The 144,179-nt window shown below is 31.9% G+C and overlaps 10 protein-coding genes and 2 long non-coding RNA genes across 33 annotated transcripts; 6 read left to right on the top strand and 6 right to left on the bottom strand.

Annotated features, from left to right (window-relative positions):
* Window positions 1-6,353: 6,353 nt before the first annotated feature.
* On the bottom strand, window positions 6,354-7,959 carry LOC107937231 (NDR1/HIN1-like protein 13). The gene is made up of 2 exons (XM_016870081.2): window positions 6,928-7,959; window positions 6,354-6,810 (listed from the first exon to the last, which is right to left on the bottom strand). The coding sequence occupies exon 1, from the start codon at window positions 7,767-7,769 to the stop codon at window positions 6,954-6,956; it is 816 nt and encodes a 271-aa protein (XP_016725570.1). The 5' UTR covers window positions 7,770-7,959; the 3' UTR covers window positions 6,354-6,810; window positions 6,928-6,953.
* A 1,570-nt stretch (window positions 7,960-9,529) lies between these two features.
* Window positions 9,530-10,454, top strand: LOC107937222 (PLAT domain-containing protein 3). Its single transcript, XM_016870076.2, has 2 exons — window positions 9,530-9,705; window positions 9,798-10,454. The coding sequence occupies exons 1-2, from the start codon at window positions 9,637-9,639 to the stop codon at window positions 10,221-10,223; spliced, it is 495 nt and encodes a 164-aa protein (XP_016725565.2). The 5' UTR covers window positions 9,530-9,636; the 3' UTR covers window positions 10,224-10,454.
* LOC107937221 (protein SCO1 homolog 2, mitochondrial) lies at window positions 10,395-13,691 on the bottom strand. 3 transcript variants are annotated; one of them, XM_016870073.2, is made up of 7 exons: window positions 13,438-13,691; window positions 12,819-12,954; window positions 12,631-12,706; window positions 11,311-11,511; window positions 11,133-11,222; window positions 10,907-11,039; window positions 10,395-10,805 (listed from the first exon to the last, which is right to left on the bottom strand). In XM_016870073.2, exons 1-7 carry the CDS (start codon window positions 13,506-13,508, stop codon window positions 10,691-10,693), a joined length of 822 nt encoding a protein of 273 aa, XP_016725562.2. In that variant the 5' UTR covers window positions 13,509-13,691; the 3' UTR covers window positions 10,395-10,690. The 3 variants fall into 3 exon arrangements, with proteins under 3 accessions (XP_016725562.2, XP_016725563.2, XP_016725564.2); XM_016870074.2 differs by having other exon boundaries at window positions 11,133-11,219; window positions 13,438-13,677; XM_016870075.2 differs by having other exon boundaries at window positions 12,833-12,954; window positions 13,438-13,677.
* Window positions 13,692-15,935: 2,244 nt separating this feature from the next.
* On the bottom strand, window positions 15,936-18,791 carry LOC107937224 (NPL4-like protein 1). Of its 19 annotated transcripts, none has more exons than XR_005903746.1 (5): window positions 18,601-18,791; window positions 18,473-18,515; window positions 18,317-18,394; window positions 17,462-17,731; window positions 15,936-16,337 (listed from the first exon to the last, which is right to left on the bottom strand). XR_005903746.1 is itself a non-coding variant. In XM_041079743.1 (3 exons), exons 1-3 carry the CDS (start codon window positions 18,642-18,644, stop codon window positions 16,083-16,085), a joined length of 342 nt encoding a protein of 113 aa, XP_040935677.1. In that variant the 5' UTR covers window positions 18,645-18,696; the 3' UTR covers window positions 15,936-16,082. The 19 variants fall into 19 exon arrangements, 1 of the variants encoding a protein (XP_040935677.1); XR_005903744.1 differs by having other exon boundaries at window positions 17,831-18,394; window positions 18,486-18,515; window positions 18,601-18,696; XR_001694630.2 differs by having other exon boundaries at window positions 18,486-18,515; window positions 18,601-18,696.
* A 53,456-nt stretch (window positions 18,792-72,247) lies between these two features.
* LOC107937238 (uncharacterized) lies at window positions 72,248-74,181 on the top strand. Its single transcript, XM_016870088.2, has one exon. The coding sequence runs from the start codon at window positions 72,539-72,541 to the stop codon at window positions 73,877-73,879; it is 1,341 nt and encodes a 446-aa protein (XP_016725577.1). The 5' UTR covers window positions 72,248-72,538; the 3' UTR covers window positions 73,880-74,181.
* An 11,464-nt stretch (window positions 74,182-85,645) lies between these two features.
* Window positions 85,646-89,530, top strand: LOC107937235 (uncharacterized). Its single transcript, XM_016870085.2, has 4 exons — window positions 85,646-85,930; window positions 86,888-87,927; window positions 88,073-88,949; window positions 89,034-89,530. The coding sequence occupies exons 2-4, from the start codon at window positions 86,959-86,961 to the stop codon at window positions 89,078-89,080; spliced, it is 1,893 nt and encodes a 630-aa protein (XP_016725574.2). The 5' UTR covers window positions 85,646-85,930; window positions 86,888-86,958; the 3' UTR covers window positions 89,081-89,530.
* Window positions 89,531-99,257: 9,727 nt separating this feature from the next.
* LOC121212138 (uncharacterized) lies at window positions 99,258-100,232 on the bottom strand. Its single transcript, XM_041084374.1, has one exon. It carries the CDS (start codon window positions 100,230-100,232, stop codon window positions 99,258-99,260), a length of 975 nt encoding a protein of 324 aa, XP_040940308.1.
* A 1,145-nt stretch (window positions 100,233-101,377) lies between these two features.
* On the top strand, window positions 101,378-111,538 carry LOC107937225 (ABC transporter D family member 1). Its single transcript, XM_016870077.2, has 23 exons — window positions 101,378-102,090; window positions 102,842-103,066; window positions 103,726-103,923; window positions 104,007-104,461; window positions 104,721-104,859; window positions 104,941-105,019; window positions 105,360-105,598; window positions 105,725-106,029; window positions 106,109-106,220; window positions 106,318-106,476; window positions 106,788-106,887; window positions 106,974-107,082; window positions 107,281-107,371; window positions 107,497-107,621; window positions 107,755-107,904; window positions 108,407-108,479; window positions 109,129-109,309; window positions 109,387-109,545; window positions 109,636-110,034; window positions 110,345-110,508; window positions 110,610-110,662; window positions 110,744-110,822; window positions 111,017-111,538. Exons 1-23 carry the CDS (start codon window positions 101,734-101,736, stop codon window positions 111,101-111,103), a joined length of 4,038 nt encoding a protein of 1,345 aa, XP_016725566.2. The 5' UTR covers window positions 101,378-101,733; the 3' UTR covers window positions 111,104-111,538.
* Window positions 111,539-115,356: 3,818 nt separating this feature from the next.
* Window positions 115,357-118,223, top strand: LOC107937220 (oxidation resistance protein 1). The gene is made up of 8 exons (XM_016870071.2): window positions 115,357-115,839; window positions 116,256-116,785; window positions 116,910-116,982; window positions 117,074-117,151; window positions 117,237-117,300; window positions 117,498-117,585; window positions 117,693-117,777; window positions 117,897-118,223. Exons 1-8 carry the CDS (start codon window positions 115,738-115,740, stop codon window positions 117,978-117,980), a joined length of 1,104 nt encoding a protein of 367 aa, XP_016725560.2. The 5' UTR covers window positions 115,357-115,737; the 3' UTR covers window positions 117,981-118,223.
* A 1,005-nt stretch (window positions 118,224-119,228) lies between these two features.
* Window positions 119,229-123,852, top strand: LOC107937219 (uncharacterized). The gene is made up of 2 exons (XR_005903722.1): window positions 119,229-119,631; window positions 123,062-123,852. It is a non-coding gene; the product is annotated as an uncharacterized lncRNA (long non-coding RNA).
* LOC107937218 (BTB/POZ domain-containing protein DOT3) lies at window positions 119,902-123,709 on the bottom strand. 2 transcript variants are annotated; one of them, XM_016870070.2, is made up of 6 exons: window positions 123,423-123,709; window positions 123,188-123,257; window positions 121,796-122,691; window positions 121,400-121,658; window positions 121,191-121,319; window positions 119,902-120,539 (listed from the first exon to the last, which is right to left on the bottom strand). In XM_016870070.2, exons 1-6 carry the CDS (start codon window positions 123,707-123,709, stop codon window positions 120,171-120,173), a joined length of 2,010 nt encoding a protein of 669 aa, XP_016725559.2. In that variant the 3' UTR covers window positions 119,902-120,170. The 2 variants fall into 2 exon arrangements, with proteins under 2 accessions (XP_016725559.2, XP_040935653.1); XM_041079719.1 differs by lacking the exon at window positions 119,902-120,539 and adding an exon at window positions 120,764-120,849.
* A 4,407-nt stretch (window positions 123,853-128,259) lies between the features above and the next one.
* Window positions 128,260-129,232, bottom strand: LOC107937229 (uncharacterized). The gene is made up of 2 exons (XR_001694631.2): window positions 129,108-129,232; window positions 128,260-128,766 (listed from the first exon to the last, which is right to left on the bottom strand). It is a non-coding gene; the product is annotated as an uncharacterized lncRNA (long non-coding RNA).
* Between the last annotated feature and the right edge of the window lie 14,947 nt (window positions 129,233-144,179).

Below are 144,179 nucleotides of genomic sequence, written 5' to 3'. Positions count from 1 at the left end.
TATAATATGATGTTAAGAGTATACATATAAAATATAATGTTAAAAGTATGTATGCATAGTGTAAAAATGTATATATAATATGACATTAAAATATTTACATAACATATACATATACTGGAGATAATGATGTCAAAGAAAACTATTATAATATTGCATGTATATATATCTATATGTATATTTAAGGACATATAATGAGACACATATTAAAGTTAATGATAATCAACAATGATGACATAAAAACATATACATATATAACAAGGCATTCACTATGTTAACAATTATAATAGTAACGATATTAAAATACAATATAATATAATAAAAATACATCATATATATAAATCTATGTACATAAATAAAAGTATACACTATTATAATAATATAACAATATTATTAAAATACCAAAAACAAATATAATAAAGATATTGAAATAAAAATAAACCTATACGTGTAATATATACATATATACTAGAACAAATATATATAATAATAATAATAAATATAACAACAATATTGAAAATACATATATATATAACATAATATTTAAAAGACATATAATAAATACATTTAATATAACAAATATAAATATTATAACAAATAAAATACAGAAAATGAAAACAAGTAAATTAAGAATAAAGCAGTAAATTAACCAAAGGACTAAATTGAACTTAAAACAACATTTTGGGGCGAAATTAGAAATAAAATAGCAGGGAAGGACCAAAATGCCACGCACGCATAACTTAGGAGGGTTAAACAGAAAATATTCCCTTTCACCAAAACGCTGTGCAGCACGGAGGGACTAGATCGCAAATAAGATTAAATTTTAGGACCGATTTATAAATAAATATAAACCTGATTTAAAACAAAAAAAATGCGGAAGGATCGATTGCACAAATATCCCATTGAGTTAAAAACACGCGGATCCTAGGTTGGGTCGGGTTGGATCGGGTCGGACTATGGTGAAACGACGTCGTTTTGGGGTTAAATGGCAGCCCCCAAAACGACGTTGTTTTGGGGGGCTATAAAAGGCCCAAGTCCTTAAAAAAATTTTCATTTGTGCTGGTAAGAAGAAAAAAAAAGGAGGGAGAGAGGGGAGGGAGCGATTTCCGGCAGCAAGGCCGGTCACCGGTCGGTCACTGGACCACCGTCCGTCGCCGGCGCCGGCCACCGTGAAAAGGTAAAATTTTAAATTTTTTTTATTCCGCTTGTTTATCTTATTATTTTTGTTATATTCTTATATGTATGTGCGATAAAATGAGTTTTAAAACGAAAATGAAATAATAAAAAAGAAATAACCTTTAGTTTTTCTTAGCTTCTGATTCTTTGATCTTGGTATCCGATTTGCTTGTATGTTATGCTTGTGTTTGAATACTGATTAGACTGTTGTTATGAGATTGAATCTTGTCTTATTTTGTGTTTTTGAAACTGCCAATAGAAAAAAAAGAACCCTTTTTACATTTTGTTTTGATGGCTTTATAGCCGAATGAAAATACAACCTTTTTTACTATTTCGTGTTGTCTGCTGTTTCTTTTTTGCTTTCTTGTAGGTGCAGAGGGATGGTGGAGGTGACAAGGGTTGGTGCGGCGCTGGTTAGATGGCAGAAGGTTGGTGCGGCGCCGAACATGGGGTTAGGTAAAGAGAGGCTAGGGTTTAGGGTCTTGGGCTTCTGTTGGGTGTTGGGTTTAGTTGGGCTAATGGATATTGGGTTGATGGGTAAATTTGGGTTTAATTTGTATTGGGTTTGTGGGTTTAATTGGGTTATGGGTTAGTTGGTATTTAGGTGGGTTATTTTGTATTTGGGCTTTGTGTGATGATTTGTAAAGGTTTAACATCGGGCTCGGGTAATTTGGGCTTAATGATTTGGGTAATGTATTGGGAATGGGTTTGATTTGGGTAATGTATTGGGAATGGGTTTGATTGGGGTTATTGGGTCTGATGTAAATGGGTTGAGGTTGGGTTAATGTTTTGTTGTATTGGGTCCAAAATTGGCCTGTACATAGTTCATGTACATTAGATCAAAGAGCAAACCGGTCATTTGTTAAAAATTAATCCAAATCTACTATTAAAAATTGGTTCATGTATGTTAGCATGAGGTACATGTGGCACGTCACATGTAATTGTCTAGTTATTTCATCAGACACACCAATTTTTAACAGTCGAAATGGATAAGTTTTTTAATAGAAATGAGTAGTTTACTCTTTGATTTAACATATAAGGACTAATTCGTCTGTTTTTTACTAAAGGGGGTAAAATGAAATCTGAGTCTTAGTTACCACTTTTTGATGAAAGATTAATACTTAAGTATCAAAATCGAAAATTAACTTTTTTATGCTTTTTTTTTTCTTTTTGAAGATTTTATGACCGAATTTTAGTAAATTTACTTATCCACAGACCGAATCCACTTTATAAAATCAGATATAAATGGATATGTAAATTTGTTTCCCATAAGTTTTTCAAGAATTTTGCTTTCTCTTTTTTAACCCAAAATTATCACTAATTTTAACTGAATAAAATCTTCATACTCAAATTCCAACATGTAGGTAAAGATGCTTCAATGCCCTCCCATTATATGATGCTAGCAAAGAATATAAAATTATGAAATAATAAATTTAATCTTTAATCTTTAATCTTTAATTTTTATAAATTTTATCAATTTGATCCTTTTTTTTAGTTAAATTTAATTTTTAGTTTTTAAAAAAGAGTAAATTTGACAATCGACCTTTTAAAAAAAGTTAAATTAATTTTTTTAATAAAAATATTAACTACAATATTAAATTTTTAAACATGACCGCCTGTATGGCAATTCATATGTATTTCTTTTTCTTTTTTTTTTGAATTTTTATTTACATTTTTATTTTTTTGCTTTTGTTTCTGTTTTTTTAATATTTTTATCATTTTTAAATTATTTGTTTATGTAACATAGAAGATAAATTAGCATCATGTCAACTTGAAGTACGATCATAATGGTTATTACGGCAATATTGTTAAAAAATAATATTTTAGTCAATATTTCTTTTAAAGAAAAACAATTTGACTCTTTTAAAAGTTTAATGATTGAATTTGAATAAAAAAATACAGATTAAGCTGACAAAAATACAAACATTAAGGCTAAATTTATGATCATGTAGTTTTAAAAATAAAGTAAAATTAATAAAAGAAAATTGGTTTGCACCTTAGAAATGGAACAGTAATATTGGAGATAAGATGATGGATCAAGGCATTTATGATTGGATGAAGGAAGATTTGGCCCCATTTTTGGGTCAGATAACTGTTTTTATTTTTTATTTTTTTTATTTTTTATTACTTAAAATTGTATATCTGCTGAGTCAAAAGGATAACTGGATAAGTTATCAGATAAATATTGAAAAAAATAGAAAAAATAAAATAAAAGCTTTCCTCCTTTAACAACATGTGCATGCTTCACACCTTACCAAAAGCACAATTTTCTTTGTTCTTTTTAATTTACATTTTAAATCAAATAATAATAATTAGCTCAAGTGATACTAGACCTACTTCCCGATTCAAATCTCGTACACGTAGATAATTTACATGATTAATGTTACGCATTTTACTAATATTTCTCTCGTAAGCTTTATTGTATCTCTTTCAATTTAAACATTCCCCTTCACTATACCACCAAAAGGAATTAATTGAAAGGACAGTTGCCCCCAATGTTCTACAATGTGTTATAGAGCCTCTTGCCTTGGTTTTCAAAGATGAAGGGTAGAATAAATCCTTTATATGATATTGGTTTAAGATTTTGAAAAGGAAACAAACCCCACACACTAAAGTTGAAGGGGGGGGAATCTTTGGTTGAAAGAGGAGTTGGAATCCACTTAAGAGGCCTTTGTTTTCATATGAAAATAATAATAATAGAACACACATACATGCATGCATGCACTTCACTGCACACATACTGATATTTTGGCACGGCTAGCTAGCTGTGGGACATTAACATGGGTTCCAAAAGGTTTCTTTGGCAACTTCGGCTCTTTCGTACGTGGAAAGGTGGAGTCCATTCACATTAGTGTTGCCTTAACTGAATTCAAACCAAGTCTTGGTAAACCCTCAATTATTGGCAGTTGCAGGAAAAGGAGGACACCTTTCCTATGTTATATGAAAATTTGGATTAAATTTGGTTTTAATGTTTAATTTAGTATTTGAATTTAATTTCAATATTCAATTTGATATTCAGATCAAATGTCATCATGTGACCCAATAACAGTATGATACGTTGCTTTAGTAAATTAAAAACATAGGTGCTTAAGTGAGATAAAAAAAAAACAAAACTCAAGTATCAAATTAAACATCAAAGTAAAATTTAAGTATTTAACTGGGACAAAATAATTTTAGTATCAAATTAAAAAAACTTAAATACTAAAGTGAACATTAAAACTAAAATTACATACCAAATTAAACATTAAAATTAAATTTAAATATCAAATAATATATTAACCCTAAAAATTATTTAACGATATGATTTTTATTATGCGTAAATCATGCATGAATTCTAAGTAAATATTTTATTTTGATTTAATGTTCAAAATATGTAGACCCTATTCACTGTGATTGAAATCTTGGTTGGTAAGCCCTCAATTATTGGCAGTTGCAAGGAAAGGAGGACCCCTTTTCTATGTTATGAAAAATTGGGTTAATACATAATTTGGTATCTGACCTTAGTTTTATTGTCCAATTTGGTACTTGATTTTTCTTGTCCCAATTTGGTACTTGAATTTGGCTTCAATGTTCAACTTGATAGAAGATTATCATGTGGCCCAATGAAAGTACAACATGTGTGCTTTAGTAAAAAAATATAGGTATGTAATTAGGAAAAAAAACTAAAGTATCAAATTGAACATTGAAGCTAAACTCAAGTACTTAAATTGGGACAAAAAAACTCAAGTATCAAATTGAAAAAAAAAAATTCAGGTACCAAAGTGAACATTGAAGCCAAACTCAGGTACCAATTTGGAAAAATATAAGCTTTTTTTTTATCGATAATAAAAATATAAGGTTGAATAGGTGAACTACATACAAGGTCATTAAATTATTAGTAAGTTTACGTTTTGATCATTCAACTTCAACAAAGTTACAAAATGGTCACTGAACTATTCTAAAGTTTTCATTTAAATCATTACACTATTTGAAATTTTTTATTTAAGTAACTGGTTTGTTAAGCTTTTTTTTAAAAAGTCCAGGTGGTAAGCTCCAAGCACGATTCGAAGATTGTTATAGTGAATTAGTACCCATCGACAAGTAGAACATACCTTAGATCCAAGTTGACCTAATGGACAATGTTAAATATTAAAAAAGAAAGTTGCTTGGATGTTGCTTCGTAGATTTATGATGTTCAAAATTGTTTCATAAAAAAAAACTAAAGTAAACTATAGCAGAGAAAGGGAAAGAGAGCTTTCAATTGATGTAGTCGGTGTCAAAAAAGGCAGCCATACAACTATGATTTTAACAATAAATGAAAACTATTGAATAGTTTGGTAAGTTGAGTTACCAAAACATAAATTTACTAATAGTTTAACAACATTAAATGTAGTTTTACCCAAAATTAATTTGGGTAAAAACAAAAAGCTAGTCCAACCCATTTTAATTACATAATACTTATATAAGAAAGAGCGTATATAATAATATTTGAAAACACTAAAAATATATAATATAAATTTTAAAAATTAATAAATTTTAAAAATTAATAAATATTAAAAATAATGCCTTTTTATTATTATTTTTTTAAATATAAATTAACCTCAATATGCTTATGTTATCCATTTACAAAATCTAAAACCAAACCCATGATGGTCAAGCCCAAATTGCGATGGGCTCTTAAATGAAATTAGTGCTACATTATCTCCTACAATAATTGTAGTGGATTGTTCGTAATTATTTATTTAATTTTAATGTAAAATATTTTAATATATGCTAAATAAAGAAAATGATTTTAAATTGAACTTAGACAAGCAAATTTACTTCTTTTATTTAGCTTTTCATGAGGTCTTTAATGTGAATCACATTTTCCAAATTAATATCTTGTGTAATTTTCTTCAGAAAAAAATTAAAAATAAATTATTGTTAACTTTTTTTCTTGAGACCATATTTATTTTTGTTCGATATTTTCTATCCGTGGATACTGAAAGTCAAACGGGTCTCAAAATAAATTTTTAAATTTGAAGTTGAGTTGAGTCGAGTCAAACTTTATTTTAGGTTAAAATAAATTTTCTAGCACTATTTTTTTCTTTTAAAAAACGCAAACTCGATAACTTATTTAAAAGATATCGATTAGTTCTTTTGTATTCAACCCGGCAAAACTTGATGTTCATATTGGATATCTCATCCTATTGCATGGTAATAAGACTAACAAATAAAAAAAAAAAGCCAAAGCATGGCATGGTATCAAACACCTCAAATATCCCAAATATAATCAATACCAATGTACTAATTACAAGGAAAAAAAAAAGAAAAATAAAAACCATTACATGCTTAAAGATTAAAGAAGAAAAAGGAAGAATCAACGAGGTATGAATTCGAGTAAGATCATATAATTATCCTTTAAAAAATAATATCCGATCAATTTGGGATTCGAATATCCAAATCTACTCCGTTGTCATATCTCGGGTTGCGACCTCCTTTATAAACAAAATATAAAATAATGCATAGCCGAATTTGTTGTCACAACCTTTTTTTTTCTTGCCCCAAAAAAAAAGTTTGAAAGTACAAATCCTTTTATGACATTTAAAATATATAGTATATAAAGGGAAAAAAAGAGGTTTTTTTTTTTGCATGGAGCGATCTGGTCATTGGCCGTACCTAAATGCAAAATATTATAACAAAGTTAGTATATAAACACAAAAATGAAATGTGTTCAACCCACTTATGGTATGAAATTTATAAAATTTTTCATTACAGTAACATTAATTAGTTTACCTTTTTGGTATCGATGTTTTTTGTTTTTAAGACAATTTGGTCTTACAATTTTGGGACAGAATTTTGGTTCCTTGCGCCATCGTGCTCACCCTAAACGCACAGTTGACTGTCATGTCTTTTTTCCAAAGCTTTAAGAACCAAACGTTAAACACCAATGGCGATTCGAATTTGAGTTTCAAAGAGATTTGACGTTTTGTTTTCTTGTCGCTGATGCTTTTCTGGACATTAGGGGGAACAACTTTGATTTTCAAGGCATGGATTTTGATGGCGAAAATGCTCGAATCGTCCCCGGGTTTTTGTTCGAGACCGGGAAAATCGCCGAAGCCTAGGTTTTTAGTCCAAAAAGTTAGGGTGGCACTGTCTTCATCGGATTTACAATGGATACCCATTTTTTCATTAGGGTTCTTAGCTTTCAACGTGACATCATACGTAGGTGGACTGCCTTGTTTTTGTTGTTTAACATGAAGTTTAGAAACGGTGAAATTAGGAGCTTTAGGGGTGAAAATGAAGTAAACAGCCGCTATAGCACCACTGACGAGAACACCAATGACAAGCAATACAATGGCGATGCAAATCAAGTACCTAGAGCATTTCCGTTTGGATTTTTTGCCTTTATTCTTAGCAGCTTCACGGTGACGTTCGACGATACCAGCGTTTTCAGGTGGCGGTACTCGGTAAATTTGGTCCTTAGGGACTTGAACAACGTAGGTAGCTAAAGGATGGCCTGGAGGGGGAGGTAAATTCATGAGGCGATTGTTATAGGGGGTGGTGGGGGCATGGGGTGTCGACGACAGCAACCGAGGGTCCCCGGCAGAAGACGCGACGACCCGCTCATCCTCCATGGGAGAGATGGGATGGGAAAGAAATGGGAGGGTGACAAAGGTGGAAAAAAATAAAAGGGAAAAGAGGAGTAATTTTTAGGGCTTGCATGGGAGGTTTGCTTGTTTCTATGAAGTTGAGTGGTTGGTTTTGCGTTGAGATTGAACGGAGGTTTGTATTTGGTAAAGACAACTCATTATTTTTTTCTTTCTTTTTTTGGTATTTTTTTCAAATATCAAATTATCAAATTCTATTCAATTTAGTTTTCCATTTAGGTCCTAAAAAATAGGGTTCTGTTTTTGGTGTTGGTGATCTTTGGGTTACACATTGCATTTTTTATACTAAATTTTCTCGATCCCTTTTATCTATACCTCAACTTATATTATATATATTTAGGGATGAGATTATATAATGTTCATCTTATCAATTGAATAATTCAACTTGGTTTTGAGTTAAGTAAATTTGAGATAGTTTTTTTTTTTGTTATTTTGGTTTGGATAATTTTGAATTTTAATTATTTTAATTAATATTTTTGAGGTTTAGTTAGTTTAGAGGGTTGAATTTTTTGGATTAAGTCATCTTGAGTTCAAATCATTTCAAACTTGGATGATTTGAGATTAAGGCTTAAAGTTTTCATGTTCGAACCATTTTAGGTTTGATCATTTCATGTTCAAGTTAGTTTGAGTTTGGGTCAATTCGATTTTGAGTGAAATAGATTCGAGTTGTTGACGTTTTATAGTTAAATATTAAATTTTATCATATTTGAGTTGGAATTGATCGGATTGGATCTTCAAATTAGATTTATAATTTATAGGTCTATAATAATGGGTGTTTTATTTAAGAAGCTATTTTTTTTAAGAAAAATACTTAAATTAACGGGAACCATAAACAACAATCACACATAATAACACAAACAATAAATAAAACTATACAAATTAATTCACAAATGACATTATTTGCAAAAAGAGCCCAATAGAAGAGAAAGACAAACTAACAATAATTAAAACACTGAAAAAAGATGCACCACATAGATAAAAAAAAGAAAAAAAGAAGAAGAAGTAGCTATAATTACATCATATCCCACCATTATCAAACCAACCTAATGACAAACACCGATTAACCGATTAACTATTGCTAGAAGTCTCTAAAATACCTCAACCTATCCCTTATAATCTCGAAGCGCAATAATACGAATACTATTACAGATCCTAACAATATTCACTAAAAGAGAATTACATATACCCTTGTCATTAGTAACAATGTCTATAGCCCTTAGCATACTCTAAGATGGGGCACCAACCATTAGTAAATTAGTTACCTATAAAAGTTTTCAAAATATTATTAATTTTTTTTATTGATGATTTATCATTTCATAAAATTAATTAAAATTGCAAGATATAAAAAATTGATATTTAATTAATTATTTATTAATAAGAAATATATTTTAAAATATTTAAAAAAAGAAAGTTAATAAAATCTATTATCTTTTTTGCTCCCTAAACCTCCAATTTTGCACAATCCTCCTTTTAATGTTATCAAAGACCCCCTTCTCTCCCTAAGGACACTCTATATCACATATTCATGTTTTAAAATTTTTTTATTTACTTTTAATAGAATATAAATTACACTTTTTTTTCTTTTTTGTCTTCATAGCATTTACATGCAAAATAGAAAAAAAAATACAAAATATTTAATTTAATTTTTTTATAATCACATATAAAAATAACATTTGACAAATTTAAAGTTGAATCCTAATTATTAGGATCTATGTCACTGTTCTTAAATGACAATCTAATTTATGCTATATATCAGCATAAATTGCATATCTGTAAGAACTTTCAAAAGTTAAAAGCATATTTATACACAAAATAAGAGCTTTCAAAAGTACCAATGGCGACCCCAAAGCAGCTGATATTGCCTTTCTTCTTCCTCCTCTCCTTCTCCTCCATTGCTCTTTCCGTAAGTAACCCTCAACGCCTGCACCATTGCTACTGTTACTCCGTTATCTCCGTCGCATCTACATCTCTAACTTCTCTTTTTTATGCATGTAGGAAGGCGAAGATTGCGTTTACACGATCTATATAAGAACCGGAACCATCATCAAAGGTGGAACCAACTCCATCATCGGCTTGAAACTCTATGATGCCAAAGGTGAATACGTCGAGATTGAAAACCTAGAAGCGTGGGGAGGGTTAATGGGGGAGGGGCACGACTATTACGAACGTGGAAACTTGGATATTTTCGCAGGCAGAGGACGTTGTTTGGCCTCGCCTGTATGTGCCATGAACTTAACATCAGACGGTACGGGTCCTCAGCACGTATGGTACTGTAATTATGTGGAAGTCACCATGACAGGCATCCATACCCCTTGTAGCCAACAGATGTTCGCAGTGGAGCAATGGTTGGCATTCGATACTTTACCTTTCAACCTCACCGCCATTAGGAACTATTGTTCGGCTGAGCTTCGCACCAATTAACAACATTCTCAGGAGGTGCCTAGCAGATCAAGCACCTGATGAGGGCTGTTGATTAGTGGGGATTATGGTCTCTTAATCATATCATCAGCTACAGTTTCGTCATTTGATGGGAATTTTTTTTAAATTTAGATTAAATTAAGGTTCACATGACATGACTTACATATGTGTCTGTGAGTTAAAATTTGTTCTTGTTGGAAACTGGAAACAGAGACGTCATTCTTTTGTTCTTTACATCAGTTTTTCTCTTGCTAAACAGACACTTAGCCTCACACAATAGCAAAACTCAGGAAATGGAAATTAAACCAAGGATCACCAGCTTGTCAGCCAAATTCTCAACATCTTTAAATCTTCTTATGATTTTGAATTCAATTCCGCCAATCAAGTTCATGAACTATTCATATTCGAAAATCGAATTTCCTATGAGAAAATCGTAGGGTAAGGGTTGGTGCCAATAGTTTTTGTGCTACTCAAGCATTAACTTGGTGTTTCTTCAATTCCTTCAATATTTCCTTTGATAGTTGTTCAGCATTGTACTCTACTCCAAAGCATCTTACTACCTTCATTTTCGGGTCTATCAAATACCTGAAGTATTTAAAACCAAGTTGCATCGGGTTCTTGAGTTAAATATATATTTAAAATAAAATGAGGAAAGGGATTTCTAAGTGTTAATGTTCGGTACATACATGCTGTGAGAAGACTCGACAAGGTAATCATCTCCTTCTTCTTCGACCTTCTTGAAATAAACACGATATTCTTGTGCCATTTGCCTTACAGCACTAACAAGTCCTCCCAATCCCACTATTCTTGGATCAAACTCTGCACTTTGAATGTAAAATTGCTCAAAAATACATGTAATTTAAGCACAAGTAGGTTATTATCATCACGCATTCAGTTACAAGTTGTACGAACCTTTGAGGTAAGCCCGGAGTTGCGCTGGAGTATCACGCTGAGGATCAATTGTCACAAATACGGGTAAAACCTTCAAATTCTTTTTCGCTTCTTGAACCAAATAAAACGCAGAATGTTAAAGACTAATATTATGAGTCTAACAGATATATATAACTAAATCTTTGTCGAAGGGTTATACCTAATGTATCTATAACCTTTGCCATTATCCGAACTTGATCAGGTCCGATATCAGGAGACGATGTATAGCCAAAGTACAGGAGAACCCAGTTTCCTAGAAAGTCCTGTTCATTAACAATCTGATTTTCCGAATTAACCAAAGTGAATGGGCCGCCAATAATTGGAGCTACTGCAGTATCACTACCGGTATAGCTGTCCTTGCCTGCCGAACATAAACAAAGAAGCATGTTAAAGATACTAGTCATGTTTATAGAAAATCCTTTCTACATCGGCAATTGGACTAAACACCAAAAATTACATACAAATTTTGGATGGGTCTTTAAAACACAAATTGATGCAAGCAAAAGAGTATTTTTGAATTATGTAAAGACAAATCACTTCAAGTAAATGAAGATATACATGCATGTATTTTGCAACACACCCTAATAAGAACCAAACAATAGACTATCTATGAACAAATTTAGTAACGCACACTGTGTCAATTGTTGATTTATCGACTCCAAAGGTTTTTGCAACCTTTGACCTCAAGTTCATTCTTATAGACAGATTTAAGGTATCCCACAACTGGACACTTATTCCGTACTATTCATCACATATGGCCACAAACAATATAAATACATAGAGACAACTTCTAATGCCCAATTTCTCATGGTAGTGATATGTCACGGACTCGTCCATGAGACTGATAAAATGGAAGAGCTACACTCAAGAATTTCCTTACCACGAAATTCCAAAGTCATGGGACAAACATAGTAATGCAAAAGAAACTTCCGAAAGCGTCAAATGGACCTACGATGACAGCATTTTGGTTCAATTAGCCTCTCTTTTAGTCAACCTCCATTACCTACTAACCATTTAAGAAAGTATCGTAAACAAAAAAAATGCCATAAGGCTGTTTGAAGACCTCCTATTGGGGCCTTTCTTAGAAAACTAGTAACACGATGCTACACAAACAGAAAAAAAAAACTTGTTACATTTTAGCACGAGCATAAACAAAGAAGCATGATAACAAAAATAAGTAAGTTTAATCAAGACTGGTTGGTAGAAGCTTCCCTCAATTTCGAGCACATGTATTTAAGCACAATTGCAGAAGAAGTCATCTGAACCATACATATGAAACTCATGATCAACCAACCATTAGCTCAAGCAAATCATTGCCTGTCTCATCAAATCTCATAGTTTTGCTTTGAAAAAATACCAACCATAAACAAATAATGAAACTTCATTACATGAAAGAACAGAAAATGTGGAGTTTGTACATATCCGAACAACCTAGTTCCCATCTCCTGGTCAATAATAACAATAGAAGATAAACAAGTACCTATTTTAACTGCTCTTCGCTCGTCATTATAATGCAGAAAAGCTAGCAATCCACCAAATCCTAGTAAAATAGGTGGCTGCAAAAAATAAGGACCCACATAACCGTTAGCTACATGTTCCTACTGTCTATTATCCAACAAAAAAGTTCATATACAAACAAGCAATCGCAAATAGGCTAATGCAGCATACAATAAAATAAGCACCCGAGGAGCGAGAAGCCTGTGTTTCAACATTCACAACAGGATGACCAGTTGGCTTTTTGTAATAATTGTTCTTTGCTGATTTGGTATAGCCACAAGATTGAATTCTCTTCGATGAACCAAACCTACATATCCATATAAACATTAGAACCTATAGCTTCAACAATTATACTAAGCATTGTTTCATACTGCCTAAAAGACTAAACCTATAAACAGAATGCTTCACATATAACGAAAAAAGTTCAAATGATAATTACAGCAAAAACCCAAATCACCATTCATGGTCAAAATACATGAAATATATACAAAAATATTCATTGAAGAACAATTCTAGCATTAAAACCATTAAAAAGGTCTCACACACTCGGGACTAATACCAATTTAAACTAACATTCGACTAATAAACAATATCGCATATCATGGATTGAACGAGATTCTAGAATGTCACTTAAAAAAGAAAACTCAAGAGCATAAAGATCATAACTTTCTCCTCTCTTTTTTTCTTTTTTTTTCTTTTATTTTTGCATATACAATGTCGAAAATGAAAACCCATTTGTATTCTAACATCAAAAAGGAAGAAAGAAAAAGAAAAGAAATTAGAGTGTGACCTTGGAAGAAGATTGGAAGCATGGGCGAAGCGGTGCTTGGCGGAAAAGAAAATGAAGCGGTAAATGGGCATGTTAATGAATTTTAGGCAAGTATTTAAGGGAAATTACTATTCGGAGCAAAAACCCATTTGTGATTCTTTTGTATTTATGCTTGTGCAGGCAAAATATGAAGAAGCACAATAGAAGGAAGGCAGGGCAGCAGCTTCTTCTCTAGTTGAAACATGCCAGAGACCAAGCTTATATTTTAATAAAATAAAAGCATTTACTATTTACTCAGCTCTTTTAAATTAGAATTCTTTATCATTACACTTAAATTAAAATCCTAGTAAAATAATTAAACAATTAATTAAATTTTTAATCGAAAATTACAATTAATTGAATCATTAATTAAGACCTAGCAATGAATAGAGAAAATTGGTTCAGCATTGGATTTAATAGATTTTTTTATTTCGATTCAATCCATTCAAGAGTCGATTGATTCAATTCCTTATTTCGGATTGGTATACAAATTGATTATAGATCTAATCAATCGATTTAATTTGATTCTAAAAACAATGTTTATTATGGACTAATAACCCAACCTATTCTCGATATGACTGACCAATCCGATCCAGTTCTAAGAACAATGATATTAAATGATGAAATATGGTAGTAATCAAGTTCAATTCAAAGCTTTAACCATTTCACTAATTAATTTCAAGCCAGTGATATGGTATGTGTAACTAAAAGCAATTAGTGATCGAATTGGTTAGGCCGTCAGTTAATTGGTTCAATCAGTTCGTCTAGTTCAATTAAATAAATCATTAAATTTTCATAAAATAAAAATATTAAAAATTCAATTCAATATATTTATACCAATTTCTGGATCAATTAGTTCAATACCCTTTCTTCAAAGTAGTACCAATCCAATTCCCAATTCAACCATTGGTTTGATCTTGGTTCAAACAATCTTACTAAAAAGGCCTTCAAAAGAAACATATATTTTAAATTGTTATTGTTTTAATTAATATGTTTTAAATTCATCCTAAATTTCAAAATATTCTAATTGCCAAAATCATGTCACTAGCTTGTGACAAATTTGCGGGTTTCAAGTTAATTGACATAAGGTTTAGGGTTAGATCTCTGTGTTTGTAAACAATTTCCCCTTACACTTTTGTATTGTAATTGTTCACTTTTATAATTTTTCTTTTAGAGAATTAAATATTTATTAATCAAGTTTTTTTCATCATTTTAGATGTCATATTGAGCTTTAAATACTAACAAAAATATGACATTGTTGGGAAATGTGTCCATATTGTAGTTGTTGAGTATGACTCTTATTTTAAGTCAAATTTGAGAAATAATCTTTCAGTTAAACTATATTTATTTGTTTCAATCAAACACAGATTAATTTAGATTATTTTATTATTATTTGACCTATAAATTTAGCCTATAATAGGCTCTTTTACAACATTAGAAAAACACACATTAAATATTAGAACTCATAACACATTTAGAGAGTTTTGTGTTTACATTTTGAGGGTTCTTTGTTTTCGGATTTTCGGGGTTTAGTTTTTATCTTCATCTTTTGTACTCTTCATTATTTTTCCATTATAGTAAAATTATTTTGCCCGTGGTTTTTTATCCTCTTTGGAGGGGTTTTTCCACGTTAAATTTGTGTGTTCAATTTCTCAATTTATTCCGCTATTTTTTTTCTTATTACTTAATCGAGTCTATCCTAATAGTAGTAAACATATAATTGTTTTCTATTTATTTGAATGATGAATAAATAAATAAAGTTAATTTCACATTTTACTATTATGTCTTTTGTATTTATGTCTTTTATAATTTGCATGCATAGCGAAATTGTGATAAGCAAATATTAGCTCATTAATTATCTAAGGCTCTGTCTGTTTGCCAGTAAAATGTTTTCTGGAAAATGATTTCTGGAAAATGATTTACTTTTCTGGAAATGATTTACTTTTCTGGTGTTTGGATGAATCTGTGTAAAATATTTTCTGTTGTTTGACAGATTTCTTGAAAATATTTTTCGAAAAAACTATTTTTACATATATTAATAAATTTATATATATTAATAAAATTATATTTTAAATTATTTTTACATATATTGCAATGATTTATTTATAAATAAATAAATAAAATTAAATATATAATAATACTCAATTATTAAGCTAGAATATTAACTGTCATAAACTAAAAACAACCAAAATCAAATAAATTATTTTTAATTGTGTTACAAAAAAAACAAGGATTGAATAATTATAAATTAGCTTCCAAACCACAATTAATACTAGAAATTAATAATATTATCCAAATGCACAATTAGTAGTACACCAAATAATAACAATAATATTGTTTAGGTGCATAACTAATATTACACCACATTAAAAGTATCAATATCTTCAACCTTCAGAAAATTTTTGAAGCCAATTTTTTCTGTGCTTCTTACTTGAAAACATTTTTTTATCATAAATTTCGTATCAAAGATAACTCACCAATTTTCAGCTTTGAATGTAAAGCATAATGTTAAGATTCTAGGAATAACTAAGATTTGTAATGATGCTAGTAAACAATGGCAAAGAGTAAGTTGTTATGATCATAAATATATAGTATTTTCCAATAGACGACCAAGAATAATAAGTGAATCAGGACGTGTTGGCCATGGACTCGATTAGGAGCTGGTAACCTTCTGGTACTGCTGTCTCTGCACTAACACACGCTGCTAGTGCTAGAACATCGGAACCAAGGCCATGAGACATGGCTAGAAATAGCAACAAATGGAAATCCGTGATACGCTTCACGAATGGAAGGCTCTTTGTCCTATCTAGATGATTCTTCAGTGTCCTCATTGTCACGAGGTTGTTCTGGTTCTCAATAGGAAAGGTTGATGAAAGAGATCCCTGCATCAAAGCAACCATCCATTTGTGTTTCAGAGTAATTCTTAAGTAAAACACAGGTCCAACTCCAACCTGAGAAATAAAAACATAATAACAACCATTGTTGTATTTATTGTAAGACTAGTAGCGAACATAAGTGGACTTCGTTAAGCCACATACGAGTCTGCTAGCAAAAAATGACAGTCGATGATGTTTTTCAGGAGCCTTATACTCTAATATTAGCGTTGCACATAGTTACACTCCTAACAAGGGTAATTACTGATTTCATTTATTTCAAAAGTGATTGTTCGGTATGGTGCAAGGCATCAATCTCAGAATGACAACAATCAAGACCAGACAATCATGTCTACTTCCAAACTTAAATACTAATATCAAACTTAAATACCATGAAGCGGTCATGGCAAGAAAAGATCGATTTGGAACAGATATCAAGTAAGAATAGTAATTAAGAAGCTGCAAAGTTTGATATAATTGTTGTTCTTGTTGTTTATCTGTCTGATACATCAAATTAAGGCAGCCTGCAAAGTTAAACCTTTGACGTAGAGCCCAGGGTGTTACCGAATTTGCTCACAGTAGATAGATATGTAAGTCAAAATAGTGTGTTTTAACGTAGATGAGCATTACAAATTAAGAGATATATATTAATCAGTCATTACCAACAACAATATGTAGTTTTCTGCAATAAATGAGCAAAACTTAGACTAAATTTGTATGAAATTCGAAGCTTAACTTCACATGAAAAAGATTATGTTCCAGAATAGCTTTTTATGGGTCTGAGAAGTGAAAAACGGTGTATAAAATTTGTTTTATTCATCCTTAATCTTTGAAGTACATCATCAACTAAACTGAAAATAGACATTATGATTCACTCTAATTTCCAGAAATTCTTGTCACAGCAGTATAGTTGTTTATAAGAAAATTGATTCAAATTTACAAGTGAGACTCATGTCAAGATTGATTTACCATATAAGATGAGACCCAAAAATAAGGTGGTAGTGCACAAACCTCTAGAAAAGCCCTTACCGACCATTTCTGTAAAAAATTTTGTTGCCTTTGAGGTATAATTGTTTCGAAGAAATCCCTGGATCATTACATTATAACAACATCTATTAGGCAAACAACCATACCTTTAGCAATATTAGACTCAATGCCTAGTTTTTTCATTGTGCCAAGGATATCTTTGGCTTTAGAAACCACTCCCTTCTTGTAAAGTGCATCGATCAATGTAGTATATGTGATGACATTGGGCTTAATGCCTTGCTTTCTCATTTCCAAGAAGAGATCATGAGCCTCCTTTAACAAGCACTTCTTACAAAGATAGTTAAGGAAAGTGCTATCTGCTACAAATTGGGTTCAAAACCTCTTTCCTTAGAAACCTAACAGCTCAATCAATATTCCTGGTATAAAACAACCCATTAGTATTGTAGTGTAAATAATTAAATCAGGTCGATATCCTTTTTCAACATCAAACAAACTCACTGCCTGAAAAATCTTACTTCGTTTGCAAAGTCCTTTAATCAAAGTGGAAAAAGTTACAACATCAGGTTTAACACCTAGCTTCAGTATTTTGACCAAAACAGAAAACCCAAAATCAATTCCACCAAGTTGACAAAAGCAATTAATCAAGATGTTGAAAGAATAATCGTTATGAGAAACTCCCAACAATTCCATTTGGCTACACAGAGAAACAATAGTGTCATAACGTCTCATTCTATCCAGGGCTACTAATAATTTAGTGAATTCAACAATGGAACGCTTTGGGTGCTGCTCAATCATCTCATTAAACAAAGTCAAAGCATCATCAACATTATCCAAACGATGATAAGTCTTTGGGTTTTGCCTAAAAGACATTGAATTCTCACTTAAAGTTTCTATGTGATTAGAAACAGTGTTAAAATAACGAGTAAAAGAATAGTGGAAACTAGAAAGGTTCCTTCTACCATTAACAATGGAATAAAGAAGTAATGAAGAATCAAGCTTACCATATCCCGAAATTAGGCAAAACAGAAAAATAAGAGCTGAGCTTGAAATGAAACCTACAAATGGTGGCGACAGCGGCACTACCAGAAAATTGGTAAAAATGTGGACAAGTAAAGAACAAGAAGAAAAAAAATAGCTTTAAAAAGAAGATGCCATACATTAAGCCAATACCTTGAGAAGAGGAATGAGATTTGCCTTTGCCTGAGAAAGAGAGAAAGAGAGGAATGAGATTTGCAGAAAGAGAGAAAGAAGATGAAGAACAGAAGGAAGGGAAAAGGACTTTTACCCGTCTCTAGGAAAATATCTTACAGAAAAAAATCTGTAAGACATTTTCCATAAAACGCGTTGATTTTACCCGTCTCTTGGAAAATATTTTCCAAATGTAAAATCTTTTCAAGCTTCCAAACACCTTAAAACCAGGAAAATATTTTTCGAAAAATGTTTTCCTGGTAAACAAACGGACCCTAAGTTCAAATTGAAGATAAGTGGTATTGTAAGAACATTTATATTACGAGAAAGACAACTTACTTCACTAGATAATCTAAATAAGTTTGTAATCCCATAAAAGAATCGAAGTGAGCATTTGATTTAAATACTGAGAAGGATTATTATGTCGTCTACAATTTTAATTGAGGAGATAGCTAGTCTTGGTTACCGGAGCAGTTGACTCCACGAGTAGAGACATAGATGTATTCATTGGTAGAATGATACATTAGACTGGACCCAAGATGAATTAATTCTGAATCTATTTGTGAATTAATTCACTTGTGACGTTCATGGTGTGATTTACCTAAATCCTGAGTTAGTCACTGACCATGCGTATGCAACTAATGTGCTTTGATATAAATGAAGGCTTATACTCTAAAGATGATCGAGTTCATAGCCTGTATGTTGGGTACATGACTTGTGTATGGTATGGCTTTACTAGTAACAGTGGAATTCATAGTTCAATTAAAGAGTTAATAATATCCTCTCATTGGCATTGTGTGGATTGATAAATATGGAACGTGGCCACAGGTTGCTCGTTCTCGAACGAGTAATTTATCATAGTCATTTGTTGATAGTGATCATATTAATAATTAAAAAGACACAATGGTGACAATGAGATAAAATAGGATTGTATTGAGTGAACGAATTTAATTCAAAGGAATCAACAATATCATATGAGAGTAACACACACATGACGAGGTCATTGGACAAAATATTTGAATGAATTATTTTCGTAAAAAGTATACAATAAGGAGTTTTTAATCATGGTACTTCTTGTGGACTGACTCCATGATTAAGTAATTGCGAATATCAGAACGATGCTTCTGGACATAATTGCAACTACTAAAGCCTAATTGTATATGTCCGATTGGTCCCTCCGCTAGCTCAACAAAAGCTTGATCGGACTGCATTTGAATCAAAAGAAAATTCTACGATTTTGAAAATAATTTAATTGAGTCAATTTATTCAATGTTGAATTAAATTAGGTGGTTATGAGAATTGTTCAACTAGAGAATTTGATTAAAGAATTTTCTTGAAAAATTAATTTAGAAAATCTAAGTGATTTTTGAGAAAATTAATTTTGATCAAGTAAAATCAAATCAATCAACTTAATTAAAATTAATATGATATTTTTGAAAATTAATTTTCAAGTCTAACAATTGGCCCAATATGTAATTGAACTTGAAAATTGGACCTAAAATAGTAAATTGGGCTTAGGAACCCAAAACAAATACCAAGACCCAAAAATTGGTCGGGTCGACGATCTAACCAGTGGCTAGACCGGACCGATTGGGTTGTTATTGACTCGGACTGAATCGATAGAAACTGTAACGACCCGATAGTCAGGGGTGTCGAAAAATGTATTTTCGGGACTTTGTTTTCATAAGCCGGACTTGTAAATATTTAATTAAATATTTATGAAGTTAGTTGGGTAGCTAATTAATTTTTTGGATTAGTAAATTTTGTGAAATTAGAAGTTATTAAGGTACATGGACTAAATCGCGTAAGTGATAAAAGTTGAATTATTAATTGAAATAAACTAAAGGGGTAAAATAGAATTAAACCATTTAAATGCTTGTATATATATTATATATATGTGTTAACATTAATGTATATATATTATAATAATAATTAAAATTAAAGTTATAATAAAAGAAAAAGAAAGTGGAGACATGCAAATTAAACAAAAGAAAGAATGAAAGAAAGAGGAGAAGAGAACGCATGACACTAGGGGTTTGGAAGTTCAAGCTCAAATTAGTTAGTGTAGTTTAGTCCCTACACTTGTAATTTTTACGTTTTTGGAATCTTGATACTTATGGCTACCTGACCCATATTGTAATTTTAGTATTGTTCAAGATTTTAGATGTTGACATTGTTGAATAGTTTAAGTATTAGGGATTAAATAGGTAGATTTTTAAGTTAGAAATGGAAAAGGACTAAATTGTGGAATTAATTGTTGTTTGAGCAATAGGGACTAAATTGTGAAAAATTTAAAATTAAGGGGTCAAATTGGAAAAGAGGAAACTAAATATGGTCTAGAGTGAAATTAGTATTAAAATATGAAGTTAAATGTGATGATTAAAATTAGTCTTGGTTTAAGGACTAAATTGAAGAATAAGCAAAATATAGTGTGAAAATTAAAATTTAATGTGAAATTGAAATACGTAATATTAATGTAATTTAATTGTTTTATCTCGTAGCTAACGTCATACCGGAATCCATAAGTAAAAAGGGGGAGTATAAAATCGACATCGAATAGCTCGAAAATCATGGTTTGTGTTTCTATAATCCAAACTAAATAGTAGATTATTGCATATATAATTATTTGCATATGAAAATGATTTAAGGTGAGTGTTTTGGTACTTGAGAATTGAACTAAATTCATAATTGAAATGAAAAGGATTGATTTTGTATATTATGAAATATATTGGTTATGAATATATGTGTATTGAGAAAAATATGATTATTACCAAATTGAATATATGCTTATATGTGATGATATATATTCATGAAATTGGATATTGGTTGTATTTGGAAAGTGAGATGAAACCCTACTAACTGTATCGGGTTGAGTCGGATATAGATGGCATGCTATAGGATAGGAAGAGTTTAGAGATTACTTCGACCTCGAGTCGATGAGGCACTGGATGCCAATTTACTTCGGTTTAACCGATGAGACACTGGGTGTCAATTTAGATAGCGTTGGGCCCAGTTATTACTTCGGATTTATCCGATGAGGCATTGGGTGCCAAACTGGTGTGTTGGTTGGATTCATGTATCCGTCCGAGGCCATGTCGTGTTAATAGGGGAAAGTAAAATAATAATTTATGTGATTGATATTGAAATGACAAAGATGAGAAATGAATATGAGATGAGAAAATATTCAAATAGAAAATACGAGAAATGATTATGAAATGAGAAATGAAATATGAAATGATGAATTGAGATGTAAAACTTGAATGAATTCAAGTATTGAACAAAGATATAAATCATGCCATTGCATGAGATGATGTAATCAAATGTTGAATGAAATGCCATTGATATATACTTATATATTTGAACATGTGAAAATCTTAGTAGATGTAAATAAGGAATGAGCAAAAACTATACTATTGAATTGAAAAAGATAAACATAGCTTACTTGTTGCATTTTACATTTTAAATACTTATATTAAGTTTATGTTATTATGCTTATAGAAATACCACTGAGTTTTACTCAGCGTGCGGTTTTGTTTTCCGTGCGCAGGCTAGGTACTATTCGAATTATTGCCGACTCAGCATCAAATCACAAATCCCGAGCTCAAGTGCGGTGATATTTCATTTTGTAATAGCATGTACCTAGGAAGTCTTTTGTTAATATCGTTTATAAGATGATGTTAACTTAATTACTAGTGAAATGATGTTTAAATGTGTATATGGTTGTGGTTGAGGCTATGTTAGTATGCTAGCCTAGTTTATATTTTAGTATGTGATAGTTTAAAGTTTGGTAGCTTAGCATAATTCTTGGTATGTGCTTAGCTTCATATTTGGTAACTTTAGAAGTTTGAAAGTTAGTTCAAATATGGTGAGTGTGATATGAATGAAAGTCTTGAATGTTTGATGTGTTGTTGATGTATTTGAACATATAAAATGTGGTACCAATGAAGGTACATTGGTTAGGCATATTAGGTGATGAATTTGGTGTATTTTGGGCAGGTTTAATTGTGTTTTGAATAGGTTAAACGATCGGTAATTGAGTTGCTTAGTGTCCAAGTAAATAGGAAATGGTAAACTTGAGTTTTAAGGTACTTTTGGGTGCATATAGCTTGGCCACACGGGCGTGACGTGTCACACACGGGCAACACACATGGATGTGTGACCCAAGTCAGAGAGTTACACGGCCTGGCCACACAGGATGTGTGACCTTTGAACTCAAAAATTTTGTAATTATTTCCTAAACTACTAGATTTGTTTCAAATTAGTCCCTGCCTACTTTTAAACTACTTTTAAGGTCCCGTAGGCTCATAATAAGGGTTGTAAGAGTAACTTTTACTTTAAATTAGAATGGATTAGCAAACTTATATTAGGTGCATTCTACTAACATTATCGAAGATAAATTAAAAAGATAATCGTAAATGAAGTATAGACCAATATTCTGATGCTAATAATTAGAATAATCTTGTATGTATCCAAATTCTAACATTCTAGAAGGGATAAATAGTGATAAGATTGTAGACAGTGGAATACTAAGTTTAGCAATGTATAAACAGTGGCAAGAGTGTAGACAATAACATGAATCATTATTCGATTGTATAATATTTTATTATGATTGATTTGATTGCTTGTGACCTGACCCTGTATATTATATTGTTAATAGCTAGTATATATATGTGTCATTATGATTGATTAATTGTATGAAGTGTTAGTAATACCTGTGACCCTAATCCGACTACAGAGGAGAGTTAGGGGTGTTACAGTAACCAAACCGGCTCGGGATGTTGTAAATGTATCGTACCTACGGCGGTGCCGGCAGCAACGATGTTGACGTTTCGGTAACCGGCGATGGTTGGTCTTCGATGGTTAAGCAGTGGAAGAGTTACACTCCTACTAAGACTCTACCAAAGAATTTAATTTTAGATTAATTATTCCAAAAATAATATTATTTTAATAGTTTAATATTAAATTTAATTTAATGTTTATCTTGTAGATAAACATTTTATTATTTTCTCTTGATAAATATTAGATTAAATTTAATATTAAAGTGATTCAGTTTAATCATAGTTGAACTCTCTAAACTCTCCATATATAAAAAAAACAATGAGTCATTATTTTACACATATTTGAATTCAAGAGAGAAAATTGTAGAGAGAAAACTATCTGAAGAGATTATTTCAGAAAATTTTAAGAGATATTTTTCTGATTTACAACTTGTCTCAAAAGTTTAGAGATATTGTGAAATTACCCTACTAGTAATTTTTGTGATTTTTTTAATTCGAAACGAGCCTACACTTAGAGTTGGTCATGGGCCTGGCCATGCTAAGTTCGAGTCGGGCCCAAACAAAATTCTAGGCCTGGGCTCGACCCAAAATATGGGCCTAAAAAATTGTCCAAGCCCAACCAAAAATAAAATTGCTAAGCCTGAGCTAGACCCGGCCCATCCCTTATTAAATTTTTTTAGCTTATTTTGTTAAATAAAAATTTTAAAATATAATAAATCAAATACATTTAAAAACATAAAAACAAATATCAAAATAAGAAACAAATAAAAAATGATACTAAAACAATTTTTAAAACAATACACAAATTGAAAGTATAATAAAAAGTGGTTATATTAAAATTGAAACAAGTTAGAACTAAAATAATAACCAAATTAATAATAAAACAAAAGTTCTACAATATGGAAATAATATTAAAAACTACAACAGACAACATAATAAATAGCTGCAAAAGAACAATAAAACACCACAAAAAGTAGCACCAAAACAGCATCAAAACAGTGCCAAACAACATAAAAACAGCACAAAAAATAGCGCCAAACAGTAGTACAGCACAAAAAACAGCATCACCAACAATACTAAGACAGGACCAAAAACTGCAAAATATAATCAACCAACCAGAATATCTATATATTAACTAATCAACATATTTAATTTTATAACAAACTATAAATTGTAAGCTAAATTAAATTGTCAACAATTAGAAAGGAAGGTAACTTAAAAAGTAATCGAAGAAACATCGTCCTCATCGTCATCATCATTCTTGCAACCAATTTCTAACATGAAATAAGAATAAATAATTAGATAATCACATTGATAAAAAATAATATAAAATTACAACACTAGAACGAGAATAAAAATTACTCGTTGAAAATCCCTTAGCTCGCAACCAATCATCAAAGCAAACAACGGCTTGAACTATTTTTGGCTTAAGTTAACTCCTCAAATGTGTGATAACTTTCTTACCCATGCTGAAAGCTGATTTGGAAGCTGCAGCTGATAGTGGAATTGCCAAAATATCACGAGCCAATAATGAAAACTCATTATATCGAACTGAACTTTTGCTCCAATAATCCAAAATATCTATTTGACTATTTAACTCAAGCTCCAGTTCTTCCAAATAAATGTCCAACTATGACTTTTCACTCTTAGTGCTAGATTCATTTAAATACCGTTTATAATCATCACTCTCACCAAAATCTCCCCCAAAATCAACACTATTAACATTGTGTTGATGCAAACTAGAATCAACAGGATCTTTATATGAAACATTAGAACTCTCAGCCAAAGAGGAAGACGTGGATTTGGATTTGGATTTCTTAACATACTCGTCAAATAAGAGTCTAAGATTGCTAAGAATGGTTTCAACAAAATATGAAGCATAAAATACCATAGATTGAAGTAAAGTAGTACTGCACATAATTCAACTTGTAACGAGGATTTAAAATTGCAGCACATGACAATATCAACGAATACTCAGCCCAATATTTATTAAATTTCTCTTGCATTCGCTTAACCCATTGGAGTTAAAAACGAATAAGGACCTTTAATTGTATCGAGCAAGGCCTTGTGAACTTTCTAAACCCCTCTAAAATAAAGATTAGCCGTTGGATAATTAGAACCAGAAAAAACACAAGTCATATCATAAAAGACTTTCAAAAATTTGCAAAGAATAGCAACATTTCTCCACTCCTCGTTAGAAAGTGCAAATATTTGATAATCTTTATCCCGTTGGCCCCAATAATCTAGCACATCTTTATAGTAAAGAAAAGATTCAAGCATCAAATAAGTATAATTCCATCTCACACACACATTTGACGCAACTTTTTGGTCACCTTCAAATGAAAACTTTTGTCGGCCACATCATAAAATCTTTTCCTACGAATTCCTGACTTTTTATGTACGTAATTCCATTTCGAATCTTACCAACAACACCATCAGTAAGTTCCAAACTAGCTTTAACTATAAGATTTAATATATGTGCACAACATCTAACTTGATGATTTTTAAGATAAGAAACCATAACATCATTATAAGAAGCATTATCCAAAGTGATACTAAAAATTTTATTGTCTATACTCCATTGATATAAACATAAAACAAGTTCATCAACTATGTTCAAACCATCATACAGAGGAAATAAAGCTCTAAACCTTATGCTTCTCTTTTGTAGCTTCCAATCCTTGTCAATCCAATGAGCAATAATGCAAATATATTTATCATTAGTATGCTCCAAGTTCCAATTATCGGAAGTTAGACAATTTAAACCAGGTGTGTAATGGCCTAAATTCAAGGTTATCGGAACAATGGTTTCGTAACCATAGATTCGATTTAAAGAGAAATTTATTTCAATATTTTTGCTTGAAAATTGATATGATAGGAAAATTGTATGAAAATATTGATAGAAAAATTTTACCAATTTAGTGATTAGATAGAAAAAGAAATTATTGAAGAAATTAGGTAAAAACAAGGTATTGAGACCTCTATCTCGTAAAACCGAGTCAAAAATAATTTTATAAATATTTATGAAATGTTATTAATGTGGTATTAAAATTTCGTGAGGAAATTTTAATGTTTGGGTAGTCAATTAAATGAAAAGGACTAAATTGTAATAGGCGTAAAAGTTGCTAGAGTGATTAAATAGCTTAAGAGTCTAATGAGAAAGGATTTAAAAGGCAATTAGACCCAAAAGTTATTTGGGCTGGACGGCAAAGGTATGAAATCAGCAGAAAAATTGATAAATTAAGGGTAAAATTGGAATATTGCAAAATTAACTAAATAAAGCTAGGACTAAATAGGAAATATCTAGATTTCTCTTCATTTCTCTTCAATTCCAGCAGCTAAAAACGCCATAGGAGGGTTCTCTAAGCTGATATTTCATAATTTTTTGCACCAAGTGAGTTAATCCTTGCCTTTTTCTTGTAATTTTTGTGTTTCTAAGACTTTTACAACTAGGTCCTACTATTAAATTCATTAGTTTTTGATTTCATGGATGAAATTGAAAGCCACCATGGTTGAGTGCTATAAGTTTATGATGAAATATAATTAAATTAAAGCTTTAATTTGTTTATGAGATGATTTTATTAGGTAATTTCAATAGAAACTGATTTTTAGGACCTAATTGTGAAAATGCTTGGAATTAAAGTCTATTGCTGAAATTCTGATTCCTAAAGGTTGTAAACTAGTTTAAGGTGATAGAATAAAATGTTAATTGAGAAAAATCAGCTCAATTTAGAGGCTAATTGAGTAAGGATGAAATTATCATTTATTAAAAGCTTAGGGGAAAAATGGTAATAAATAGCTTGCACAAAAACAGTTTGGACAGCAGCAGTAGACTAACTTTGAAAAATCACCATAAATTTTAGAAATCGAATTAGAAGATGAAAAAAATATGGAATTAAAGCTTATTGAGTCTAGTTTCTCATAGAGAAATAATGTAAGCAATGGATTTGTAAATTTTGAGATATAATGAATTTTACGAGACAAGGTCAGAATGAATTCGGGTTCCCCTGTTCTGACTTTGAAAAGTCATAAAAAATTTAATAAAAATAATTATGGGCTTAAATTTATATGTCTAGAATCCTTAATGAGTCTATTTTTAAGAAAAACAAATGAGAACATTATTTGAATTATGTATGAAGAGATAATTAATTTTTAGTGAAGAAGGATCAGAACTGTCGACAGCAGAACAAGGGTGACTTTAAAGAATAAACTGTACTTATTGGCTAAACCAAAAATTCTTAAAATTTATGGTAAAAATATATATGAGTCTAGTTTCAGGGAAAATTAACAGATCTTAATTTGGAGTTCCGTAGCTCAAGTTATAAATAATTTAGTGACTATGACTCAAGTAGACAGCTTTGAATGAACTATAAATAATAGTTGAATTATAGAGAATGTTGCATATGAACATGAAATGTATTAAATTGATAATTAAATTTATTTATTTAGATCCGGAAGATTCAAATACGAAGCTAGATCGAGGAAAGGAAAAAGTTCGGGATTAGTAGATTTTTATTGTTTACAAACAAGTATCAAGGTAAGTTCATGTAACTTGAATTATATTCTTAAATGCTTGAGATTATATGTTATTTATATGATTATGATTTGAATGTTCATTATATGGAAATTTATGAAACATTGATATATTTGATAAAATGGGAAGAAATCCCGTTTGAATGAAAGGAAAATTCGATGGATCTCTGAAAAGGAATTGACGGTAAAAAGGATCTAGCCCGGACGGGTGATCCTAACCTGATATAGCCCTCCCGAAGAATATGTGTAAAATGGATTTAGCCCGGACGGGTAATCTGAATTAGGGTCTGAATTTAGCCTGGACTGGTAATTCAGATCCAAGCTCATTAGAGTAATTGTCATTGCAGGGGATTTAGCCTGGACTAGTAATCTCGACAATACTCTATGAGTTTATATTGCAGGGGATTTAGCCTGGACTGGTAATCCCGCTGCAAGGTTGAGGTTCGCAGGAGTGTGCTCTCTGAAATGGATATGTGCGCACATGAATATGAATTGACGGACCCGGAATTGTACAATAAATGTGTACCTCTAAAAATCCATCGAAATTCCGATAAATTCAACGGGATAAATATGGAAAAATAACAAGGAAATGGAAATCATGGTATTGACGAGCTCATCAATCATGGTATATATTATTGATACATGAAAATTATTGTACTAACTTGAATGTTGAGTTTGTGCATGTTAGGGTAATAATGCATTGAATGGATATATGAATGTTTATTATATTGTATTGAAAATATTAGGTAAGTATAATTCTTGTTACATGAGCTTACTAAGCACAAAGTGCTTACCCCGTTTCCTTTTTCCCTGTTTTGTAGTGTTAAGAGCTCAGAGGTCGGATTTGGTCGGAGACACATCACACTGTCAACCTCAGGATTTCGGTATATAAAGAAACTTTATTTTGGAAATCAATGGCATGTATAAGCTAACAAAGTAAATGTTAACGTGAAATGAATGTAAAGTTAGCCATTAGTATGGTTAACAAACCTGGTTTTAGATATGTGATGACGTTATCTTATAAATATGCATGAATTTATCTTGAAAATATGTTGAATTGATTTGGTTGATGTGGATTGGTCTCGATTTAATATTGCAGGGAAGGTTAGATATTTATAAAGGGGCTATATTGAATATAAAAAAAAATTTAATTCGTAAACTCCTGTAATGCCTCGTACCCTATTCCGGCAATGAATACGGGTAGGGGTATTACAAGGTGCTTTAGCCAACTCTTCTTTAACATGATCTCTCTCTTTTGCATAATGCATTAGAACATCCATAGCAGCTATAAATCTACTTATATTCTTAAAATTAGGACTAGCAATTCTCATCATGTATCTAAATCCCGATTCTTCAACTATCCTAAATAAATGCTTGCCACACATAAGAAAAGTAGAAATAGCTCGACAACACTCATCAGCATTAAACTTGTAGTTTTTTATAGATGGACCACCTCTTAATGATGGTTGAGTGGCTATGGTGTATTGAGTGATATCATTATTAATTTTTTTCAAACAGTGATTTAGATGACGTCTTAAATGAGAGGTTCCACTAGAAGATTTAGCAGAGAAGATACTCTTACAGTGATTACATTGTGCCTTCAATTCATTTTTGTTCTCGCATTCAAGCTTTGTCATTTCATCCCACACCTTTGAAGTGGTAGACTTTTGATGTTTGAGAGCACTTTCATACTCATTAAACCTATCGTCCACAGGTATAGGAGTGTTTGAACTAGCCATGGTCATAAAAACTCAATTCCTGAAATCCAAATAAACCAAAAGTTTATATAATTGCTCAACAATTGTATATAATATATGAATTATTCCATATTATTATTTACTATCATAAAATGTTAGCCCAAATTAGCCCAAATTATTCTTGGAAAAAATGAAGATACAAAATTTAAGTTTTATAGCAGGAAAAATGGCACAAACATTTGTACTTTCAACGTAAAATAATGGTATAACATGATTTTTTTACAGTGCTGGTTGTAGTCTCCAACAATTAAAAGAAGGGAAAAACCAAAAAGATTAATGAGAAGTGAAACTATTAAACACAAGTTAGAAAAGATAAAAATAAAACTAATGAACCCAAGTCACTTTGAGTTAAAGATAAAGATAGCTTCTTCTAGTACTGTAATAATGATTATATAATGTCAATAAAGCTTCAAGTAAAGTTTGATTATCTTTTGACAGAAGCTCCAAGAATCTTTTCAACTTGTTATCTCTCATTTAATTTTTTTTTGTGTAAAAGATTTAAATACTTATATTGGGCATTGAGATTTTGCATGATTGAAACTGTACCTAAGAATTGGTTTGCATAGAAAAGAATAGTATAAAAATAAATTAAAGATCAACTTTTCCATTTTCAAATATTGGAATCTGAGACATTCAGAGTCCAAAACCAAAGACTCAATTCTCAAGTTCCAACAGTGGAAATGGGTATTTGGGAAATTTGGCACGGGATTTTTAAGTTATAACATCTCCGTGATGCTTCAGTGTAACACCCGTAACCTGTATCCGTCGTCAGAATAGGGTACGAAGCATTATCGGAGTTTACATTTTAGAACTATAAAAGAATTTAGTACATTTAATTCATATCATCAATCACAGTAAAATCAATCAATAGCATACATATTGTCTCTTATACAAGCCCTCGAGGCCCTAAAAACACATTAGAAACAAATCGGGACTAAATCAGAAACATATATAAATTTCAGGGAAAAGATGAAAATTTACACGCGGCCGTATGGCCAGGTTGTGTGACTCACACGGCCAACAGACACGCCCGTGTCTTAGGCCACGTAGGCATTCGGAATAAGAACATACGACCTATCCCAGCCAGTGTCCGTGCCCGTGTAATTCACTGACTTGGGTCACACGGCCAAAACACACACCCGTGTGTTAGGTCATATACCCTTTGAAATAAACTCACACGCCCGTGTGCCAAGCCATGTGCTAGGCCGTGTAAAACCTGACTTGCAACCCTTTGAAAACTACAAGGGACACACGGTCGTGCTACCTGGCCGTGTGTCACACACGGCTGAGACACACGCCCGTGTGGATAAAAATAGGTTATTTTACGAGCCACTTTTCTCACCCTTTTCCACATGTACCTATAATCCATTTTGCACATATGCATAAGCCCTCAAAAGGCACCAAAATCATGCATAATCAAGCCAAACACATAAGGTATAATAACATCCATCCAATATGCCCAAAGGCATCTCAATTGACAACATTAAAACATGTATAACCATGTACTCAATTTGGCCAAAATAATTTATTAACTTCTAACTAAGTTTGCATCATTATACAACATGTAAATCACTTACCAAAACATACCATTTGGTACCAACTGTACCACATAATTATTAGCATCAAAATACATATATGCTTACTATGGTAAAACACCAATTCACAAAAAGTTATATGTCATGTCTAATATGCACATTCAACTACTTTTCTATCTACTGTCATTCAACCATAACAAGTCATATATCAACCATTACAAGGCTACTTATATACACATTATAATATATATCATTTTACCAACACAAGGCCAAATAGCAAACTAATTAAATGGTCAAATCCACAACCAAAGCACATAGGCTAACATTAGCCAAAATACCTATACATGCCATTATAACATTAACCAAGACATCAAATCTACCGATATAATCGCTAGATAGTGTGATAAATCTCCAACGAGCTTCCAACCTGATCAAGCTTTCGATAGCCTGTAAGTAAAGAAAAATAACTACGTAAGCAATGAATGCTTAGTAAGCTCATATAAACTTTAATCATATCTATCCATTTCAAATATGAAATTTATACATATGAAGAATAACTATATACCGCTACCACACGATTCATGAAACCAAATTCAACAACTTACAAATTGAATAATTTCACAGCATCACTTGTATCTCTCATCCCTAACAAAGTAGGATTTTATAAAACTTTAAATCTCTTTCAATTTTCTTTCTTTCGTTTACATGTCATTACTTTCCATTACATTTACTTTCTTTAGCTTAAATAACATCATTAATTTAACTCATCATTTCACTTCATATGCATAATACACAAGACACAAGACATAAGCATATCATCAACCATAGCCATAAGCTAGTGCATTTAAACATAGCTCTTTTAGAGTTAATCACATGATAAACCATTTCATACGAATTTGCATAATTTAAACGTTACCACTTTTTTAGGAGTACAAGTATATTCTCCTTTAAGCACTTACCATTTCAATACGACTTATAAGTAAACATAATACCATTCAACCAATATCTTGGCACTTGCCTAAGCATCAAATAGCAACACATGTTAGCATACTTGAACATATTTCATATAAATTCAACGTTGATAACTTTATTTTCTCAATATGTCATACTTGAGTTCATTACTCGTCTCAACTGACATAATTACCATGTATCAACATATCAAATATATTCATATATGTACATGTCATGATACATATCATTATCTTACCGTTTCATCATATACATATATCATCCATTTAAATATATCAATATATCATGTTCCATTTCCATGTATTTCATGTATATACTTGTATTAGTTCGTATCGAACTCATATCGTTTTGTAACAGCACATTTCCCGTTGAACCACTTAGAAAATATCGGATATGCGGGAGTCTCGCACACTATGTGCCAGCACATGGTCGAAGCCACTACTATCTCATATGCTCCCACTCGAGCTATAACTGGGTCTGGTCACACAAGCTGTCAGTCAAGACGTAGCTACACGGTGCTGCTTACACAAGCTGTCAAATAACCACAACATATGCAGGAAACTCAACCACTGGTAGGATGTACGAGATCAGCACCCATAACACTGTAACCCCTAATGACATGTCATTTGTATCATAAATATTCCTAATGTCCAAACGGGACTCGATAGTCGTCGTACATCGTTGAATTTTCCTCGTTTCATTAAAAGCTAAATTGTATAATATCATATATATATATCGACTCATTTTCAATAAAATTCATAAAATAACATTCAATTTAATCAACAATATACATAGTATAGTTCATACGAACTTACCTAGCTAAATTGCAGAAATACCAAAGTTTAGGGGTATTTTGGTAATTTTTCATTTTCCTCGATGATCTTGATCTAAATCAATAATTTCATTCATTATATTAATTTAGACAATAAAATAATTCATTTCATACAATTTGGTCATTTGTACATTTTACAAAATTGCCCTTAAATTTTTACTTTTATTCAATTTAGTCCTTACGCCTAAAACATGCAAATTAACCATTTTTAACCAGAATTGAGCTTCAGTGAATGTTCATGGTATCCAAAAAAGCCAATTTATGCAAAAATTTCATATTAAATCCTTGTAATTTTATTAATTTAATAAATTAGTCCTTAATCGAAAAATTCATCAAAATTACTTAACAAAACACTTTTAAATATAAATCAACATTCCAAATTCATAATCTAACATAAAAAATCACAAGATTCATCAATGGAAACATTCAAAATCTTTAACAATTTCAAAATCAAAGGTACATGCTAGCTGGACCTAGTTGTAACGATCTTAAAAACATAAAAATTACAAGAAATTAATAGCTTAAGGGCTTACATGCAAGGAATAAACATGGCTGAAAATTTCAAGCTCCCAAAGCTTTCTTTTTTCTGTAATTTTTGGTTGAAGAAGAGAATGAAAGATGACAACTTTGTTTGTTTTATTTAATTTATCATTTATTACTTAATTATCAAATTACCCTATCTAACTTTAAAAATTACACTAATGGTAAGCCATGCACATCCACTATCACCTTTAATGGTATATTTACCATCTAAGGACTTCCACTTTGAATTTCTATAGCTATTTAATACCTTTAGCTTATAGAACACAACTTTTTCACTTTACGCGATTTAGTCTTTTTTGCTTAATTAACTATCGAAATGATAAAATTTTCCAACAAAACTTTAATGCCACCTTAATTACACTCCGTAAATATTTATAAAAATATTTACGGCTCAATTTGTAGAAACGAGGTCCTGATACTTCATTTTTTAAAACCACTTGAACTTAATAAATCATTTATACAACAAAAATCACAATATCAAAAACCTTGTTAATCACAATTAACTCATAAATACTAAATATAATATTTACAAACTCACTTGTCGGATTTGGTGGCCTCGAAACCACTGTTTCTAACACTACTGAAAAACGAACTGTTACATTCAACACTAACAGTATTACTAAGATTGAATCACCTTATAACTCTAAATAAGAAATTGATGTACTATTTAAAAGTTCACTTTCTTTCAACGAATGGTTTAAAAAAAGAAATTGGATTTTGTTTTTTACGGTATTCTCTAAGTAAGCCAAATAGAGGATTTTAAAACTTAAATAGCAATTTGATACATTTGAGCATTTATGCTATTCCTTAAAAAATAAAAATAAAAATTCTTCAATCTCTGGCCGAATTCCCAGCTTAAGTAAGTAAATAATAATAAAGAAAGACCAAAAGTCCAAATCTCCAAGACTCCACTATAATTGCTCAAGAAGAACTAAAGCTTCATAAGAATAATGTAATGGCCTTGAAATTTGAATAAATCTTAATTACTAAAATAAAACACAAAACCAAACTTTCATAAAGTTAACAGAAAAAAAAGAAAAATTATTCGAAAAGAATAGAAAAAAAAAAGCTCTGTCACATATATAAAAAAAATTAAATTCTTAAGCTCCAGGCTCTAGTAATTCCAACAACCAGCATTACTAACCAAAATAATAGAAATGCAAAAAACCAATAGCTACGGTTAAAAATATTTTAAAAAGAAGAAGAAGCTTATTGTGTTGTGGGGAGCTCTGAGACCACAAATAAAGAAGCGTGGAGAGGTTTTCTCTACAGGTCGGAGGTGGAGATGAATGTGGTGACTGATGAGCAGTGCTGACAGACAACACTGTTGGATCAGTGGATGTGGTGGTGAGTTAGGGATTTTGATTTTAGAAATGGGAATAAAGGGGAGGAAGGCACGAAATGAAAGTGAAACTAAAAAAAAAGTAAAGTTAAAAATTAAAAATGATTAAAAACAAAATAAAATATTTAGTAAATAATTTGGGTCAGGCCAAAGCGGGTCCAAGCCAAAAAAAATCTTACCCAAGGCCTGACGGGCCACATTTTTTGTCCATGCCCATTTTTCGGGCTTATATTTTTACTCGAACCCTCCCATTTTTCGGGCGAGCCTTTGAGCTGGGCTGGGTGGCCCCACCCATGATCAGCTCTATCCACACTTAACAGACGTGAGCTTGAGAATAACAGAAAAAACTAGTTGATCAAAACACTCATACTAGACGAATAAAAATGTGCAATTTTGATTAAGTTTTTATTTCTTTAGATATCACAACCAAGATCTTATTTTGGAAAAAAAAATTAAAACTCTGGTTTTTTCCTAAATTTATTTTTTGTTACGTTCCAAACCCCTTTTTTCAACAGACATTAGATACAAATTGATTGTGTAGTAAGTGTTAACATAATTAAAACTTGATCCAATTGTTTTAAACGTGATTTATGTCATATCCAAATTATAATTCAATGCTCAAACTAACGACAAGGCTAACAAAACAATTAAATTGATATAATAGGGATATTTTGATGATTCAATTCAAATATATTAAAGTTTGAGACCCAACTTAAAATCTATATTACAATTGAATAAGTACAATGAAATTAGCCATTTCCTTGTTGCTAATGAGACCAGTTCCTAAAAATATTACCATTACGTTTGTACTTAAGCCTAAAAAAAAAACAAAAAATCGAAAATAAACTTGAACTGTGGTATTTGAACAAATTTTGAACTATAAGTTTGTTGATACGAATTACTAACAATAAGGAAAGGATGCTAAAGGGGAGTATCGGTTCACCTATGTCAAATGGAGAGTTGGTATTTGTAACACCCCAAACTCGCCCTAGACGTTATGGCCGAATCTGGCGATGTCACATGATAGGGCCTTTTGAAGATGAATCGTCGCTAAACCTCATTTCCCGTTAAAACCTTTAACTAACTTGTAGTTGGTTTTCAAATCATGTCAACTTTAAGTTTTCCAGTTTAAAACGTCATTTTATGTGGAAGCTTTCAAAACAGTTGCGTAGCCGTGAGCATTTTGTTAAAACATTCCCTTATTTTAAAACTCGTATTTTCGTACTTCTAGCAGGTATAAGTCATAACAATGTAAAACCCTATATTTAAGTAAAAATTCGTAATGGCCATAATTACAAAAAAAATGAATACCCAAATTATTAGCGAGGAAATAAATTAAATGTATTACAAAACAGTGCTGGTCACCGCCAAATCTTCTACTGCTCCGATCCGTCTAATGCTGGGGATTACCTAAACAGATTTAAACAGAAAAGGGGTGAGTTTCACAACTCAGTGTGTAATCCCCACAGAATACGTGAGCATAATATCATAAATCAATCATGTATATACAGTTTGGGCCTAAGCCCATTACAGAATCAGGGCGGGCCTTAGCCCACTCAGATACAGAATCAGATATAAATTAGGGCCTCAGCCCAATCAGATACAGAATGTAGATCAAAATATCAGAATCCTACCCACCAGCCTCTATACACCATCTTTGTTCCGCCCTACAAACCATGTGGGGATATAATTAACCCACCCATCCCTACACATCATACTGTACCAAAATGCGGCACATAAACAGAATAATGCAGCTGTAACGCCCCGTACCCGAGACCGTTGCCGGAGTTGAACACGAGGTGTTAACGGACTTAATTCATTACTTAAACAGCTCATACAATTCATTTTAAAATTTCCAGATAAGCTGACTAACTGCATCATAGTCGCTTTAAAAATCATATCTCGAGTTCCGAAACTCGAAATCCAATTCTGTAAATTTTTCTTAAAACTAGACTCATATATCTATCTATAAATTTTTTTCTAGAATTTTCTATTGGGCCAATTAGTACATTTTATTAGTTAAAGTCTCCCCTGTTTCAGGGTTCGACTACTCAGACCTCTATGTATTACGAATCAGATATCTCCCTGTACAGAGCTTCAATAACTATACAGTTTGTCTCTAATAAAACTAGACTCAATAATGAATCTTTACATATAAAGTATGACTTCTAATTATCTTTGTAAAATTTATGGTGAATTTCCAAAGTTTGAACAGGGGATCCAGAAATTTCTCTGGCCCTGTTTCACAAAAATTTAAACATCTCATAAAATATAGCTCATATACCTATTTCGCTTCTTCCATATGATAATAGACTCATCAAGATTCGATTCCATAACTTATTCATTATTTAATTCCATTTCTACTATTTTTAGTGATTTTTCAAATTCATATCACTACTGCTGTCTGAATCTATTTTATGGTAAATTTTACCTATTTCATGGTTTTCCATGGATTAGCTAGTAATTTGACATACATAACACCAAATATGATCATGATTAGCCATTCCAATGGCTAATCATTACCAAGCATTTCCATACCACTCAATAACCATATCATAAGACCATATATACAAAATGATTATAATGCTATACATGCCACACTCAAAATATACAAGCCATTATGCCAAGATGGTATACGGATAGTGTGAGCGAGCCTCCGACCGTTCCCGATTTCCGAGCTGGCTTGTCAAAACTACAAGGAATGAAAAGGAGGGAGTAAGCATAAATGCTTAATAAGTTCACATGCAAATAGCAAGTAACATAACCATATAAGCAAACATAAAACATCATTTGCATAATCATCACCAAGACATTCATATCACATTTTCATTTATCATCTTACCATATTGTTGTTATATCGATTTTTCAACCCGAGGGTTAAGTACATACCTGTTCAAAGTACCCATTTCACAACACTTACCAATACATCCCTTTCATCTTGAGTATTCCTCCATTTCAGTAGAACTTTACCCGTTGAACACATCGGAATATAATTCGGATACATGGAAAGTTTGCACATAAGTGCCACATATGTAGCCAAGCTACCATGTAACCCGCCCATAAGCGAACTCGGACTCAACTCAACGAGCTCGGGCGTTCGCATCCATAAGTGAACTCGGACTCAACTCAACGAGCTCGGATGCCTAGTTACATCTCTCAAACTCAGACTCAACTCAATGAGTTCGAACATTCGCAACCATAAGTGAACTCGGACTCAACTCATCGAGTTCGGATGCCCAAATATCCCGGTGATATGTCACTTGTATCCTAATCCATTCCTAAGGTTCAACGGGACCTTTTTCCCAATCATGTGTCTCAACCATCTTCTACGGAATGCCGTTACCGATACTCGGTAGTATTTCACATTTTCCAATTATATCACATAATTTGACATACTAACAAACAATTATCACAGTATAATATTTTATAATAATTATCATATCATTTAAATAACATTAAAACATTTAAAATAATAACTATGTCACCAACATTTACATATGAACTTACCTCGTATGCGAAAATGGCTACTTTTACCATTTCGTCCACAACTTGGTATTTTCCCCATTTTAGCTCGAATTTCAGTTTTCCTTGCTAATCGAGCTTGGAAGCTTGAAAAACCCTAGCCATGGTTTCTCCTTGCTACATTCGGCCATGGGGTTGAAGATGAGCAAAATTGGCTTTTAATTTTGTATTTTAATTCATTTTACCCCTAAATGACCAAAATGCCCTTACTACTAAACTTTCCAAAAATTCCATCCATGTCCAATTTTTGTCCATAGACTTAGAAATTGGTAAAATTTCTATTTAAGACCTCCTAATTAATATTTCAAAACAATTTCATACTAGAAACTTCTAGAATGCAAGTTTTGCAAATTATTCGATTTAGTCCCTAATTTCAATTTAAGCACTTTATGCATAAAATTTATTCACTAAATTTTCACACAATCATGCAATCATATCATAGACCTTAAAATAATTATAAAATAATTATTTCTATCTCGAATTTTGTGGTCATGAAACTACTATTCCGACTAGGCCCAAAATCAGGATATTACAACTCTCCCCCATTCAGGGATTTTCGTCCTCGAAAATCTTACCAGAAAAGTGGTCTTCACTTTTAATCTCATATTCAGTGCCGAAGAACTTGCACTTGGACTGTACCTCCAATACATCTCTTCAATTTCTCATATGATCTAAAAGCTTACAGTCTCAACTCTCAACTGTTCTTAAATTTTCAACCCTTCTCAGTTTCCCATGATATCATGACATAAAACCCGGATCTCAACTTGATTTAATGGAGACCGGAATTCCAAGAAATCCAACAATCAAAGAGACCTGAAATTCCATGAATCTGATAAGTAGGAATTCATTCAATATAGATATGATTTATAGATCTCGCCAAACATTTAACAATAGGATACATCACATTTTCCTCTTTCCGCTATGGAAATAATTCTGATATGGCCTCAAGAATAATCCTTCTCATTTCCATCCCAATATCAACACCGACAAGGATAATTTTGATAGATCCCAATGCTCGGCTTTAACCCCTTTAACAACTCCGATTTTATGTAACATCGAATGCTCTAAACTATCACATTACCTCACTGTCTTGAAACACATCACAATTCATACAACAGTACATTACTGAAAGTCAGGAAGTCTTTGCTCAATGTAGACTAGTCTAGTTCAGACGCTTCGGTTACCAATATTCTCATCTATCCAAACTCTGTCAACATGTAATAAACTTTTCAGCTTTCACAAGATGGAAACCTTATCATTCGTAGTGACTTAAACTAATATTCAACTATTTCTAATAAATATACACTTCTCGTTCAAACTATTTACTCTTTTATACGTACAAAATGAAATTCTATTATCAGACTTGGGAAAAATAATCCTGACATAATTGTCACATGAAATCTTTCAAATAAATAATTTACCAGACCGACTGAAACTCGCGCTTTTATCACCTATGCCTTTACTGATGTCAAATCCTTACACAGAAATTAGAAAAAATCCCAATACTAAAATCACCACATTACCAAGATCAAATTAGAAGTATAGTCATATTTGACATGATTATCACGAGCTGAAGAACCCACTTCGAACATGAGTCGTAATTGACAAATTATGGAACAAAGATAACAAGAAAACCGAATAAAGAAATCCAAGATAGAGAAACCCGGAATAAAGAAATCCAGAATAAAGAGATCCAGGATAAAGAAACCCAAGATACGATATTATGCCGGAGAATCGAAAACCAAACTCATAGAGAAAATACGGAATACCCCGATAATTCTTCAAAGAACGAAAATCCAGAAGAAAACATCATTTAATCCCACTGAAATCAAATATAACAAGATCAATATATCTTCTCGTACATATATATCAGATGAAGCATCAAGTAGAAGAAACAGAATCATAATATCATACGTATTCTCTCATCAATTCTTATCAGACGAAATGAAATAGAATACCCGATGAAATAGAGCAATATAAATTATAAACCAGTCAGACAACCAATGCTTTCATCCAACACCAGAATTAGAAGACATTCCCATATAACAAGAATTTCTTCAGAAGATCAATAGCCATAGAAATATTTCTGAGAACGGGTAAACACGTAGAACATCTCAAAAGAGACTGCTAAATCTGTCCAGTCATAACTATCACACTCAGATAGTTCACATTTCAATTATCATTTCCCCAACTAGTTCTGCCGTCACAAATTTCATATTAAACCATTCACTAAAGAAGGCTAGTTCTGAATAAATTTCGATTTACACTTTTCTCGACCTTGCACCTGAGTAATTCAGTTTACCAAGGAGAATTCCTTTTCTAACTGGGATAGTGCATAACTCCAATAATTTTTACGTCAATCCGATACTTTACTGGCTCTGACTTTACTTATCAGCTCATTTTCAATCTCTAATCATACTTATAATTATTCTATCACTGTACTCTTTGGGTTCTCAACCGGAAACTTATTCAATACAAATCTCATGAAATTCCATTATAAGTACCACTTCGGTAAGGGGGAGGGGTTGTAGGACCTCTGACTCGACTTTCTTATACATACACATATGACACAACTTCCATCATCATAGTAACATCATCAAAATCATGTCATTCATTCATGTTGGCTTACACCAATTTTCCTATTGTCCCATTTAGACAATATACTTATGCATACATTCTATGTTTTCTAGACAGCTTTACTTATCCATTCATTTAATTAAATTAATTCATGCTCATGACATTATATAAGGCCAAACAAACATAGATATTTGCATCACAATCACAACTTTCATTTCGTGCATCATCATGTACATATCATTACAATCATATAATTCAATCCAAAAATTTAATTAACATAGATAAGTTCATTTCATTATAATCCTTTATCTCATAAAAATTATATATCATTAACATTTATCAACATTTGACGTCCAAATCAAGACAAGGACATTTTCACTCGTATCATAATATTATGACCTTTATTCATACCTTTACTACTTTCTATTTATTCCGTTCATCTTATCAAGTAAGCCACATACACTACATCATATGAGCATTAAGCAAATATGAATATTTATCACATATGTATCATAAACTTTTATTCATACTTTTCTGAACCGAGACTTATCATAATCATAATTTTACTCAAATACCTTCACATAACATTGAACATGGTCGGCGCAGCTCGGTTGGAGAGTACCCTGTCTAAATAAGACGGTACTCATACGCGTCGGAAGACATCACACTATCACAGATCAGTGGCATGTATAGCTAAACTTTTACACATGCTAGGTTAGTCTGAGAACCGACTAAACCTACTCTGATACCACTAAATGTAACGCCCCGTACCTGAGACCATTTTCGGAGTCGAACACGAGGTGTTAATGGACTTAATTCATTACTTAAACAGCTCATACAATTCATTTTAAAATTTCCAGACAAGCTGACTAACTGCATCATAGTCGCTTTAAAAATCATATCTCGATTTTCGAAACTCAAAATCCAATTCCGTAAATTTTTCCTGAAACTAGACTCATATATCTATCTAGTAATTTTTTATAGAATTTTTGGTTGGGCCAATTAGTACAGTTTATTAGTTAAAGTCTCCCCTGTTTCAGGGTTCGACTACTCTGACCTCTGTGTATTACGAATCAGATATCTCCCTGTACAGAGCTTCAATAACTATACAGTTTGTCTCTAATAAAACTAGACTCAATAATGAATCTGTACATATAAAGCATGACTTCTAATTATCTTTTTAAAATTTATGGTGAATTTCCAAAGTTTGAACAGGGGATCCAGAAATCGCTCTGGCCCTGTTTCACAAAAATTTAAACATCTCATAAAATATAGCTCATATACCTGTTTCGCTTCTTCCATATGAAAATAGACTCATAAAGCTTCGATTCCATAACTTATTCATTATTTAATTCCATTTCTACTATTTTTAGTGATTTTTCAAATTCACGTCACTACTGCTATCTGAATCTATTTTATGGTAAATTTTACCTATTTCATGGTTTTCCATGGATTAGCTAGTAATTTGACATACATAACACCAAATATGATCATGATTAGCCATTCCAATGGCTAATCATTACCAAGCATTTCTATACCACTCAATAACCATATCATAAGACCATATATACAAAATGATTATAATGCTATACATGCCATACTCAAAATATACAAGCCATTATGCCAAGATGGTATACGGATAGTGTGAGCGAGCCTCCGACCGTTCCCGATTTCCGAGCTGACTTGTCAAAACTACAAGGAATGAAAAGGAGGGAGTAAGCATAAATGCTTAATAAGTTCACATGCAAATAGCAAGTAACATAACCATATAAGCAAACATAAAACATCATTTGCATAATCATCACCAAGACATTCATATCACATTTTCATTTATCATCTTACCATATTGTTGTTATATAGATTTTTCAACCCGAGGGTTAAGTACATACCTGTTCAATGTACCCATTTCACAACACTTACCAATACATCCCTTTCATCTTGAGTATTCCTCCATTTCAGTAGAACTTTACCCGTTGAACACATCGGAATATAATTCGGATACATGGAAAGTTTGCACATAAGTGCCACATATGTAGCCAAGCTACCATGTAACCCGCCCATAAGCGAACTCGGACTCAACTCAACGAGCTCGGGCGTTCGCATCCATAAGTGAACTCGGACTCAACTCAACGAGCTCGGATGCCTAGTTACATCTCTCGAACTCGGACTCAACTCAACGAGTTCGAACATTCGCATCCATAAGTGAACTCGGACTCAACTCAACGAGCTCGGATGCCTAGTTACATCTCTCGAACTCAGACTCAACTCAACGAGTTCGAACATTCGCATCCATAAGTGAACTCGGACTCAACTCAACGAGTTCGGATGCCCAAATATCCCGGTGATATGTCACTTGTATCCTAATCCATTCCTAAGGTTCAACGGGACCTTTTTCCAAATCATGTGTCTCAACCATCTTCTACGGAATGCCGTTACCGATACTCGGTAGTATTTCACATTTTCCAAGTATATCACATAATTTGACATATTAACAAACAATTATCACAGTATAATATTTCATAATAATTATCATATCATTTAAATAACATTAAAACATTTAAAATAATAACTATGTCACCAACATTTACATATGAACTTACCTCGTATGCGAAAATGGCTACTTTTATCATTTCGTCCACAACTTGGTATTTTCCCCATTTTAGCTCGAATTTCAGTTTTCCTTGCTAATCGAGCTTGGAAGCTTGAAAAACCCTAGCCATGGTTTCTCCTTGCTACATTCGGCCATGGGGTTGAAGATGAGCAAAATTGGCTTTTAATTTTGTATTTTAATTCATTTTACCCCTAAATGACCAAAATGCCCTTACTACTAAACTTTCCAAAAATTCCATCCATGTCCAATTTTTGTCCATAGACTTAGAAATTGGTAAAATTTCTATTTAAGACCTCCTAATTAATATTTCAAAAAAATTTCATACTAGAAACTTCTAGAATGCAAGTTTTGCAAATTATTCGATTTAGTCCCTAATTTCAATTTAAGCACTTTATGCATAAAATTTCTTCACTAAATTTTCACACAATCATGCAATCATATCATAGACCTTAAAATAATCATAAAATAATTATTTCTATCTCAAATTTTATGGTCACGAAACTACTATTCCGACTAGGCCCAAAATCAGGATATTACAGTAGCTGAGCTACCAGATAACAGGCTTAAAGCCTTTCAGACACTTCCTTCGAAATATCATCAACTCTCCCCGATGCAATGCAACATACCAAATATGACATGCAACATGCAAATAACTGATCATACATTCACCTCAGTACACATATCATGCTTAGTCAGACGCCATTTAATCAAATCATATAAATAGGGGTCTAAGTAACGCTTACCGACCCTACAGTAGGTCCACAGTCGACTTGGTCGACCCGTGCAAACCTTACAGATTATTTTAGAAAAATAGGATCATACGGCCTAGCCCAAAAATCTCACATGCCCGTGTGGGCCCACACGCCAGTGTAGCCTACACGACCCAAATGGTCGAGCCCGTGTCTTGCACACGGCCTCGGCAGCCATCACACAGCCTTGTTATGTGCCTATGTTATGCACGCACGGCCTAGCTTGTCACTCACATGCTCGTGTTCAGTCATACAGCCTGCCACACAGGCTACCACACGCCCGTGTGGCGCCGACAGTAGGCTTATTTGGCTTTTCACCGAGACTCATTTTAAGTGTTTCGGGTACACACCTATATCATTTTTTATGCCTAAACACTCCCGAGCACTCTAGTACCTATAATCAATGAATCCAACATTGATTTAGCCGATTAATATATGAATTCGATATTTAGGGACTAACAGATACTCAACTTACTGCCGACGAAAATCTTTAGTTAGAGTCGCTAACACAAGGGATACGAAAATCACTGATCAAGGCCTCCTCCTATGCCATTATTAATAAAAGAACCAGATCACTAATCAATTGTTATGAACTCCGCGACAGAAAAGAAAAGAGAAAACTTACTGAACTCACACGAGTGTCAACAAAGATGTAGATTCACGAGAAAATAATGGATTAAGGGAGAAATAATAATGATTTCAACAACAATAGGGAAAATAAAAGTGGAGAATGTAGAAAAGAGAAAGAAACGGCATCAGAGAGTTTGGGGAAGAGAGAAAGATTGAGTTTTTTTCCAAAAAGAAAATATTCAGATACTGCCCAGTCCCCCAAATCACTCCATTAATCCCACTATCACCAAACTACTCAGAAACCCGGTTAATTCAGATTCCTACCACCCGCCGGCAGCAAAATAAATCCCTTGCCTAAGTATAGACTTGAACACAAGATCTCATTCACACCAACACTCCACTTATCCACTAGACCAACAGGCCCATTCTATTACAAACTTAAAACTTAACCACTGAAATAGATATACAGTTGTGTCATAATTTACCAAAAACATATACAGATATTTTTGTGCTACTGATTTACAAAAGCCGTAATTTATGAAAATTTAAGGCGTTACAGTATCAAGAATAAGAAGAAGTAGGTGAAGGAGAAAGAGAAGGATGCTCTAGGGTTGCTAAGGAAAAGAGTCGATCCTTGGTTCCTTGTACATTCAATTTATATAGGGGGTTACCCCTTATCTTGTAATGCCACGTGACAATACTTTGTCCTACATGGTTGTGCAAGTCAGCTAGGTGCTAGGGTTGCTGCAAATCAGTTGTCACCATCGAGTGTACTGTGTTGTCCTTATAATGACCCAAAGTTTATGAGTATCGAAAAAGTATATTTTCAGGTTACCATTTTCGTAAGATGACTTCATAAATATTTATTAGAAATATTTACGAAGTTAGTAGTATGATTAATTAGATTTTGGCTAAGTGAATTAGCTTGAATTAAGGCTAAGTTAGTGAAAGGACTAGATTGAATATAGGGTAAAAATTAAATCGTAGAATAAAGAAAAGTCAAAGGACTAAATTAGAAATTAAACTATGAGTGACAAGTGTGTGGTAATAGTGAAATACATGTGGAGTATGTATAAAACATATATTGATAATTATTAGTATTTACTTAAATAATAAGTAAATAATATTATATTATATTATATTAATATTATAATATATTAAGTAAACAAAGAAAATAAAAGAGACAAAATTTAACGAAAGAACAGAGAGTGAAAACGAAATAGAAAGAAAAGAAAGAGAAAGAAAAAAAAAGGAAAAATTAGTGTTTTGAAGTTTGAAACTTATTTGGTAAGTCAATTTAGTCCATTTTCTTGCAATTTTGATATTTTTGGAATATTAGAACAAAGCTGTACTTGAATTATGTTGAAATGTAGAAAGTTAGTAAATTTTTATATGTTGATTAAGTTGAACAATTGAGTAAATTATGAGATAAAGTGATAAAAATTCAAGTTAGAAGTGAGAGAATGATTGAATTGTAAAAAGAGATATAAGTTTTGTTATAACATGAACTAAATTGAAAAGATTGTAGAATTTAGGTTTTATAGAGGAAGTTAAGTGTTAAGACTTGTAAAAGATGAATTAGAATGAAAATATGGGATTGGTTTTGAAGAAAAGAAATAGCTATGTTTTAAGGACTAAATTGGAATTTAGGTAAAAGTTGTGTGGATATTGAAATGTATAATGTTAAATAGCATATTGATAATTTTTAAATTGTTTAATTTTTCGTAGCTAACGTAGTACCAGAAACATCGATAAAGAAAGGAAAAGAGAAAGTGGACGAAGAGTAACTTCAGAATTACGGTTTGTATTTCTATAAATTGAGCTTAATAATTATTTACTGTATTTATTATTAAGATGCATATAAAATGAAAATGAGGTAAGTACTGTTATCCTACTGTACTGGTTTGAAATGTGAATATTAAATTGATAAATAATTGAAAAACCCTATTAACAGTGTCAGGCTAGTCGGAAATAATTGGCATGCCATAGGATTGGAAGCGTTCAGGGATACTTCAACCTTGAGTCAATGAGGCACTATAAGTGTCATGCTGTTATTGTTACTGTTCCGGATTAAATTTCGATGAGGTACTCTGTACCGTACAGTTACTGTTATTGTTATTTCCCGGCTTCAGCCGATGAAGCACTATGTGCTTTACTAGTGTGTGGGTTGGATCCGCGTATCTGTCCAGGTCCGAGTTATGTTAATAGGGGTAAACTACTATACTAAACACTGAAAGATACTGACTGAAACTGTATTTTCTTACTGAATATGATTATATTGATAAATGTTATTATGATAAAAAGATAATTGAATGAAAATTTATAAAGTTCTTATTGTTAGTATTTATGGTTATGGTTTAAATGCATGTTAAGTATTGGTTTATAGAAATACCACTGAGTATATACTCAGCGTACAGTTTATTTCGGTGCGTAGGTTAGGTACAATAGTGACTAAAGTCTCAACATCCAAGCCAACTCTCGAATTCAAATACTTGGTGATGTATCTTATCTTGAGGAATGGCATGTACCTAGGTTGCCTTTGATGTTATTTTGTTTATAAGCGATGTTAGTGAAGAATGCTAATGGATAGTTAAATAATGTAAAGTGTATGTTATAATATAATCCATTTTGAATTGATTTGAATAGTACTGAAGTACAAATTTTGAAGTTGCTTTGTTTAATGGTTATTGAATACCTATGTTAGATTGTTGTACTGGTGGTTTTAATGTGTATTAGATGTATTTTATCATGTTCTGGATTGGTTGAAAGATTGAATTTTAAATTGCTTGTTATCCAAGGCTTGCAGGGTTGGTAAACTTGAACTATAAGGTTCATTTTGTGTCACACGGCCTGTCACACGGGCGTGTGATCAGACCGTATGAGACACACGGCTTGTACACAGGCATGTTGTTAAGTCGTGTGTCCCCTGCACCTAAATTTTGTAAAACAGAATACCCAAGTTTTATCACACGGGTGTGTGTCTCAGTCGTGTGAAGCACACAGCAATAGCTCAAGGGCATGTGCTTGACCATGTGAAAACTGCACTAGATTCTAATTGAAAATTTATACTTTCTTATGTTTTCCTTTATGTCTGTAATTGTGATCCGGTAATGTTTTATAAACACATCTGAATTTTAAGTATATAAATATATACCAAATTTGATTGATGTTCTCTTAATTTTACAAGTTCACTCTTAAGTAGAGGTGAGCATGGTCGGGCTAGGCTTGACTAAAAATTCAGGCCCTTTGCTAGGCCTGGGGTCGGCCTAGCCTGAAAAATGGGCCTAAAATTTTGCCCAAACCCGAACCAGATAAAAATGCTAAAACCCGGGCCTGACCCGGCCCGCCCATATTAATTTTATATTATTTTTTATATAATTTTAAAATATATATAATACATCAAAAATGCTAAAAACATCAAATAAATATTTCTCAACCAATTGAAAATAAATTTTAAAAAATATGTATACTTAAATAACACTAAGATAAATGCAACTTAACAAGCAAATGTCTCTAAAATAATAACAAAATTAACAAATATCTTTAAAATAATAACAAAATTAACAATAAAATAAGTTTTATACAATATTCAAACAATAACAACAAAATAGTAGCAATATAATAGTAAAACGGTAGCAAAATAGGGAGAAAATAACAAGAAAATAATATTAAAAAATTAGATTTTTTTGTCCTTTACTGCATTCGGCAGGGCCGGACTGGGCCCGGGCCAAAAATGCTTTACCCGAGGCCCAGGCTGTTTTCTAAATGGGTCTTATTTTTTTGTCCAAACCCATTTTTCAGGCCTATATTTTTGCCCAAACCCTCCTACATCTCGGGCAGGCCTTTGGGCCAGGCCGGGTGGCCCGAGCCATGCTCACCTCACCTCTACTCTTAAGTAAGTAATTTATAACATAGTGTTAGTCACCAGCAAGGACGTGAAGTATTCAAAACTGAAAAAACTTTACAGAATTCGCCAAAATTGTTGCGAACTGTACTAAGTGCGAATCCCAACGATTGGCGAATTGCTATCCGCGAACCTTTAATGGATTTTGATATGTGCTATAACAGAAACCCTGCAAACTATGTTCGCAGTATCTAAACACATAAAGGTAGTTCGTGAGACTTACCCTATTTAAATAAACTTACCCATGAAAGTCTTAGATTGCGCGAGCTATGTAGTGGTGTGAACCCCTATAGCAGATAAATGAATAGTTGTGTTATGCAAGGTACATTGTTTTGCAAAACTTAAAGTTCGTATGTTCTTTATTTCTTTCTTTCTTCAAGTATTTATGACTTCAGGTAAAGAGTAAGTGAAGTTCTTGCAAGCGAAGTAGGCTTGCATGTTATTTTCGCTACATATTATAAAGCAAGCGAAGTGAGTTCTCAAGCTTGTTTTTCCTTAAATCTATACATGTTTTATGTTTTAACTTGTGGTGTGATGGAGGATAGGTTGGATTTAAATGGAGAGTCACTTGTGTGGTTCATGTGGCGTTCCATAGCTCGTGTTCAGTGACCGAACTGGGTATGAGGTGTTACAAATTATTTTGTACTTAGAAAATTATTGATTATTTTTTAAAAATTGATTAAATTTCTTATGTAAAAGTTAAAAATTATTGACTATATATTTATTAAAATATATTTTATAATTAGGATTAAAATGAAAAATCTTGTAAACACTGTAAATTTTCTTTTTAGTTTTTTAGATTTAAGATCAAATTGATAAAATTTGTAAACAATAGAGGGCTAAATTTATTATTAGACCAATAATACAAAGCTCATGTTGGACATCCATTAGGGAACTAACAAGAGGGAGACTAATATATTTAATTTCAAAAAATTAAATGATTAAAAAAAAGGTTAAATAACCAAAATAGAACCAACTAAATAATTTAATGACTATTCTTGAGTTCACCCTAAATAATTTCATGTTAAATGACATAATTTTTTTCTCTGGGCTTTATGTTTATGGGTTTGCCTGGCCTTCTTTTATTGGTTCGCTGGGCCTAATTCTCCGCCCAACAACTTTTCCTTCTATACTCTGGTTAATTAAAACTTCTTTTTCCTGATCAATGCAAAAGTTGTTCCAGTTGAGGCAGCCACGAATATAAGAAATTTTTTATTAAAAAATTTTGAGATAAAAATATAAATGATTAGGAATCAAAGTCTTTTTTTTTTCTTCATGAATGATATTGTGAAGATAAAAAATATAAAAAAACTTTATGTGAAATGGTCTAATTGAATTTATTTTTAAAAATTACACACTTTTATCAAAGAGAATCAAGATCATTACTAATTAGGGATCTCCAAACAGTTAATTAACTGAACTAGTAATAATTGAATTAATCAAATTTTTTAATCCTTTAACAATTAATCGAACAGAAATTTTTTCAAAAAAAATTTAACTGAACCGAAATTTATATATATAAAACATATAAAAAAATTGATAATTTTCATTTGACCTAATTATTTGAATTAAATAAATTAAAACTCCATATAATTTGTATTATTAATTATTAAATTCAATTAATTCGGTTAAATACCTGATTCCAAACCGAATTAACCGATAACTGAACTTCTAAAAGATTATTGATTGATCTCCGACCGAATTAGAATGGTACCAGTTAACCAAATTAAATCTATTTGGTCGGTTAATTCAATTTTAACCGAATTTTAAACACCCCTATAACTAACTCCTAGTTAAAAATTAGATTGTATTTACATAAAAAAAAAAGAAAAAAAAAACAACAACAACAACAACATAGAAATATCGGTATTCACCTTTAAAGTTGACATTTCCTCGTCAAGAATGCAATTCAATTCTTGCATATATAATTTTTTTTAGCCAACAGGGTTTAGCATAACTATAAGTGCGGAGACAAGGGTGGGCAGGAGTCTCGATCCCTTTTAAAATATTTTTTTTCATTTAAACTCTTTATAATTAATAATGATAAAATTACACTTTGACCCTAAAAAAGATGAAAATTTAATTTAATCTTTTAAAAATTACACCCTTATTACCAACCCCTACATAAAAGATTATTAATTGATCTCCGACCGAATTAGATCAGTATCGGTTAACCAAATTAAATCTATTCGATCGGTTAATTCAATTTTAGCCGAATTTTGAACACTCCTATTACTAAATCCTAGTTAAAAATTGGATTGTAATTACATAAAAAAATAAAAACAACATAGAAATATCGGTATTCACCTTTAAAGTTGACATTACCTTGTCAAGAATGAAATTCAATTCTTGCATATATAAATTTTTTTAGCCAATAGAGTTTAGCATAAGTGCAAGTGTGGAGATAGGAGTTGGTAAGAGTCTTGATCCTTTTAAAATAATTTTTTATTATTTAAACGGTTTATAATTTATAAAATTTTAAATTAATAATAATAAAATTATACTTTAACCCTAAAAAAATAAAAAATTAATTTAATCTTTAAAAAATTATACCCTTATTATTACCGACCCCTACATAAATGATTAATGCGTTGTGTGCACACCACTTAAACTCGAATCTTGTTGATGACCATCCTTTGTTGATAGAAAACAAATCGATAAACCCTTTAAATTTACCACTCGAAGGGTCTGAAAATCCCAATAATAAGCCTGTAGCATGCTCTGAGCTTAGAGATAAGATAACACCTCTGATCCTAAACCAATTTTATCAAGAAATAAAAGAATGTAGAGACCTGACATATTCAGATGCAGAGCAAATTGTGTGGCATTACCCCAACTCCAGAACATGCATGCAAAACTACCTAATATTTCTTACAACCCTTTAGTTTCACTAAAATGTTGTTTAACTACTTATTTAGGGTCCAAGAATTTATATTAATTTGAAGTTAACAGGAGCAATTTTTTTCAAATATTGTTTTATTCATAAAATTTAAATTCGAGTCATTGTTTAAGAGACATTAAATTCGAAGATGAAGTAGAAATTTATTATTAAAGGATTGAGACAAAATAGTTCATTGTTGAGAGGTCAAAGTAAAAAAAAAATTATATTAAAAGAGTGCAAATCGAATTAATAACATTTTAGCAGGACAAAACTATTTTTATTGAGGGGGATTTACTTCTAAATAAATTTTTTACCACTCAATCAAATAAACTATGAATCACTTATTTATATTTAGAAGTGTTCATGAGTTGACTTGGGTTTAAACATGATATGAATACACTTTTATTTTTGTTAAAGTTTAGTTCAGCCTAAAATACGAGCTAATTCAAGCATATATTAATTCCACTCATATTATTTTCAATTAAATATTTAAAAATTATATATTTCTCATTTATTAAAATTTTATGAGTAAATAACTTAACATTCTTTTAATGTTTACAATATAGTATTATATATTACTATAGATTTCATTTTATTTGTTATAAATCACATAAAATATTAAAATAACATAATATAATATATTACAAACTTAAAAAACATACTGAGCCAAGCCAAGTTTTATGCTTTGAATGCTTGTGTTGAGCCTAACCCATATTTTAAATGAACCTTATTTTTTATTTGCTCTCTTATTGAACTTAATATTTTTTTTCCAAATACTTCTAAATTTTAAACAAATACTTGTGTTTGGGTGAATAACCTAACGCATAAAACATAAACAAGTCTATCTACATTGATGTCTAGTCTGAAACCTCTTTCACTCCATAAATATTTAACATTTTCAAACTTTAAACAGTTATAAAAGATAAAGTACACCTAATGTTACTAAACTATTAATAAGTTTACATTTTACTCACTCAATTTCAAAAAATTATAAAATGATAATTGAACTATTCAAAAATTTTCATTTAAGTCACTAGGTTGTTGAAATTGTTGTTATATGGCCTTCACTGTTCCCACCTCATATACTAATCAGAAGCTCTCCTTCTCCTTCTCTTCTACAATTAAGAATTTGCGAATCAAAATCCAAACAGTTTTATTTTCTGATCTTGGACACTAACCGTCAGATCAACTTAGATCTAAGTTAATTTTTTTAACTTGTCAACGGGTACAAATCCACTATACCAATTATCAAATCATAATTTAAAGTTCACTAACTAAACTTTAAAATATAAATTTAATAACTTAATGATTAATAATTATTTTGTAACTTTTTAAAATTAAATAACCAAACCATAAGCATAAATTATTTAATAGTTTAGCCATAAGGGTAGTTCTTACCAAAAAAGAAAGGGAAAAAAGAGAAAAACTAAAAAATCAATGTCGGTTGGCGTCTTGGCGGTGATTTATAAGCAAAATAATCTTTGACGGTTGTCCAGTACTTTGTTCCCTGATTTAATGTTTGCCTGACCTTCCACGTTTTTATGTTTTTTTCTTTAACTTCCAATGAGAAGTGTAATGTGAAAAATAAATAAATAAAAATGTTGTCATTATTTGCTTAATTGGAATTATCATCATTTTCCATAATTGATTTTGACCCCTCCACATTTACTACTCTTATCAATTCAACCCCACTTCTTTTGCTTCATTGAATGCATCTAATTCTAGTTTCTCTATCTTAATTAAGAAAACACTAATTAAGATGTTGTAATTAATGACCATTAACTGCCAAGCATTTTTCTTATTAAGGACGGTCCATAATTACTTTTATCGATGTTTTAACCACTGATTTAATTTATTATTTTCTTTCAATGAATTAATTAAGGGTTTATGTATTAATTATCATTTAATCAAAATGTTGAGTAAGCTTAAAAAACAAGTATTCATATCAAATTTTGTTAATAAGTGCTTACTCATTCTTTCTTAAAAAATAATTTTTTTACCTTAAATTTATCATCAACTGTTAATTATGATAAATGATGTATTAATTAACTTTTTTTTTAAAAAAAAAGAGTGGTTTCGAAATAATAAATCCTGTCGAATTAATAGTGTTTCGAGTTTTTTGAAGTTCATAGTGACTCGCTTTCCTCGAAACGATGGGCTTAAGTTAAACATTTTTCTCGATATGATCTAATTTTTATTTACATATTCATACTGCTTTCTTGATATTTAATTTTTTAATTTTTATTTGCTTTGATATTTAAAAATCCCACCACCAATACATCATATATATAATATTTAAAAGCAAAGGAGTGTAAACCCATGGTGATTGATGGGACCAAAAGACATTGGATCCAACAGCATGTGGAGATATGAAGAAGCAAATACATAACTTTAATAAAGACAAGCAAAAAAGTAGTAGCTTTCTTTTTGCCCTTTCATGGACTTCGCATACAATTCTCAATCTCCATTCACATTTGCTTCTTTCATGTGATCCATTATTATTTGTAAACCAAAATTACATCAATTCCATTCATTCATAAAATTTTTTTTTTAAAAATAATAATCATTTTTATGATGCTTGTTATCATCGATCCAAGACTTGAATGGGTTTGAGTTGGATAGGTCAGTTTTCATCGAGCTCACACATCGATCTTATAGATTGAGCTCGTAGGATGGGTACCTATGTTACCTATGTTCTCCTACGGAATCACACATGAGATCGTACTTGAGATTACATAAACATATGTTAAGTTTAGGATAAGATACATGTTGATATGCATAAAACTTACTACCCATATAATATAAATAGACAAACACCAACATTCAAGTGAGACAAAAATAAATACTCAACAATCATAAATATTTTAAGTATTTATAATATTATTAGGAACGATGGACAATATAAATTTTGCATGTTGTTTGATCTATCTATCTCCATTAATCTTGTTTTTCTACCTTTCATATCTAAGTTATAACCTCTCGACACTTCTCCATGAGACAGTTCCATTGGACTGAAAATTTTATGGTGACTAACAGCTAGCTTAATGTCCATGTCATATCCTCAAATGATTATATAAAGTTTGAAAATTCCACCTTTGTTCATATGACAGAGACATGTCACCTCTAGATTTTGAGGAAAAAGGAATTTACCCTTTCCTTTATAAGATATACAGAAAAACAAACATAGTTTTAAAATTTTTAATTAGATTCCCTAAAATTTTCATTCTAATTTTTTAAAACAAATTAATTAAACTCTTAAAGATAAAAAAAATGTTTTACCTTTAATAATCAAAACGGTTTTTTCCTTCGATTTAATATATCATTTGGTATCCAAGTTTGATATTTCTTTCCAATATGATACTTGTGTAATTTTTTGTCTAATTTGATACATATATTTAACAAAAATTATATATTTTGATAGTTAAAAGTAGAGTTCTCCATAGGTTGAACCAAGCCCAGCCAAAATTTTAGGCCCGTTTCCTAGGCCCTCCCTGAAAAATGACCTAAAATTTTGCACAAGCCCAGCCCGGATAAAGATGCTAAAACCCGGGCCTGACCCATATTATTTTTAAATATATATAATACATCAAAAATACTAAAAACATTAGAATAAATATTTCCCAACAAATTGAAAATAAATTTTTAAAAAATATGTATACTTAAATAACACTAAGATATGTGCAACTTAACAAGCAAATACCTCTAAAATAGTAACAAAATTAACCATAAAACAAGAGTTATACAATTTCCAAATAATAACAACATAATTGTGAAATGGTAATAAAATAGTGAAATAACAATAAGAAAATAACAACAAAATAATAATAAAAACTGCATTTTTTTTGCATATTTGGGCTGGGTTTGGCTCAAGCCACAAAAGCATTGCTTGAGGCCCGACCCATTTTCTAAACGAGCCTTATTTTTTATCCAAACCCATTTTTCAAACCTATATTTTTATTCAAACCCTCCTACTTTTCAGGCGGGCTCTCGACCCTGCCCATGGACAAGTCTAGTTAAAGGTAACAATGTTAACTTTTTAGTGTTTAATTGAAGTTTTAGAGTTGATTTGATGAAAATTTATTGTTAATATTATCATGTTAGAATTTTTCATTATATTGTTAATAGAATAAATTTAGTGTTAATTGTGAAATTATTTATTTCCGTGTTTAATTTGTCAAATGCAGCCTAATTAATTTGATTTCATTTAGGTTTTAGGGTTGATTCAATGAGAGTTAACAGCTAATGTTATTAACCAATTATGAATTTTCATCAAATTAACTCTAAAATTCGAATTAAAAACTAAAAAATTAATAATATTACCTTTAACTATTAAAATGTATAACTTTTATCAAATATATATACCATATTAAAGAAAAGGGTAAACTACCAAAATAGTCACTTTTGTTTACCTCACGTTGTATTTTAGCTACTTATGTTTGAAATGTTACGTTTTAGTCACTTACGTTAGCGTGTTGTAACATTTTAGTCATTGAGCCGTTAACAGCGTAACGGTAAGCTGACGTGGCATGTTAAATTATTATTTCAAAAAAAAAATTTAGGTTAAATTATACAATTTGTCTCTATATTTTTTCGTTTTGAGCACTTTAATTTTTTTTCCTTTTATGTTCTTTTAACTTTTCTACTTCTATTTTTCATTCTCTTGTGCTTTTTCCTCTGTATTCCTCCTTTCTCTATCTCTTTTAATGTAGTTTTTCTATGTTTTCCATTTGTTAAAACTAAAGGAGAAGAAGAAAAGGAAAATAAAGAAATAAAAAGAAAACTTAAATTGTTCAAAAAAATAAAAGTATAGGGACTAGTTTTAACAAATGGAAAACATAGAAAAATTACGTTAAAAGAGATGGAGAAGGAAGGAAAACAAAAGGAGAAGCAGAATAGAATGGAAAATAAAGAAAAAAATTAAAAGAACATAAAAGAAAAAAATTTAAATTGCTCAAAACGAAAAAAAAATATGGTGACCAATTGTATAAATTAATCTAAAATTTTTGTTTGAAATGATGATTTAACGTTACACTATTAACGGCAATCAACAGCTCAGTGGCTAAAATGTTACAACACGTTAACATAAGTGACTAAAACATAACATTTTAAACATAAGTGACTAAAATTTAATATAAAGTAAATAAAAGTGACTATTCTAATATTTTACCCTAAAAAATATCAAACTTAAGTATTAGTCCTTCCCTTCACCTATTTTTTGGGTGACCCAAGAACCATATTGGTATGTTATGATAGGCAAATGGCACTAGACACAATTTTCTTATATGGGACCCTATTCATGTCCCAGTATCCTCACAAAATTGTCAATATTTGGTCCTTTTTCTTTTCTTAGAGATTGGCATTTGTCTCGAGCCTACAACTTGTTTATTTTTTCAATTTATTTTCCAATATGAGAATAATTTATGTATGCAGATCATGGTAGTTAAAGTCAACCATTTCAACTACTGGTCTCTCCTCTTTAAAAATTTTAAATAGATCTTCATCATATTCTGTAGCACATTTACCCAATTAAAAATTATCTCCTATATCCTTGGTCAATAATACAAACTGAAACTCTGGAGGAACATGCATGCCCAAAAATTGAATGTCTGGTCCTGTTTTCTTTATCATGTTTTACTTTTTTTTTTGGTTATTTTCTTGTATTTTTTATATTTTAATTATTATTTTTTTAATGTTCTAATTGATAGTGGAAGTGATAACAATGTCGCCCATTTCTTTCTCTTGAGAGGACACTTAGTTGGCAGTGTAATGTGTATGCCATTATTCTAGTGATAGGAGCTTCGTTGACCGTACAAAACAAATGTATATACAGTTTTGAAGGGATGTAATTGAATTTAAACAATCTTGTAGTTGAAGAACCCTGAGGCTTTTCCTGGTTTGAATTTACAGCTCAGTTGTTAATTACAAGCTCAAATAGTATATTCAAAACATATGGATCGAATTGTAAATACTTGTGCACCTATTGACTAGACCGTTTGAATCTAACGTGTTAATAAAATTAGCCCTCCACATTGTCTTTTTTTAAAAATGTCAAATTTAAATTATATATGCAGTATGTACACACATATTTACGATTTGATCTATATGTTTTAAATATGCAACTTGTCATATCCAAACTACCATTTAACTCACAAAATTGACAACTAAGTTGATGGATGTTAGACAAAACACGTTAGCGAACAAATAGTTAATATAAATAAACAAATATTTATATATAAATTAAATTAAATTAAATCATTTATATTTAAATTATCAGATACGAAAAACTAATAAATAACATAACGAAAACCAGAAATCGAAAAGAAGAATCGAGTTTTACTAGATGTTGAGACATGTTTTACACAATTTCTTTAAGACTGATTGCCGCTCCTACGGTACTTGGAGAAACATTGGTCAACTGTCTCTCAGGATATAACAACACGATGATCAAAGCAGTAGCACCTCTGCAGTGTATCAATGAACAAACATTGCTTTTTTCTATCACCGAAAAATTGGAAAATACAGAGAGGAAAATAGAAAAATTTTGTAGAGCAAAATAAACTCGGTGTGAGAGAGTGGGATTGTCCAAAAAATTCTGAAGAATTCTTAGGCTTTTATAGGCATTCAATATAGAGGGATTTTGGAAATATTCATGAATAAGGATACAAAATATGCATTAAGGAACAATTAAATCAATTTGATTAAAATCAAATCACATGGATTGAAATCAAATAAAATCAGGATAAATATCCTTTTAAATCGAATTTTGTATATTTGATGAGAGAGAAAAAAAAATTTCATGTTGGGCTAAAATATCCGTAGACCCATTTTAGGCTTAACATTTTGCATCACCCACATCGTGTAGGTGCGCCCTCCAACCTTGATAGGTTTGCATTTGCACCTCCTATGCACGAGGCAATGTTTCAAACTTAGTCATTTAATTGTTTTTTAAGTGGGTTCTCATATATATATATACATCTCACACTTTGTATTTAACCAATATAAGATCTAAACTTTTTTTTTCCTCAACAAATATTCACAAGTAGCTTACTTTGAGCATCAATTTCTCATTCATCACTCAACCATTTTGAGCATATGATATATCGTTGTAAAGGTCTTACGGAGTAGAATATAAAACCATAATTTTATAATTGAACTCTCCACCTTTACCAATCAAGAATATGCCTCAAAACTTTCAAAAAATTACAATTTTTCTAACAATGGAATCGCCTAATTGATTATACCAAGGAGAAAATTTTATACCACCAAGATTCATCATCTATCATTATTATTTTTCTTTAATTAAGTTAATATTTGTTAATAAAGAGATAAATAAAAAATTAAATTCTTTTATAGAAATGTAACGACCAGATAGTCAAGGGTGTCAGAAAGTGTATTTTTGGGACTCCGTTATATTTACCAAGCTAGTTGTGTAGTTAATTAGGTTTTGGTTAAGTGAAATTGTATGAATTAAGAGTAATTAAGTATAAGAACTAAATTGCATATAGTGTGAAAGTTGAATTATAGATTAAAAAAATTAAAGGGACTAAAGAAGAAATTATGACATTGTTCTTTAATAAGACGGCATAAGGTGTAAATTTATTATATATATTATTAATAAATTAAAGTTAAAATATATATTATAATATGTTTTACCTAATATTTAAGTAAATATATATTATAGTAATAAAAGAAAGACAAAAGCAAAAAGAAACAGAAAGAAAGAACTCACGGCTTAAGGGTTTCAAAGTTCCAAGTTCAATTGGTTAGTCAATTTCGTCTCATTTTCTTGTAATCTTTATGTTTTTGGAATCCTGATGTTAAGTATTACCCGACCCATGTCGAAATTTTAGCAATTATTGAGTTTTTAAGTGTTATTAATTTTGAATAATTTTAGTATTAGGGATTAAATTGATAGATTTTTAAGTTAGAAATGAAAAAGGATTAAATTGTAGAATGAATTGTAAATTTTGAGTAATAGGGACTAAATTGTGAAAAAATCAAAATTTAGGGATTTAAGTGAAAATAAGGAGTTAAATTTAGTTTAAAGTGGAAATTGTATGAAAATATAGAATTAATTGTGAAGAATAAAAATTAGTCTCGGTTTAGGGACTAAATTAGAATTTAAGCAAATATTGAATAAAAATTGAAATATTCAATATGAAATTGAATTGTGTTGTATTAATGAATTTTAATTGTTTTAATTCCGTAGCTAACGTCGTACCAGAATCCTCAACTAAAAATGGGAAAGATAAAGTTAATATGGAATAGCTCCGAATTCCTAGTTTGTATTTCTATAATCTTATTTAATACATATGGTAAGTGTTGAGATGAGTATTTGGCACTTTGACATTGAATTGAATTAAAAGTTGATTGAATAGATTGAATTGATATATATATTACAAATATATTGATTATTTGAACTGAAATGAATATATATGTGCAAATATGATAATTGAATATTCGTTGTATTTGGAAAGTGAAATTAAACCCTATTAACTGTATCGAGTTGAGTCAGATATAGATGGCATGCCATAGGATTGGAAGAGTTCAGGGATTTCCTCAACTACGAGTCGATGAGGCACTGGGTGTCAAATTTATATAGCACTGGGCATAGTTATTACTTTGGATTTATCCGATGAAGCACTGGGTGCCAAACTAGTGTGTTGGTTAAATCCGTGTATTCGTTCGAGTCTGAGTCATGTTAATAGGTGATCGCATGATTCGTAACAAGTAATAAATATTTATAATGAAGATCAAACCTAGACTAATTATTATCATGACGAAAAGGCAAGCGCACCTATCGAACAATAGTATAGTAATGGCAAGACTGAGATATCGTACCCAAGGAAACCAAAAGTACTAGTAATAACTATCTTTTTATTATCTAGCCTAAGAATAAAAGGGTTTGTTTTAATTAACTAATTTTTTAAACTAATTAACTAATTTAATTAAAGCAAAGAGAAAATTTGGAAAAAAGACTTGAAGAAAAGCAATTGATAAAGACGACACCCAATGAGGAATCCACCTAGATTTCACTTGTTATCTGACTCTGAACCGGACGATTTATTCACTTGACTTGATCCGTGAGACCCCCTAACCTATCTTATTATCCCTTTCGAGACTAATAACGTCTAACCCTCAATTGAATTAATCGAAATTTCTTTATTAATTAAAACCTCTAGGGAAGCAGTAAATCACTCTATGGACTCCCATATTAGGTTTCACCCTAATTCGACAAAATCTCGTAACTCTATTTCTAGGCATTCGATCAACTCCGCTTAATTATGTCAAATCTACTCTTAGGCATGGTCTATTCCTCTTATGCATAAGCACATCAAATCATGAATTAATACCCGAAATATTAACTCAAGCATTAAGAACACGTAATTAAGAACAAATCAAGTATTTATCATACAATTCAGATAATAATAACAAGATCCATCATAGGTTTTATCCCCCTTAGGTATCTAAGGGGTTCAGTTCATAATAAAATAAGAGTACATCTCAAGAGTATGAAAATAATAAAACATAAAGAAAACTCTAAAACCCCTGAAGAAATTCTGAGAGAGATCTTCAGTCTTGGAGTAGCTCCGGCTTTTGAGATGGATCGTCAGGTTTTCTTCAAGTAATTCCTGGCGTGTGGTTCTGTATTCTAGAAAAGTCTGGAAAGAGTGGCCCCCTTCTAGGTCACACTTAGGGTGTTTATATAGGCTTTGGATTGGCTTTCTCTTTTCAGTGTAAAATACAACTCTTTGAAAAAATGACACGCCCGTGTGCCACGGCCGTGTGACGTAATTACCAGGCCGTGTTCAATCCGTTGAATTAGACACGGCCGTGTGGGCTCACTGGCCAGGCCGTGTGAATCGTGAAAACCTTGGTCGACACCCCCAAAGGACATGGGCATGTGAGATGCCCGTGTAGCAAGGCTTAGGCTGTGTCATCTTCTCGATTTGGTCTATTGTGTCCCTTTTTAGCTCGTTTTTGGCTCCTTTCGACTCTTGGTACTCTCCTGAGTACAAAACATGAAATAACCGGATTAAGAGCACCAAATTCCACAGATCTAGTAATAAACATCCATAAATATGCTAAGTATTTGGGGTATAGATATGTATAATTTGGCGTTTATCAATAGGGGTAATTAAATAAAATAGTACTATAATTGATATTGGATGATATTGTATGTGAATGAAAACGGGATAGTGAATCGAAATATGAAAATAAGACACATGAATTACATATTCATGAATTGGATATAGATTGAATAATATTATTGTTTAAATGTCATATATATATTAAATTGTGAAAAGCTATTATATAACAATAGTTGAGATTTGAGAATGGCATAAAATTATGTATTTATAAATTGAATATTGAATGGCTAATGCCATTGTATGAATAAATGTGGTCTTAAATATTCAAATGTGCTTATAATTAAAATATGCATATTATATTAACTTGTCTTTAAATATTCGGATTATAGAAATACCACTGAGTTTTACTCAGTGTATGGTTTTGTTTTCCGTATGCAGATTAGGTACTTCAATTTTGATCGCCGATTCAGCATCCAACAACGCTCTCAAACTCAAACGTGGTGATGATTACTCTTTTGTGTTGGCATTTACCTAAGGTGTCTAAATAATAGTTATTTTGTGGATTGAATGTAAATGAGATTATAAGTTTAATATTGGTTGGTTTTATACATATAAATATGTGTTTGTTTTTGAAGCCATATTATGGCATGGTAAATTGAACTAAATTTAGATAGAAGCATATGAAATTAATTCTATGTTTAAGTGCTCATGAACTAGGCAAATTGGTTTGGATTTGGTATGTTTATAATTTGGATTAAAATGATGCTTTGATGACTTGTTTTGATGATATGAAATGTTTAAGAATTCTACATGTTTTATCGATAAACTTTGGTAATGTTTTGAAACCCTATTTTGGCGACGAATATGAGTTAAGGGTGTTACATTTAGTGGTATCAGAGCTTTGCAAGTTTAGCCGATTCTCAGACTAAATCAAGCTCAGAATTGAGTTTAAATGTTATGCCATAATTGAGTCGAATTGAGTCGGGATTAGGATGTTGATATATATTTATTTTTGTTTTATAGTTGAAAATGTCGGATAATTATAATGATGATGTTGATCAAGAGATGTATACTGGAGATGATGTCTCTAATGAGTTAGATGGAACCAATCGGCAACACCAAGTGTTAATCCAATTAGTACTCAACAATCTAACATTGAACGAGGTAATATTGAGGAAATAGATGATTCACAGTTACTCAGAGTTGTCGCTAATGCTCTTCAGTGAGTGGAGGGAACCATATCCTCTACGACATCTGCACCTATTGTTCGTCAAGCTTTGATCAAAGAATTGCGTAAATACGGTGCGACTGAATTCCTAGGATTGAAAAGAGTTGATCCTTCTGCAGCTGAAATTTGGATTGAATCCATTAAGAGAATCTTGCAACAACTTGAATGCAACCTGCGTGAAAAGTGTAATATGTGATGTTTCTTTACTGTAATGAGAAGCATATACGTAGTGGCAATCAGTGATGCGTCATGCATCCGTAAATCAGGTAAATTGGGAATTCTTCCAAAAGGAATTTCAAAAGAAATATGTGGGTGAATTGTATATTGAAGACAAAAAAATAAGAGTTTTTTATGCTGAAACAAGGTGAAATGTTTGTCGTTGATTATGAACGAGAGTTTTTGCGACATAGTAAGTATGCTGTTGAATTTTGCCGACTAAAATTGACAGTTGCAAGCAATTTCTACGTGGTTTACGCGATGAGTTGCGAGTACAATTGGTATCACACAGAATTACTGAGTTTACAGATTTAGTTGAACGAGCAAGAATGGTAAAGCAAGTCTTGGGTTTTGATAAAAAGACTGAGAATACTCGTACTGTCAAAAAATGTCCTAGAGCTACAAGTTCAAATCTACAACCGAATAGATCAAAAGAATTTTTTGGTAGTTGGAGATCAAATTTTAAGACAGATAAAACTAATAGAAATCGTGATAGACAATCGACTGTGTCTACGGTAGTGTGCGAGGTCCATCCAGGGATACTGATATTCTGAATTGTGAGTATTGTGGGAAAAACCACCTTAATAAATGGTGGAAGTTAACTCAATGTTGTCTTCGCTGTGGATCTACAGAACATTTTGTTAGAGAGTGTCCAAAAAATGAAAATGCTATACTTGTTACTTCTTAGAGATCTATGCCTGCTTCTAGGGGTCACGAGTCGAATCGAAGTGGTTCATTTTCGAGATGTGGTGTTAGAAAGGGAAATGATTCTGTCACTCAACAGTCGAAAGCCAGAACGAGAGCTCAAGCTTATGTTGTGCAGACTCATGAGGATGGTGATGCTAATGATGTTGTGACAAGTATATTTTTATTACATTCAGAACTTGTTTATGCTTTGATAGATCTGAGGTTTTCGTATTCATATGTTAATACTAAATTGGTTAAGTCAGGAAGTTTAAAATCTGAGACGTCTAGAGTATCGATAGTGGTGTCTAGTCCGTTGGGACAATTTGTGTTAGTGGATCAAGTGTGTAGGAGATGTTCTTTAGTGATACAGAATATAACCTTCCCTGTTGATTTGTTGATAATGTCGTTTGGTGATTTTGATATGATTTTGGGAATAGATTGGCTTACGGAGTATGAGGTGATTCTGGATTACTGTAAAAAAAAGTTTATTGTTTAGAGTGAAAGTGATGATATGATTAAGGTGAATGGTATTTGAACAAGTGGTTCAACTTGTATCATTTCAGCAATTCAAGCTAATAAACTTCTTAATCAAGGTTGTGAAGCTTTTTTAACCTATATTATCAATTCGAATTTTGTTAATATCCAATGCAGTAAAATTTGAACTGTTTGTGAATTCCCTGATGTGTTTCTCGATGAATTAACGGGATTACTACCAGATCGAGAGGTTAAGTTTGCAATTGAAGTGTTTTTTGGTACGGCTCCGATGTCAATGCCCCCTATCGTATGTCACCTATAGAGGTTAAAAGAATTAAAAGTACAGTTGCAATTCTTATTGGATCGTAGTTTTATACGTCCTAGTATATTGCCTTGGGTAGCTCCAGTACTTTTTTGTTAAAAAAAAGATGGTTAAATCCGGGTTTGTATTGACTATCGGCAATTGAATAAGTTGACGATTAAGAATCGATATCCTCTACCCCGTATTGGTGACTTATTTGATCAACTAAAGGAAGCTTCTGTCTTTTCAAAGATCAATTTGAGGTTGAGTTACTATCAGTTGAAAGTGAAAAAAAGTAATGTGCCGAAGACGGCATTTTGTACATGATATGGTCATTATGAATTTTTTAGTGATGCCTTTTGGATTGACGAATGCTCCGGCAGCATTTATGGATCTCATGAACCGTATTTTCCAACCGTATTTGGATCATTTGTGGTAGTTTTTATTGATGATATTTTGGCTTATTCAAAATCCGAATACAAGCATGAGCATCACCTCAAAATTATTTTGCAAGTGTTATGAGAGAAACAGTTATATAGAAAGCTTAGTAAGTGTGAATTCTGGTTATCAGAGGTTGTATTTTTGGATCATATTATCTTAACAGATAGAATTAGAGTTGATTCAAAAAAGATAGAGGCAATTGTTCAGAGAAAAGCACCGAGGAATGTGTCAGAGATTCGTAGTTTTCTTGGATTAGTTGGTTATTATCGAAGATTTGTAAATAAATTTTCAAAGATAGCCTTGCCTATGACAAAGTATTGCATAAGAATGTTCAGTTCGTTTGGGACGATCAGTGTCAAAAAAGTTTTGAGAAATTGAAGCAGACTTTGACTGAAGCGCCGATTTTGACCTTGGCATAATCGAGAAAAGATTTTGTTATTTATAGTGACGCTTCCTTAAGCGGTCTTGGTTGTGTTTTGATAAAAGATGAGAAAGTGATTGTTTATGTATCTCATCAGCTAAAAATGCATGAACTCAATTATCTGACATATAATTTAGAGCTAACTATTGTGGTTTTTGCTCTAAAGATTTGGAGACACTATTTGTACAGCGAAAAATGTTATATTTATATCGATTATAAGAGTTTCAAATAACTTCCATCTCAAAAGGAGTTGAATTTGAGACAACGTGGTTGGGTAGAGCTTCTGAAAGATTTTGATTGTGTTAGTGATTACCACCTTGGTAAAGCTAATATTGTAGTTGATGCGTTGAGTAAGAAAGTAGCAATTGAATTGCAAGTAATGTTTGCTTAACTCAGTATCAATGACGATGGAAGCCTATTGGCTGAACTAAAAATCAAACTGGTGATGTTTGATCAGATCAAAATAGCTCAGTTAAAAGATGGCAAGTTGGCGAAGAAAAGAGAAATGGTTCAAAATGGTATATTAGAAAATTTCAGCATTGATGATTGTGGTTGCTTGAGATTTCATAACCGAATTTACGTTCTGGATGTTTCTGAATTAAAAGGGTTGATATTTCGCAAAGTCCTTTTGCTTTGCATCCTGGAGAAATGAAATGTATCGCGATCTGTGAGAATCTTATTGGTGGCTAGGAATGAAAAGAAGTGTGGTCGAGTATGTGGCTAAATGTTTAACTTGTCAGCGATTTAAGGCAGAACATTAGGTTCTCACCGGATTACTTTAGCCTATTTCTATTCTTGAATGGAAATAAGACTGTATCACAATAGATTTTGTAACGGGGTTACCTTTATCAACAAGTAAGAAAAATGTCTTGTGGGTGATTGTTGATGGACTTACACAATTGACTTATTTCATTGCAGTCAAGACAGATTGGATATTTCAAAAGCTTGCTAAAGTTTATATTCAATAAATAGTAAGATTGCGCGGTGTCCCTATGTCGATAATTTTTTATCGAGATCCGCAGTTCACTTTGAGATTTTAGAAGACATGCTTCGTAGTTGTGTTATTGATTTTGAACCAGGTTAGGAGCGTTACTTACCTTTGACCGAATTTGTATACAACAATAGTTTTCAATCGAGTATTCAAATGGCTCCGTATGAAGCTTTATCTGTCGTAATGTCGATCACCTATTTGTTGGATGGAATTGAGTGAAAGAAGAATGATCAGGCTGTAATTAATTCAAGAAATGAAAGACATTGTTTAGAAAATTTGAGATAGATTGAAGACAACTTTTAATTTACAGAAATCATATGCAGATTTGAAACGTTAAAATATTGAATATTCTGTTAGCAATAAAGTATTTCTTAAAGTTTCGCCTTCGAAGAAACTTTAGTGATTTGGTCGAAAAGGAAAACTGAGTTCTCATTTTATTGGACCATATGAGATCACAAAAAGAATGGGACTAGTTACGTATCATTTAGCTTTGCCTGTGGAATTACAAAAAATTTATGATGTTTTTCACGTTTCAATGCTTAAAAGATATCGGTCAGATCCATCTCATGTTATTTCGACAGAAGATATTGAAATTCAACCTGATTTGTCATACAAAGAAGAACCGATTGAGATTTTGGCACATGAAAGAAAAAATTGCGTAATAAGCGAGTTCCGTTAGTGAAAGTGTTATGGCGGAGTCATAGTATTGAAGAAACGACTTAGGAACCGAAAGAGACTATGAGATTTCAGTACCCCCACCTCTTTTCAGGTAAATTTTGGGGACGAAATTTAATTAGAGGGGAGAATTGTAACGACCCGATAGTCAGGGGTATTAGAAAGTGCATTTTCGGGACTCCGTTTTCGTAAAACGGAATAAATATTTACGAAGCTAGTTGTGTAGTTAATTAAGTGTTGGTTAAGTGATTTTGCATGAATTAAGAGTAATTAAGTATAAAGATTAAATTGCATATAGGGTAAAAGTTGAATTATAGATTAAAGAAAAATTAAAAAGACTAAAGAAGCAATTATGCCATTATTTTTTAATGAGGCGGCATAAGGTGTAAAATTATTATATATATTATTAATAAATTAAAGTTAAAATATATATTATAATATGTTTTACTTAATATTTAAGTAAATATATATTATAGTAATAAAAGAAATAAAGAAAGACAAAAGCAAAATGAAACAAAAAGAAAGAAGAACCCACGACTTAGGGGTTTCAAAGTTTCAAGTTCAATTGGTTAGTCAATTTAGTCTCATTTTCTTGTAATCTTTATGTTTTTGGAATCCTGATGTTAAGTATTACCCAACCTATGTCGAAATTTTAGCAATTATTGAGTTTTTAAATGTTCTTAATGTTGAATAATTTTAGTATTAGGGATTAAATTGATAGATTGTTAAGTTAGAAATGAAAAAGGATTAAATTGTAGAATGAACTGTAAATTTTGAGTCATAGGGATTAAATTGTAAAAAATTCAAAATTTAGGGATTTAAGTGAAAGTAGGGAGTTAATTTTAGTTTAAAGTGGAAATTGTATAAAATATAGAATTGATTGTGAAGAATAAAAATTAGTCTCAGTTTAGGGACTAAATTAGAATGTAGGCAAATATTGAATAAAAATTAAAATATTCAATATGAAATTGAATTGTGTTGTATTGACGAATTTTAATTGTTTTAATTCTATAGCTAACGTCATACCGGAATCCTCAACTAAAAAGGGGAAAGATAAAGTTAACGTGGAATAGCTCGAAATTCCTAGTTTGTATTTCTATAATCCGAAACTAGTTATTAATTGTTGTATTTTTTATTTAATGCATATGGCAAGTGTTGAGATGAGTATTTGGCACTTTGACATTAAATTGAATTAAAAGTTGATTGAATGGATTTAATTGATACATATATTACGAATATATTGATTATTTGTATTGAAATGAATATATATGTGCAAATATGATAATTGAATATTCGTTGTATTTGGAAAGTGAAATTAAACCCTATTAACTGTATCAGGCTAAATCGGATATAGATGGCATGCCATAGGATTAGAAGAGTTCAAGGATTTTCTTCGATTTCGAGTCGATGAGGCACTAGGTGCCAAATTTATATAGCACTGGGCGTAGTTATTACTTCAGATTTATCTGATGAAGCATTGGGTGCCAAACTGATGTGTTGGTTGGATCCGTGTATCCGTCCGAGTTCGAGTCGTGTTAATAGGGTAATTAAATAAAATAGTACTATGATTGATATTGGATGATATTGTATGTGAATGAAAATGAGATAGTGAATTGAAACATGAAAATGAGACAAATGAATTACGTATTCATGAATTGGTTATGGATTGAATAATATTATTGTTTAAATGATACATATATTAAATTATGAAAAGCTATTATATAGCAAGTGATGAGATTTGAGAATGGTATAAAATGATGTATTTATGAATTGAATATTGAATGCCTAATGTCACTGTATGAATAAATGTGGTCTTAAATATTCAAATGTGCTTATAATTAAAATATACATATTATATTATCTTGTCTTTAAATATTTGGATTATAGAAATACCACTGAGTTTTACTAAGGGTACGGTTTTGTTTTCCGTGTGCAGATTAGGTACTTCAAATTTGATCGTCGATTCAGCATCCAACAACACTCTCAAACTCAAACGTGGTGATGATTACTCTTTTGTGTCAGCATGTACCTAAGGTGTCTAAATAATAGTTATTTTGTGGATTGAATGTAAATTAGATTATAAGTTTAATATTGGTTGGTTTTATACATATAAATATGTGTTTGTTTTTTAAGCCATATTATGGCATGGTAAATTGAACTAAATCTAGATAGGTGCAAGTGAATTTAATTCTATGTTTAAGTGCTCATGAACTACACAAATTGATTCGGATTTGGTATGTTTATAAATTGGATTAAAATGATGCTTTATGACCTATTTTGATGATATGAAATGTTTGAGAATTCTGCCTATTTGATCGATAAACTTCGGTAATGCTTCAAAATCTTATTCTGGTGACGGATATAGGTTAGGGGTGCTACAAGAAAACCCATGTTTTTTAAGAATGATTTTATCTCTGATTAATTATATTAATATGAGATAAATAATAATAAAAAGAGCTTAATTTTTGTAGAATACTCAAATGAGGAAGTTAAATTCTTCAAGAACTCTCTTTTACTCGACTGACTTGCTACAAAAAAAGATCACATCTAAACCATTCAACACACATCACTAGTTTAATATGTCCAGAGATTTTCGGCAAAAGTATCTGAAGAAACTCAAGAACTTGAAGAAAATTTGAAGAATGTCACATCAGTTCGATTCAACTAAGGGAAGGAGGTTAGAACCTATTTCAAGAGCAAGCCATCACGACACTTGAAGCAGGTTCAACCATCCAAGATCAAGTCTTGATGACCTTTGGATCCAAACTCTCCCCAAACCCATTTTTAAGATCAAGTCTTGACAACCTTTGAAGCGAATATTATTAATTTAAAATTAAGTCTCGACGACCCTTGAAGCAAATCACATCTTTCAAAGATCAAGTCTAAACAACCATTAAATTGAAGCTCCATCACAGAGAATAATTAAAAAAAATTTATCTGTATTAAAGAAATTTAAGATATTGTAATCTTTTCAAAGTTAGAAGTAAAATTTGACTAGATTTTTAAAATCAATTTACGACTCGAACTTTGTGCATTAAATTTTTTAACACATCTAGTAGAACAATCTCTATCCATCTCCTCTAAAAAGTTAAAAGTTAAAGTTTAATTATATATCGTGCCTATATTTGTGACATTTTAATTATTTTCAATATTTTTTTTATCTTTCATGCTTCTATTTATTCCTTAATTTGGAATAGTTTTATCCCAATAATTTAATTTCTTAGCTCTAAATTTATTTATTTAAAATTTGATATTAAATATATGTTAATATAATCTTAATTCAATTGGTATTAAAACACGCTTTATCTTTTTTAAGTATAATAAATATATAATCATTATATTTAAAAATTTTAATTCGATTTTGTGAAATTCATAAACTGAAATAATAATAAAATTAGCCTAGGTGAGTTGAGAAATGACTTAGACTTGAGACTTCAAAGAGAAGTGAGAACCCAGCCTAAAGTCCCACATCTAACATTGTAACTTTTAGCATAAAAAAGAGTGAATCCATTGAGTTTTCAGCTTTAATTTGGAAACTATTTTTTTACACCGGGTTTTGTTATTTCTGCATAAGCTATTGTATAATGTAATAATGGAACACAAAGGTCAAACCCCAAAAAAAGGAAGTCAAAAACAACCGCTTAATACCATTAACTTGATTTGTTCTCATTCAAGTTTTTCATTTACCCATTGAAATCGTAGTAACGAAAAGTACCTTTTAGTTTTTAGGTCAAACTAACCAAAATATTTAGGTTTATTATTATTATTATTATTCTTTTCATTTATATGACCCAGATTCTTAAAATGCTTAAGAATTCATTAATGTCAGAGAAAATATTTAGTATATTATCAATAAAGTTTTTAAACTTTGATAGAGATTCTGATCTTTTCTAAAATAAAAATTTTTTATTTAAGTATTTTATAAATTTATAAAATTTTAAATTAGTAATAGTAAAATTATATTTTATTCTTTTAAAAATAATAAAATTTTAATTTAATTTTTTAAAAATTATAAAGATATAGACTATTAAAATAATAAAATTATATTTTTACTATCATAAAAATATATAATTTAATTCCAACTACTTCAACAATATTTGCTAGCATCACCCATGATGAATCTGCCGAATATATATTATCAATGTCCAAAGATGAAGGTTTGGTTTTACTAAGTAAAAATTGTAGGACTGTCTTCTTCTGTCCCTTTCAAAAGGGTATTAATAATCAACCCTAATAAGAAAGGTGGTTGGTTCTTTGGCTTATTCTGAACAATTTTCTTTTTTCTTTTCTCTTTCAACCCAAAAATCAGTCAAAATTTTCCACTATGTAAGGAATGGAAGATGATCTGTGATGTAAAAGTCGTCGCCTAAACTCCAAAGCACCGTAGTTGAATTCCATTATTCAACTTGAAGAATTATTAATACTCTTTTTTTACTTAAATGCGAGGTGAATTTTCTCTTTAACATGTCAAATTTAAGTTATTTATACATGTTAATAATTTAATTCACGTTAGATTTAAAAATTGACATTTAATGTTTAAGTTGACAATTAAACTAACAAAGAGACATAATTGATAGAGATAAAGCTAAAAATTTTATAGTCGGAGGGAAAAATTAAATTGTAAAATTTTGGGGGCTTAAAATTACAAATGTTAAGGACCTAAAGGGATTGAAGCCGTTACCTACCCCATTGGTGCCTCCCTTGTTGATTGATACAATGGTCACACTTCAAGATCATAACCGGATCGTTTTAAAATTTACAAACCAAGCAGAATAGTGGGAGAATGCCTAGTGGATTAACCTTTATTTTAACAATTATTTTTTACCCCTAAACAATACTTCAATTCCTAGATTGATCCTTCAATTTTTTTTGGTCAAATTTAGTCGCTAAACCATCAATTTATCAAAAAACGATATCAGCCAATAAAAACATGACAATTAATACTTTCTTATGAGATGCTGCGTGATACATCTGAAATCATCTGACTTAAAACACTTAAAAGGACCAATCTAGGAATTGAAGAATAGTTTAGGGACATTTTTACTGACAGAGTGAGAGAGTGAGGCAATATAAGAAGCGAGGGGAACAGTGCGAAAACCGCGTTTAATAGTGTAATTAAAGCATACATTTTTGTTTTTTCATTACCTTTTTTAACAATTTTCACTTTAGTACCATGTGAGTGTGACCTCATCTTTTTCCCACTTTTCAATTAAAGTCCCTCATTACCCTTTCACGTAAATCTACACCGATATATAAACACTCTTATTTTATTTTTTCTCTTTTATTTATTTTTTCTTAGTGCAATACTTTTAGATCCAATCCAAAGCCTTAAAAAAAAATCATTGGATCATTTTTTTTCTTTTTTATCTTTCAAAGGCATAGAGAGAGTTCTCAGTTTTCACCAACAATGGCTCCACTATTGTACTTCAATTTCCGTAAGGTATTTTTGCTTTACCTTGCTTTCTTTATGTTGATTTCGTTGCTGGTTTGTACCTCCATTGTTGATAGCCACGAGCTTCGAACCACTCGGTTTGGTGGCGGTGGAAGAAGATTGTTGGAGCTCGAAGAAGAAGATGAACAGTTGGTGTTGAAGAAGAAAAGCTCCAATTTTTCCAACAAGAAGAACCAAACCAAGCTTGTTAAACCATCAAATGTATCCACCAAGAACCAAACCAAGCTGGTTAAATCAGTGAATGTATCCACCAAGAACCAAACCAAGCTCGTTAAATCATTGAATGTATCAACCAAAACGTCGAATTTGTCGGCCAAGAACCAAACCAAGGTTTTGAAACCGACCAACTCGACCAAAACTGCAAAGCCAACGGTGTCGAGTTCCATTCCCAAGAAGCTTAATTCAACTTCCAAGGTGAAGAAACTGAATTCCACAACACCAAAAGCTTCGGATCTGCTCAAATTAAGCTCTCCCAAGAACAAAACAACCACGAAAACACCGGTTCCATCTTCAAAACCTGAAAAGAAACCGACAACAGCCCAGATTCAGAAACAACAAAAGAAGCAACCCAGTTGGGTCGACGACGATGATGAATCGGATTTAGTGTCGGAGTTCCGGGATCTACCGGCTAAGTTCCAGCAAACACTTATACCGGACCTGGAGAGAATCTCGACAACCTCGAAAGTTTACATCAACAAATACAACAAAGAGTTCACCAAACAGTTCAAACCATATGTCGGCAACAAACATGCTCCCACCATTGCTACTGTAATCTCTTGTGCTTTCCTTTTAATCCCTTTACTATTAGTTTCCCTCATTTTTAACCGCATCAAAGCTTATTTTTCACTCCAAAAGATTCTCATCTTCATCCAAATTTACCTCTCGATTTACTTTTCAATCCTTTGCCTTACCTCCCTCGTCACCGGACTTGAGCCGCTTAAGTTCTTTTACGCCACTTCGCCGTCGACCTACGTGTGTTTACAAGTGCTTCAAACGCTTGGGTACGTGCTTTACTTGTTGCTGCTGTTGATGTATTTGATACTGGTTTTCTCGACGGAGTCGGGTCTCGGATCCAAGATGTTGGGTTTGGGTCAGATATTCGTGGGATTTGCCGTCGGGTTGCATTACTACGTGGCGGTGTTTCATAGAGTGGTTTTGCATCAACCGCCTAAGACTAATTGGAAGGTCCATGGGATGTACGCCACGTTTTTCCTTGTGATTTGTTTGTTTGCTGGTGTTGATAGGAGAAAGAAGGCTTACTTGGAAGAAGGCGGTGAAGAGGGGAAGAAAAATTAATTAATTAATTAATTAAAGATTTTTTGGGGGAGTACATTATAATTATTATTATTATTATTATTAAATTAGTGGGTCCAAAAAATTGTCATAATCTCAGCCACTTACAATTTGTAGCAATAATGAACAAATTTTGCTGTCATAAAGTTGTGCTGAGAAATTTCCAAAGGTATCTTCACCTTTGTTATCATTTTTTTCCCCTTTATTTTTATTTATGGTTTTATATTTAAATTCACAATTGTAATTTGTCCACTGTAATGTTTTCTTAATTACCTTTGAAAATAGACAAGGCTTTTTGCAATTTATTTTCCTGTTTCAAGTTTTTTTTTTGGAATAGTAATTGTATAAATGTTAGCACAATAATGTTAAAATGATTCTTATGGGAAAATAATAATCTCAAAAAATAATTTTGAGATTTTAATTTTGAGTTATATTGTAATTAAATATTATGTGACTAGCTTCTTTGACAAATTCTTTTATTGTAATTAAATATTATTTCTCTATATTAAGTAAGTAATCATAATTTTTTTTACAGTGATTTCAAAATTCAATCAAATCAGTAGGTTAAATAAAAAATTGATTAAAATATTAATTAAATTGAAAATAGATATTGATTTAAAATAAAGAATTAGAGCAATTGCATCTAAACAATTAAAATAATTGAATCGATTTTTTAAAAAAAATTTAATAATTTATTCAATTAAATTAATCTAATTAAAAATCAATAATCTCAAAAATTCTGGGTCTTGAAAATTTTAGATTTTGATTATAAGTTTTAGAGAATAAATTGGCACAAATCTCAAATTTTAGATTACAGTCAATTTAATGACACTGAAACTAAGGAATCTATTTTCCTGGGATAGACTTGCCTTTGAACAAAAAGGAAATACTGTACAAGATTCTCACGCGCGCAACATGGAGTGTGCTTTATTATTTTTTGGTAAATGTATTTGAGAGGTACTCCTATTATAGGGACATGCTCAAATTCATCCCTCTATTATTAAATGAATCAATTTAGTCCCTGTACTATTGAAAAGAATCAAATAAGACCGAATTGGAATAGAGTTAACATTAACTATATAAAAATGTCATTTATTATTTAACGAGATTAATATATTTAATTTTTTTCTGGTTTTATAAATGAAATCTTTTGTTTGGAATTGAATTATAATTGAAAAAAATATTTTTCAAAATAATTTTTATATACTAAATATTAAATCTATTACAATTTAGATTTATTTTATTCTTTTTAACAATATAAATGATTAATTGAACTATTTAATAATAGAGAGACTAATTTGATATAGTCCTTATAATACAAGGGCTTCCCATATACTTTAACCATTATGGTTTTCTTCTTTGAATAAAAGGGTTTGTGACATTGAGAATGTTGAGATCTCATGTTGGAATTGAATTCTATATTAATATATAGGTTCTCCTTTAAATTGATTTTCCTCATAGTTAATTTTAATTAGTTTTCCAAGTTGATTATTTAATTTACTATTTGTAATGATTGAATTTAATTAAATCTATTTATTTTAAAATATATGTTTTAATTTTAATATTTAATTTTGGTTAAATGTTTAAATTAGGCTCAATTTTTTAAGGGTTGTTCACATAAACACCAAACCTTTCAAATGATCATATAATAGCCTAACCTTTACAAAATGCTCAAATTTCACACGCTTCAACTTGGTTTGTAGTAAAAATTTGATGAATATTGACGTTTTTAGAAGATAATGCATAATAACTTAATCAAATATTACTTCAAAAAAGAAGAAGAAAATAATAAAAATGTAATTTGAAACTTGATATATGACATTTGAAATGCCCTTATTTAAGCACTTCTAAAAAGGTTCGGCTCTTATTTGGTCATTTTGAAAAGTTTGATATTCATGTAAGCACTTTTATAAAGATTAGGTCATTGTATGATTATTTTAAAAGATTTGATCCTTATATAAGCAACCTTTAAAAAAATTAGTCCTAATTTGAGAATCAAGCCTTAATTTTCTGTAAGAAATACATCTATCAACCAATTAAACCTTCAAAACATGTAACTTTATATCAAGACTATAGCTTTAAAAAGAAAACAATGACCTTACCATCTTTGCTCAAAATGTGCACCAAAGATGATGGAGGTGCTAACACCAAATTTTGAACACACATTCTCCTTTCTGATCAATTTGCAATCCAATCAGTCTCCCTATTAGTTTTTATGCTAATCCAAATAAACACAATGTCATCAAACTTATAGGCTTGGGGTCTAATATCCTTAAGTATTGGTCATATCTTCTGATTGTCTTCTCAATTATTCATATTCAAGTCAAATACCAACAACCTTAAATCAATTTTGAAGAAGCGTTCAATTTGTTGGATGTCCTAATTCGATGTTTGATAAGTGCTAAAAGTAATATGTCTTAACCTCATTTTTAATGCGTTTTTGGGTGATAATTCAATGTTAATTGTGAATTTTATGCTCCTAATCCTTTAAATTCATGTTTTTATGTTTAATAGAGCATTTGAGAGCAAAATGAGCAAAAAACAAGTGAAAACCGAAAAATCATAACAACCTACAAGACCCACACGGGCTAACCCATTCCACACATCCTAAACACACAGCCATGTGGGCCAAACATCTTGCCATACGACTATGTGGTAGGCCGTGTTGATTTCATGAATTTGCACCCTAAATTGAGGGAATTTGTGTTTTTTTAGGTTTTTTGGGCATTCTAAGACGTATATATGACAAAAATAAGAAGATAAGAGTGAGTCATCATAGAATATTCAATAAAACAACTCAAAAAAATCATTGAAGCCAATTTTGAAGTAGATTTCCATCACGTGATTTCTTAGGAGATTATCATGAGTTTCTTTGTTTCTTTCAGTTATATTATGTTTTGGATGTTTTTATTTTCAAGCATGAACTAATTTTCTAAATACCTAGGGGAGATGAACCCTATGATAAATTTTGTTTTTATTTTATTTTATTTTACACAATAAATACTTAAATATTGTTCTCAATTATATGTGTTTAATTCTTAGTTTGATATTTCTAGATTATTGATCCATGTTTGATGTGCTTAAATCAGAGGAGGAATAAACCCCATTTAAGAGTAGATCTTGCATAATTGAGTGAAGTTACATGCAATATTAAAAATAGGACGACATGAATCTATCGGATTAGAGTCAACTCTAATAGGAGAATCCATAGCATGAGTTAATGTGATAATAAGGGTTTTAATTAGAAAGAAATTTTAATTAATTAACCCTAGAGTTAGTTGCTCTTACTCTCGAAAGAGATATTAGCATAATTTAGGGATTTCTACGGATCAAAATACTAAATAAATAATTGCATAATTTAGATTGATAGTGACAGATGAAATCTAGGTGAATTCTTTCTTGTGTATTGTTTTGACCTTTTTTGTTATTATTCGATTATTTTCATAATTTGTTCTTTGTCGTGTTCATTAGCAATTAATTTAGTTAATATTAATTTTCAATCAATCACTTGAATTTATCAGTTAAATAATAGAAAAACGGTAATTACTAATACTTTTAGTCTTCATGGGAACGATATCTGTGCTCACCGTAGCTATACTATTAATTGATAGGTGCACATGACTTAGCCAAATTTTTGGTTAGGTCATGATGCATTAATGTTCCAAGACTGTTTGAAATAAGGCAATTGAACAACATTACTTAAGGAAAGTTAAGTAAAGAGTAAATGGCATATGAGATTTGTTAACGCGGTTCGAATTCACCAATCCTACTCTACAAAGCCTTGTTCAAAAAATGATTTTATTCAACAATAGATTTAAAACCTTATTGGTTAAAACCTAATCTACCCATACACATTGGATAATCGTAACCCTAACAAAGTACCTCCAATGTTATAATCGCTCACCCCAAATAACCTCACTTACAACAATGTTTACTCTCCAAAATGCCCAACAAAAGATTAATAAAACACTCGGCAAAAGCACTCAATATGCACATAACATATGCATTAATGCAACCTATTTATAGCCTGATATTGGCAACTTCTTCAAATAACTTAAGATAAAACACCATTTTAAATAAAGGAAGTATCCACATAAAATCTTCCTTTTGAATTTCGAAATAAATGCTTCCTCTCCAAGTAAATATGACTGGCTTTATCACCAAGGAAAATAAACTGATTTAATCCTGAATGGATATGAATAAGATTTGCATTCAATCAACCTCTCTTCTCTCTTATTCCATTTGAAATTAAATTCATTAATTAAAAAATAATAATTTCAACTTCAATCCAAGAATCATTTGTTAATAGAGAACGAACCGAGATGAATAAAGTAAAAAATGCCAACACGCTTACTACGCTTTTAACTGTCCCAACATGTTGTCCTAACTTATTATACCAAGTGCTATTTGAACAAGAATGAAACTTGTTATCCTAAATGCTGCCCAAAGAGATGTTCGAACAATGAATGTAATAGGAATGTATTGGACAATTAAATTTCAACTATAATTCTACCGTAACCTTTTTGTTTAGCAAATTTCACATACTCTCTTACTATTAAATCTTAAATTAGCTTCATTAGCATTATACATGCTTTTTCAAAACATTTCTACAACCTAATATGTGTTGGCTTCACAGAAAGATAACACGTAATAATTTAACTTTTTTTTTTAAAATTTAAAACAAGACACATGTCATACGCACAATTATCATCTAACATAACATGGTCAGATTAAAATTACATTCTTCAAAGAATCTAAAAATGACCTCTTTTTTTTGGTTAATTATTTATTTTACTATATTTTTATAAAGAAAATCCATATATAGAGTTTATAAAAAAAATTCATTTTCAACTCTAAGGGTAAATGTACTATAAATGTCATTATATTAAGAGTTGGATTAGATTTAGCTTTTCTATTCAAAAAATTAACATAGTAGTCCCAGTATGTTAGATCAAAAAGTAAACTGATCATTTTGTTAGAAAATTTATCCATTTCTATTATTAAAAATTAGTTCATATATGTCAACATAATGTACACATATTGTTTATTTATTCCAGCAGTCACACTAATTTTAATAATATAAATAGATAAAATTTTTAAATTTACTTTTTAACTTAATAGTAAAAAAGGTAAATTTATAAAGAAACTTGCATGATATTTTTATCTATGAACCAGTTCGTAATGGACAGAGTTTAATACCTGGGCTAGACGTGTGAAGATCCTGACTCCTGAGTGAGCAAAACCCAAGTTTAGGACCGACGGGATTTTATTGATGTGTGTCGGTGACTGCATGGATTTTTGTACAACCGACAGTAAAGTGCTTACGTGTCTTGTATTAACCCGTAATTATTACGTCGTGTTAGATACAAGTAGTTATCGAATGAAGCCGGTTAGAGTAAGCTAAAATATGGACCCCACCCGATTTCATTTTCAATCATGGATAAGACAATTGGATGATGAAATCTTGACCTTTCATTGCATCAAAGCACAAAATTTCTTAATTAATGGGTCCCACTAAATGTCATTATTATGAAGATCAAGACATTTATTTTTAGAAAGAAAAATGTTTATTTATTTTAATTTTAATTATCCAAGAGACATGGCAAGTGTTGGTTTCATGCATTTTGGTGAAAAGTGCCAAAGCAAATATTTTTTTAAAACTGTAAAGACATTATATTTCCTAATTTATATTAAATTTGATTTTTTAAAATTTTATATTAATATGTTTAATTTGATAATATTTATAGACATACTTTTAAGGGGTGTATTTAAATTTGAATTTTTAAGAAAATATTTTATAAAAGATAATTACGAACCCTTGAATAGATTAACCTTTATGAATCATAAAATAAACATATTTTTTTAATAACTTTAAACGTTGAATTTATATATTAAATATATAAATTTATTGTTGATTAAATGAAGTTTTTTGCTTTAATTGTGTGTAAGGGTGAAGCTAAGAATTTTAGAGGACTAAAATTGAATTTTAAATTTTTATAAGGGGTCAAAAAGTAATCTTATCAAATATTTTTGTAGGGGGACAAATATGAATTTTTACCAATAATTAGAGTGGGTGTTTGAGGAGTGGGGGGAGGCTCGCTACTTGCACCCTAGTGTTGTCACTGCATATATGATTCAATAATAGCAAAAATAAAAAATAAAAAAATTATGGCATTACGTTAATGATTAACGACTAAAATTAGACCTTTATTTTCATTAATATATGCTTAATTCAATTTAATAATTGAGCGAAATAAAATTCACAACAGTGGAAATGTTTGTGGCAAGCTATTATTATTATTATTTAACCGAAAAATATTCGATATTTAAATTTGGGATTGGTATTAATAAAAAATTAAATAAATTTCAATCAAGATTTAAATAATCAGATAAATTTATAATCTAATATTAGATTATGGTATATTCATGATAGGAGTTAAGAAAATTATGTAATAAATTTATGAAAATTAAATGTGATTTGAGTTGAAATGATAGTCAATATTGTAAAAATGATGATGCCTTGAGTTTAAAAATCTAATCCCATGATTCCAATGATGTATACCTATTTTTTTAGATTTATCAAAATATAAAAATACATAGATGTCTTTAAGATTATATTTGTTATTTTGTAAAGAGAATGAACTTTTGGTAATTTCACAATTAAGTTGAGATCCGATTGATGAATAAACCTAACTCAATCAAATATATTATAATAATATATAATTAATGAATAATTATTTACTTCAATGATAATGGAAAATTTTAATATAGTGTAATATAATAATTAAAGCACAGAATTAGTGAAATTTAGGCTGCGATTGGGTCTAAAAAGTTTTGTTGAAGCCCGTTTGGAAAAGTTGATGGAAGCCTAGTTGGGTTGTTCAAGGCTGTCCAAGCTTTGCTCAAATATGGATTTTGCAATACCACAAATTATTGTTCTTTTGCCCTTACAACCAATGTTTAAAATATATATTTATAATTGATTTTATTAAAAATTATTGTCCATAAAAAAAAATGCATGTTAGAGATTTAATAATAGGATTTTAATATTAATAAGTGTACTATTAAGATACATTGTACTTTCAAAGAGTTACGATTCTTGGACATGGAAGATACAAAAAAGGGTAAACTATAATCAAGGTCACTAAACTTTAATAAGTTTACGTTTTGATCACTCATCTTTAAAATGTTACAAATAGTTATTAAACTATTCGAAAGTTTTCATTTAAGTTACTAGACCATTAAAATAGTTGTTGTTCCCCTTATCGTCTGTTCACATTGCCCGATTGAAAGTTGTTATTCCCTTTATTGTCTACAATTCAGTTTTTTTTTATTAAACAACTTTAAACATCACGAATTGCAAATCAAAATCCAAATAGTTTTATTCACTGAGCTCCAATATTAACATGTTAAATTGACTTGGATCTAAAGTATGTTATTCTACTAATCGATAGGTATTGATCTATTTTACAGATTGTTGAACCATCACTTGAAGTTTGTTGATTAAACTTTAAAAAATACTTAACAGCTTAGTAATTTAAATAAAACCATTCAAATAGTTCAATGATTATTTTTATAACTTTTTAAAACTAAATGACCAAAATGTAAATTTACTAATAGTTCAATCACCTTAGTCTAATTTACCAAAAAAAATAGATTATAACCCAAAATCTTCTTTCCCTTTCATGCATACAAATACAAACAAGTGGAAAAGGAAAATTCTCCTATACACCATGAACCATGGGGTCCCCTATTTGTCTTCCAAAAATAAGTAGCTTGAAGTACAATTCAAAAATTGCCATCAATTATAGTCCCACACCACCATGAGCACCCTTACAATTTTTTCTTTTGTTTCACAAACAATAAACTCTCTACATCTACATGAAAAAGACTTTCAAAGTACATGACATCTTTGGATCTACCCATTGTTGCTACTATGACATTATTGATGTATTTTGATATTAATAAATAAAATATCAATTTTGAGATTAACATACATTTTAAAAAGAAAAATAAGGATGATTCCATAAAATATTTCATTGTGACATTAACATTATTCAATATTTTTATTTAATTTTATTGGATTTATAATATTTCCAACTTCTTGATAATAAACTTATCCAAATAATAATAAAAAGTCATATATTTTTTATTTGTTATGTAATTTAAATCATAAAAAATTAAAAACTTTTTTTTTCTCCAAGTCATTTGTTTATTATCTTTTGTTTTGCTCGGCAGCAGTGTCAGCCTCCGTGCTAGCTATCACCTGCCTTTTTCCTCTCCCATCAACCCTTTAATTCTTTCTTCTTCTTATTCACTACACATATCTTCTCTATTCTGTAGTTATCTTTGTTGTCTTCACAAGTTGTGATAGACAGATGGCGGTGCTTGTTGTTCGCTAAAACTCCACCAGCTACCAGTAGTTTTTCTTGGAAGGTGGGTAGCTCTTCGTCAACTTCTTTATCTATTTCTGTTTTGAAAGTATTTTAGAATGATAAATAATTTCACATGTCGATTTGGACCTATGTTGTCTTAAGTTTTATATGTTTTTTTGTTTGTTTTTCCATTGTTCAATAAGTATTTAGTTTTAGGAGTTTTTGTCTGCTCTTGTAGCGCATTTTTCAAATATTACTTATGCATGTAATTTTAGTTTTACAAGTAATTTTAGCGATGATTTTATTGCCGTCCTCTCTAGTTTGGTGAATTCTTGATTCTTTTGTCGATTTTTGCTCGCCGCTTTGAACCATCCGAGACTGATTTCCTTATCGTATTAAGTGCTAGTAATTACTCTAGATACTCATGCTTGATTCATGATAAAGTTAATTATCAACATGTCATAATGTTCTATTGATAATGAGGCTAAAGCCTTTGTTGTGTTGATGTAGTTTATCATTCATCATATACGACAAGTGTTTGCTATTTTTCCTTTAAATTGTATGATTTTATTCATTAAATGAATTAATGAATTTACCTTTTAAAAAAACCATAAAAATTTAAATTAATTGTTTCACCTAAAAAAAATATACATTTGAATTCAAATATTTAAATAAAATACATATTTATTATTGAACCAACCAAGCAACCAAATTAAAAGCTTAGATAAATTGCTATTAATTATTTCTGGTAGTACTATATACTATATATTGCGACCATAGCTATCATACCGATACATTTTACTGAGTTTATATACTCTTTTATGGAATTTATATATTAGTAATAATAAAGATTTACTAAAAACCGTAATTATAATTATATCTACATAATTTATTAACAATGCTTACTTTTATTTATAATTTTTTTCTAAATTTTAAATAATAAAAAATATATATTTAGACGCACTTAGATATCCCCAACGCCCCCATAATATAAGGTGTTTCAAAATTGTTGAAGTAGTTGAATAGGAGGATTGCTATGTCTATTGCCCTTGGTAAATTTACCAAAGATGAAAATGATTTGTTTGATATTATGGATGACTGGTTACGTAAGGACTATTTCGTTTTTGTAGGCTGGTCCGGCTTATTTCTCTTTCCTTGTGCCTATTTTTCTTTAGGGGTTTGGTTTACAAGTACAACCTTTGTAACTTCGTGGTATACTCGTAGATTGACCAGCTCCTTGTAATTTCTTAACTCCCACAGTTTCTACCCTGCTAATTGTTTAGCACACTCTTTGTTGTTACTATGGGGTCTTGAAGCACAAGGAGATTTTACTCGTTGGTGTCAATTAGGTGGTCTGTGGACATTTGTTACTCTCCACGACGCTTTTGGACTAATAGGTTTTATGTTATGTCAATTTGAACTTGTGCGATCTGTTCAATTGTGGCTTTATTATCTTCTTAGTTGTTATAATAATTGTGTTAATTGAACTAAGACTTGATCAGCATGAGTAGATAAATATTTGATATATTGTTAGTGCATTAGTCTCATTAATCATCAATGAATAACAATATGTTATCTCATTATATTTGAAATAAAAAAGAGTATAGAACTTATAAATAAATATTAATAACTATATATAAACATAAACTCTAAACTCGAAATTCGAAATTCGAAATTTAATATAAATCTTAAACCTTAAATTCAAAACTTGATGTCAACATTAATTTTTAAATCTTAAGTCATAAACTCTAAATCTAAAACTTGATATAATTATAATTTATATTTATATTTAAATAAAATTATTAACATTTATTTATAAGTGTTTCGCTAATTTTTGTTATATCTAATGATAAAGAAATCTTATTGTTAATTTTCAATGATGAATAAAACTCATACATTAATTGTGGACTAAAAGTTAATCGATAAAATTAATCAAACTTTTTAGATAAAAAATTTATCAATAAGAATTGATTTGGAGTGGAGTTACTGGTAATATTAAGAGATCTAATTATAGTACTACAAAACTTAGTGATTTTCAACGTGAAGGTCTTTGTATTAAAAGAAGGTAATTTAGTCCTTATTTGTTAGATTAGAAAATACATTAGTCATTTTTATTAAAAATTTTATTTATTCTACTGTCAAAAATTGGTTTCAGCATGAGGTAGATGTGGCATGTATGTGTTAATGTTTGGTTATTTTGTCAGATATATTAGTTTTTAATAATAAAAATTGATAAAAATTTTAACAAAAAATGACAAATTTTCTCTTTGATTTAATATACATAAATTAATTTACTTATTTTTTAAATAAATAAAAAGCAAAATGCAACCTAATATCAAATATATTACCTTCATGATATTTTTATTGAATTTCGGCTTAATCTGTCAAGAAATTTGAGCAGAAAATTACTATAACGTAGGTCGATAATAGCAAATATAACCAAATATGGGCAGAATAAATTTTAGAGGAAGTTGTTTGTTTCCTTTTGAAAGGTTAGTATAAGATTTGGCATCTAAGGTTAGTATATGGTTTTAGTATATTAATAACATAATTTCATCAAAAATATGTTTCAATAAATAAATGATGAAAATATAATTAACTTGTATGGTGACGTGGATTAACTTGTGTATAATTAAAAATTCAAAAGAGATAAAAAAAGGATTACAATTTAACACCTAATAAAATATGAAAGATTTCAAGTGTGGAAAAATATTTGGACAACAATCTATAATCCCTCTTCAATCCATAATCAGGAAGATAATACGCTTTAACGCACTCGAACCTATGTTTTCTTATATTGATAATAATACCTATACCAATCGAATTAAGACTCAATTAATAAATTAATTTTTTTTTAAAATTTTAAAATTAGTTTAGTTTATATATGATCTATTACTCTTAAAATATATCAAACTTTTTAATAATTTTGAGTTGAACAATATATATTCATTTTTAAAATTATTATTATTATTGTTTAAATGCGCTTTTTATTTTTAATTTCTAAAAATTTCAATTATTTAAAACATAAGAGGGTATAAAAAACCCAAATAAAAGAGGATATTCTAGTAATTTCAAATGCATAATTTCAAAACGGTAACAAAGACCAGAGACAGGCGTGTAAGGAAATGGGACCATATACTCTCCCAATTAGGCATCAAAATTAAATAATCCAATAAACGAAATTAAAAAAAAGGAAAAAGCCTGGCCCATTTAAATACAAACTCTTTTCATATAGCTCCAACACGCGCTATACTCCGATAATCACAACACCATCCAATCAATCCCCTCTTTGTTGCCCTTTTCCAGTAGGTCCTACAGCGCGTGAATAAAAAATCGCGTGAAATTGAATTATAATTTTTGGTAAAAATAAAATGAATTTTCTCAATTGCATTAAAATCAGTATTATTGAGCATTTATTTTTACTTCTTTCTCTTCAAGTTTTCATTACATGAACACAAGATCTTCGCTTTGCTCTGCCAGAATCCAGACCTGAAATCAAACTTAAGAGCAAAAGAAAAACCTGAAACCAAACCATCTCCATAGGTTTCTTGGTATTACAATCTCTGTTCTAAGTTCTTGAAAGCTTCCGTTTTGAGCAAAGAACTGAAAGCTCTACCACAGGCAAATAGAAAAGGAAAAGCCTGTTACTTTTTCTTTTTCAGCATCCGATTCTTACAAGGTATCATCTTGTTTCCTTTGTCTTTTAATTTCTGGGTTTGCTTTTTTATTTACTGTTTGAGATTTTATTTGCTCTAAAACTCTTCTTTTATTTTTTTTTGGGGGGGTGTCCTGTTTCAGTGTTCTCTTCAATTTCCTATGTAAACTCAAGATTAAATTCTGGGTTTTGTTTTTTACACTGGATTGTTTGATTTTTTTGAGTATTTTTATTTTTATTTATTTGGAATTTGGGATGTTAATGAAGAACCTGATTTGATTAATTTAGTTAATCAAAGCATTTTACTTTAGATCCAAGTGGTTGCAAAATGTGGTAAGTGATAAACAGAATAATCTATGCAGTATGTTTGTTCATTCTATGCTTTGGATTTTTCATTTAAATTTAGATTATTGTAGAGTAATTGAAATAATTTTGCAGCAATGTTTTGTGTTAGCTTATACAATGAGTATACTGTTCTCAGTTGAACATTCTGTTGACTAGAAATAAGAATGTCCCTTTCATTTACAAGAGCAACAGAATTTGTATGTAACGTCAAAGACGCTAGGTGCCGGGCCGGTTTCGGTCACTATCAGTTTACACAGTCTGAAAAGGACTAGTGAATTATGCTGCATGCTTATAGGGGCTATACCCTTTAATTTTCGGAACTGTAGGTTGGGATGTGTGCTAGACAAAATTAGTCGATATTGAAGAAAATGATGGATTCGTTTGTATTTAGAACTTAGGCTATTGTCTCCGAGTGGACACTGCAAGCTGTTAAAAATTGAAATTTTAACCTAGAGCTCGTGTTTGAATCTTTGGGATGGAGAAGCGAGGTTTATGTGATGGGAGTTGGTCCATACTTGCCATTACTAGGGAGTCAAGTTCCTTTACTTTGTCTTGCTACTGCTGTTACGATGTTGTTTAAACAAGTTTCTTCCTTTGCAAGCTAGGATGCTAATTCGTTTCATCTTTGTTATGCAGTGTTGACGCTTTTTTATATTAACTCCCATGTGGTGATGCTATAAGAATCTTATGCTGGTAATAATCTGAACATGGATAAGGCATCTCCAGATTGTCCGTACCCCGGGTGCTTTTTCTGTGTCATGAAGGAAGGAAACCCGAGCAAGCGCAGAGCCAGTATTCTGAAATTCTTTCGAGATCTTCCTTCACAAGATGATGATGGTCAAGTTCTTCCTATCAGTGGCCTTTGGAATACTGCTATGGCACATCCTAATGATCCTGAATTCATTGAGTTAGGGATTTTTGAGTGTATGTCTGCTCTAATATGGAAGGGTCTCAAGAACCGCCGCTGGCTTTCTCATGACCAAAATATATACATTCCTTATTATGCAGCACATATTATTGGATCCTACACCATGAACATGGAAGAGTTTGCGGAAAGTGCAGTGCATGCTGGTGTAATTCCTCCCTTAGTTGAGCTTTTGAGAGGGAGGTTGACTTGGGTTGAACAAAGAGTGGCAGTGCGAGCTTTAGGACACTTGGCTACATATACGAGCACTTTTCCTTCTGTAGCAAGTCACGGAGAAATTCTTGAGGTCGCCATTCAGCTAGCAATGAGTTCATTGGAAATAGTTTACTCTCACTTCTATCAGTATGTTGATAGAAGGTTAAGTTATCACTGCGATCTGCTTACTCGTGGCATGGGTGGTGTTGAAATGGAGTCAAGAAAAGCTGAAGAATGGGCTAGTCAGCTTCAATGTTGGTCCCTTCAACTCATTAATTGCTTCGCATTCAAACCTGAGTTTCTTCCCACCATATGCAAACCTGAATTTCTTGTAAAACTACCGGGAATGTGGGGTGGACTTGTTAATGAAAACTCACCTGCTGGTATTGGTTTGTTAAGAACCATCTGTCATCATAAGATTGGTAGGGGATCTGTTGCCAGCTGTCCTGGCATTATCGAAGCATTGGTTAATATTGCTTGCTCGTCTGATGATTGGCAGTATATGGCAATTGATTGTCTTCTTTGGTTGCTTCAAGATCCAAGCACATGTCATAAGGTATCTTATTATTGTTGAGAATAATTTAATATAAATTGGTACCCCTTCCTAAACTATATAAGCTTCTTCCGAAGCATACGATGTACTTTTTGCCTTTTGTTTGGTATGGTGTTCTCCGTATAAGTTATCTTCATTTGTTACACAGGTGATCGATAAGGCAGTACCTGCTCTTGTAGACCTTGCAGAGATTACGACTCTTGGTGATCACAAAAAGCTTGGAGATACCATTGTTAATGTTCTTCAGGAATGTATTCAATCCCAAGGGACGGGACGGAGCTCTGTCAGTAACCGGACAAAAGAGCTAATTGAAGAACTATTGAGTTCAAGGCAGAGATTGAAGTGGGAAAAGAATATACCGAAGGAGGATCTCCACATTAAACAGGCTGCTGCTTTAGTGGTCAAGCTCGAAGGAAACTCACTTTTCTCATCAGGCAATATAGCTGGAGCCGCATCGAAGTACTCAGAAGCATTATCGTTATGTCCGATGAGATCCAAGAAAGAGCGAGTTGTTCTCTACAGTAATCGAGCTCAGTGTCATCTTTTATTGCAGCAACCCTTGGCTGCCATAAGTGATGCTACACGTGCATTATGTCTTCATAATCCATTGAACCGTCATGCCAAAAGCCTATGGAGAAGAGCTCAGGCTTATGACATGCTTGGTTTAGCTAAAGAGAGTTTGCTAGATGCCATTCTCTTCATAAATGAATGCTCGCAATCAAATGACCCCGATCTCTCGTTGAGGCAAAATAAGGTTCCTGATTATGCGGAACGATTAGTCAAGAAGCAGATGCGTGCAGCTTGGTTATTTAGAGAGGCAGCTATCAAACTCGGGGGTGTGCACTGTGAGGGTGATGCAGGTGACATGTATGGCCAAGATACCGATGACTCCGAGTGGGAAACAGCTAGTGAAAGTGATATAGGAAATGATGGAAGGGATGAAATGGGTGATGAGGATGACGATGATAGTGAATGGAAGAACGAAGATGAAAGGAAAGCTAAATTCAAGAAACCCTCAATGAAAGGTAAAAATTTAACATCTTAATGCTTTTGTTGTTTTTGGCTATCAATCCCAAACATCATATTGGTTCCTCGACTTTCTTTTACAGACATAAAGCATGGATTCAACGTACAACTCACCGAAGATGAACCGTGAACTGTTGAATGACCAACAGCATTGATGTAGACAGTGTAGCGAACCAAAGCAACCGTGATATATGTTCGGATTTATTATTTCGTGTTGCAGAGCTATAGCCTTGTCACGTTTAGAAGTTGGTGTCACATCTAGCTCAGTGAAGAAGCAAGTTAGAGGTGTAGAATCTTTGGTTTTGGTCATTTTCATTTAGAGATAAAAGAACTTTGTTTTGCAAGCATTTCTTATTTGTTTTGTTTTTTTTTTCTTATTTTCCTATTGATTTTGGTAGTGTTAATTTCAACTGTAGAAAGCGAGAGTTTGGAGTGTAGAGAACCATTTTGTTTGCAGGGTGTGATGAAGCTTTTGTGAGAAATCTTATGCTCCTTGTGTATATAAAAACCCTTGAAGTGGGGGTTTTTGACATTGAACTATCATCATATATTTGAATCATAGTTTGCCCTTTTATGATAATTCTTGGAATCGTAGTACTTGAGTTCAAGTAAGGGTGTAATCGAGTCGAGCTGAGTTCAAATATTGTCAAGCTCGAATTCGATTCTAAATTCAAAAATCTATATTTAGCTTGAATTCGATCGAATATTTATTTTTTAACTTGAGCTCAGCTCGAGATATAGTCAAGTCTGGTTATCAATTTTCACGCTAAAGCTTGAGCTCGAACTTGATTAAAAACTCGAATCGATAATTACTGAATCGAGTTCGAATTTTTCTCAAGTCGAACTTGAATAACTTCTGAACACTAAAATCTTATTTACACTCATGTCCTGTAAGTTTAAACTTGTAAAAGTATGTATTGTGTTAACAAATATGTATTAAATGTTCATTATAGTAACTTACAGGTCGGATAACTTGATTGACCTGTATTTTGTAGGGTTTGGGCACAGAGATTTGTATTCTTGGTTTTTAATTTTTTTTAAAAAATATTTTAGCTTTTTTTTTCATAATTGAAAAACACGTTGATAAATTAAAAAAATATTTTTAATAATAAAAATATGTTTGGTAACTATTTTTCTACAAAAAAAACGTGATAAATAATGTTAAAAGGTAATATGTGAAGAATGAAATTGAGTGGTAGTCAGTAGTGTCCATTGTAAGTTGTCACTGAGGTAATTTAATGAAGAAAATGTTTGGATCTATTAATGTGTTGTTACTTAGAAGATATTATGGTATGAAAATCAATCTTTAATTTTTGAAGATTAAATTGGATATGAGCGAATCAATTAAATCTTTGGAAGTGAAGATTTCATTGAGATTGCCTTGTTGGTTTTGGAAAGCATATCTTTGATCAATTATGATTTGAATGTTAATGTTGTAATAGCTATTTTCAACGAGTTACTTTATATTCACATAGACTTTACGTTAGCAAGTCAAGATTGATATATGTTTAGAAGGCTTGTCTAGGTTTTTTGCATGAGAGATTATTGAGAATACTTGAATTTATTAATTGAGGAATTGGTTTGTGAGTAAGTGCAGGCTAAATTGTAAACATGGAGCGTTTACGGCTCAAGTTCTCAATGAGAGAATTTGGAGGTAAGTTTTAGTATTTAGGTACAAAGGTGAAATCTTTATACTTGGGGAGTGATAGGGTGTCATTCACTTGTTCTATTGTGAATTAAAGATAATGAAATTACTAACTGAGCTAGGCTTCACAGACGTAAGGAAACCGAATTGTGTAAATAAATCTTTTGTGTTCTTTATTTTTGTTTGCACAATTTTTCGTAGTACCAAGTTGTAGTTGTCACTATAAATTGCAGTCAAGTCTAGACTTGATCAGGGGTCGAGTCACCCGTGTGCGAGGGTTTGGGAAAAAATATAGGCCCGAAAAATGGGTTTAGACAAAAAAATAAGGTCAATTTAAAAACGGGTCAGGCGTCAGGTAATGCATTTTTGGCCCCGGCCCGGCCCGAATTCATTAAAGGATAAAAAAATTTGCTTTTTTTTAATGTTATTTTCTTGTTGTTTTCTCCTTATTTTGCTACCATTTTACTATTATGTTGCTATTATTTTATTGTTATTGTTTAGATATTGTATAAAACTTATTTTATTATTAATTTTGTTATTATTTTAAAGACATTTGTTAATTTTGTTATTATTTTAGTGGCATTTGCTTGTTAAGTTACATTTATCTTAGTGTTATTATTTAAGTCTACAAATTTTTTAAAATTTATTTTTTATTTGTTAGGAAATATTTATTTTGATCTTTTTAATATTTTTGATGTATTATATATACTTAAAATAATATAAAAAATTAATACGGATGGGCCGAGTCAGGCTAGGACCTAGTAAATGGGGCCTATTTTTTAGTTGAACCCAGAACGAACCCGGCCCATAAACACCTCTAATTTTCAACTAAATATTATAGTTAGCAACAAATAAAATAAAGAATTCTACTTTACATGGATTCAAGCTAGAAAAACAAATTTGATATTTAAAAAACTATTGAAAAAAATGTTTCTGTGTTTATGGGAGTTAAAAGTAGGGTAAATTGTTTTAGTCAAGATAAATGAAAATAACTTTTTTTTTCTAATTTTCACATATTTTTTTTTTATTTTTCAAAATTCATTTTTGTAATTTTCAACTAAATATTACAAAAAAAATCTCGAAAATAACATTTGTTTCTTAAAACTAAACGGTAGGAGTAAAGTTAGAAATTTTTTAAGTGAAGAATTTTAGTTATATATTTTTATGAGAGTTGTAATTTCACCATTTTAATAGTCTATATCTTCATAATTTTTAAAAGACTAAATTAAAATTTTATCATTTTAGAAGTTAAAATTTAATTTTAATATATATACTAACTTAAAAATTTATAAATTTTTAAAAATTAAAAATTGAAAATTTTCATTTTAAGGAATTAAGTTGTCTGCAAACCCGACCCTATTAAACGAAATTTAATATTTCGAAAAATTATCATATAATTTATTTTTATGATGCGAATTTCAACTTTCCAGGTTTGTACAAATATAAAGATTCAAATCATATTTAAAAAAATTAAAAAAAATTTAGACAAAATCATGAGAATTTCCGAATCTAATCTATAAAACAAAAAGCTTAATATGATATATAAGCCGCATGCTAAACCAAAAACGTGTATATTACAGTTAGATTCCAAAAACATAAAACAAGAAAGAAAATAACGACAATGGTAACAACTATGATTTTTTTTAACCATTAAAATAGTCACTTTTGTTTATATCATGTTATATTTTAGTCATTTATGTTTGAAATGTTACGATTTAATCACTTATGTTATCGTTTTGTTACGAAATGATCACTCTGCCATTAATATTTGTTACCTCCCAAATGACAATTTGACGTCGCAGCTAAAATAAATTTTAAATATCAACGTGGATGTTTAATCAAATAAAGTAATTGATTTTTCTAAATTAATTGAAGAAAATGCTACTTTAGTTTCCTGAAATAATCAAAACAAATGCCTCAAATTAATCATTGATCTGGAAAAAAATAACTCTTGGTCTCTTTTTTCTTTTAGTTTTGTCCATCTTTTTATGTTTTTCTGTATATGCGACAAACAAAAAGGACATGCTCCATCTTGATTTATTTGTCTGGGCAATCACAATAACAAGTAGATATAGAGGTTAGTGCATCCATTTCTTCTTCTTCTTCTTCTTCTCTGTTGTTTTACTCTTCTCTTCTCTTCTGTGATGGTAACAAAAAAATCCGACTGTTGCTTTTTTTAAAAAAGAAGAAAATTAAATTTTAGGGCAAAATTTTGTATTCTATTTTCATAAAAAAAATTTAAAATTTTTCATCCTAACTAGACATCCACATTGATATTTAAAACCCATTTTAATTGTCACGTTGGACTGCTGTTTGGGAGGTAACATATCTTAACGGCAGAGTGACCATTTCGTAACAAAACAATAACATAAATGATTAAAATATAACTTTTCAAACATAAATAACTAAAATGTAATCTGAGATAAACAAAAGTGACTATTTTAATAGTTTATTTTTTTATTATAAAACTACACATAGAAATTATAATAAATATAAAAATCAATAAAACAAATTAAAAATATAAAATTATTAAATTTTATAAATGATATAACATTAAATTCATCAACATGGGATTCCAATTGGTACGGTTTTGGTTTTTTTTGTTGAACATTTTCCGAGGTTTTGGAATTTTATTTTTAAATTTTATTATTCAGTAAGACAAAAAATTATGGGCAAAATATAGAATAAATAATACATAAGAGATTTTGGATAATCTTTTTAATCATGGTTCATGCGAACAACAAGATTAATGTTTTATATATACGGAAAAATGACGGTCCGTACTATGATTTTAATTTGTATGATATTAACGATTCCGCTGACTTTTTTTTTTAATTTTTTTTAAATGTTATATTTTATGTGATAATGACAATTACGATGATTAGAAAAATATAATTATATTTATGGTGCAGCTAATAGTTTTGGTATAAAAATTAAGGAAAAATTATTTCGATATCATCCAAGTTGAAGAATAAAATAGGAAAAAAATATTTTACAAATTAGGATAAATTTTAATTAATAATCAAACGTTAATTGAAAAAACTTTAGACAAATGTTAATCGAGTTGATTGTTAAAAGGTATTAAATTGCGTAAAATAAAAAGTATTGAATTTATAACGTCTGCTTCTGGTTTTAGTCCCTCCACTATCTTAAAATTTGAATTTAATCCTTTTAATTTGGTAAAATTTGATCCTTTACTTTTTATAATATTATTAGTAAATCTAAACCAATACATTGTCCACTACTGCTGCTGTTGAAACAAGACTCGATTTTTTGATATTTTTACAATTTTAATGGCATGAATGAATAACTTTTTCGTAGTTAACAGTGTTATTAATTTGATTTATTAATGATAAAGGATCAAAGCCAATGAGGCTGTGGGTGCAATTGAGCCGAGCCGAGCCAAGTTTGATTACTGATAAGTTTAAGTTTGAGTTTGACTTGAAATCCAAAACTTGATACTTAGTTCGAGCTTAATTGAACATCTATTTTTAAGCTCGAGTTCAATTTAGTTAAGCTTGTTTATCAATTTTCATACTTGCACATGAACTCGAGCTCGATTAAGGGTGTAAGTATTTAAGCTTGAACTAGAATCAATAATTAAGTTTAGGGTCAATAATATACATTAAGGGTAATAATGTAATTTAAGAGTATAAGTGTTTAAATCATATATTAAAAATGAAAAGCTCGATAAGACTCTCAAGCCGTTTAAGTCGAGTATTACTAAGCTCAAAGTCGACTCACTTGAGTTGCTTGAACTGATAACTTGAGTTGCTTAAGCTCAGCTCAGTAATTACAGTATCGAGTTTGAATTTTTTTTTTCAATTCAAACTCGAATAGCTTGCGAGCATCAATATGCCATTTACACTCTAAGTTTGAGTATCGAATTTTAAATTTAGGTATAATAAATAGACTGAAACAAGAATTAAACCAATTCATAATAAGTAATTGGATTATATAAAAAAAGAAATCAGTTTTTTTTTAAACAATAAAAAAGGGGAATTCCACGTTCGATGGAAATTTGAAATTGGAATTTAAAAAAAAAAAACATATAAATAACTTGCGCCAAGAGCTAAAATTATGATTTCGATCATTTTCTGAGGCTTTCTTCACCAGCATTCAATTCTCCCAGTTATAAAACTTGAAAACTGGAGATGAATTTATGAATATCTAAAGGAAAAAAAATGGCGGAAATTTCAGTTACAGAGTAATGGAGAGAGGTTGCAAAGATTAATGGAGTTTCTAGTTCTGTTGTTTTGATGCGTTGCCGTTTTAAGAACTTTCTGCCTCTGCTCAAGTATGCTAAAAAGCCACTTTCTAGTTTGAATTTTTTTTAGACTTTCTCAATGGATTTCAGTGTTCTCAAGGTGCTAGGATTATTATATTGCTTGAGTTGCAAGGCACAAATCACAATATGTATATATATATGTATGTGTGATTGTGTATGTCTGTCTAGTTTACCTTATAAAACATGCAGTTTTGTTTTGTTGATCAATATGCATCATTCATTATGGTCCTATTATATATGATCTGTTATATGGTAGTTGTCACTGCTTTCTTTTCCCTTTAAGTTTATGCAAAATACTCCATTTTAGTTTTTGATATGCTGACGTTGCTTAGTTGATTTATTAAATAGATGTGCCTGGTTAGTTGGTGAGCAGAAATATTACAAGGCATATTCACTGCTTAGAAGTTCTCATGCTAAGACAAATCGAAGTATGCGCTCTTGCCAACATATCTTGTCGATGGAGTGCGGTTAACACTATTGGCTTTTGAATTGGAATCGTGAGAGCTCGGTTTGGATAATCTTCTTATGTTTTCTTATAACGTGAATTTGTTATATTGGTCTTTCCTTCTGCAGAGCAATGAGCATTAGTTTTGCTACTGATTGCATGTTATCTTTCCCTCGTTCTTTGTATCCTATTGGTCGTCATGTTTAACAAATCATATCATAGGTGTTTAGATACCATCTTACTTAAAAATAGAGATTTTATTTGCATTTCTAGTGTAGAATTTTTTCTTAAGCATAGGAAGTAATTAGTGCTATTTTCCCCTCTTTCTTTAATCATTATAAGCTGGCAATTGTTGTTAATGCATTCCAGATTCTTCCCTCCTAACTTGGTAGCTAATCTTTGATACTGTGCAGGGGTCCACCTTCAGCAATGCCATCTCTTCAACTGTTGCAGTTAACCGAGCATGGCCGAAATCTTCTGGCCTCTAGGAGGTATTGATGTATTTTATTGGTGATAATAAATGTTGGATAAATGGCAGTACAAAGAACCAAATCAAATGAAGCAAAAAGAGAACTAAAAAAAACTCAGCATAGAATTGTAACTGAAGTCATATATTTTTCATTCAAATTTTTGAATATATGGGAGTTACAAGTAATGTTTGACAGTTACCTACTAACTTAACTGCCCTTACTTAATACATACTAAAATAATGCAAGTTGATTACAAAAGAAGGCTGGCATACCAGCTATTACATCAGTCAATTTTCCTACTGACTTTGCTGCCAAAATACAAAAGAATTGAACAAAATTCCATAGGAACAAAACATCTAAAATGTGATCTTCCAAGAGAACCAGCTTCATTACTTTACTTCAAAACAGTGTAGCAGCTCAAATTATACAATTTGTTGCTGCTGGTCTTTGATCAATTTTCTGCTACTGGTTCTCTGTTGCACTGCAAGCCACAGCTTCAACACTCTTCCTTGGGCTGTATGCAACAAACACCAATCTTTTCTTTCAAAGCATTAAATCGGTTGGCTCCCAATGGTTTAGTTAAAATGTCAGCTAACTGAATTTCTGAACTGTAATGAACTAAGCTAACCTCCCTCGATTGCTCAGCTTCTCTAACAAAATGAAATTTGATTTTGAAGTGTTTAGTCTTACCATGGAAGACTGGATTTTTGGCTATGGCCACAGCTGATTGGTTATCCACTCTAATCTTAGTAGGTTGAGCTTGATTTTCATTCAAATCATCCAAAATCTTCCTAAGCCAAATGGCTTGATTTACTACTGCTGCAGCTGAGATATACTCAGCCTCTGCTGTGGATTGTGCAACAGTTTGTTGCTTCTTTGAACTCCAGCTGAAAACACTCGAGCCTAAGGTGAAAAAATAACCTGAAGTGCTCCTCATGTCATCAACTGACCCTGCCCAATCGCTATCAGAATAGCCTAAGAGTTTCAGCTCCTTTGCCCTCCAAAACTTTACACCAACATCGATGGTTCCTTTGACATACCTTAACACTCTTTTTGCTGCCTTCAGATGTGCCACATTACTGCAGTGCATAAACCTTGAAAGTAGACTAACAGCATAGACAATGTCTGGTCTAGTTGCTGTTAAATAAAGCAGACAACCAATTAAGCTTCTATATGCTTTCTCATCTACTCGATCATGCTTACTGGCACTTGACAATTTCTCCCCCAATGCAACTGGTGTAGTGACTGATTTGCATTTCGACATGCAAAATTTTTCAAGCACTTTGGAAGCAAATGTTTGTTGACTTATGAAAATACCATCACTTCCTTGTCTGATTTCTATACCAAGAAAATAGGTCATTAGACCAAGGTCAGTCATCTCAAAGACATGTTGCATCTGCTTCTTAAAGTCTTCTACCAGTTCATCTTTACAGCCAATTACTAGCAGATCATCAACATACAAGGAAACAATTAGCAAAGTTTCCTTCTGATCCTTCTTAACATAGAGTGTAGGCTCACTGACACTCTTTGTGAACCCGAGCCTTGCCAAGTAGCCATCAATCCTCTCATACCAGGCTCTTGGAGCCTGCTTTAGGCCATATAAGGCCTTTTTCAACTTGTAAACCTTTTGTTCTTCACCAGAGACCTCAAAACCCTCAGGTTGCTCAATGAATATTTCTTCATTAAGAAAGCCATTTAGAAAGGCTGACTTAACATCTAAATGGTGCACCTTCCAGTGCTTTTGAGCTGCCAAAGCAAGCAGCAGTCTGATAGTGTCCAACCTTGCAATAGGTGCAAAAGTCTCAGAAAAATCAACCCCTTGCTGCTGACTATAACCTTTTACAACCAATCTGGCCTTGTGTCTGTTCAAAGTACCATCAGCATTGTTTTTAGTCCTAAAGACCCATTTGACACCAATGATTCTTCTGTTTTCAGGTCTATCCACAAGCTCCCATGTATCATTTTTCTGAATCATTTTAAATTCAGTTTCTATAGCATCCTGCCAGCACTTTTCTTTTGCAGCTTCTTCAAAACATGAAGGCTCTACTATGGTTACTGCACATCTCTCATAGATGTCTGTTAATGTCCTAGTGCCTCGAACAGGTTCATCATCATAGCCATTTTCAGTTACTTCTTCATTTTCAGCTTACTGCAGATCAACATCAATCTGTTCTCCCTCGGGCAAATTTGCTTCAATTCCATCCCATTTCCAGCTACTTGCTTCACTGAATTTCACATCTCTGCTCACTACAACCTTCTTGGTCAGTGGATCAAAGACTCGGTGTCCTTTCTTCACATTGCTGTAGCCAACAAACACCCCAGGCATGGACCTCCTGTCCAACTTGGTTCTTCTCTCCTCAGGTACCAACACATAACATAGACAACCAAATACCTTCAAATGTGAGACAGATGGTTTTTATCCAAACCAGGCTTCAAAGGGTGTTTTACCCTTGACTGCATTAGTTGGCAGCCTATTCAACAAGTAAACAGCTGTATTCACAGCTTCAGCCTAAAAAGCATTAGGCATTTTAGCCTCAAATAACAAACACCTAGCCATATCAAGGATTGTTCTGTTTTTCCTTTCACAGACACCATTTTGTTGTGGTGTGTACACAGTAGTCAATTGGTGTTGAATTCCAGCATCATCACACAATTTTTGAAACTTCTGAGATACATACTCAGAACCATTGTCAGACCTCAAACATTTCAATTTGCAATTTGCTTGGTTTTCAACCAAGGCTTTAAATTTGCAGAAAGAACCATAAACATCTGACTTATGCTTTAAAAAATTCACCCAACAGAACCTTGAATAATCATCAATAAAAAGTACAAAGTACCTGCTGTCATTTAAGGAGGTGGTCTTCATTGGTCCATAAATGTCTGTATGAACCAGCTGAAGCTTCCCATGAGCTCTCCATGCTTTGTTGACAGGAAATGGTAACCTGGTCTGTTTTCCTAACTGACAGACTTCACACACAGCATCCCTTAGCTCAATTTTAGACATGTCATTGACCAAATCTATCTTTTGCATCATATTCAGAGAATTGTAGTTCACATGTCCCATCCTCCTGTGCCACAAATCAGTCTCATCAGACTGAGATGCATATGCTTTAGCCTGAAGCTGATTCACATCTACAATGAAAGTCCTATCTTGCATAGCCACTGTGGTTAACACTTCACCAGCAGCATTTTTGATCAAACAGTTCTTGCCTTCAAAAATCAGAGAATAGCCTTTCTCCAATAGCTGGCCAACACTTAGTAAGTTTTGGTCAATATCAGGTACATAGAGAACCTCTGAAATGGTTTTAATACTTGACTTGGTGCTTATCAAAGCCTTGCCTTTCCCTTTTGCCTCCAGTAGCTCACCATTGCCAATTCTGACTTTGGACTTGAAGGTAGTGTCAAGCTCCTTGAATATACTCTTCTCAGAAGCCATATGGTGGGTGCATCCACTGTCAATCAGCCAAATTTTGTTAACCTTGATCGAGCTTGCAAAGCATGATGCTGAAAAAACATGCTCTTCTGGTGTTCAACCTCTTCTGCAGCTTGAGCTTGGTTTTGAAATTGTGGTTGTGTTTTTGACTTGCTCTTACAGACCTTTTCAATGTGGCCAAATTGCTTGCAGGCTCTGCATTGAATGTCTGGTCTGTACCAGCAGTATTTCTCAAGATGAGTAGTCTTCTTACAATGGACACAAGGTGGGAACTTCCTTTTGACAGGTTCTTTCTTCTTCTTCTCAGTCCAAGGCTTCTTGCCTTTGGCATTTAAGTTTGCACTTGAGCTTTCTCTACCTCTAGCCTGAAAAGCTCCTTCATAGTGGTCCTCCTGCCTATTTGCCCTTCTCTGCTCTTGAGCATAAAGAGCATTTATAAGCTTTGTCAAAGGGATTGTTGACAAGTCCCTTGAGTCTTCCAGAGAAGAAATTTTTGCCTCATACTTCTCTGGCAAGGTTGTTATGACCTTCTCAACCACTCTTTGGTCACTGAATTCTTCCCCAAGCAGCCTTATGTTGTTGACAGTAGCCATGATTCTGTCAGCATACTGCTTGATGGTTTCTGAGTCCTTCATTTTGAGATTTTCAAAATCTCTTCTCATGTTGATCAGCTGCTGTTGCCTGGTCTTGTCAGACCCCTGAAACTCCTCCTTGAGTTTGTCCCAGGCCTGCTTTGGAGTGTCACAAGCCATTATTCTTGTGAAAATAACATCAGAAACTCCACTTTGAAGGCACGACATAGCCTTATACTTCTTGGCACAGTCTTCATTGTGCTGCCTGATCTGGGCTATGGTCGGGTTGGCTCTTAGTGGTGGTGGCTCAGTGTCATTGAGAACAACATTCCACAGGTCATGTGCCTGCAAATATGTTCTCATTTTTACTGCCCAGATGTTGTAATTTTCTCCAGCAAAGACAGGTGGAGGAGGTGGTGTAAAACTCATTTTCAGCAACCAAAAACAACCTTTGCTTCTTTTGTTTCAAGTATAGCTTGCTTAATGACAGTGTACAACCAAGGCCCTCAAAGACTGAAAGCTCTGGATACCATTTGTTGGATAAATGGCAGTACAAAGAACCAAATCAAATGAAGCAAAAAGAGAACTAAAAAAAAACTCAGCATAGAATTGTAACTGAAGTCATATATTTTTCATTCAAATTTTTGAATATATGGGAGTTACAAGTAATGTTTGACAGTTACCTACTAACTTAACTGCCCTTACTTAATACATACTAAAATAATGCAAGTTGATTACAAAAGAAGGCTGGCATACCAGCTATTACATCAGTCAATTTTCCTACTGACTTTGCTGTCAAAATACAAAAGAATTGAACAAAGTTCCATAGGAACAAAACATCTAAAATGTGATCTTCCAAGAGAACCAGTTTCATTACTTTACTTCAAAACAGTGTAGCAGCTCAAATTATACAATTTGTTGCTGCTGGTCTTTGATCAATTTTCTGCTACTGGTTCTCTGTTGCACTGCAGGCCACAGCTTCAACAATAAATTCGTATACCAATAATAGTGGTTAATGTATTAACTGTTGTAGTTAATAGAGGTTTCTATTAATAAATCAAGTAGAGCCATTTTATAAGCCTCCCTTTACTTCAATAATGAGCAGCACACACTGAAGGGAGTGGCCCTATGGACAAACAGCTCTATGCTTTGCACAGATTAGAATCTTTAAAATGTTTAAAGAATGATGCAACACATGATCCTTTCATAAAAGCTTTCTTGCATTGTAGGTTTAGTTCATGAATACCCTGGCATGATTTCTACACTCTGTCTGCATGCATCAACTGCAATTTTGGGAGCAATATTATCAAGACATCCACTCTAAAAGAGTTTTTCCCTAATGCGCAAGGCTCCCAACTTATGAAGATTTATCATGCGCAGCATCCCCCCTCTGGTTACACGGGCAACGTTACTGTTGCTACTGAGGCTCTCCCTCGATCGACCTCCATTCTATCTATCAGGAAAACCTTGAAAGTTGCTCCTTTGGTTATTATAAAAGTATTTTAAAATTTCATAAGGAGAGCAATGTAGAGAAAGAAAATCATGATGTTTTTTTAATTTACTTCAGACAAGCAGAGAGGATATTGAGACACTCATTGTTCTGTGGAGTGAGTGAATCCATATAAAACTGGTTTTGAGTAATGCCTTTGTGATCAGGTTGTTCATAACTAACCTTGGGGCTTTTCCACCCTTGGTTAAGCCAGGTCCTGTTTTGTCTTCCTATAGTTGTACTAAATGACAGTATAAAAGATTGGACCTTTTAGAGAAAATACCATCTTATCAATCATCTTTCTTCTAAGTTTTGGTACTCTTCAACATAATTGCAGTTTTTTATCTGTCTGTTACCACCCTATCAAGGTAAATATGTTATATGACAAGATACTATTCTTCACCCCACTGATCCAGTGGGCCTCTGTTGGATGTCCATGCTATGACTTATAATACTCTTATTGTATTACAATTCTTCACTCCACTGTCCAGTGTTTTATTACTTTTCTGGTTTTACAGGAAGACACTACTGCTTGGTTCTGGTATTGTGGCCGCTGGTGGAGCTGTTGCTTATTTACAATCACGGTTTAGTAGTAAAAAGCCTGATTCACATGGTCATTACAATGGGACCCGAGATAAAAGAGAAAATTCAGATAAGGTCCTTAAAAAGAGTAATAATGTAAAGAGAACTAGAAAAAAGAAAGGTGGATTAAAGTCCCTTCAGGTTTTAGTAGCATTTCTTTTATCCAAGATGGGCAAAGTTGGTGCAAGAGATCTTTTGGCTTTGGTGGGCACTGTGGTAAGCCTTTCTATTTTGTGTTGCAACATACTGTGGTTTAATACTGTGTTTGATTCCCGAGTTTTTGTTATCTTTTATCTTTTTTTAGTTTCACTTCGAACTTTTTAACTGCAATTGCAAACATTATTAAGAAAATAGACCAGATTAAAAAAAAAGGTTGGAGATTATTTGAGGTTTACCCTTTAAAAACGGGGCTTTATAATTTTTCCCTGATGTTGAATCTTTGGGGTAGAGGTGCTGCTTGACTGGTGCTAAGTGGCAAATAACAGAAGGCTTTGGTTCAAATCCATTTTTATGCTAGACAATGATTATTTGCTACGACAATAAAACATCAGCCAACGGCTTTACTGATATTGTAATGATTTTTTAGGATCTTTTGATCTAAAATAGGAAAAATACAAGAGACTAAGGTCAGTTACCAAGGTCTAGTTGCTTGATTTCTTCCTTCAGTTCTTTTTGTATTTAGTTAGTGTATTTGGTGATATAAGTAACATGAGAAGGAACTGGGTATCTATCTGCTTTTGTTATACATGCACCTCTGCAGACAGGTATACAAACACCTGTGATTTTAGCTTGCACTTTCCATGTCAAATACATCAAATATAACAACTGGGATAGAGAAAACTTAAAAATGGTGAATGGAAATGTAATTCCCTTCCAAGGGGAAGTGTCATAGGAGACTTTTGTAGCTTGAAATATAGGGGATTTTCTGTTCTTGTTAAGAAAAGCATCTATCTTATACTTTTTGCAGGTGCTGAGAACGGCTTTGAGCAATAGATTAGCAAAAGTTCAGGGATTTCTATTCCGTGCTGTTTTTCTCCAGAATGTACCATCATTCTTCCGGCTAATCTCTGAAAATATTCTTTTGAGCTTTCTTCTGTCAACCATTCATTCTACTTCAAAGTACATAACTGGTATCCTAAGTCTGAGGTTCAGGAAAATACTGACGAAACTCATCCATGCACATTACTTTGAGGTAGTTGTCTGCTTTTGCTGTTGGAGTAATCTATATATAATATGTTTTTCTTATTTCTGTCCTATGTTATGCTCATTTTTAATCTGGTTAGATCAGGTATCCTATTCCTTTCATAATTCATGAACCATACTCTGTTATTCAAATTTTCTCCTGCATGTGAACTTATCTTCTTTGCACATCTTTATCAGTGGCAGGTGGAATACATGTTTGTTGTTTTGTATTTAGTTGTCTAATATTCTTCATATCTGAGTTGGTTTTTTCTGATGTGCATGGTACCTTTAACCAAAGCATTGTGGGACTAATGTCAAAATCTAGCCTAGGTTTCAGATAATTATCTTCAGAATCATATAAATTTCTTTTTTACTGGAAAAGTTCCGAAAGTTGTTGTAACATAGCTGACATCTGAAGGGGTAATGCCACTGAGTAAATTTCCTATGGGTGGCGAAAGTTCTACAACTTCTATTCTACAATCTAGAGATCTAGCCATTTATGCTTTCCCCAGAGGCCTTTTTCCCATCTTTGAGGATGATGTTACTTTACTTTTGTTTGTTCCCTTGTGCAGGAAGCACATATCTATTGGATTATATGCATTATAAGTTTCTTTTTTGTTTTCTTGTTCTAGTATGTTTTCTCTATTTCTTTAACATATATAGTTTCAGAACATGGCATATTACAAAATATCACACGTTGATGGACGGGTACGGAATCCTGAGCAACAGATTGCTAGTGACATACCAAGATTCTGTTCGGAGTTAAGTGAGCTTTTACTGGATGATTTGACAGCAGTTACTGACAGTCTTGTTTATACTTGGTCTCTTTGTTCTTATGCTGGCCCAAAATACTTTTTCTGGATATTGGTAATTCTTTATCTATACTCTTACATGATTTTTTGGCAAGGCTCTTCCACTTTGTCAGATTAACAAATTGGGTTGCTTTATAGGGATTTATTCTGGGAGCAGGAGCTGGCATAAAAAACTTCTCTCCTGCTTTTGGGAAACTAACGTCAAAAGAACAACAGTTGGAAGGAGAATACAGACAGCTTCATTCAAGGTTAAGGGTCCATGCAGAAAGTATAGCATTTTACGGTGGAGAAAGTAGAGAAGAGTCTTATATTCAACAGAAGTTTAAGACTCTTGTTAGGCACTTGAGGGTTGTACTTCATGACCATTGGTGGTTTGGCATGATTCAAGATTTCTTATTGAAGTATCTTGCTGCCACTTTTGTAGTTGTCTTGATTATTGAGCCTTTCTTTGCTGGCCATCTTAGACCTGACTCTTCAATATTGGGACGGGCAGAGATGTTTAGCAATTTAAGATATCACATCGGTGTTGTAATTCCACTATTTTTGGCCCTGGGTACCCTTTCTATAAGTTCAAGACGGGTAAATCGTCTCAGGTATTTCTTTGTTGATTTCTGGCTCTGAGAGTAGTTAATGATATAACTTTTGGAAGAAAAAAATGTGGAGTAAAATTAGGCACTTTCTGAGAGATCTCCATTGAATTTTACCATGCACATCCATAATGTTCATGATGAATAATATATTTCTCATTCTGTAATAGTTACTGATTATTACAAGGAACGTGAGAGACAGATTTCTGGTTCATATAATAACTTCAGTTTAATTCTTATTGTTATTTCTTTTAATAACTTCCAGTGGTTATGCTGACCGTATTCATGAGCTAATGCTTATATCAAGAGAGCTAAGTGCTGATGATAAAAAAGCATCCCTGCAAAAAGCTGGAAGTATGAATTACTTAACTGAAGCTAACTTTGTTGAGTTTTCCCGTGTCAAGGTATTTGAGATGATATTTAACCATTTATGATTCTTAATATGCTTTTAGCATTTTTTTTCCTAATAGCTATAATGCTATCAGGTTGTCACTCCAACCGGGAATGTTTTGGTGAAGGATCTCTCTCTGAGGGTTGAATCAGGATCTAATCTTTTAATTACAGGTTTTTTCCTCGAAAATATTGTAATTTACATTATTACCTTTAAGATGCCTTTTGCAATCATCTCCTCATCTTTTTTGACATGCTTCTATTTTACTTCATTCATTTATATTATTGTAGAGGAAGTGTAATGACTAATGTGCTTTTTATCGGAAACAAGAGTTATACACGTATGTGTGTGCTTTATACATGCACTATTGGTTTATCACTGTATATTTATATATATGCTATCCTTCTTTATATTCATGTTTCCCAAATTTAAGTGACTGTTGTTTGAAAGGATTTAAAGGATGTATTGTGACTTTTAGGCCAATAAAAATCTTTTGCTTTTTCTGTTCTGAAGGTCCAAATGGCAGTGGGAAGAGTTCCCTTTTCCGGGTTTTAGGTGGCCTTTGGCCACTGGTATCTGGCCATATTGTGAAACCTGGAGTTGGTTCTGATCTTAATAAAGAAATATTCTATGTGCCACAAAGACCATATACAGCTGTTGGAACCCTGCGCGACCAGTTAATCTATCCTCTTACAGCACATCAGGAGGTTGAGCCTCTTACACATAGTGGATTGGTGGAGCTGTTGAAAAATGTATTAGTTTCATCTCATAATATATATATTTTTTTCTATTTCTTAAAATTGTATTGGTGCTTTTTATTTCATTTTGAGTTTTATTGGCTACTTTCAGAATAATTCTTCACTTTGTTGTCCATTCAGGTTGACCTTGAGTACCTATTGGATCGTTACCCACCTGAGAAAGAGGTTAACTGGGGAGATGAACTCTCTCTTGGGGAGCAACAGAAATTGGGAATGGCTAGACTGTTCTACCATAAGCCTAAATTTGCAATTCTTGATGAGTGCACAAGTGCTGTGACAACTGATATGGAGGAAAGGTTTTGTGCTAAAATTAGAGCCATGGGTACATCATGCATAACCATATCACATCGTCCAGCACTAGTGGCATTCCATGATGTGGTTTTGTCCTTGGATGGGGAAGGAGGATGGAAAGTTCATTACAAAAGGTACAGAACATAATTTTGTGGTGATCACATATCTTACCCATTTTTTGGGCGCGTAACTGATCTTCTATAGCACGTGCAGAGAGGATTCCTCGTTAGAAAGTGAAGGTGGGATGGATTTGACTAAACTTTCTGTGACAGACCGCCAAAATGATGCAATCACTGTTCAACGGGCATTCACTGCAGCTAAAAAGGTCTTATAACTTAAGAAACTTTGTTTTCATGTGCTTTTGTTTTGTTTGATTGGACCTGTTTTTCTCTCACTGCAAAATTTTGAATGAATTTGTTTAGGACTTTGCATTCTCAAATCCAAAGACTCAACCATATGTATCAGAGCTCATAGCAGCATCACCCTCTTTGAGTCATGATGTTAAGTTACCTGTGGTTCCTCAACTCCAGAATACTCCAAGAGTACTGTCTTCAAGGGTAGCTGCCATGTTTAAAGTACTGGTATGAACGGAAACTGCCTCTTTTTTTTTTAATTATTTGCAGAAATTAATCTAGTACACTTAAAGGATGATTTGCCTATCATGGATTAGTAATGATGGATTTGATCACCTTTTACTAAATGTTCTCAAATATGACTCTGTCACTGTAACATAGCTTATGCAAGTACTGTTATATTTTAGTCATCTTCAATATTTGAATTCTAGTAAACCTGGTGCAAGAAATCCTTAATGTTGGGAATGAGCACATGTTGTTCTCATCCACTAACACAAGTTTATAAATTCCATCTACAACCTTAAATTCTTGTGTTTCAGGTACCTACCGTATTTGACAAACAAGGGGCTCAACTACTTGCCGTTGCTTTTCTTGTTGCCACAAGAACATGGTTATCAGATCAGATTGCGACATTAAATGGTATTAGAAATATATTATTCTATTTCTTATCCATTTTAAAATCTGAGAGATTGTTTTTACTTTTACTTAAATGCATCTATTCTCAGGAACTACTGTGAAGTATGTTTTGAAGCAGGATAAAGCAGGATTTATACGATTAATGAGTATAAGTGTCCTTCAAAGTGCTGCATCTGCTGTCATTGCTCCTTCCTTGAGGTAATTTTTTATATTCATTATGACCTATATATGAAATACTTAAACAAAAAGAGGGATATACAGACTGTCTATTGAGTCAGTGCTAATATTAACAGTGTTATTTTTTTATTATTTGTAACAGTTAAATTATTTACTTTTTGCCATAAATACTGTTCTGGTTCGTTAGTCTTTGTAAATAGCCTATTTCTTGGTTTACAGGCACTTGACAGCTACCCTGGCCCTTGGATGGAGGATTAGATTGACTCAACATTTGCAGAAGAACTACTTAAGAAATAATGCATTTTACCAGGTTTGATCAGCTCAGAAACAGTGATGCCTGAGTATTTGGCAGGCATTGCACTGAGTTAACAGTTTTCACCACTATTACCTAGAATTCAGCAGTGCTAAATTCACATCAAATGCATCTTCTTGTAGGTCTTTCAAATGTCGAGCAAAATTATTGATGCAGATCAAAGAATTACTGATGATCTTGAAAAGTTAACAACTGATTTATCGGGGTTGGTTACCGGAATGGTAAAGCCATCTGTTGACATTTTGTGGTGCGTAAATTATATTCATGTATTATAGTACCACTATTGTTTTGGTCAAATATTTTAATTCTAGAAATATATGTTCCTTTATTCCTCCCTTATCTTTCTAAGAATTATTCTTAACAATGCTGAAAATTTTAAGGTTCACATGGAGAATGAAGCTATTAACAGGAAGAAGGGGCGTTAGCATTTTGTATGCATACATGTTGCTTGGTCTGGGTTTGCTAAGGACTGCTACTCCTGATTTTGGTGATTTGACAAGTCGAGAACAACAACTTGAGGGAACCTTTAGGTAATTCAATCTCGGTTAACAATGCTGCTGCACATGGAAATACTTGCACGAATATCTATAATAAAAAACAGATGATAGAAACAGGTGTTTTAAATCGAGACTGCTCTGGTGGCCTCAACAGGAAGCTCAGGAACTGAGCTGGCTGGTACAATCCAAAAGTAAAATCAGAAGAACCATAAAACTTGGTCACTAGCTTGAAAGTATTTATTTTCACCCACTTTTCATAAATATTACTGCCATACAATCAGGTTTTAGAACAAGTAATGATCCATGGAACGTCCTCTCTCTGAAAAAGAGGAGGAGAAAAAGTCAAAAGGCTTTAAAAAGACACTGTTTTTGACAGAAATGACCAAAAAAAAAAAGAAACTCTCTGCTACTGTCTCCTCAACGGTTTGGAGATATACAAAAAGACATGATCCCATGGGTGCATGCGAGTACTTTTATGAATATCTTAATGTTGCTATATACATCATTTTAATAACTTATACTATATGTTAATTAGGTTCATGCACGAAAGACTGCGGACTCATGCTGAGTCTATTGCTTTCTTTGGAGGCGGTGCTCGAGAAAAAGCTGTAAGATACTTGAATTTGTTGTTGTGTCCAATGTATCATTGTTGATGCCGATACAAAAATTTCCTTGAGGAAAAATAGACAGAAATAGGGAGTATATTTACCTTTCTATGGGTTAGCAATTGGAAATTAATTTAAATACATCCTTTAATTTATATTGCACAACTATAGTTTAAGGTTTACATGCCTGGGCTGAACCCTAATGTAATGAACTTCTTTTTGTGATTTCCTATAAATTGCTGGTTTCGGACAAGCTTGAATTTTGCATCAAGATCTGTGTAAAATATTAATTCTTGATTAAACTATCTAAGGTACCATCTGTAATTAGAATAAGTTTAGTTCTAATTTTTTTCCAGTGGCAGATATTGTTCGATTATTGTGGACCTTCTCTATCGTTTTTCTATCATATAAAAGGAATGTTTTGCAGTGAAACGACAGCACTTCAGGCTTTTTCTCGTTTTGTAGTGGGGGACATGACTAAACGATTTGTTTTATGCATAGAATCCATCTATAGCTATTTTTGCATGGATCATGGTGCACTATTTTTTCCCTTTTTGCATGGTTTGCTGCTGTGCATGCAGATATTACTAGCACTGTTTTCCCCATAATTTCCATGCCCTCTCCCCTAATTCTGTGCTTCTTGTACTAACAGATGGTCGAGTCAAGGTTTAGGGATCTTCTTGATCACTCTTCATTACTTTTAAAGAAGAAATGGCAGTTCGGTATACTTGACGATTTTGTCACAAAACAATTTCCACATATAGTTACCTGGGGTTTGAGCTTATTATATACCTTAGATCACAAGGGGGACCGATCCTTAGTTTCTACTCAAAGTGAGATGCCGACTCGATTTTGTACTACTTTTGGTTTCTCTCCCTCATCTCTCTGAAATTTCTTCAATTTTGTTTAGTTGAGCTTGGACATGGCATACGATTCCTGGCATCTGTTGTGTCTCAAAGCTTTTTAGCCTTTGGTGACATCATGGAGTTGAATAGAAAGTTCCTGGAGCTATCCGGAAGCATAAACCGAGTTTTTGAGCTTGAAGAGCTTGTTGATGCTGTTCAGTCTGGTATATCTCCTTTTTTTCTGATATAGAAATTAGGGTTCTTGTTTGGTAATGGAATTTTTGCATTGATAAGTTGATGTGTCATCCAACCAGGGGACTTGAGGACTGATAAGGTGTTGCAGTCTCATGGGAATGATCTCTATGCTGAAGATGTTATTTCTTTTTGCGATGTCGATATAGTTACTCCATCAGAGAAGCTGTTGGCTAGGCAGTTGACATGTGATGTAGTACCTGGAAAAAACCTGCTTGTTACTGGTCCGAACGGGAGCGGGAAAAGTTCCATCTTCAGAGTACTTCGAGGTCTATGGCCCGTTATGAGTGGAAGGCTTTATAAACCATCACACCATTTGGACAAAGAGGATATTTCCTGTTGTGGCGTCTTCTATGTTCCTCAGAAACCATATACATGCTTGGGAACTTTAAGGGATCAAATCATATATCCGCTCTCTCATGAAGAAGCAGAGCAGAAGGAATTAAAGTTATATGGAAAAGGTAAACTTACTTTGCACAAGTTGCATTGCTTTCCTTACCTTTTTTCTGTCATCTACCGACACAATTTTGGACTTAGTATGGGCATATAACCCTTCAAGTACCCTCAAAATACATGGAAAAACTTGAAAAAAGAGCGAACATATTTCCCGTGTTGGACATTAACTCGTATCTAAAAATCATACCAGAATCTGAAGAACATAGATGTACCTGAACTCTTCATTAAGAGTGACATACCAGTTTAGAAAGCATGGTAGAATTACATATTAGATTTATGTATGTTGTTGGGAATTATGAACATACAAAATTTCAGGTAAAAGCTCAGCTGACACCACAAATATTCTCGATGCACGTCTGAAAAACATTCTCGAAAATGTTCGATTGAATTATCTTTTGGAAAGGGATGAAAGTGGTTGGGATGCTAATCTCAGTTGGGAAGACATACTTTCACTTGGAGAACAGCAAAGATTAGGCATGGTAAGTTAAAACTAAACTTGTTGCACATTCAACAACATTTTTCACTATTTATACCAGACAGGAAATCTATTGTTTGATATCGAACTTTCTGTTTTTATCAGGCACGGTTATTCTTCCACAAGCCTAAATTCGGCATCCTAGACGAGTGCACAAAGTACGTAAAAAATCCCTTTTTTTTCTGTTGAAAAGACACTAATCAGTTATCCAATTTACCTTTTTCCTTCGTTCATTGCAGTGCCACGAGCGTCGACGTTGAGGAACAACTTTATAGACTGGCCAAACATTTGGGCATAACTGTTATTACCTCATCACAGGCAAGTACTTTTGTCGAACATCGTTAACTCAGTGGATATTAAAGTACTTTGGGATGCTTGTCATGATTTAACTGATACAACACTTTCAAATACAGACATGACAACAAAGTTAGCAACAAACTGTTGCATGTTTCAATTCTCATTTTCCCTATGCAGTAATATTACCTTGTTTTGCTATTTTATATTTTTTTCAGCGGCCTGCTTTAATACCATTCCATGCTTTGGAGTTGCGATTTGTCGATGGTGAGGGTAACTGGGAGCTTCGCTTTATCGAGCAATGATTAACGTTCTGTTTGTGTGCTGTACGATGTTTTGAACAAGAACTGGGGGAAACTCGAACCCGAATTTGCAGTTTCATTGAATCGGTTAAGCGACTGGATAAATCTCTTTATCATGGTCAGGAGGAGGAGCAAGCCAAAGCCGGTGCCGGGTTCTGGTAATATCATAATTTTCCCCTGAAAATTATTTACTTTGTATTGTATACCACAGGCTGTCGTGTTGCTCAGTGCATGAGGTTGAGGCAAAAGGAGAAGCAAATTAGATCAAAGATTATTGAAAAAGCATAAAGAAAATTTTCATTTACAGGTTTTTCATTTTTCTACCCCTATCTTTTTTTAACTTTTTTTCCCCTTTGTGGGGGTAAAATCCGTGGTCCTTCATGTTGTAATAATTTCTCCATTATTGTCATTATTTCTATAAAAAAAATTTCATGTGGTTTAGTTGTTGCAGTGATCATCATCTTGATAGGAGCTTTGTTGATATTGATGAAATTGAAAAATGAAGATACTGAGTGAGAATTGATGAAACAGGATTATAATAGTTGTCAGAAACCCTATTTTTGAAATTAACTTTTTTATTTTAAAACGAAAATAGAGTCCCTACTAAATCCTTTTTAACTAGATGTGATTAAATCACCTTAAAACTTAGTCACTTTAATAAAATGATAGTTTGCTAAAACGATGATTTTCGGTTTACAAAATTTAGGGAAGGTTTCCGAAGTCGGTTACGTATGAGAAAATGATTAGTACCCTTATAACACCCAAAATTAGCATCTAATTGATTACTTAATATCTTAGCGTCCAATATTGAGAATCCAAAGAAAATTTAAAATGTGATCCATTTTTACATGATGTTATTTAATTAAAATATCGCAAACTGAATTAAAACTTATCTAAAAAGCTTTCTTATCTCTAGGTAACCAAAACGAAAAGGTCATGCCACATAAGTAAGGCACGACATCTCGAATCCTCGAAAATAAGATTGCTCATTATTTAATTATTACTTAAACCTTATGTTTTTTTATTTTAAAAGGATGTTCGATTATCTCGGTTCAATGAGAAAGTCGTACCTCGTAAGTTAAGGCACGATTTCTCAAATTTCCTAATTAAAGAACATCATCTTGGTTCTAATTATTTCCTTAGAAAAAATAAATATAATATTTAATGCAATGTGCAATTAATTTATTTGGACATTGTATGATTATGTACAAGCATAATAGAATACTTAGCAAAAATAGAATTACTACATAAGTACAAATAAAATAATATTATAAGTAAATAACAAATGAATAAAATAATAGTAGCAATGGTAATGATAGTACAATATTAATAATATAACTATAATGATAATAATAATAACATTCATCAATGGTAATAATAATAACAATAATAATCATAATACCATATTTAATAATAAAATAAACATGATAATTCAAAATAAAAATAAAAGATGCATAGTTGAAAAGGATAAATGTAAATGACATAAAAGTACCGAAAATAATAAAATAAATAAAAAAATAACGATAAAAAATATATAAAAAAAAGTAGGCAAATGACTAAATTGAAACCTAAATGAAATTCAAAGTATAAATTAAAAAAAACAAATAAACAAATAAAGGGTTAAATCAAAACATGCGAAAGATGCAAGGGCCAAATGGGTAATTATTCCAACCCCATGTCATTCCCTCAAGTCAACGGTGGGTCAAAAGATCAAAATGTAAGAAAATAAAATAAAATGGTAAAAATGAAATAAGTAAAAAGGAATATAGGATGAAATTAAAAAAGGAAAAAAACGGAAAGGTTTAGAAAGAAATTTTCCCAACCTTTCAAAAAACACGCGAATCCTGAGACTATTTGTGTCTGATCTTCGGGTCAGCATCAAAACGAGTCGTTTTGGGATTTTTGAAGCCAGGCCAAAACAACATAGTTTCGTTAAACTTATATAAGTTAAAAAAAAAAAAATTTAAAAATCATTTTAGAACATGTTTCAAAAAAAAATTCTTCCTTTTTTTTTCTCTCAAGACCTTTTCTCTCTGGCCACGGAGCCAGCGAGTCTGCGCCCTGGCCACCAGTCATCAGTGACGGCGACCGCGAGTCTGCACCCTGGCCACCGATCATCGGTGACGGCGACCGCCGCCTCCAATGGCTGAAAAATCGAAAAAGTTTTCCCCGAACTCCTTTTCTTGCGTAGATCGTCGATTTGGTGATAGATCTTCTGAAAACCTAGTTAAAGTTCGACTAGAAGTCGAGAGACCTTTCGGCTTCTCTTCTCCGATGTGGCTGTTGACGAACCCTAAGGGGTTCGAAGACCTTTAAGAGCATAGGAGGGCCTCTCAGTAGCAATGAACGATTAATATTTAAAATCTTATTTTATTTTCTTATATTTTTTGAAATAAAAAGCAAAAAAAAGAACAAAAAAGATGAACAACTTTCTTTTTTTTTTCTTTTTGTATTCGATTTTTTTCTTCTTTTCCACTCCCTCTTACAAACGTTGTTTCTTTCGGCTTTTATAACCGAAATATACTAAATTATATTGCTATTTTTTTTGTTCTACTATCCTCTGCTTTTTGTGCCTCTGTTTTTGTTTTTTTCTCTCTCTTTTTTCAAGTATCTGTTGTGGTCAACGACGATTGGAAGTACGCTTTACCATTTTGGTGAAATGGTGGCAGAGGAGGCATGGGGACTTCAGGAGGCGTGCTTGTTGACGCGACAGAGGCGGCGGTTGGAAGGGCTAAGGGAAAACTAGGGTTCTTGATGTGTTTAGGATAGTGGGCTTTGGGCTTAGGTTTTTTTGGATTTTAAGGTTTGTAGATGGATTTGGTTATTGGACTTATAATTTGGACTGTTAATGAAGTTTTATTTGTTTTTGTTGTATTTATTTGGGCCGGGCAAAATTGGGCTTATACTATACTGATGAAAAAATTGTTTCATGCATAATGATGAATATGAAGAAATTACCTATTTTTTCTTTTTGGGTTAAAAATTACCCAGAGTAGGGGTAAATAAAATTCGATTCGATTCAAAAAATTAGATAAAAAAATTAAATTATGAATTAAATAGTTTGAGTTAATCGAATTATTCGAATCAACTCGAATAAAAAAAATCAAAATTTTTGGTTTAACTCGAATATGAATTACACAATTCGAGTTATTTGAAAATCCGGATAATAAAAGGTAAAACTACGTCGTTTTGATAAATGTTTAGCCAAGTTAAAAGGTAAAACCATTATATTATTTATATAGTTAAATAATCTTGTACTTTGCCTACTAGTTAAATAATCGGTCAACATAAATGCAACGTTAAGTATAAATAATAAGATTCGTTAACTCGACTCAAATTTTTTTGACTTGATTCGATTCAGTTTGAGTTTGGTTACTAAAATATGATTTGTCAACTTGACTAATTCGAAATTTTTTTATTTGACTCGATCGAATGCTCACTCCTATGTTAGAGTTTAATTATAATTTTTTTGAAATTAATTTTTATTTCTAAAATTTAATCTTTACATATGTTTAAATTATTATTTTTTCTGTATTTTTATACATTGATTCTTTTATAATTTTTAAAATTATATATATATTGATAAAAATATTTTTTTTTTTACAAAAAAGAAAAGAAAAGAAAAGAAAACCATATTAAATTCCTTGTGCTGTTATTTAATTTTTTTATACGTAAGCATTCGGAAATAGACTTTTCTAATGATGGAACTCTTTGTCTAAACGTTGGACATAAATTTTATAAATTTGGACAGCCTCAACTAAAACTTATATTTAAATAAATATTTTTTAAAATTTTTTTATATTATTTTAAAAATAGGAAACAACCCTTTGGGTTCGGGCCAATCCACAGTTTTTTCTTCATAATCAACTTTTGAGAGGAAATAAAAATATATATAATGCTAAATTTAGCTAATATTTATCTCATTTATTATTTTAGTTTTAATTTTAATTTGTTTTTCAGTGAAAATTTTAATGATACAAACAAGGTAAATAGAGTAGTAAAATTTCAAAACAAAAATAAAAAATTTATATTTTTAAAAAAAAAATTATTCATATTAACAATGAACGAGGTAAACTACTATGTTATACTAATTAAAATTTTAACAATTTAATCTATTTTCTGCCCAAAACAAAGTAATTTAAGTAAAATTTGAAGTTAAAAAATGATTCAAAAAGAAGATTAGAGTTAAAATGTGGCAAATTGGTGATTATCCCAATAGAAAAACCTTAAATCAGGATCCAATTCATGACACTAGAGAAGGACGTGTCAACTGTTTAACAGCTGACAAAAAAATGTAACAGGATGAGCACTAAACTTTCTTTATTCCTTTAAACGTACTCTTTTTTCTTTCCCTATTTTTTTGGTAGGAAAGATTAAAAAAGAAAAACTGGGTTTGTAGTTTCTTCATAAAGATAGGTATTGTATTATTAAATCATGGTTTTGTAGTTGAATTTGGTGTATTGGGCAATTTGGTAGAACCCAACAGAAGAATGTTTTTTTCCCCTTTTTTTGAGAATTAAGGATGAAATATAGGATCATCAGACACCTCTGAAATCAACAACAACAAAAAAAAAGGTTGGAACTTGTGTAAAAATCTCATCTTTGTGCAATATTGGATAGAAGAAAAGGGAGGAAAAATGGGAAAGAAAAGGTCTTTGAAGAGCAAAGCTGTGCACTTTGTAACTGATCTTACCACTGGACTTCTTAACCCCATCTCTGATAAATCATCTAAGCCTCCTGTAAGTGCTCTCTCCCTTTGCTTTATCTCTATATATCTTGTACAGGCTCCCCCCCCTTTTTTTTGCTTGTTGTATGAATGTTTATGATGATGATGGTGTTGACATGCTCTATTGTTTGGTCAACACCCTGGATAAAGGGGCTTTTCTTATCGTTGTTTTGATTGCTTTGAATGTTCATGCTGTGAAGGTATTTGATTGAGTTTCTTAAGGTCTCACCTTTTTCTGGTATTAGAATTTATTAGATTGCTTGTTAAAATTCTTTGTCTGAACTTTAGATTGTAGGCTTGGTGTTGTGAATTTGTGATTTTGAACCTTTTCTGCAATGAAAAGAACATGGTTACCAATCCCAGCCTATGTTGAAAGCTTGCACCAGTGTTCCAAGTTTTTAACTCTATATGTTTTTCTATTTATGGTAGGAAACTGTGAGTGAGCCAAAAATAAGTCAAGTAGAGTCAATTAACAAAGAGGATGATAGGGGGGATCTTGTTGATGGCCCCGATACGTCTTCCTTTACCGCATTCCTCTATTCGTTATTGTCTTCTTCGGAATCAGGTCACAATGTGAATCTTGATGAGGAAGATGATCGAGAGGAAACTGGTGATGGATCCGACACAAAAACGAAAGAGAATGGTGTAAGGAAAAGCTTACTTTCTAAAGGTAAGCAATCACTTAGAGCTCTTTACCAAGCTACTAGGATAATTGGATACCGAAATCAAGACAACAAGGGCGATTCTGCCAAGAAAAGTGATGATGATGATGATAAGGCTGGTGCTAAATTCGACGGACTTGAGATGAGACATATGCAAAATGTCGAGGAACATTTGGATTCTGAAGATCTTCCGGAAACTTCTGAACCATCATTGCTTCTTACGGAGAAAACAAGAAATGCCCTTTATGGATCACTTCCGGCTCTTGTTCAAGGGAGAAAGTGGTTATTGCTCTACAGGTGAAATTTCATTGCTTTTCGGTTCAGTGGACTGAATTTGGTCTTTCTTAGGATGTTTAGTTTCACGTATTTCAAGAAACAGTTTATTGTCCGTTCCTTGATAAATCTCTGCCGGCCTTTGCAGTACATGGAGGCACGGTATATCACTGTCAACATTGTATAGAAGAAGCGTGCTCTGGCCCGGCCTCAGTTTACTGGTAATGGTTAACTTTATAGCATTATTGTTCTTGTTGATGATTCATGTTGTTCCGGTTAGATCAATGGGCTGATGCCATTATTTTCTTGCAGGTTGTTGGAGACCGTAAAGGTGCAGTGTTTGGTGGCCTGGTTGAGGCGCCCCTAAAACCGACTAATAAGAAATATCAGGTGATGCTGAAAAGAAAACACTAATCGTCTCCAGCTAGTATTTCTTATAAGTAGTTTGTTGAAGTTGAATTTACATTTTGAACAGGGAACAAATAATACCTTCGTTTTCACAAATGGACCTGGTGGCCCGGTTATATACCGTCCAACAGGTATTCCCATCTTTGTATATCATTTTGAAATTGTTACTATCGCACGAAGATCATGTGTATGTGTGTGTCTGTGTTGGAATGTAGTATACTGACAGCTGAAAATGACATGGAACTCAAGCATGCTGACCTAATTGTTGATATTTAGAACAGTTTCTCTCTGAGTAAACTTGGTAGATCTAATTGTGAACATGGAACAGGTGCGAATCGATATTTCACTCTCTGTTCCACAGAATTTCTAGCAATGGGTGGTGGCGGCCATTTTGCGCTCTATCTAGATGGTGATCTGTGAGTTATCTGTCCCCTTGGGTTCTTTTATATAAAATGTGATGCTGATAAACTAGTTAATGAAACACTGCGTTCTGATATATTAAGATATTTTTTTATGTAATTAGTTTGAATGGATCTAGCTTGTTCTCCGAAACCTACGGAAATCCCTCTCTTGCGTCCACTAAAGACTTCGAAGTAAAGGAGGTTGAGGTATGCATGACGTACTTCCGTCTCTCTCTCTCTTGCTCCGTTCCCCACCAATGTCACTGTTCCATTTGCTTTGTGTATTCGTATTTGACTTCTTTGTAATTCTTTCATTTGTATCGTAGTTGTGGGGCTTCGTACACGGATCAAAATACGAGGAAATACTTGCTTCAAGCAGAACAGAGATGCCTGGAATTTGCCGCTGGTAAAAAACTTCACACCGGCTGCTGGTTCTCATGACGATTTTTGTTCGGTACGATCTTCTTTTGCTGTTTGCCGACTCAATTAACGACCCGAATGTGAATATTTCTTTCAATTGTACATTTCATTATACATACTTGCCCAACCTTGTACATACAAGTGCTTATTCATAGACTTCATAATGTTTTCTTTTTTGTACACAAGCTAAATGTTACTTGCAATATATGGATTATAGGCATTATATTTCGAGATATACGAGCATTAGAATGTTTTAACTTCACAAGCGAGGTTAAAAGAAACTTTTCGATATCCCCTTTTTTTATTTATTCCATTTATGAGATGATTGTAGAACAAATTCTTAGTCGTTTTTATTTTCCGATTTAGAGAGTGATAATCACGTGATAATGCACTTTGATTCCATAGGTTATATTAAAATTTAATTTGCATACAAGCATTTTTTAATGAGTATTCAAATAATAAGATTTATAAATTTATCCACTCAGTTTTCCACGACAAAGACAGATAGAAGAATTCATGAGTCAAGTCAGCTTTAGGCCAACGCATAAATGATATTAATTAGCATGTGTAGTTAAATAATTTCACCCTAAAATATGTTTTAAATTTTGCTAAATTTCATCGTATTTGTAAATGGTTAACATGAATTTATTTAAATATGTTTATATATTTTTTTAGTTTTATTTTTTTAAAATTTGTTTTTATTCAAATGAACATATTTTTAATATTTACCATATAACACAGTATATTGAACTTTTATACTATATAAAATAATAAAATACATAATGCATAAAAAAAGAAAAATAATTATAAATTTGAAAAAGGGCCAGGTTGAGCCAAGCAGAGGTTTGAATATTAAAAACCGAATCTAGCTTGTATTTCAAACGAGTTTAAAATTTTTTTTTCTAATATTTTTACTCAAAATTTATCAATAACGAACGTTCGGGCTTGTGTTTGTAACCAAGAAGAGCTCAAATACGTGTGTTAGCACCAATATTAATGGCCAGTGCTTACTAATTCACAAGCTGAAGTTTTCTCAATGGTCCGTTAATATTAAACATAATTTTTAGATTAGCCCAAGATAAAGTTGCTAGATAAAAATGGAGAATAGAACTTCTTGCATAATTTACGGACTTTTCATAAATTTAAAATTTAATTTATATATATATATATTTTTTAAAATTTAGTTTTTTTACTATGTTGTAAAGAAGGTAAACTTAATAAAATAATTTTTAGAAATTAAAATACAGAGATTAAATTCTAAATTTATGAAAACTAGAAGCACTAGTGACAGATTTTAACCAAAAATGAAAGTAGAGTAAGCACTGGCACTGGTTTCTTTCTGCAGAAACCTTACCAAAAAAAACCCACTTCAGTTACCATTCTATCTCTGAGCTCCACCAGGGAAAAAGAAAAGAACCCAGAGTTGCCTGAAGAAGGGAAAGGTAGAAAATGGGTAGTAGATTAGGAAGACGAGTTGTAAACTTGGCGAGCCTTGCAATCAAGCTATTGATGCCAAACACTTTGGCCAACATCAAAGAAATAGCTCTCAAAACCATCCCATCGGCATCCAAGATAGAGATTAAACGCCTCCTCCAGTCCCTCTACGGTATCGATGTCGGCAAAGTCCCTACTCTCAACATGGTAGGTAGGTTCTTAATAAGAGTTTTAATGGGAGGTGTCCATGATTAAGTTTCTTTTTGTATTTCATTGAAGTATTATGGTTTTTCTTCTTTTTGATTGATAGAGCATAATCAGTTTTGTGGTTTTTGCAAAAGGGTTGAGTGTTATTGAATTGATGATTGTTGATCAAATTTCTATGAATGATCCGATGCCTTGTTAAGAAATCCAATGCCTTTATGTATGTTTGCTTTGGATTAATAAAAGCTGAACAATGCCTTTATGAATATTTGCTTTGGTCTAATAACAGATTATCCATTAAGATTTACATGACTGAGATCACAGTTCCTTTTCCATTATGAACATGGTCCTTGCATCCTTCATTTAGAAGAAACAGATGCAGTGATACTTTAAGATAAGGTATTTATGATGATAACATGCATTGTAACCTTGTGTAATAAGCTAGTCAAAGATGGAAAAATACGCAAATAATGTTGTTGAGGCTATTGCTTGGTTTGAGCTGCTTGAGCATTTGCATCATAAGATGCTTACTGTGAATGAGCTTACGACACCGATCGCCTGCGTCTAAAGCTGAGTCTAAAACCAGGTTTATTTTGCCTTTGCTGTCCATCTCCATTGTCATCATTTTCTGCCACCACATGTAAAGAGTTCTTAATCTTCCTCCAGTTCAAAATCCAAGGTGATGCATTCTTGTGCTTGCTTGTTATCTTCTCATACTCTTGCTGAAGGTCAGAGTAGTCATTTTGTAGTTCTGCCATCTTTGTCTTCACATTCTCGAGTTCTGATTTGAGGTTCTTTATCTCTGTGTTTGTGGATGGTCGGGGTTCCTCTTGTTCAGAATTATCAGCTATTATTGATGATTCCTTACCTTGCATTGCCATCCTCATCTTTGCTTGCTCTGAAAATAAAACCTGCATGTATTAAGTACATGGACCTTGTTAGCTTTCAGAGATGAGTTTATGCCTGGTGAGCTTATCTACTATCAGAGATTCAGAATATCAATAGCTTCCCTTGACTGCACCTTCTCTTCATTCTGATGGCATTTAATTCCAATATTATGTTATTAGATGCATGTAATCAAGATAAGTTCTTTGGATTCACTACGTAGTTTAAAGCTTGGAAACATCTAAACATTACCTTCTGGTGTCCATAATTGTCCTTTTGACCCTGTTTTTCCTTCTTCTCCAGTGAATATATTTGATTTTTCTGCTTTTAAGTGATCTGTGATTGATTTATCTATTAGTTTTTGCTCATATAGTTTACTTGAACTTTTCCTGCTATGAATGTGCACTGTATCGGATTGTCTCTAGGTGTTTTCACTAGATGATATGCTTATCAATGAAAAGTAGTTATATAGATGTGTGCCTAATGCTGACAACCTCTGTCTATATTATACTTTACTGCTTAATGCCACAATCTTGTTTTGCTTTAGAACCATGAATTGTTAGTTTTGTGTAATTAAGAATCGGCTCATTGAGCTTGATAGCTGATACAGTACAAACTGTCATGGGAAATACTGATGCAATTAAAGATTTTAAATATGAAGTTCTGAATTAAGTTACCTGGACAACAATTCTTAGGGGCAGCCGATCATTTTGTGCAGCATGCATGCATGCATCAAATGATAGTTTTTCACAGTTCATTATTTTGCATAATCTTCTGCGGTCATGCTCAGATAATGAAGGATGAGTCTGAAAAGGATATCAAGTTTAAATATTAAGATCAAATGTCAACAAGTGATATAAAAGGAATAAGAGGCTTAGCAAGTAACCTTTAGATAGATATCAATGGCTCTATAGAGACCGTCATCACATGATCGAGCATTTTCTGGCAAGGATTCAGCAAGAGCTTGAAATTTTGTGATGGAAAGGTTTGGATCCCTTGCTATTTCAGCCAAGTAATTGTCCAATAGCTTACTAACAGTTGTTTTCCCTATCTTTTGTTGCTGTTGTTGTTGTTCATGCATCAGGAAATAGTCCAAAATCCTTTGCACCACATCTATGTTGTGCATCGTTCGCTGCTCAGGTGAACTGTTGAAGAAGGTATATATGAGTTGGAGTATAAAGCAGTCTTATTGCATGGTTATGAAAGGAATTCTCCTCTGGAGAGTTTCATTAGCTTGCTAAATTGTATAATCTATGAATGAGGTAGATGGTAGAATACTCACTTTAGCATTAGTCCTTGATCTTCATCCTTATAATTAGGAATCAGTAGATCGTTTGCATTGCCATCTTCCAGCATCAATCCAATTCTCTTTTCTAGATCTGTTATAAGAGCTGGAGATGCAGAATACACCATGGCTGTTTTCAACATCTGCAACAAGAACTTACATGAAACAGCTCCATTTTGAGAAGGAAGCATGCTTACCAAGCTTTCGATAATCGTTCTTTGTTCCTTGTTTTGTCCTGCACTCTCTTCTTCCTTCCTTCTCAAAACACTGAATTGCAACTCACTCTTTCCAAATACATATCCTCTCAGTCCTTCCAGTCCCCCATCCATGTCTGGCAGCCACTTACCTGCATAATGCATTATGCATTTCCCTATGATCTCTGCTTTTGTTCCTTTTGCTCTAATTGCTGTCGTAATCCTCATGAAATGATCAATGCGAAGGGTAGCCACGTCGTCAAACCACCAGCTTTCTTCACTAACTATTTCTCCAGTTGATGAATTCTCTCTTGAGGCCTTATAAGCTATTGAGTCGCAACATCTTCTGACAATCTGAAGGTTTTCTGCCCATGGAGACAGGGTTTCACAAGATTTGAGGACTGTAATAGTGTCTTTCCAGGAAGCCAGGACTACAAACGTTAGAAAAGCTTCTGCCTTGGTTATGAGATTTCCATCTTCAAATTCTTCTGTCATCTCTAGATATTCAGATGCACATCTAAGTGCTGCTATATTATTTGGGTTCAAGTCTGCTGGGAGACCGTAACAAAATTGTAGAATCATCTCAAATGTATCTGGTCCACCTGGAAATTTCTCAAGCTTGAGATCATGCCTGAATTTTGAGATTGAAGGCTGAAGTTCCAGCTGTCTGATGTAGCCACATTTTGATACCAAGGGATACTGTTTCAGGAGAAACATATGAGAGCTATTGGTTAGATACAATGGTTGGTTTTCCATCTTTTTATTCATTAATTTTCAAGTTGGTAAGATATTATGTTAATTGATATGAGTACATCGAAAGAATAACTGGTTTCTTTCATCTTCCAACTTGGTCAGAGAATATTCAGAGTTTTGTTCTCTAGGAAAAAGTTTGAATCGTAGAAATCTGAAACTGTGATAAATCAGGGTTGAAAGCCAAATTTTTTTATTTTCCAATATTCTATACATATATATATATCACATCATATCACAAGGGACTTGGAATGTCCTCCAGTTGCCTTACTCTATGTTTTATCTATTTTTTCTTATTTAATGTTCTTGATTATTGCAGTTTAGTTTCGCTAAAGAAGGGTTCGAGTAAAGAAGGAGAACAAAGAAAAAGAAAGGGTCCTAAATCCTAATGATTATGCACGTCACTCGGATGCCACACAAGATCGTTTTTATGTTTGCAGGTTACCTTGTGAACATTAAAGATGACATCCTGAACTTGGATTGCTAAATCTGTAGGGATTTGAGTTGTGGCAAACCTGCATTCGCTCAAAAAAGAAACGAACCGCATGAGCTGGAGATAATATACTCTGTATGCATCTAAACGTTTTTATTGATTACACAGCAATTATTAGTTGGAAATTATAGTGTTCTGGAATGAAGTTTTAAGAGCTTGAATAGCAAGGAATACATGTTTTTTTTACCATGAGAGTTCTTTCCTTTCAAAGCTATCAGCTGCCAGGATGAGCTTATTTGGAACGACGATGCTTTGGTCATAGGGTTGATGATCGGTGCCATCGGCGTCACTTCCAACAGGACTTTGAGGGTGAGGCATTTGAAGAGATTTCATGGTAATGTGCTCTTCCTGCAATAGTAATATTTGGCTTGTTGAGTAACTTGGTATTGTATAAATGGGTGAAGAACATATGAAACAAAAGTAGGGTGCAGTTTGAGTAAATGTGAGGAGCAAGTATGTGGCTAGAAGGGACATAAAAGATCAATTTGGTTGGTGGTGGGCTCTGCTCATTTCACTGGTTTTTTTAAAAATAAGTATAGAAACTGTTGTAAGGAAAAAGATGGAGATTGATCAAGGTTTGATGTATTATAATTGAAGGGAATGTTATGATTTGTCAATTTTTGAACCACATTTATGCTTTGGGTCGTATTATTAAACTGTGATTGTGTGGCTGACTGGACACAGACACACTGTTGTCCCACATTTATTATACTAGTTTCAGTCCATATCCTCCATCATGCAACGATATCGGTGAATGTACTGTTTTAGGGTTGATATTAATGTGTTATATTGAATTTATCGATGTTTTTAAATGTTTTTACATATATATAAATGATTATTATATATATTTTTATTGTCTCATTTTTATTTTCTTGATAAATTAATGTTTTAATTTCTTAATTTTTTTATAAAAATAAATTATGCATCATATACACACAAGCATTCATGTAAATAACAATTTAATTTAATAGTTTTTAATTTTTAAAATAATTATAGAAAAATTAAAATAATTAAAATTAAAAAATTAAAAATTAGTTTAGAATATTAAAATTTGATACTAATTGGTATAAATCAATATTGACTGAAACGGGTTAAAACACATTGACTAACCAGAAGGCATCGAAATTTCTGATCAAAATAAAATATAAGCTACTTGATATCAATTTAGGACTAAAACAATATATACCAATGAATATATTATCATAGTCAAATCTGCTTCAAAATATGGTAAATCTTTCCAATGTTCCTAATTTCTGATATTAAAATTTTATTTATGTATATGCTGATTTAAATAGAAAATCAAAAAGTCATTATTTATAGTAAGAGATTACATTATGGTTTTTGCTTGGGTTTTTTTTTTCCTCATTTGGGTTTTTTATTGGAAAGTAAATGAGTTTCAAAGAAGCCATTTATTAATTTAAAAATTAGGTAATATTTCTTATATACTCTGATACTAGAAAAGGATATAATATTTTAATTTCACCATTTATTTGAATATTTAAATGGATAGTAATATAAGAATGAATAATAATATTTTAATTTAGCCAATAACCTTTTGATTTAGCAGAAAAAATATTTATGTTGTTAAACGAAAATTTAGATTTAATCCCTAATAATCCCACCTAATTTTTCTTTTATCAAAAAATAATAAAAAGTGGAACATTAAATAAATTCAATGATCCAGTATGAATACTATATAACTTAGATTTATAATTTTAACATTTGTGTATTTTCACAATTATGTTAATGTTTAATCAACTCATGACGTTTGCATATTATGTATGGTATAAATATAATTAGATTTTTTTAGAATATATATTTTTTACCTTTTATATTATTAGAATTTTAAATTTTGTATTAACCCGTAAAACATTGTATTAACCTATTTGGGGAATAATAATTTTTCCATATAAAATCGAGCTCAAGATGCAGCAAGATGAGCATAGTACATAGGGGAATTGCACATATTTATTAATTTCAAGGTTGTTAATCACTAAAAGATACACCTCAAAAAGAAATAGAGAAAGAGTTGAAAACTGGTTAGAAAAATCAAATATACATTTTTATTTGAATGACTAGAACTTATCAATCGGCATTGAATGGGTGTACCTTGCATATATGCAAAAGATTAAACGGTGTGCCGGTTCAGTGTCGATCGGTAATAACATCTAGACTTGACAAAAGAATTCTTCAAAATGCATAAGTTCTCATTAATCATTATCACTATTATAAAGGAAGGGAAAAATGTAATCACATAGCTAACTAACCTTCCTCCCAAGCTATACTATTCAGTGCTCTCAGAAGCCATGGCTTAGAAATCGCTATCTTTGAATGATTGTATGCATTATCATGTGGAAGCAAATGCAAGGGAAGTAGCATAATGCTAACTTATGAATCAGTATTTTGGTCTGATCTTATGTATCCAACTTAACGTCCCTTTCAGTGATAGGTCTTTTATAACCTTGTTTCATTACCGGAGTAATCCATCAGAAAAAAATTCTTGTCATAGCATATTGTAGAAAACTTTGAACTAGATATTTGTTAGATGGTGATAATGATGAGGTGTTGTAAGCTGCTAAATAGAAATTGGCTTCTAAGGCAAACATGTAAGGGTTAGTCAAGATACTGATGGTAATCTAGAGGGAATTGAAAGTGAACCTGAAATTGAAGTTTTAAAGAATGTCATGGGGCACAGCTCAAAGTTTGTGATCAAAGCATAAAAAATGTTCCATATAAGTTAATCTATTAAATGAGACTCATTTAACTCACTTGAACTAGTTTGATTCGTAAAACATGTAGAAAAATCTGTCTACTTGAAGTCTTGGTGGCCTGGTAAAAGCACTTATCGAAAATTAGGGATACCTTGATAAATATGAAAAATAATCTTAGAAGATTTGTAATATGATAAAATTTAATTTTGTAATATTAGGGATTATATAAATCCCTTAATTGTTGATAGACTTCAATCTCATCCGTTGATGTCAAGCTAGTTATATTGTTAGATTTGGTGAAACTCAACTATAAATAGAATGTTTCCCCTCATTTATAATTATTCATTGTATCTTATTCTTTGAGTTAAAAAATATATTGAAAGCATTTACTCAAACACCTTATGGACATTGCTTTTTTGTGACTATTCTGTTCATCTAAGGTCGCACGAATTGCGAAGCCAAAGTTATAGCCCCGTGATAGGAAATTCTTAAACTCAGTTTGATTTTTGAAAATATTTTATGTTTTTATTTTTTTTTCAAAATAATTTTTATTTTCTATATATTTTATATTTTTATTTTTTTTAAAAATAGTTTCGAAACAAAAACCATAATTAACTCCAGTGACATTGAGTCAAAACAAAAATCACAAATCAACCTAATAGCAATAGATCAAAACCCCTATTCTAAATCAATGACACGGTTAAAATAGGTTTCTAAACCAAAAATACATGTTGATATGGCCAATGTTTTACCGTCATTGATAGGGTTGGAACATAGCAGCAAATTTAAAATCATAAAAACTTGATCACATAAAACATGAATAGATGCATATTTTTTTACACTATATGCCAAAATATAATTGAATAACATATATATATAAATGAAATCTAGTAACATATTTTTCAAAATTAATCAAATAATCTAACTTAAGAAAATATAAAACTTAGATATTTCAAAATTATACATTCTATAAATTTAAAACTATGTTAGCATGCTTAACTCGATTTTCGCAGAATATGGACAAAATCTCATATATTACATAAATAAAATAGAATGTTGGGTCATTTACTTGATCTATTGAACTGACAGATAAGTAACGATTTTCACAAATATCTTAATAGCCTAAAATTTAAGAATGAAACTTTAAAGTTCAGAATTCGATCAAAAAGTTAAAGGCTTAAAAAGTGATGATCTTTCGTAATAATCCTAAGACATTCGGTTCTGTGCCAATCCCTCTAACAAACTAAGACATAATTGTACAATTTAATAAAACTATCTTTAATCTCAAAATTAAGTAAATTAAATTTAATAAAATACATACATATTATAAGAAAATATAATAAATTAATAAAAAAATCAGTTTAGTATGATTTCTAACCAAATAATATGTATTTATATTGAAAATATTTTTAAAAACAATTAAAAATCAAAATTTCAAAAATTCTGAATATAATGGGCGTTTGGCTTAGCCATTCAAACTCAACATTTACTTGGTATTCCAAAAATGTAAAAGCATGAATTTAAAGAATAAATGTAATATTAAAATTTAGAAATATGTTTCATCAAATCAGTTACCAAAAACTTACAGTGCTACCAAATGAATTTTTTATTATTATTTTAAAATATTATACTCACAAATTTAATCAAAAATAGTTAACAATTTTAACAATTGAACTTGAATTTTAAAATATGAAAAATAAAAAAATTAAATTCCTGACAATAAAAATAAAAATAAAAACTAAATTCCAAAATAATGAAAAGAACAGGACCTATTATATATATTAACTTTAAATATTTATATAAATAAAATAATATTGTGACAAAAAAATGTGCTGGAACTTCCATCAACAAACATTTTAACTCTACCTTTTGTCTTTCCTTTAACTTTTGAACCCTAAACTCATTTGTCTCAATTTTTAACGAAACAAGTTACAAATATTGTAGTATACATTCTCCTGGGATTGAGAAAGTTAATTTAAGCTTGAATAAAAAAGAAAAAATTAAAGCTTTTTTATGATAATTCACCTTGGTTGTTCAATTTCATGCTTAGTTCACATTCATTTACAACAAAAATTTTCACTTCTTTATATTATACAACAAACAATGATTTTTCCCCACTGGTACACAAATTGCAATCTTTTTTGAACGATAAACAATCATCCTACAATGAAATCTCAATCTAGGTATAATTTGATATTTGGTTGAGACATATCATGATATAAAAGCTAAAGAGTTAAAAGATAGGATAAAACAAATTCCAGTCATCTCCCACTTTCCTTCGTCTCCAAACAAAATCCTAGAAACCACCAACAATTGAATCCAATTAAAGACAACTCGTTTAAAACAAGCTCTTGCATTTGAAACAATCTTTCTTATTTCTGAAACATTTTCTTTTTCCATGAGACATCAGGGAGTAGCTTGGCTAGAGAAAGAAATGAAGGTCATCTATTTTCTATAATAGAATGGCCCAGGATCTACTAATCTCCCATTTTTTCCTACGTCTCACTCTTGTTTCATTCTTAGCTGTTTCTTTTACAACGTGATTAGGTGAAGCAACTGTATGTTTTTCTCTTACAATTGTAAAAGCCCAAATTGCCCGGGCCCGAACATAAACCTTTTTACAACCCAAACCCCTTAAACCATCTAATCCACCCTCAGCCCAATACCAACCTAATACCCAAACCCAACATACAAGCCCAATACCCTAACCACCCTAACCCTAATCACCCTTAGCCGAACCACCTACCCCCCACTTGTCCCTGACACCAACTAACAGCACCATTCCCTGCACCACCGGTCACCTCCACCGCTCAACTGCTCCTGCAAGAAGAATACAGTAAAGTAATATTAATAAAAATGCATGTAAAGGCTATAAAAAGCCATCAAAACATCAAATGTAGGGATTATTTTTCGGCAAATCTTAATAAAAAAGCCAAATTTCAGCAACCAATATATATAAAACAGAAGGAAAACAAGCGACTCTAGTGGTGTAAAAGTAGAAGAACCTTCACAAATCAGAGAACCAAACACCAAAAGCCTAAACCGAAGGCCAAAGGTGATTTATTTTATTTCCTTTTCATTTTTTGAACCTATTTTTTTATCTATCAACATATATTTAATAAATACATATAAAAATATAATATAAAAAAATAAAATTTTACCTTTTTCGGCCACCGACGGCGACGGTGGTCCGGCGATTGGACCGGTGACCGGCCATTGGCCGGAAATCCCCCTCCCCCTCCCTTCTCTCTCATTTTTTTCTTCTTTCTCTCATCACCAAATGATTTTTTTTGTTAATTTTGGCCTTTATATAGCCTCCCAAAATGACGTCGTTTTGGGGGCTGCCATTTAATCTCAAAACGACGTAGTTTTGATACGACCCGGTCCGACCCGACCCGACCCGACCCGCCTCAGGATCCGCGTGTTTTTGAAAAAGGGGAAATTTTCGCGTGCAGTCCTTCCGCTTTTTCAAGCTTTTGCAATTAATTTTTTTTTATTTTAAAATTTTCCCCAGGAAGTTGTCGCACTTTTTAATTTAGTCCCCACTGATATGTTGTGTTTTGATCGGAAGGAATATTTTCTATTTTAGTCCTCCTAGGTTATGCGCGTATGCCATTTTGATCCTTTTTCTTTATTTCTCTTTAAAATTTCCCCAAAACTTTGTTTTTTTCAAAATTTAGTCTTTTTTTTTAAATTTTAGTTTATTTTCGTATTATCGTCGTTATTTTATATCATTTTAAATATTATTTGATTATCATTATTACTATATTAGTGTATATTTTATTTACATACGTATATGTGTTTATATCTACATAGTATTTTTTTAAAATTATTTTATTTTAATATTATTATATTATGTTTACTTTTTTGAATTTCTATATTATTATTATTATTATTGTTACTTATTATTATTACTGTTATGTACATATTATTTATACTATACTTAATATTATTATTATTATTATATTTACTATTATTATTTATAAATATTAGTGTATATTTTTATTATATATGTATATATATACTCTTTATGTATGGTATTTTTTTAACATTATTATATTTACTATTATATTTATTATCTTTAATATATTATATTTTACTTTCCTTACCTTATTATGTCATACTTTCTTTTGTATTTTTGCTATTATTGTTATTATTATTATTTATTATATGTATATAATATTATTAATAGGTACTTTTAACATTATTATTTCTAATATGTAAATGCTATGTAAATATTTTAATACTATATTATGTATGTATTTTTCAACGCCATATTATGTATATATTTTTAATGCTATGTGTACACTTTGTAATACTATTATTATGTATATATTTTAATACCATTAGTTATACATTTTTGTACTATTTCATATATATATTTTTTCTATATTATCCTTATTCTTAGTATTGATATTAGTGCGTTTTATTATATGTATATATACTCTCAATATTATATTTTTATATGTATACTCTTAATACCATATTATTCTTATTATTTTCGCTATTATTACTTACTTTTAATATTATTGTTATTATTTACATATATGTATAGATATTTTCATGTACTTATTATAAATGTATCATTTTCTTATTTTATTATGTACATACATTTTTCAATATTTATTTTATATATATGTATATATTATGTATATATTTTAACATTACAAGTTATATTTTTACTATCTTAGGTATATACTTCAAACACTAGATATAGTATATTTCTAACACTATTACTATTTATATATATAAATATATTTTACGTACATACTCTTAATATCCTTATTATGTATATATATACATTGTTTTTATTTCGTGTTTGATACTATTATTACGTTTAATATATCGCATGCATTGTCATTATTTTTTAATATTATTGTCGTTTTTATTATGTGCTTTCGATGTATTTATAACTCTTTTTGTAGCACCCAAAATCCGGCCCAGACGTTATGACCGGATCTGACATGCCACATCGAAACGTTCAAAACATTTTATATTGTTGATCCAGAAAAACTTACTTAGTGTTTTAAAAGATAAATTCATTATAGGTTAAAGTGAATGGAAGCTGTGCACCAGGTAGGAAACCGAAAAAGAGGAGGTGAGTCCATCGGACTGCTTAAGTACCAAACTCCCTTCGGATCCAATCCTAGACATGCAAACCACCATTGCCATACCTTAATGTCATGTATATTTCTAGGAAACCGATTTGATTAAGTCCTTTTTAGGAAAAGTGATTAATTTTGGAAAATATCTTCATTGCGGAAGTTTTGTTTGTTTTCGTGTTATTTTGAAAACAATTACTGTTTTTGAAAACGCGCCCTAAAACTATCCAATTTCAACAGTTAAATATAAATATTACCTATCTTAATAAAACATATAAAAACCATCAAAAATAAATAAGCGGCCTTATTACATTTAAAAGCCCAAAACCTCAAACGTAATTAAAAGGATGTCCAGTTCACCAGAAGAAAATCAAACTTTCAGAACGGGTAGCCACTCCGAATTCCCTCACAGCTCCAAGCCCACTATGGTTGGGGATTTCTTGCGTGGATGAAAATAAAAGGGGTGAGTTTGGGGAAACTCAGTGTGTAAGGAAAACCGATTCAAAGCCCAAGTCAGCTCAAGCCCATTGGGCCTAAGCCCATTCAGGTAACAGTGGTACTGGGCCAGAGCCCTTTTCAGATTACAATAAATTGGGCCTTAGACCCTTATTCAGATAACAGTATGACCCATAGACCCATTTCAAAATACATGCAACATCAGTAAACATATGCAAGCCCATTTGGGTAACAGTGGTACTGGGCCAGGCCCTTTTCAGATTACAATAAACTGGGCCTTAGCCCCTTATTCAGATAACAGTATGGCCCATAGGCCCATTTCAAAATACATGCAACATCAGTAAACATATGCAAGGCCATTTGGGGAGACTACTCAACCCACCAACCACTACACTCCACCCGTACCAGCCATACACTCCATGTGGGGAATAGCTCAACCCACCCAGCCCAACACTCCACAGTTGCAGCCTTGCTGCTCAGTTAACAGTAAATTGAGGCAAAGCCTCCAGTACGTGGACAAGCCACTTTCAGTACTTCCTCCGTCAATATCCCAATCCCATGCATCAGATAATAATAACATGGCATGCAGTAAATAACAACAGTCAAACATGCATTTAGGTCAATTTAACCCTAGGGGTATTTCGGTAATTTATCTACTAGGGGTAAAATTGTAAATTTTCCACTTTTAAAGGTATTTCAGTAATTTATCTATTTTAGGGCTTTTCATGCATATTCTTACTTTTCACGTACTAACAGAATCACGTACCGAGGTTTCTTACCGAATTGGGCCCGTTGGCCCATCATTCCAATTTTGGCCCATTAAGCCCAAAAATATCGAGGGCACAGAAATCATGCACTTTGCAGTCCAAATTTTGCAGCTTACCAAAAATATTAATCGATTTACCTCACGAGCATTCGCACACTCGCAAATTTACAAAATACCGATTTTCGGCATTTCGGCTTTTCGACTTTTGCCGATCCAGACTAAGAAATAGGGTGTTAGTTACACACCTGTTTGCGACGATATGCTGACGAGATCCACACACGAACTGCCTACAATTGGATTACTAACACATTAATCTAACTATTCAAATACGAACTATGTATTAACCCCTTACAATATTCGGCCAACCACACCTACAGATCATAGTAAGCTTATAAGAAAACAATAACCAACTCATTAACAAATTTTTGTCAATGTTTACCACATAATCATAATTTCACTACAAGCTGTCTTCCTGAGCAACAGTCACTAAATTATTTATAACTGGAGCTACGAAACTCCAAATCAAGTGCCGTTAATTTTCCCAGAAAGTAGAATCATATATCTTCTATCCATAAAATTTTCAGAATTTTTGGTATGGCCAATCAATACCAAATTTTTCTTAAAGTTTCCCATGTTTCACTGTTTGACTAATCTGACCACTCTTCATTACGAATCAAATTTCTCATTGTACAGAATTCAAAATATGTTCTCGTTTAGTTCATTTGAAACTAGACTCAACAAGCTTTAATTACATAATTTATTCAGCTTCTAATTCATCTCCCACAATTTATGGTGATTTTCCAAAGTCACATTATTGCTGCTGTCCCAAGCAGATTTATTACCAAATTCACTCTTTGACACATAACTTGCATGCATGTTATTTAAACATGTATATCACCAATCAATCGTCACATATCTATGATTTTACTTAAGTATAGTCTCTATTTCATCATTTTAAAGCACAACATGTTAGCCGATTTTTCCCCTTAGCATCTAAGGCACATGCATGCTCATTTGTTTGGCTCAACTTCACCTATCTTCCATTTTTCATCAAAAGAACATGAAACAACAACCATTTCCTTCATTTTAATTCATGACCAAATGCTCACAGCACAACCAAAAACCAAAATATGCTTCAAAAGTTAAGGTAGAATCAAGAAGAACTCATGAACATCAAGATAGAAGCAAACTACCATGAACTTACCTTCAATTTTCTTCCCCAAGTGACCGAACATTCAAGAGCTTTCTCCTCTCCTTTCTCTTCTCTAACTTTAGGCTATGATGAACAAAGATGGACAAAACTTTGTTCTTTTCACCCCTTTTTCTTTTAATAAAATTTCATATTTCATCCATTTAATTCTTTAATACAAAAGACATGAAATTCCCATCATGGAACATTTACCTAAACCATTATCATGGAACATTTACCTAACCCATTATCATGGAATATTTACCTAATCCATTATCATGGAACATTTACCTAACCCATTATCAATTTGTATCAATTTGTACCATAAATTATGGATATCAAGTGCTCATATTGTCTACAACAACATGATGGCCGGCCACTTCATGTAAAATGGGAGGTTTGCCATGCAAATCCTCTTATTTTGCACTCCTATTTATTTGGCCACTTCAATTTAGCCTATAACATTTTCAAACATTTTCACATAGGTTCTATTTCATAATTTCACCCCCTTTTTCTTATGGAACAAAAATTAACTAAAATTGTCGGGTTCTATCTTAAGCTTGGCTTTCTAAAGGCCCACTAACATAATTAAACTTATGTCAACATTCACAGAATTCCCGAAAATTGGGGCGTTACACTTTTATTTTGTTTCCCGCCCATTTTATATCATCTCGCTGTTCACCGTTTTAAAGATGTTTATTCATGTTTATTTATTTATTTATTTCAATAAATAAGGCAATGTACCGATTTAATATTAAACCATCGATTTCATCGCTATGTTGGGTGAAACTCGTCGGCTCGTGTTAAAAACGGGACACCCTTCTAAAAAACCGAAAACTAAAAATTCTCATTTTTCAAGTGGATCACGATTAAATGTCAAATTGAATTCGTACTTTTGAAAATCAAGACAACACAAGTTTAATAAAGATACCAATTTTGGGCGTTGCGAGGGTGCTAATACCTTCCTCGCTCGTAACTGACTCCCGAACCCAACTTTACTTTGGTTTTTGACGTAGACCCAAATTTGGCCTTCATTTTTGTTCAAGAATCAATTTTCTTTTCAAAAAAGATAATTTATTAGGTGTCCGATCACACCTAGAAAAAAGATCGGTGGCAACTCCTCTTTTTTTAAATCAAACCTTGGTCTTTAAACTTTCAATCAAACACCCCAATTAGCGACTGAAGCTAAAATTTTTACGTCGCTACAACAATTTTGGTGGCTGCTTGTTATGATAGTTACTATTACCGACCTACAACACAAGTAGGCCCAAATGGGTTTGGACCGGATTCTACGTGGTTTGCAAACTAAGCTCACAAATCGAGATCGTGTATCGAGTTCGCATGATGCTATGTATTCGTATAAGGGGCACTTACACTCTCCTACGAGGTCACACATAAGATCGCTTATGTGACCTCATAAACACATGTTAAGCCCAGAATAGGGTACATATTGACATGCATGAAGCCTATCTAGGATATCACAACAATGAACAGTGACCATATTATATAAATAGACAACCTTACCAACTAAAGAGAACAAAAAAAAAACACTCAACACTGCTAATGGAGTGCATCAACGCAAGATTTGGATTGAGAAGCTCGCTACTTATATTATGGTCATATTCTTTTTTTTTTCTTTCAACATCTAAGTTACATTATAATTACCTAGATTTTTAAGTAAATTTTTTTATTGTTTTACTTCTATTATTTTGTAATAAATGAATTATATAATATGTTTAGTAAACCATAAATAATTATAATATTTGGAGATTAATTTGCAACTTTTTATTGATTTTTTTACATTTTATTTATCGTCATAGGTAATGATAATTATATCAATATTAATTTGATGGTTTTGCTTTTGCCACTACTAATTTCATTTGATTATTGGTGGTACAAAGTGATTTATAATTAAGAGATGAAATGATTGTCATAGAATATTAATTTCAAGGTGATGTTATCTTTTATTGTTATTATACTATTAGTAATACTTTGTTTCGTCACTATAAGCTGAATTTTATTTCATTAGTGGTTGGGGCAGCTATACGATTTTTATTTTAAGGGGATGAAACTTTTGAATCTAAACGACTTTTTCTTTTTACATAAAAAAGTGTCAATTTTATTGAGATATTTTTTTATCTAACAAATCAATTTAATATTTTTTTAAAAGTATGAACGATTTAACTGTAAAAATATTAAAAGAAAAAAATCACATCATATAAAATTAAATATTTTTTTTCCATTATGTAAAAAAAATAACTAACGCTATACTAAAAATTCCATAAATATCATTATAATTCCAAAAATTAAATTACAAAAACCTGGCCTTAGTCATATTTCTCAATACTATGCATCTTAAATTGCACCCCCCGTTTTTTTATAAGATCAAACTCATTAATGATAAAATCTATTGAAAATTCTCGAGTTATTTCTTTTTCGATGTATGCCATCAAGTAAATTGGAAAAAAAAACCATCCTCTATTATGTTGCGAAGCCTTACCTAAGGAATTTAATTCCTTAGCAAGACTTACAAATCAAAATACAAAAAAATTACTAACCTAATATGTATGGGTATGGGCCAAATCATTTAGTTTTGGAATTTAGCTTTAAAGTTCATATTAGACCTCTAAGTTTAATCTTTCAAGGCCTATCATACATTAATATTTAATTATTATACTTTGTTAATATGAAGTATAACTTTATGGCTTAAGGGGGCGAAATATATAAAATACAATTTGACTAAGGGGAGTGAATGTTATACAATGTAGATATCAAATCTAAAATACATGATAAATTATATATAAAATTTAAAAATCTGAAAATTCTAAGGGGGCGACCGCCCCTTACACCCTCTAGATCCATCCTTGATTAGTAGTGACAATTTTTATAATCAATGACAATTATGATTATTATTTCATGACGAATTAGTTGTCACCAACTATTGATTATAAGGTGACATTATTTATTATCATTGTTTGCGCTATTGCTTAATCATATCAAGTGATAATATATTGTCACTAATAATATGACGACATCACTTTTGTCATCTATATTTTGAATTTTATTTATTATCGGTGACGATTTGAATAATAAATGAAGATTTCATATATAATTTTGTGACGAAACTAAAAAGTGACACTTTATATTATTGCCATTAATGTCATTAATTTATTATATTAGATGACGATATGGTGGGCCATTACCAATGTGACAATGTTGCTTTTGTCACCTATACATTGAAAGTTTTTCATTATCAGTGATGATATGAATGATCAATGATGAAATCTTATATAATTTGATGACGTAATTAGTTGTCACTGAATACTATTTCTAACGCAACTTGTATATTATTGTCACTATATTCTCGACAATATGTGACGAATGGTAATAAATAGTCACTATTAACCTTTAGTGACACACTTAACGTGACGAATGCCATTATGACAAATTTGCGTCAGCAAATACAAACAATGACGTGAATGAAATTTTCAATGACATAATTTTAGACGCCATTTATAAGTAAATTTGTTGTAGTGAATCATCATAATTTGCCCAAATTTTTTGGGAGTTAGATAGCATTTTATCTTTTTTTACTTAAAAAATGATGAATTAGTCCATCTATATTAAACAAAAGAGCAAAAGGATCTTTTTTGTTAAAATTTTTATCAATTTTTAATATTAAAAATTGGTGTAGCTGATAAAATAACTAAACAATTACTCGTGATGTGCTACGTATACTGTAGAGCCCAATTTTAGCCCAGACCCAATAAATTAACAATCCAAGTTTCTTTACAAACCCAAATACAAAATCCAAAGCCCAATTATGATCAGGCCTAAAACCTAACCCTAGCCTAAACCAATAATCAGAAAAAACAAAAATTAAACCCTAGGTGCGCCGCACCTAAGTCTGCCTAGCTTGCCACCGCCATTGGCCATCGCCTCTGCTCCACCACCCATTTGCACCTGCAGAAAAGCAAAATAATCATTAGCAGAACAAGTTATAAATTAGGCTATAAAAAACCTCAAACAACATGTAATTTTTTTAGGGAGGGGATCGAATACAAAAACAATGATTCGAACATACAAACATAGAAGATTGAATACAAAAGAAAAACAACACAAAGAATCAAAAAGAAACAAAAAGTTCAAAACAAGGCAAGAAACTCAAATCAGAAATCAAATTCTGCAAAGGTTTTTTTATTTTTCCTTATTTTTTTCATTTTTACGAGCCTATTTTTGTATATACAAATATATCAAAAAAAGAAAAAAATAAAAAACTTACCTATTTTTTTCGACTCGCCTGAGAAAGGGAAACTTTTGGCCTTCCAGCCCCCATAGATGGCGACGCCATTGCCGATGATCAGCGGCCAACGCAGCAGGCTATGGCTGGACTCCTGGCTTGAAATCAAAATAGGAAAGAATTTTAAAACAGTTTCTTTGTTTTTTTTTTTTTTTGAGAAAGGAGTTTTAATGATTTTTAAAAAAAAAGATTTTGATTTAAATGGGATTGTGAAACGACGTTGTTTCACTTAGGCCCCTTAAAGCCAAAACGACATCGTTTCACCCTAAGATCCTCGTGCCGACCGGACCCGCCAGGGAGGATTCGCTTGTTTTTGCTTTTGGGGCTATTGTGCTGCGAGTCCTGCTTTTTTTATTGTTTTACAATCAAGTTTCTTTCATTTTAATTTTTGCCCTTTAATTTATTTCGTTTCCAATTTAGTCCACCTTGAAGCTATGCATTTTGGGGGGTGGGAATTATTTTCCATTTTGGTCCCTCCTTGTTATTTGCGCGTTCAATTTCGTCCTTTACCTCTTTCTTATTTTTGATTTTACCCAAAACTCTGTTTTAAATTTCAATTTAGTCCCTCTTTTGTTATTATTATTATATTTTTAGATTAATTAATTTAATATTATTATTCTCATTATTATTTTCCTTTTTTTTTGCATTTCTTTATTTGTTATTATTATCTTATTATCAAATTAATTAATTTTACGTTATCACTATTAATTAAAGTTTTGTTTATTTATTTATTCGTCCTTTTTTATCATTATTGCATTTATCTTATTATGCATACTAGCACCATGATTTATTTTTACACTTTACTACAAATTTGTGTTACATTAGTTTTTCTCGACATATGTGATTTTTTTTATTTAAATAAGCAATATTCTGTATTTTGAAATTTGAAAAGTCATTTCCTAAATTACAGGGTATCGATTTTCTCGATAAATTCAAATAAACAAACCCTTTTTTTTACATAAGTTTTTCAATGATCTCGGGAATTAAGAAAAAGATAGTGTTCTAACTTACGGAATATGATTTTTTTCTAAAAACCTGATAATCGAATATCTTTTAAAATAAATAAAACTTTCGGTGTTTATTCTCGTTTCGGGTATTTAAGACATTGTGTCCTAACTTAGTGGACATAGTTCTTTTTCTCAATTAACGTGAAATACGCCATTTTCTAAAAAAATTCAATTAAGCGATTTTAACAAAGGATCGTATTTTAAATCTCTTCAAAGTTTTTAATTTTCGACACTAAGACACTAATTAATCAACTACGTACCAATTTTGGGCGTTACGATGGTGCTAATTCTTCCTCGTACGTAACCGACTCCCGAACCCGCTTTTCTGAATTCCATAGACCGAAAACGTTGTTTTAATAAATAAAATCGTTTATTAAAAGCAACCATTTTACGAGGTGACCTTGTCACCTCATCAAAAAAAGATTGGTGGTGACTCTCATTTTTTGTTTTCAAACAAAAAGTTGACCCTTTTTCAAAAATGGTTTCGACATATACCTTATGCTAACATATAATAATCAAATTTTAACCGTAAAAATTAATAAAATTTTAACAAATGAACTCGTTTGGTCTTTAATCTAACATATAGGAATTGTCGAGACCATTTTTAAATAGAGTTTTGGAAAATGAGAATCGACTTTAAGAAAAACGAAAATGGGAGTCGCCACCAATCTTTTTAGGTGTGATTGGATCAACTTATAAAATATTTTATTTTAAAACATTAATTTTGGTCTACGAAAGTCGAGAAAATGGATTCGGGAGTCGGTTAAGTACGAGGAAGGGTTAGCACTCTCGTAACGCCCAAAAATTGGTACCTAATTGATTATCAAGTGTCTTTAATGTCGAAAATTTGAAAGTTTTAAGATGCAAACCTCTGCTCGTATGCCTCGAATCTTCTCCATCAATTTGGTCTACCGTACCATTCTCCGAATGTTACGACCCACTGAAGATGTTTATGAAATGATCCTTTCTTAAGTTCAATACTGCTTAAAACGTCCAACCACCTTTTGGACTGAAGAAAAAAATCTCTCAAGTATCTCCAACCCATACATATGAGAATTCCTTAAACAATTGTCTTGTTTCAGTTTCTTGTATTATCTAGAAATTTCCAGAGTAATATGCAAAACTTCGTTTGTGAAGATATTTTAGTTCATCTATCATTATTTTAATGCAACATGTTTTATGAATAATGGGAGACAAATAAATTGATCTTAAGGATAATTAGATTTGGACACATTATTGGAAGGAATGAAAAAAGATTAACCTGAGAACATATCTTTGCGAAGAAAAAGAATCCAAAGATAGTAAATAGGACAGAAATCAGATGCCCCAAATATCACCGCTTGAGCGTCTATACACCAGCTCCATGAAGACTTTCTTGAGTTCAACATGTGTTTAAAAGATCCAAAGTAATTCGTTGATGCCTCGATATGTAACATACTTCACTTCTCGTCGAATCCGGTATAGCAAGGTCACTGCATGACTTTCCAAATTTGAGCTGCCCTTTCGGGTTTTCAACTCAAAACCCCTTTGGTCTCAAGGCTCCCTTTGCGGGTTTTCACATTGGCCTCTCCATTTTTCTTTTTTTTCTTTTTTCTTTTTTTCTTTTTATATTTTTATATTCTTTTCTTTTCTTTTTTTTTTGAAATAGAAGTCCCAAAGTGCCTTTTGCAGGTTTTCACCTTGGCTTTCCTTCTCCTTTAGACAAAGTACTCATTGACCGAGTCCGAATTCACTGGATCAGATAAATTCTTCCTATCCATTTCTTGTCAAAATTAGTGAACCTCTAGAGAAAGCCCTCTTCGCAACATATGGCCCTTCCCAATTCGGCATCCTTTTGCATGAAAATGATCTCTTTCAGCACAAAAATTTCCTTTATAAAATTCTTTTGGACGAACCTTCTTTGTCATAAGTCTGTGTCATCCATTCTTGGTATATTTGCTTAGGATGAATACTTTCAAGTTAAGTTTACTAGAGGTATTCAATTCTTGACTCCATCAAAGTTTGGAGGAAAAATCTTGATTCATAAACTCATGAGAAAGGGATTGCCCCAGCAACAATCCTGGCTGTTGTTTGTCAAACCCTACAAAAAGATGGTTCAATGATTCTCAGCAGACAAGAATGAAGTTGCAGACTTTATCCTTCAACCTGGAAATCTGAGGTACAGAGATTACTCCCGAAGCATACATCCCACCATGACTCGATGATGTTTCTGAAGCATCCCTAATCTTCATAAAATGCCCCCAACTGTGAAGCTGCCAAATGAACGTAGCAAATAGGAGCCACAAAAAATATGGCTGTGGTGTTCCTTTGATACATATAGAATAGAGAATGAACAAACTCTTGCAGATCATCAGCCGAAAACGCAGCCTGGTTTAAGAGAACATGGTAGTGGGTCTGCCTCGTGATTCCAATCATTCCAGTATGGGTACCAAGGTAAAAATCATTGTTCTTTGGATGGCATACTTTGTAGTCAATGACAGTACCATGTAGCACATTGTCAAGAGATCTCTGCTGAAAAAACTTGGTATGATGGTTTTTCGTACAACAATAACCACAATCTTTAGGGTTCCACTTCTTGTCAAGGAACTTGCAAGCCTCAATAACTTGATCAAAACTTGATTGAATTGAGACTCGCTAACCCCATCCTTGAAAATAATGATTTGATCAGGTTTCCTCTTCCCTGAACTTGTATAAAAGTCTAAGAGAGCTTCCTTCATGATACCGTCATCCACTTTGTCAGAAACTGGTTTTGAAGAAAGAATTTATCATTTTAAGCTTCAGAGACTGTGTACAGCCTGATACCCCATAGTTGGAAATCAATGGCCACCACTTGGAGCTAACCATTGCAGCTATTGACGGCACATCAGACTGCTCAGGAAAGCCAAACAATGCACCCATTCCAAGGATGATGGTTGGAACCTTTGAAACAACTGGAATTGAAGGTGTTTGCCCCAGCGTAAGCATAGAGAGTAGGCGATAGTTTTTTATGCCAATTTTTACTAGTCTCGATCATCTTCTGTAATTTGTTTTTTTCTTCTTTTTCTTTGCTTTTGGCAACCTTTGTTGTACTGTGGTATGGCCCATTATCTTTGAAAAGACTGCAAACTTTTGGCGTTATGCAGTTATATATAATTTTTTTTTTGGAAATGGATGACTTTTGACTTTGTAATATTGGCATTTGAAGCTATCTCCCCCTCTTAATGGAGTAGTTGATGTTCACAAAGATGAGTCATTGTCAGCTTGAAACTTTTGACGAGTTCGGGCCCATAACATACATGCCCCATAAGTCTTGACTCCTTTAAATTTGGCATTCATTGTACAACTGATGCGATCCCTTTCCATAGTGGACCAACAGTGCCCCAAAACCTCATGTTTATCCTGGCAATTGCAAATCCTCTTGCATGCGTCTTTGGACCACATTTTTGAATTCCCATAATAGTCTCAACAAGGCCTTGTTTTGTCTCCTCAGCTAATTCCAATTTCGCAATCTTTCCTTCCTTTAAAGCTATATTTTTTACCACCACTTCATGGGGTAAAAGCCATTTTCAACAAATTCAGAAACAAGTCACAATTTCTGTCACCTTCAAAGTACTGAGATTCCTCTAAACACATATCACACTCAAATAGAACTCTGAATATGTAGTATCGTTGGCCGTGTCATTGATATCTAGGGATCTATGATAGGCATACAAAAAAATATACAAGGAATTCAAGAATGACTATTTACACGAAATGAAAATTTATAAAGAATGTCAAAGGTCAAAAGAATCAGAATGAAAGAATATTTACTCGGATAAATAATAAAAATATGTTTTATTGAAAATAAAAATGTCTGAACATGAGCCCACTTCTCAAAAGAAATCTCATTACTCCTAGGCTTTAGAGCAACAAGAGTGTTCTGAATATTACTCCGTAAAATTCCTAAAGATTACAAGAAGTTCTTCTGCAGTCCAATTGTTTAAAGAACTTCCTGGTTCGTAAGGGCGAATGCCCTCAAGGTTTCTTTGTTCAGTCTTTTCCTTATGTATGACATTGATGAGATGATTTTCATTTCCAAACACCCCCTTCTCCGGGTAAGTTATCCCTCCTGACACAAAAGTCGGGGATATGTAAGGGAACGTCGTTAATTCCCATTCAACTTTTTTTTCACTCAGCCGTGACCCTCTTCTCTCTCTCTCTCTATTTTTCTTTCTCTTTTTAATAACTTTAACTAATTAGGGTCTTTTTATAATTTTGAATGCAAATGATGCAATGAAATGCTATAAGATGCAAATGAATGCAAAAGGTATCGATCTCGATTCAATCTCATTTAGAAAACTTTATTTAGAAAAAGAATATCTTTACATATAAATGAATTACAAATACGCTTTCGCCCTAATGCCCAAAGTTTTAACTCTATCTAATAAAAGGGCTAACTCTTGTCCTATATCAGACGACGATCCGCACATCAGACTTAATACATCAGCTCGTATTGCCATGTCTTGCACATATTCAGCAACCCCTTGAATCTGGGCTACAGCTTCACCAATAACGTGATCCCTTTCTCTGACCTGTCCTATAGACTGATGAAGTTCTCCCTTCAGATAGTCTTCTCGCGCCTCGAGCTGCTCAATCCGAAGTTCATCATCATGCAATGCCACTTCCAAATCTTCAATCTTACTTTTTAGTTCCTTTAACTCGACCGTAGGATCATTTTGATGCCAACGAAGGGATCTTCCAAGTTCAGTTACCTTGGTCTTTAACTCTTTATTCTCTTCCTTTAATGTCAAATTCTGCGACTGCATATCTTGGAACTTCCTCTCCCAATACTCGGCTCTAGCTTTTTCCTCTTGGACCTCTTTCTGCAACTGATACGAAGACCCTCCTATTCTCGCTCTCCTCAAGGATACTTGTGCCTTTTTGTAATGCTCTTTCAAATCATCTCGATCTTTCTCTCTTTCTCGACCTCCATCTTTTGAACATCGACGTCTAAGCTCAAGTACATCTTTTCTTCTTCAAGCTTTGCTATCCTTTTCTCAAACTCTAAGTTCTTTCTCTCGAACTCTTGCTTCATAATTTCTAACTCCGAGGGCATAACTTGCAAATATTCCTTTATCGGTCGAGCTCCTTCCACGCTTGGCTTAGGGATGTTATCATTAATTCTTCTGCCTCTCTATTCGTCATACTCCGGAGTCGTAGCAGGGCTAATAGCTACTCCTTTCAACCGATAAGTCTTGTTTCAAGTACTAGAAACCTCGCTAATCTTCCTCTTGTAATCGGCTCCTTTGTATACAAACTCACTTTGAGCCAACCTATGAGTCACTGGTACGAACTGTCTTAAACTATGCTGCCTTAGCACGAGCAAAGGGGCATAACTAATGGCACCCCAAATTCCCAACAGGGGAACCCAATCAAAGCTGCTGCATCGATAAAG

Source organism: Gossypium hirsutum, chromosome A02 (assembly GCF_007990345.1).
Source record: "Gossypium hirsutum isolate 1008001.06 chromosome A02, Gossypium_hirsutum_v2.1, whole genome shotgun sequence".
Classification (NCBI taxonomy): domain Eukaryota; kingdom Viridiplantae; phylum Streptophyta; class Magnoliopsida; order Malvales; family Malvaceae; genus Gossypium; species Gossypium hirsutum.
This window is presented reverse-complemented; position numbering and strand designations above follow the sequence as displayed.

Bases quoted from the DNA above. Each gene is read 5' to 3' on its own strand.
- LOC107937231 (XM_016870081.2), bottom strand. From the start codon at position 7,769: ATGGAGGATGAGCGGGTCGTCGCGTCTTCTGCCGGGGACCCTCGGTTG.
- LOC107937222 (XM_016870076.2), top strand. From the start codon at position 9,637: ATGGCGACCCCAAAGCAGCTGATATTGCCTTTCTTCTTCCTCCTCTCC. The intron at 9,706-9,797 runs GTAAGTAACCCT...TTATGCATGTAG, and splicing joins TCTCCTCCATTGCTCTTTCC to GAAGGCGAAGATTGCGTTTA.
- LOC107937221 (XM_016870073.2), bottom strand. From the start codon at position 13,508: ATGCCCATTTACCGCTTCATTTTCTTTTCCGCCAAGCACCGCTTCGCC. The intron at 12,955-13,437 runs GTCACACTCTAA...ATGGATATGTAG, and splicing joins GCTTCCAATCTTCTTCCAAG to GTTTGGTTCATCGAAGAGAA. The intron at 11,040-11,132 runs GTTCGTACAACT...TTCAAAGTGCAG, and splicing joins ACTCCGGGCTTACCTCAAAG to AGTTTGATCCAAGAATAGTG.
- LOC107937224 (XM_041079743.1), bottom strand. From the start codon at position 18,644: ATGTCTTACAGATTTTTTTCTGTAAGATATTTTCCTAGAGACGG. The intron at 18,516-18,600 runs GTAAAAGTCCTT...TCTCTTTCTCAG, and splicing joins AGATATTTTCCTAGAGACGG to GCAAAGGCAAATCTCATTCC. The intron at 16,338-18,472 runs GTATGGCATCTT...GCTTTGATGCAG, and splicing joins TCTCAAGGTATTGGCTTAAT to GGATCTCTTTCATCAACCTT.
- LOC107937238 (XM_016870088.2), top strand. From the start codon at position 72,539: ATGGCTCCACTATTGTACTTCAATTTCCGTAAGGTATTTTTGCTTTAC.
- LOC107937235 (XM_016870085.2), top strand. From the start codon at position 86,959: ATGGATAAGGCATCTCCAGATTGTCCGTACCCCGGGTGCTTTTTCTGT. The intron at 87,928-88,072 runs GTATCTTATTAT...TTTGTTACACAG, and splicing joins ATCCAAGCACATGTCATAAG to GTGATCGATAAGGCAGTACC. The intron at 88,950-89,033 runs GTAAAAATTTAA...TTTCTTTTACAG, and splicing joins CAAGAAACCCTCAATGAAAG to ACATAAAGCATGGATTCAAC.
- LOC121212138 (XM_041084374.1), bottom strand. From the start codon at position 100,232: ATGAGTTTTACACCACCTCCTCCACCTGTCTTTGCTGGAGAAAATTAC.
- LOC107937225 (XM_016870077.2), top strand. From the start codon at position 101,734: ATGACTTATAATACTCTTATTGTATTACAATTCTTCACTCCACTGTCC. The intron at 106,030-106,108 runs GTACAGAACATA...TAGCACGTGCAG, and splicing joins TGGAAAGTTCATTACAAAAG to AGAGGATTCCTCGTTAGAAA. The intron at 110,035-110,344 runs GTAAACTTACTT...ACAAAATTTCAG, and splicing joins ATTAAAGTTATATGGAAAAG to GTAAAAGCTCAGCTGACACC.
- LOC107937220 (XM_016870071.2), top strand. From the start codon at position 115,738: ATGGGAAAGAAAAGGTCTTTGAAGAGCAAAGCTGTGCACTTTGTAACT. The intron at 115,840-116,255 runs GTAAGTGCTCTC...TATTTATGGTAG, and splicing joins ATAAATCATCTAAGCCTCCT to GAAACTGTGAGTGAGCCAAA. The intron at 116,786-116,909 runs GTGAAATTTCAT...CGGCCTTTGCAG, and splicing joins AAGTGGTTATTGCTCTACAG to TACATGGAGGCACGGTATAT.
- LOC107937218 (XM_016870070.2), bottom strand. From the start codon at position 123,709: ATGTCCCTTCTAGCCACATACTTGCTCCTCACATTTACTCAAACTGCA. The intron at 123,258-123,422 runs GTAAAAAAAACA...GAGCGAATGCAG, and splicing joins GAAAGGAAAGAACTCTCATG to GTTTGCCACAACTCAAATCC. The intron at 121,320-121,399 runs GTTACTTGCTAA...TATCCTTTTCAG, and splicing joins CCATTGATATCTATCTAAAG to ACTCATCCTTCATTATCTGA.